Source organism: Herpailurus yagouaroundi, unplaced genomic scaffold (genome assembly GCF_014898765.1).
Source record: "Herpailurus yagouaroundi ecotype Mexico unplaced genomic scaffold, PumYag 196, whole genome shotgun sequence".
NCBI lineage: Eukaryota > Metazoa > Chordata > Mammalia > Carnivora > Felidae > Herpailurus > Herpailurus yagouaroundi.
Genome location: NW_024412427.1, coordinates 11,329,641 through 11,473,819, shown reverse-complemented (window position 1 = coordinate 11,473,819; position 144,179 = coordinate 11,329,641). Strand labels below are relative to the sequence as shown.

The following is a 144,179-nucleotide window of genomic DNA, read 5'->3' as shown; positions in this document are numbered from 1 at the left end:
CCTTTATTACTATATAATGTCCTTCTTGTATCTTGTAACCTTTTTTCATTTAAAGTCTATTTTGATATCAGTATGGCCACTCCTACTCTCTTAGTTACTATTTGTATGGAATATCTTTTCCTATCTTTTCACTTTCAGTCTGTGTGTCTCTTTGAATTTAAAGGGAGCCGCTTGTAGACATATTGTAGACATATTGTAGCATATTGTTGAGTCATGTGTTTTTATCCATTCTGTCAATTTCTGTGTTTTGATTGGAGAGTTTAATCCATTTACACTTAAAGTAATTACAGATAAGGAGGGACTTAATGCTGTCATTTTGCTATTTCTTTTCTATATGTCTTATAACTTTTTTGTCCCTTACTTGCTATATTACTGTCTCCTTTAATATTTAGTTGGCTTTTTGTAGTGAAGTGTTTAAATTTCTTTCTCATTCATTTTGGGTATATTCTATAGCTGTTTTCTTTGTGGTTACCATGGAGATTACATTTCACATTCTAAAGTTGTAACACTCTAATTTGAACTTGTACCAGCTTAATTTCAATAACATACAAAAACTCTGCTCCTTTACAGTTCCGTTCCCACCCCTTTCAGTTGTTTATGTCACAAAATTATGTCTTTATACATTGTGTGCCCCAAAACACTAACTAGTAATTCTTTTAAATTCATTAGTCTCTTTTTTAGTTTATTTATTTATTTTGAGAGAGAGAAAGAGAGCACGAATGGGAAGGAGAAAGAATCCCAAACAGGCTCTGTGCTCTGTGCTTAGCCCAATGTGGGGCTCAGTCTCACAACTGTGAAATCATGACCTGAGCTGAAATCAAGAGTCAGATGCTCAACTGACTCAGCCACCGGGTACCCCATTAGTCTCTTAAGTTATGTAGAAAACAAAATGTAGAATTATAATTCAAAATTATAATAATACCAGCTTTTAGAGTAATAATTATTTTTAAATGTCTCAAATCATTTAGAAGACAAAATTAAAGTTACAAGCCATTGTTAGAATAGTTCTAGCTTTTATAACACCCATGAACTTACCCTTATTGAAATCTTTATTTCTTCATACATCTTCAAGATACTGACTAGTGTCTTGTCTTTTCATCTTGCAGGACTCCCTTAAGCATTTCTTGCAGGGTAAGATCTGGTAGTAACAAACTTCCTCAGTTTTTATCTATCTAGGAATGTCTTTATTTCTACCTCACTTTTGAAGTACAGTTTCACTAAATATAGGATTCTCATCTGATAGCTTTTTTTCTTTTAGTACTTTGAACATATCTGCCCACTGCTTTCTGGCCTTTAAAGTTTGTGCACTAAAATATGCTAATTATATTATTGAATATCCTTTGTATGTGATGAGTAGCTTCTCTCTTGCTAATTTCAAGATTCTACCTTTGTATTGGTCTTTTGAAAATTTGATTATAATGTGGGTCTCTGAGTTCATCTTAACTGCATTTGTTGGACTTCTCGTTTATGTTCATGCCTTTATCAAATTTGGGGAGTATCTAGTCATATTTCTTCAAATATTCCCCCTGCCCAATTCCCTTTCCAACCCAATCCCCTTCTCTTTCCTCTCATCCACCCCTTAAAATGCATATGTTGGTTGACTCAATGGTGTCCCACTGGTCCCTTAAGTTCTGTTCACTTTTCTTCCAAGGTTTTTCTTTCTGTTCCTCAGATTTAATTTCCACTGTCTTCTATTTACAAATCTGCCTTTGACTTCCTTTAGTGAATTTTTCTTTAGTGAAATTACACCATTTCAACTCCAGAATTTCTTTTTTTATGTTTATTTATTATTTATTTTGAGAAAGAGAGAGAGAGAGAGAGAGAGAGAGAGAGAGAGAGAGAGCATGAGTGGGGGACGGACAGAAGGAGGGGGAGAGAGAGTATCCCAAGCAGACTCTGAGCAGAGCCTGATGTGGGGCTCAAATCTACAAACTGAGATTATGACCTGAGCCAAAATCAAGAGTTGGATGCTTAACCAACTGAGCCACCCAGGTGCCCCAGGCTTCAGAATTTTTTTTTTTATTTCTTCTTAAGTTTTCCAACTCTTTGTGGACATTTCCATTTTGTTCATACATTGTTTTCCTGAGTTTTCCTACATCTTCCTTTAGTTCTTCAAGCATTTTTAAGATGGTTGTTTTAAAGTCAGCTAGTATATCTGACATCAGTTCTTTTTCAGGGACAGCTTCTGTTGATTTGTTTTTGTTTCCTTTGTTTTATTTTTTAATGTTTATTTATATTTGAGAGAGAGAGAGAGAGAGAGCATGACCAGGGGAGGATCACAGAGAGAGGGAGACACAGAATCCAAAGCAGGTTCTAGGCTTCGAGCTGTCAGCACAGAGCCCAACTTGGGGCTTGAACTCGTGAGCCATGAGATCATGACCTGAGCTGAAGTCAGATGCTCAACTGAATGAGCCACCCAGGTGCCCCTGTTTTTTTTTTGTTTGTTTGTTTGTTTTTTCCTTTGAATGGCCATGTTTTCTTATATCTTTGTATTACTTGTGATTTTTTTTTTTGAAACTGGACACTTAAATCTAATAATGTGCTATCTGTGGAATTCACATTTCCCCCCTTTCCTAAGGTTTGCTGTTTTTGGTTATTTTTTATTTTGTTTTGTTGATTGTTGTTAGCTGTTTCTTTGCCCAGGATCAGCCTGAGGCATAAACTTAAGGTCTTCTTAGGTGTTTTCTAAGCCTTTTTTATGGTCACTTTTAAATTTCCCTTGTATATAAAGTTGTTTTTGAATGTACTAGTCTTTAACGTTTGGCTTCCAAAAAGGTAAAAAGAGAGAAATGAAAGGGGGAATGGATTATTTAAATGTCCTGAAAGTCACTTTGGCTATAGAGCAAGGGGCTTGCAACAATGAGAGGGAGTGCAACAACATTGACAACCCACTTTTTTGTCTGCACATCTGTGATCAGAAGCAGGAATCAGCAATCAGAGCACAGATCCTATTTGGAGGACAGGGGTTTTTTTTGCCCACCCTGGTTTAGCAAGCCGTATGCAAGCTCCTCCAGGAAAATGTGCACAGCTGCCTGCCATAGGTAGCTGCTACTGTGCTAAGAGCCAAAATTAAGCACAACTTATTTTGCAAGCTTTCCCCTGGAAGTTGTAAGCCTTCAATAGACTTTAGAGTTCCTAAATAGTTACATTAGACAAATTCTGTCAGTTCAATTGTTGTCTAGGTGGGGAAACAGATTTCTTGTGCTTCTTACTCCACCATCTTCCTGGAATTCTCTGTAGAAGTTCTTCATATTTTGTGAATACAAATCTTTTGCCATGTATATGTATTGGAATATTTTTTTCTCGGTTGCTTGCTTATTCACTTTCAAACGGTGTCCTTTGGTGCACAAAAAAAAAATGTAGTTTTCTTTTTTTTAAATTTTCAATGTTTATTTAGTTTGAAAGGAGGGAGAGTGTGTGTGTGATGGGGGAAGAGCAGACAGAGAGGGAGAGAGAGAATCCCAAGCAAGTTCTGCACTGTCAGTGCAGAGCCCAACATGGGGCTTGAACTCACAAAACCATGTGATTATGACCTGAGCCAAGATCAAGAGTCAGACATTTGACTGAGCCACCCAGGTGCTCCAAAATTTAATTTTCTTAAGGTCCAATATTTCACTTTTTACTTTTATGGTTAATACATTTTATGTTTATGTCTAAGAAAGCTTTGTCTATTCCATGGTTGTAAGGATATTCTTCTAGAAGCTGTATGGCTCTAGCTTTTACATTTAGATTTGTGATACATCTTGAATTATTTTTGTGTATGGAGTATAGTAGAGATCAGAATTCTTTCCATAGAGATATCCCATTGTTTCAGCACAATTTGTTAAGTAGACTCCTTTCCCAATTGAATTGACTTGATGCCTTGGTTGGTAATCAGCTGACTGTATATGTCTAGGTCTACTTTTAGACTTGACACTGTTTATTAATCTATTACTATATACTTCTATTGTAAGTCTGCTGTAGCTTTATGCTAGATTATGAACTCAGGAGTATAAGTATTCTAACTTTGTTCTTTTTTTCAATATCATTTTGGTTCTTCTAGGTCCTAGGTCCTTTGCATGTCCATATAAATATTAGAATCACATTGTCAATTTCTTCAAAAAAGCTTCCTGAACTTCAGGGATAACTTGAGCTTCTATATGATATTATATCCCTTCAGAGAGATTTACTTTTATTTCTGTCAAACAGATGGGTTAGAGCCTGAATATCTTCATCCAATAAATGTTTGAGAAATTTAAAACTGAGCTTCAGTCCTTATGAGGACTGGTCTACTTCCAATTCTTCATTCCTAGGGTAAAGTCCTTTGTGGTCCCTATTGAAAACCTGGGGTGCTTACCAGGGACCTTCCTCCTTTTCATGCTCTTTACAATAATTTTTTGTCTTGCCGCTCCTGTCAGGGAAATTGCTGAAAGCTCTTTTCACCTTCTCAGTGATGTTTTTGTTTTTGGAATCAGGAATTATCCTTAGGGTAAGGTTTCCCCAACACCAGCTCACCTTTTTTAGTTTCTTTTTTCTTCCAGATCTTGGACCAGCAAATTCTCATTGCTTTGTTAACTTTTCTGTGGAGGTTTGGTTTCAGCATTATTGGGATGGGGGGTGGTGGTGGAATCTATCACAGACTCTCAGACCAGAATGAGAGATGCCACAAACAGAATGTGATAATTTGGAGCTACTCACTGAGCTTTATAAATTTTCTACTCACTTACTCTCCCCAGAAAATGGGAAGTTGGAGATAATATCCCCTTGCTCATTACCTTCATTCAGCCCCAGTGAGGCAAAACAACATCACCCATTCATCATTTTTCCATTGTGAGCTATAGCAGCATCTAGGAATTATAGCTTGATAATACTGGAGAGTATTTCTCCTGTTTGCTTTTACATGTTGATAGTGGAATCTGCTCACTATAATTTAATCCAGGAACTTTTCACTAAATTGTCATTTAACAGGGGAAATCAGGTAAGTGGGGGTGAAAGCAGCCAAGAAGAGAGGAGAATGTGCCCTATTTAGGGATTTTAACTTAAGCCTCTGAAGTTTCTCAAATCAAATGTGAGGCCTATGGCTCTTGTACACAGATGTACACACATAGGCAGCCATATAGACATCCATATACACACTCCCAAGTACATTCATGTTACACACTCAAATGTATATAGATATAGACTAATAGTTCTTGTGGAACAGGTAGTGTGAGAATGTGAAACCTAATCTTAGACTAGACTAGATAATATCTTGTAATCCAGTAGATACTGTGTGACTCAGGTGACCCTCTTGAGGAAGGATAGGATCAAGAAGCAATAGCTAATTTTGGTTGATGCCTATTATGTGCCAAGTATGGTGCTAAGATACCTTATATATATTATCACATTCAAGTCCCATAGTGATCCTACAGAATATGTACTGTTATTCTAATTTTTTAAATGTTTATTCATTTTTGAGAGAAAGAGACAGAGCATGAGCAAGGGAGGGGCAGAGAGAGAGGGAGACACAGAATCCAAAGCAGGTTCCAGGCTCTGAGCTGTCAGCACAGAGCCCAACATGGGGCTTGAACTCAGGAACTGTGAGATCATTACCTGAGCTTAAGTCGGACACTTAACCAACTGAGCCACCCAGGGGCCTCCTGTTATTCCAATTTTTAAAACCAGTGTTCTTTTATTTTTTCTTTTCTTTTAATTAATTATTAATTAATTAATTAATTAAGAGAGAACATGAGCAGGCAAGGGCAGAGGGAGAGAGAGAATCTTAAGCAGGCTCTACACCCATTGCAGAGCCCAACACAGGGCTCGATCTCAGGACCATGAGATCTTGAGTGGAGCTGAAATCACAAGTCGGACGCTTAACCAACTGAGCCACCCAGGTGCCCCCCCCCCACTCCGTTTTTAATTTAGGGCTCTAAAAGGCCTTACCAAAGGTCAAATAGTTAGTGCATTTGCAGAGGCATGAGTCTAATAAGCTTTGGAGCCAGGCAAATCTAATTTTGCCTGGCTCTAAAGTTTTTTCTCTCAAAGTATGAAAAAGAGGCAGAAGTTCTTATTTAAACAATTAGACTATACAGGAGTTTCTAAACAGAAGTATAATTAATGAATTTGTTTATTATTTCTCTCTCGTAGTGGCCACCAGCATTAATCTCAGTTAGTAAGTCTGTTGAGCTTTACCAAATGCTCAGTAAGCAGGGTTTGATGGGCAAGGGTAAGGTTATGAGTGGGTGGTGACAGGAACAGAGCACAGAAATATTAACATTAACAAACTTTTTCTGAACACCTAAACACTGAGCTTATTTATTCATAATACAAAACAAGAAGTGTAGGCTAGACGCCTGGGTGGCTCAGTTGATTGGGCATTTGACTCTTGATTTTAGGTCAGGTCCCCATGGAGCTCCACACTGTCAGTGCAGTATCAGTGCTTGGGATTCTCTCCCCTTCTCTCTCTGCACTCTGCCCTACTTGGACATGTGCATGTTCCCCTTTCTCTCTCTCTCTCTCAAAATAAATAAACTTAAAAACAAAAAAACAAAAAAACAAGAGGGGCGCCTGGGTGGCGCAGTCGGTTAAGCGTCTGACTTCAGCCAGGTCACGATCTCGCGGTCCGTGAGTTCGAGCCCCGCGTTGGGCTCTGGGCTGATGGCTCAGAGCCTGGAGCCTGTTTCCGATTCTGTGTCTCCCTCTCTCTCTCTGCCCCTCCCCTGTTCATGCTCTGTCTCTCTCTGTCCCAAAAATAAATAAACATTGAAAAAAAATTAAAAAAAAAAAAAACAAGAAGTATAAAACATGGTCCCCACCCTCCAAAGCTTACAGTCTAGTTATTTTAGAGGTCATTTATGTAGCATCTACATGTACAATCTAGATACCTATTAAAAGTACAGCTAATACAAAGATAAGTAAGCCTGGGCCTTCAGTCTAAGAGTTAGAGTGACAAACAAGCACTTTCAATATAAGATATTGAGTTAAAAGTAAACACAGTTTCTCAGGAGAGCATGGAGAAGGGGGCATTTACCTCAATATGGGCAATCAGGGAAGCAGGAAGAAATGAATCCTGGACTAACATGCGGGAGGCAGAATGAATGCATCTGAAGCACTTAGCAAAGAGCACTGACGATATATGTGTTCTGAACAGAATGACACTGATTATATGGCACCAGAGAAAGCCAAAGAATATTCCATAACTGAATTGTTTCCTGAATAACTTCAGGGTGGGAGTATCAGGCTACTAGCCTTTCCTTCTCTTCCCTCTGCTTTTGCAACTCCTAAAGCCCATTCTGTGTTGTGGGGAGATTTTCTCTCCTCCTTTCCCTCTACTTCCCTCCCTTCATTTTATCCTTTTCTCTTTTGTTGTTTTGTTTTACCAAAAAAATATGGAAGTCATAAGAGCTGGAGATATTGAGGAATTTTTTTTTTTTTTTTTTTAATTTTTTTTTTCAACGTTTATTTATTTTTGGGACAGAGAGAGACAGAGCATGAACGGGGGAGGGGCAGAGAGAGGGGGAGACACAGAATCGGAAACAGGCTCCAGGCTCTGAGCCATCAGCCCAGAGCCCGACGCGGGGCTCGAACTCATGGACCGCGAGGTCGTGACCTGGCTGAAGCCGGTCGCTTAACCGACTGCGCCACCCAGGCGCCCCGACTGGGGAAGTCTTTAAACAAATACTTGAATGATTTATTATAATTAAATGTAAAAAAAGAGGGCATTGAAAGGGAAACAAATGCCAACTGTTGAGTCAGTTGGACCCCTATCCTGAGTCCTTACACCATGCTTGGGAACACTGAGATAAATCTGTCCAGTGTGTTGAAATGAACAGGACGTGTTCGTGGGCAATAAATGGGAAGCCTGTGTGCAATAGTGGGAAATAAAGTCCAATAAGCAAAATGGGATACATTGTAAAGGACCCAGAAAACAAACAGAGGAGTTTAGACTTGAGATGGTTAATACCACGAGTCCTTTTAGGCTTTTGAGCTGGTAGGCAGGGAGTAGTAGGTGGGAAAGATTTGAGAGAAGGAAGACTGGTATCTTAGAAAGAAAGAAGTAGGGACATTTTAAAGAAAGAATGGACAGGGTTTGTGGACAAAGAGAATGTTTACCTTTAGGATATCAGTGTTTACCTTAGAAATGCCATTAGAGTTTATGAAACCTAAAAGAACTGGGATTGGGAATGGTGGCTATAGAGAGGGAGGTAAATGAAAAAAAGACTGCAGACTGAGAATAAGTCTATAACTGCTGTGATCTGCAGCTTGTAAATAGTCCAGGCCTTAGGAGTCTTTCTGTGAGGGCCTGTGAAGTACCTTTTAAAAAACTGGTAAGGGCTCTGAGAATCACTGTTTAGAGGGTCGTATATATCAGATTGAGCAACTCTGAAACTAGAGACAGAGCAGGGAGCATTTTCGAATGTTTAGCATGAAGAGAAACTTGTAAAAAACATGCTTTAAGGACCTAGATCCTGAGATCCAGACCTGTAGATCTAAAGTGGGGCCCAGGAATTCTTAACAAGCTCTTAAGGTGATACTAATGCAAAAGATGCTCAGGAGAAACTTGTGAGAAACATTTAGGGTAAGATAAGCTGCCTCCTCAGGAGGATTGGGCTGGTGTTTGCTTGTATGCCTTCTCAAGATCCATGTGACTTCACCACATCCAGCTTCAGGACTGCCAGACCGTTCTTTCTAATCAAGGCTATTCTGTTCCACAAGCCATGAAGTAGAAGGTGGTACTCATGTTCCAGAAGACTGGCTTAGGCAGGCCTATTGAGTGGCTCTAAAGGCGTCTATAAGACGTCAAAAGGGTTTTTAAGAATGATCATCACAACATAACAATGAATCAGAAACATGTGTACATTTTCTTCAATGACCCTGTAGAGACTGGAGTAAAAAAGGAAGAGGCTTTCCAGACTTAAGGATCTAGTAGAATGGACTTGCTTGGGAAAATCAAGCAAGACAACTGAAGAGGACTCCTGGGATTGTCCCACTAGGACTTCTGAGATGACTGTAATGAAATTATATAAAAGGGTGGAAGAGTATTCTCTGTGGCTCCCACACTGGCCTAATCCCAGTTGAAATTGCACAACAAGACGGGCTGACAATCTTTGAAACACAGTTTTCTCAAATGAACCTCAGAAGAAATTTTAAAAATAAAAATTTCTTGGGATTTAGGTGAAGATTGTGTTAAATTTGTATATTAATCTGGGGGCAATTTTTTTACCATAATAATTCTTACTATCAAGGAAAATACCTTGTCTTTCCACTTATTCAATTTTTTTCTGTGTCTCTCAGTAGACATTATAGCTTTTTTCATATACATCCTTGTAATTGCTTAAATGTATTCCTATTTTATTTTTGTAATTCTTTCTGCTGTGAATGAGATACCTTTGTTTTGCTATTATCATTTTTAAGTAATTGTTGGCATATACAAACACCATTGATTTTTTAATATTTTGTAACTACAACAGTAGATCTACAACCATTTTAGAATTTGTGTCTCATATATCAACTGACCATATTAGCAAAAACACTCTACCTGTGTATTATGTACATAATTTATATTAATTAGCTATTGCATTTTTTTGACCACTGTGAAAATAAATTGGTTTCATCAAGAAACACTTTTTAAAAACATCATCATAAATTATCTGCAAGACAGTTCCATCCAAGAAAGCCACAAAATTTAATTTTAGACAAGTGACAGCTTTACAATAAAGGAACAATGTCCTCACTAGGCCTATAGTTTATCAAATTTAAATACCTATGCAGAAACTGATGGTACTAGTAAGACAAGTGCCTTTGATAATAATGGTTACCGTTTATTGAGATTTTACTATGTATCAGACATTAGGAGAGAGAGATAGCATGAGAGCAAGCAGGGGAGGGGCAGAGAGAGAGAGAGAGAGAGAGAGAGAGCGAGCCTCAAGCAGGCACCACACTGTCAGCATGGAGTTTGATGTGGGGCTCAAACCCACAAATCGTGAGATCATGACCTGAACCAAAATTAAGAATCAGATGCATAACCAACTGAGCTACCCAGGCGCCCCTATGTTAGTTATTTCAGTTAATGCTCACAACAACTCTAATAAATAGGTATTATTATTATTCTCATTTTACAAAGGAGAAAACTGAAGCTCAAGGAGGCTGTCCATGGTTGTATAGCTAGCTAGCAATAAAAACAGAATTTAAACCCAGATTGTCTGACTTCAAAGTCATGCTTTTGACACTAGATTATTTCCCCCTCTTTTGCTAGTAGATAATAGTCAGTAGTGCCACTTCCATTTCCACCCCCTTGATTCTTGGACCTGTAAATCCTGGCTATCAGAGAAACATATATTCAGAACATATACAACTTTCTGGAGAACCTTGCCCCAGCCCTGCAAGATATTGCCACTTAGCTGGTATTGTCACTGAATCATTTCACCATTCTAGCAATCCTACTACTTCAGGATGGTAAGAAACATGATACTTAAGACCAATGAATTCCCATGAGCATGGGCCCACTGCTACACTTCTTTTGCTGTGAAATGAGTTAATGGTCAAAAATAGTGGAATACTATTGACAGTGGATAAGGCATTCTATAAGTCAATGGATGGTAGTTTTGGGAGAAACACTGTGTGCAGGGAAGGCAAATCCATATTGAGAGTAAGTATCTATTCCAGTAAGAATAAAATGCTGTCCCTTCCATGATGGAGTTGATTTAATGTAATCAACCTGCCATCAACTAGCTGGTTGATCATCTCAGGGAATGGTGCCATATTTAAGATTCACTGTTAGTCTCTGCAGCTGGTGGATTGGAGGCTTAATGGTGGCCATAGCCAGGTTGGTCTTGGTGAGTGGAAGTTCATATTGCTGAGCCCATACATAACCTGAAATGCTCTCATAGTCACATACCCAGAAATAATGGTTAGTCAAATATCTGGGCACCCTGTGGTCTAGTCAAGTTGACACATAAATTAACAATTACAGTATTGGCCTAAGGATAGACATATAGATTAGTGGGATAGAATTAAGTGATTAGAAATAAATCAATTCATCTTTGGTCAATTGATTTTTGACAGACATGTCAACACCATTCAGTGGGGTAAAGGACAGTCTTCAACAAATGGTGCTGGGACAACTGGATAGCCACAGGCAAAATGTTGAAGTCAGACCCCTACCTCACAATACATGCAAAAGTTAACTCACAATACACCTAATGAAAGAGCTAAAATTATTTTTTAACTAAGTTAGTCTTTATTTTATTTATTCGTTTTAATGTTTATTTATTTTTGAGAGCATGAGCAGGGGAGGGGTGGAGAGAGAAGGGGACAGATGATCTGAAGCAGGCTCCATGTTGACAGCAGGAATCCCAATGCGGAGCTCTAACTCACAAACCTTGAGATCATGACCTGAGCTGAAGTTGGGCGCTTAACTGACTGAGCCACCCAGGTGCCCAGAGCTAAAATTATTAAACTCTTGGGGCGCCTGGGTGGCGCAGTCGGTTAAGCGTCCGACTTCAGCCAGGTCACGATCTCGCGATCCGTGAGTTCGAGCCCCGCGTCGGGCTCTGGGCTGATGGCTCAGAGCCTGGAGCCTGTTTCCGATTCTATGTCTCCCTCTCTCTCTGCCCCTCCCCCGTTCATGCGCTGTCTCTCTCTGTCCCAAAAATAAATAAACGTTGAAAAAAATAATAATAATAAAAAAATAAAAAAAATAAACTCTTAAAAGAAAACATATAAATAATAGGAAACCATAGGAATCTTCATCATATTAGGTTAGGCAATGTTTTCTTAGATATGACACCAAAAGTACAAATGAAAAGAAAACAGATGAATTGGGTTTCAATAAAATTTAAAAATCTCGTGCTTTAAAAGACACCATCAAGAAAGTGAGAAGATAACCCACAGAATGGGAGAAAATATTTGCAAATCATTTATCTGATAAGCATTTTTTTATTCAGAATATATATAGAACTCTTAAAATTCAACAATGAAAATACAAATAACCCTATTGTAAAATGAACAAATGGGGGCACCTGGGTGGCTCAGTCAGTTAAGCATCAGACTCTTGATTTTGGCTCACGTCATGATCTTGCAGTTCATGGGATCAAGCCCCACATCAGGCTCCAGGCTAACAGCATGGAGCCTGCTTGGTTTCTTCTGTCTCCCTCTCTCTCTGCCCCTCCCTTGCTCATGCTCTCTCTCTCTCTCCCTCCCAAAATAAATAAATAAACTTAAAAAATAAAATATGGCACCTGGGTGGGTCAGTCAGTTAAGCATCTAACTTTGGCTCAGATCATGATCTCGCAGATCATGGGTTTGAGCCCCACATTAGGCTCTATACTGACAGCTCAGAGCCTGGAGCCTGCTTCAGATTCTGTGTCTCCCTCTCTCTCTGCCCCTCCCCCACTCACATCTGTGTCTCTCTCAAAAATAAATAAACATTAAACAAAAATTTTTTAAAAAACTAGATACATAATTTTTATTAATAGGGAATGTTACACAGTGATTGAAATTTTGGTTGTATACATTTCCTGATGTGAAAAGATGTCCACAACATGTTAAGTGAAAAAGCAGACTACACAACTTGCATGTTGTCATTATAACTACCATCTACTGACTATTAACTCTGTTCTAGCCAGAGGACTAAGAACTTAACATGCATTTTTTTATTTATGCCTGTAACTACCCTGTGAAGTATGTGCTGCTATTTGCTGCATTCAACAGATGAGGAATCTGAGGCACAAAAACCTGGTTCAAGATTTCAAGCTCATCAATGGAGATTGTAACTGAATATTACTCATTCCAGAGCCTAATTTCTGAACCTTTCACTATATTACACTATTTCCTCTACCTATACTATGATTCCCCCCTCCCACATTTTTTTAAGGGTGTGTGATATATATGCAGGTTAAAGAGCTGGAAGGAAATACATTCAAATAATTATATAGCTAATTATGGGTACTGGATTTATATCCTAGATTCTTATGTATTATCTGATTTTTAAAAATGAGCATATATAAACATATCAACTTTTTTGGGGCACCTGGGTGGCTCAGTCAGTTGAGCGTCCAACTTCGGCTCAGGTCATGATCTCACAGTCCGTGAGTTCGAGCACCGCGTCGGGCTCTGTGCTGACTGCTCAGAGCCTGGAGCCTGTTTCAGATTCTGTGTCTCCCTCTCTCTCTGACCCTCCCCCATTCATTCTCTGTCTCTCTCTGTCTCAAAAATAAACATTAAAAAAAATAAAAATAAAAGAATGCAACGGATTTCTGTACATTGATTTTGTATCCTGCAACTTTGCTGAATTCATGTATCAGTTCTAGCAGACTTTTGGTGGAGTCTATCAGATTTTCCATGTATAATATCATGTCATCTGCAAAAAGTGAAAGTTTAACTTCATCTTTGCCAATTTTGATGCCTTTGATTTCCTTTTGTTGTCTGATTGCTGATGCCAGAACTTCCAACACTATGTTAAACAACAGCGGTGAGAGTGGGCATCCCTGTCGTGTTCCTGATCTCAGGGAAAAAGCTCTCAGTTTTTCTCCATTGAGGATGATGTTAGCTGTGGGTTTTTCATAAATGGCTTTTATGATGTTTAAGTATGTTCCTTCTATCCCGACTTTCTCGAGGGTTTTTATTAAGAAAATTTGCTGAATTTTGTCAAATGCTTTTTCTGCATCGATTGACAGGATCATATGGTTCTTATCTTTTCTTTTGTTAATGTGATGTATCATGTTGATTGATTTGTGAATGTTGAACCAGCCCTGCATCCCAGGAATGAATCCCACTTGATCATGGTGAATAATTCTTTTTATATGCTGTTGAATTCGATTTGCTAGTATCTTATTGAGAATTTTTGCATCCATATTCATCAGGGATATTGGCCTGTAGTTCTCTTTTTTTACTGGGTCTCTGTCTGGTTTAGGAATCAAAGTAATACTGGCTTCATAGAATGAGTCTGGAAGTTTTCCTTCCCTTTCTATTTCTTGGAATAGTTTGAGAAGGATAGGTATTATCTCTGCTTTATTTATTTATTTTTTAAATTTTTTTTTTAACGTTTATTTATTTTTGAGACAGAGACAGAGCATGAACGGGGGAGGGGCAGAGAGAGAGGGAGTCAGAATTGGAAGCAGGCTCCAGGCTCTGAGCCATCAGCCCAGAGCCCGACGCGGGGCTCGAACTCACGGACCGCGAGATCGGTGACCCGGGCTGAAGTCGGACGCTTAACCGACTGAGCCACCCAGGCGCCCTTATTATCTCTGCTTTAAACGCCTGGTAGAACTCCCCTGGGAAGCCATCTGGTCCTGGACTCTTATTTGTTGCGAGATTTTTGATAACTGATTCAATTTCTTCGCTGGTTTTGGGTCTGTTCAAGCTTTCTATTTCCTCCTGATTGTGTTTTGGAAGTGTGTGGGTGTTTAGGAATTTGTCCATTTCTTCCAGGTTGTCCAGTTTGTTGGCATAGAATTTTTCATAGTATTCTCTGATAATTGCTTGTATTTCTGAGGGATTGGTTGTAATAATTCCATTTTCATTCATGCTTTTATCTATTTGGGTCATCTCCCTTTTCTTTTTGAGAAGCCTGGCTAGAGGTTTATCAATTGTGTTTATTTTTTCAAAAAACCAACTCTTGGTTTCATTGATCTGCTCTACAGTTTTTTTAGATTCTATATTGTTTATTTCTGCTCTGATCTTTATTATTTCTCTTCTTCTGCTGGTTTTGGGTGTCTTTGCTGTTCTGCTTCTATTTCGTTTAGGTGTGCTGTTAGATTTTGTATTTGGGATTTTTCTTGTTTCTTGAGATAGGCCTGGATTGCAATGTATTTTCCTCTCAGGACTGCCTTCGCTGCATCCCAAAGCATTTGGGTTGTTGTATTTTCATTTTCGTTTGTTTCCATATATTTTTTAATTTCTTCTCTAATTGCCTCATTGACCCATTCATTCTTTAGTAGGGTGTTCTTTATTTTTTTTTAAAATTTTTTTTTTCAACGTTTATTTATTTTTGGGACAGAGCGAGACAGAGCATGAACGGGGGAGGGGCAGAGAGAGAGGGAGACACAGAATCGGAAACAGGCTCCAGGCTCTGAGCCATCAGCCCAGAGCCTGACGCGGGGCTCGAACTCACGGACCGCGAGATCGTGACCTGGCTGAAGTCGGACGCTTAACCGACTGCGCCACCCAGGCACCCCAGTAGGGTGTTCTTTAACTTCCATGCTTTTGGAGGTTTTCCAGACTTTTTCCTGTGGTTGATTTCAAGCTTCATAGCATTGTGGTCTGAAAGTATGCATGGTATGATCTCAATTCTTGTATACTTATGAAGGGCTGTTTTGTGACCCAGTATGTGATCTATCTTGGAGAATGTTCCATGTGCACTTGAGAAGAAAGTATATTCTGTTGCTTTGGGATGCAGAGTTCTAAATATATCTGTCAAGTCCATCTGATCCAATGTATCATTCAGGGCCCTTGTTTCTTTATTGACCATGTGTCTAGATGATCTATCCATTGTTGTAAGTGGGGTATTCAAGTCCCCTGCAATTACCACATTCTTATCAATAAGGTTGCTTATGTTTGTGAGTAATTGTTTTATATATTTGGGGGCTCCCGTATTCGGCGCATAGACATTTATAATTGTTAGCTCTTCCTGATGGATAGACCCTATAATTATTGTATAATGCCCTTCTTCATCTCTTGTTACAGCCTTTAATTTAAAGTCTAGTTTGTCTGATATAAGTACGGCTACTCCAGCTTTCTTTTGACTTCCAGTAGCATGATAAATAGTTCTCCATCCCCTCACTTTCAATCTGAAGGTGTCCTCAGGTCTAAAATAGTCTCTTGTAGACAGCAAATAGATGGGTCTTGTTTTTTTATCCATTCTGATACCCTATGTCTTTTGGTTGGTGCATTTAGTCCATTTATGTTCAGTGTTATTATAGAAAGATAAGGGTTTAGAGTCATTGTGATGTCTGTAGGTTTCATGCTTGTAGCGATGTCTCTGGTACTTTGTCACACAGGATCCCCCTTAGGATCTCTTGTAGGGCTGGTTTAGTGGTGATGAATTCCTTCAGTTTTTGTTTGTTTGGGAAGACCTTTATCTCTCCTTCTATTCTAAATGACAGATTTGCTGGATAAAGGATTCTCGGCTCCATATTTTTTCTGTTCATGACATTGAAGATTTCCTGCCATTCCCTCTGGCCTTTTAATGCCTCTCTCTGCCCCTCTCCTACTGAGCCAAACTCTCAAGTAACAACAGATATGATTACTGTCACTATAGTTTTCACTTTCTATAATTTTATATAAATGGAACCATATAGTATGCACTCTTGTGTTCTGTCCTTTTCACAAAGCAAAATTTTTTTGAGCTATATCCATGTGGTTGCATGTGTTTAGTTAATTTGTTTTTTATTGCTGAGTAGTAATCCCTTGTATAAAAATACCACAAGTTGTTCATTCACTTGTTGATGGACATTTGGGTTATTTTCAGGTTTTGGCTACTACAAATTAAGCTGCTGTGAGCATTCATGTACAAGTCTTTGTACATGGATAAATACATAGAAGTAGAATGTCTATGCTACGTATATGTTTATCTTTTTCAACAACCGCTAAACTGTTTTTCGAGAACTGGCAAAGTGGTTACACCATTTTACATTCCCTCTAGCAGTGCATCAGTTGAGAAACACTCCTCCACAGGTCTCTGACATTCCAGTATATCTTGCTGGGTATGCCAAGAGTGCAAGGCCAGTGCTCAGGTGGCACAGTCAGTTAAGCAGCCAACTCTTGTTTTGGGTTCAGGTCATGACCTCACAGTTCAAGCCCTGCATCAGGCTCTGCAGTGCACAGCCTGCTTGGGATACTCTCCCTACTCTCTCTCTGTCCCTCCTCCCGCTTGAGCGCTCTCTCTCTCTCAAAATAAATAAATAAACTTAAAAAAAAATAAATTAATTTTAAAAAAAGAGTGCAAGGCCCTGACAGTCCTTTATCCAGGCTGTTTCTCAGGATTGTATTTGTAGTGAGCAATCTTTTTTTTTTTTATTTTAAGCTTATTTATTTATTTTGAGAGAGAGAACGAGTGGGCAAGGGTCAGAGAGAAAGGGAGAGAGAATCCCAAGCAGGCTCCATGCTGTCAGCACAGAGCCTGACACAGGGCTCAAACCCACAGCCATGAGATCATGACCTGGGCCAAGATCAAGAGTCTGACACTTAACTGACTCAGCCACCCACATGCCCCTGCAGTGAGCAATCTTGAGGGATGACTTAAAGTCACCCTCTGGGGCAAAGCAGAGACTTGCTTATTCCTTGCTATAAAATGGCAGGTTCCTTGGGGCGCCTGGGTGGCTCAGTTGGTTAGGCGGCGGACTTCCACTCAGGTCATGATCTCGCGGTCCGTGAGTTCGAGCCCCGCGTCCGGCTCTGTGCTGACGGCTCAGAGCCTGGAGCCTGTTTCAGATTCTGTGTCTCCCTCTCTCTGACCCTCCCCCATTCATGCTCTGTCTCTCTCTGTCTCAAAAATAAATAAATGTTAAAATTAAAAAAAATAAAATAAAATAAAATAAAAAATAAAATGGCAGGTTCCTTTCCGATTCTGTGTCTCCCTCTCTCTCTGCCCCTCCCCCGTTCATGCTCTGTCTCTCTCTGTCCCAAAAATAAATAAACGTTGAGGAAAAAAAAATAAAATAAAATAAAATGGCAGGTTCCTCAAGCTCAGGATTCCTTTGCTGTAATGCAACCCACCACTTGCATAAGCAACCATCTGGGCCTTCCAAGTGACCCCCGTGGTACTTGTGGGGCAAGGGCAACCAATGTAAACATGCTTCATGTTGCTTGCTGTGCAGTGGGCAATAAAGTACTTTGTTTTTGACCTAGGAGTCTGTGTCTTCTTCTTCTTCTCATTTTCTTTATATTTCTTTATTTACTTTCTTAATCCCAATATAGTTAACATACAGGGTTATATTAGTTTCAAGTGTATGACATAGTGATACAACAATTCTATACATTCCTCAGTGCTCATCAAAATAAGCGTACTTAATTTCCTAAATCTATTTCACCCATCCCCCCACCCACCTCCCCTCTGGTAATGATCAGTTTTTTCTCTATAGTCGGAGGCTGTTTTTTGGCTTGTCTCTTTTTTTATTGTTTGTTTGTTTTGTTTCTTAAATTTCACATATGAGTGAAATCATATGGTATTTTTCTTTCTCTGACTGACTTATTTCACTTAGCATTATGCTCTCTAGATCTTTCTAGAGCCATCCATGTTGTTGTAAATGGCAAGATTTCATTCTTTTTTATGGCTGAGTAGTATTCTGTTATATATCTGATATAACATATCTATCTACCTATCTACCTATATCACGAGTAGGGGGAGGGGCAGAGGGAGACAGAGGATCTGAAGCAGGCTCCATTCTGACAGCAGAGAGCCCGATGTGGGGCTCAGATTCATGAAATGTGAGATCATGAACTGAGCCACCCAGGCGCACCCCGCCCCCTACATCTTTGTCCATTCATCTACAATGCACGCTTGGACTGCTTCCATATTTGGCTATTGTAAATAATGCTTCAGTAAACACAGGGGTACAATATCCTTTCAAATTAGTGCTTTTGTATTGTTTGGGCAAATGCTCAGTAGGGGAATTACTGGATCATATGGTAATTCTATTTTGAATTTTTTGAGGAATCTCCATACTGCTTTCCACAGTGTTTGCACCAGTTTACATTCCCACCAACAGTGCACTTTTTCTCAACATCCTTGCCAACCATTGTTGTTGCTTGTGTTTTTGCAAAGGATTTTTAAAATTTTTTTTAAATTTATTTTTGAGAGAGAAACAGAGTACAAGCAGGGGAGGGGCAGAGAGAGAGGGAGACACAGAATCCGAAGCAGGCTCCAGGCTTTGAGCTGTCAGCACAGAGCCTGGCATGGGGCTCAAACTCGTGACTCCTGAGATCATGACCTGAGCCAAAGTCAGACGCTTGACTGACTGAGCCACCCAGGTGGCCCTCTTGTGTTTTTGATTTGAGCCATTCTGACAGGTGTGAGGTGATAGCTCATTGTGATTTTGGTTTGCATTTCCCTGATGATGAATGATTTTGAGCATCTTTTCATGTGTTTGGTCATGTCTTCTGTCCATTTTTTAATTGTATTTTTTTGGAGGGGGTGTTGAGTTCTTTATATATTTTGGATACTAATCCTTCATCAAATATGTGCAAATATCTTCTCCCATTCAGTAGGTTGTCTTTTGGTTTTGTTGATTGTCTCCGTTGCTGTGCAGAAGTTTTATTTATTTATTATTTTTTCATTTATTTATTAATTTACATCCAAGTTAGTTAGCATATAGTGCAACAATGATTTCAGGAGTAGAGTCCTTAATGCCCCTTACCCATTTAGCCCATCCTTCCTCCCACAACCCCTCCAGCAGCCCTCAGTTTGTTCTCCATATTTAAGAATCTCTTATGTTTTGTCCCCCTCCCTGTTTTTATATTATTTTTGCTTCCCTTCCCTTATGTTCATCTGTATTGTACCTTAAATTTCTCATATGAGTGAAGTCATATGGTATTTGTCTTTCTCTGACTAATTTCGCTTAGCATAATACCCTCCAGTTCCATCCACGTAGTTGCGAATGGCAAGATTTCATTATTTTTGATTGCCGAGTAATACTCCATTGTATATGTATATACCACATCTTCTTTATCCACTCATCCATTGATGGACATTTGGGCTCTTTCCATACTTTGGCTACTGTCGATAGAGCTGCTATAAACATGGGGGTGCATGTGCCCCTTCGAAATAGCACACCTGTATCTCGGGTAAATACCTCGTGGTGCAATGCTGGGTCATAGGGTAGTTCTATTTTTAATTTTTCGAGGAACCTCCGTACCGTTTTCCAGAGTGGCTGCACCAGTTTGCATTCCCACCAGGAGTGCAAAAGAGATCCTCTTTCTCCACATCTTCGCCAACATCTGTTGTTGTGTGGATTGTTAATGTTAGCCATTCTGACAAGTGTGAGGTGGTATCTCATTGTGGTTTTGATTTGTATTTCCCTGATGATGAGTGATGTTGAGCATTTGTTCATGTGTCAGTTGGCCATCTGGATGTCTTCTTTGGAGAAGTGTCTATTCATGTCTTTTGACCATTTCTTCACTGGATTATTTGTTTTTTGGGTGTTGAGTTTGGTAAGTTCTTCATAGATTTTGGATACTAACCCTTTATCTGATATGTCGTTTGCAAATATCTTCTCCCATTCCGTCGATTGCCTTTTAGTTTTGCTGATTGTTTCCTTCACTGTGCAGAAGTTTTTATTTTGATGAGATCCCAATAGTTCATTTTTGCTTTTGTTTCCCTTGATTCCAGAGACGTGTTGAGTAAGAAGTTGCTGCGGCCAAGGTCAAAGAGGTTTTTGCCTGCTTTCTCCTTGAGGATTTTCATGGCTTCATGTCTTACATTTAGGTCTTTCATCCATTTTGAGTTTATTTTTGTGTATGGTGAAGAAAGTGGTCCAGGTTCACTTTTCTGCATGTTGCTGTCCAGTTTTCCCAGCACCACTTGCTGAAGAGACTGTCTCTATTCCATTGAATATTCTTTCCTGCTTTGTCAAAGATTAGTTAGCCATACGTTTGTGGGTCCGTTTCTGGGTTCTCTGTTCCGTTCCATTGATCTGAGTGTCTGTTCTTGTGCCAGTACCATACTGTCTTGATGATTACAGCTTTGTAATACAGCTTGAAGTCCAAGATTGTGGTGCCTCCTGCTTTGGTTTTCTTTTTCAAGATTGCTTTGGCTATTTGGGGTCTTTTCTTGTTCCATACAAATTTTAGGATTGTTCTAGCTCTGTGAAGAATCCTGGTGTTATTTTGATAGGGATTGCATTGAATGTAGATTGCTTCGGGTAGTATTAACATTTTAACAATATTTGTTCTTCCTATCGAGGAGCGTGGAATATTTTTCCACTTTTTTTGTATCTTCTTCAATTTCTTTCATAAGCTTTCTATAGTTTTCACTGTATAAATGTTTCACCTCTTTGGTTAGATTTATTCCTAGGTATTTTACAGTTTTGGTGCAATTGTAAATGGGATCGATTCCTTGATTTCTCTTTCTGTTGCTTCATTGTTGGTGTATAGGAATGCAACTGATTTCTGTGCATTGATTTTATATCCTGCCACTTTGCTGAATTCATGGATCAATTCTAGCAGTTTTTTTTCAATATATGAAATTTATTGGCAAATTGGTTTCCATACAACACCCAGTGCTCATCCCAAAAGGTGCCCTCCTCACTACCCATCACCCACCCTCCCCTCCCTCCCACCCCCTATCAACCCTCAGTTTATTCTCAGTTTTTAAGAGTCTCTTATGCTTTGGCTGTCTCCCACTCTAACCTCTTTTTTTTTTTTTTCCTTCCCCTCCCCCATGGGTTTCTGTTAAGTTTCTCAGGATCCACATAAGAGTGAAAACATATGGTATCTGTCTTTCTCTGTATGGTTTATTGGCTTATTTCACTTAGCATAACACTCTCCAGTTCCATCCACGTTGCTACAAAGGGCCATATTTCATTCTTTCTCATTGCCACATAGAATTCTAGCAGTTTTTTGATGGACTCTTCTGGGTTTTCCATATAGAGTATCATGTCATCTGTGAAAAGTGAAAGTTTGACTTCCTGTTGGCTGATTTGGATGCCTTTTATTTCTTTGTGTTTTCTGATTGCTGAGGCTAAGACTTCCAATACTATGTTGAATAACAGTGGCGAGAGTGGACATTCCTGTCTTGTTCCTGACCTTAGGGGGAAAGCTCTCAGTTTTTCCCCATTGAGGATGATATTAACATTGGGTCTTTCATACATGGCTTTTATGATCTGTTTTAGCACTGGAAGAAAAAAATGGCTGTATGAAATATATTAAGACACCATAGCATTTTCCTAAGGGATTTCAAGAGTAATTTTGACTATATGCAATCTTCATGACATATTAAATTTAGAATCTAACCCTAGGTTATGATATGTCTTCACTATATTTAATCTGCTGTCACCCCTTGGTCCTGTATATGTGTGTGTGTGTGTTGTGTGTGTGTGTTTCTGTCACACATGTGTATATTCTATAACTAAAAATGGAATGATAGCCAGTTTATATCCTCAGTGAAAAAATAACAATTTGTGGGGGCATTTGGGTGGCTCAGTTGGTTAAGCATCTGACTTTGGCTCAGGTCATGATCTCACAACTCTGTGAGTTCGAGCCCCATGTCAGGCTCTGTGCTGACAGCTCAGAGCCTGGAGTCTGCTTCAGATTCTGTGTCTCCCTCTCTCTCTGTTCCTCCCCCACTCACACTCTGTATCTCTCTCAAAAATAAATGAACACATTAAAAAATTTTTAAAAAAGAACAATTTGTGAATTATGTTTATGTCTAAGTCTATATTCTCATTATTAATTGTTTAAATGATATCTTTAGTCTTGATTATAATTTTTGTTAAATGAACTTCAGTTTTGACATTGTATTTTAATTTAGCTTTTCCATTCAACAAATATTTATTGAGCATGTACTAATATTAAGCATAGTGCTAGTTGTCCCCACTATGTTAATTCCTCAATCGCCACAGAAATTTTTGTGAAAATCTGCTTCCTCCAAAGTCATTTAGAAGTGATGAAAGAACCAGACCATGGGTGGGACAAGGTAGAGTCTGAAATCTGCAAACATTGAAAGGGAAACAGTACAAATATGTCCTAAAGCAGAAAATGTGAAGTCTGAATGAGATTTTATTGACTTTGTAACATGTCTGGCAAAAGGGTACTTGGTGCTTCTAGGAAGATTTGGCCATCCTTAGGAGATGTTCCCTTTTTTTTTTTTAAGTTTATTTATTTATTTTGAGAGAGAGAAAGAGAGAGAGAGAGAGAGAGAGAGAGAGAAAGAGAGAGAGAAAGCAAGCAGGGGAGGAGAAGAGAGAGAAGGAGAGAGAGGATCCCAAAAAGGCTCTGTGCAGCATGGAGCCCAGTGCAGGGCTTGAACCCACCCATGAACTGCAAGATCATGAGCCAAAACCAAGAGTCAGACATTTAACTGACCAAGCCACATAGGCGCCCCATTTGGGAGATATTCTTGTTAAAGTTAAGTGCTGAAGAATCACTGGCATCAGAGGAAAACACCTCTTCTACTGCTATAACTTTAACGTCGTCTCTCAGGTACTGGGGACACTCACTGAGACTGAAGTAAAAAAAGAGCACTGCACTAATGACTGGAAAGAACACATTTTTTTAAAGTATCCTTAAGGGGGCGCCTGGGTGGCTCAGTCTGTTGAGCCTCTGATTCTTGATTTTGGCTCAGGTTATGATCCCAGGGTTGTGGGATCAAGCCCCATGTCAGCTCTGTGCTGAGCATGGAGCTTGCTTAAAATTCTCTCTCTTGCTCTCTAGCTCTCTTGCTTTCACTCTCCTCCCTCTGCCCTGCTCCCCACCTTGAGCCCTCTGTCTCAAATTAATTAATTAATTAATTAATTAATTAAAATAAATAAATAAATAAAGTACCTTGGAACATTTCTGAGAACTGAGCAAAAAATAGTCTATAAATTTTTAAATGATTAGTATCCCACAGATCATATTCTGGGGCCGCAATGCAATTAAGTTAGAAACAAATAATTGATGGAAAATTTGGAAAACCTCCCATATTGGGAAATTTAAAAACATAATTCTTAACTATCATAGGCTAAAAAATGAAATTATAATAGAAACTAGAAAATACTTACAACTAAACAGTAAAAAATCTACTCTGTATCCAAACTTGTGGTATACAACCAAGCACTGTTTAGAAGGAAACTCATAGCCTTAAAGGAAAAAAGGAAGAAAGTCTTAAAATTTAAGAATGAAGCATCCAACATACGAAATTAAGGAACAAATAGTAGGATAAACACAAAGCAAAAGAATAAGTAATAATAAAAATGAAGCAGAAATTAATGACTAAGAAAGCAAACATACACTAGAGAAGGTCAACAAAGCCAAAATTTGGTGTTTTGAAAATATCTCTAGTAAAATTAATTAAGTAAACAAGAGAAAAGGTGAAAATCAACAATATTATAAATGATATAAGGTGATATGATAGGCAGTAAAGAGATTAAATAGGTGCAAAGAATAGTATAAACAATTTCAGGCCAAAAAATTTTGAAAACATGAAATAGATGAATTCCAACTGATTGATGTAGAAATAGAAAACCTGAACTGTCCTATGACCATTAAAGAAATTGGATCACAGTTTAAAAGTCTTACCACACTCTATGATGTACTTTCACGGGCCTAGATAGTAAATTCTATCAAGCTTTCAAAAAATAGACAATCTTACATAAAGCTTCCAAAGAATTTTTTTAACACATTTTTTTTTAAAGGAGGGACACTTCCCAGTTCTTGTGAGCTTGTGAGGGTAGAATAACTGATACCAAAACCAAGCAAAGATAGTGATGGAAAACTATCCACCACTATCAGGAAGAAAACCCTGTATTATGTCACCAAATTGGGTTTATACTAGGAATGCAAAGTTGGTTTAATAGTGGAAAATAAATTAATCTAATTCACCACATTAATAGATTAAAGGGGAGGAACCATTTGATTGTACCAATTAATGAAGAAAAATCCAAGATCAGTTCATGTTTTAAAAAAAAAAAGGTGGAGAGCCTGGGTGGCTCAGTTGGTTAGGCGTCTGACTCCTGATTTCAGCTCAGGTCATGATCTCACGGTTTGTGAGTTCAAGCCCACATCAGGCTCTACACTGACAGTGTGGAGTCTGCTTGGGATTCTCTCTCTCTCTCTCTCTCTCTCTCTCTCTCTCTCTCCCTTCTCTCTCCATCTCTCTCTCCCTTTCCCTCTCTCTCCCTCCCTCTCTCTGCCCTTCCCCTGATTATGCTCTCCCAAAAATAAATAAACAAATAAAACTTAAAAAAGAAAAATAGAGAAAAAAGAAAAAATTTTTTAAAAGAGAAAAAAGGCAACAGAAAGGAACCTCCTTAATCTAATGAAAAGCATCTATAATACCACATATAATTGTGAAATGTTGAAAGTATATTCTTTGTTGAAAGATTAGCAAAAATTCATCTTATTCAACATTATGCTGAAGACCATCACCAATACAATAAGAATAAAAAATAGGGGTGCCTGAGTGGCTCAATTGCTTGGGTATCTGACTCTTGATTTTGGTTCAGGTCATGATCTCATGGTTTGTGAAATCTAGCCCCACATTGGGGCTCCCCTCTGGCAGCATGGAGACTGCTTAGGATTCTCTCTCTCTCTCTCTCTCTCTCTCTCTCTCTCTCTCTCTCTCTGCCCCTCCCCTGCTCATGCTATCTCTCTCTCAAAATAAAATAAACTTTAAAAAAAAACATTTTTAAAAAATCTTTTTAAATGTTTATTTTTGAGAGATACGGAGACAGTGTGAGTAGGGGAGAGGCAGAGAGAGAGGGAGACACAGAATCTGAAACAGGCTCCAGGCTCTGAGCTGTCAGCACAGATCCTGATGCAGGGCTCAAACTCACAAGCTGTGAGAGATCATGACCTGCATTGAAGTTGTACACTTAACTGACTGAGCCACCCAGGCACCCCCCAAAAAAGGTTACTTTAAAAAAGAATAAAAAATAAAAGGGGCGCCTGGGTGGTTCAGTTGAGCATGTGACTCTGGCTCAGGTCATGATCTCATGGTCCATGAGTTCAAACCCCACGTTGGGCTCTGTGCTGACAGCTCAGAGCCTGGAACCTGCTTCGGATTCTGTGTCTCCCTCTCCTGCTCACACTCTGTCTCTCTCTCTCTCAAAAATAAATAAACATTTAAAAAAAAGATATAAGGATTGGAGAGAAAGAGAAAGAATGGTGATTTTGGTGGATGTATGTCCATCTATGCAGAAAATCCAAGAGAATTTATAGGTGAATTATTAGAATTAAGAGAATTTATCAAGGTTGGTGGGTATAAATCAGTTTATAAAATGTATAGCTTTTCTATATGCAACAATAATTAGTAAATAGAGTTTAATAACACAACAGCAACAACAAAAAATAGGAATAAATCTAACAAAAGTTGTGCAAGTCCTATAAAAAAATTTTAAAACTATATTGAAAGACATTGAGGAATACCTAAATAAATGGAAAGATATGTTCACATAAAAATACATTGTAAAGATGATATTTCTCATCAGATTGATTTATAGATTTAATGCAATTTTGATAAAAATCCTAATAGTCTTTTTTTGTGTGTGGAATTTAACAAGCTGTTTTTATAATTTTTATATAGAAGAGCAAAGGACCAGGAATAGCCAAGACATTCCTGAAGAACAAGGTCAAAGGACTAGCCCTACCAGATATCAAGTTTTACAAAACTATAGTAATTATGACAGTATGTTTTTCTTTTTTTTTTAAGTTTATTTATTTTTAGTTGGCAGGTGGGGGGTGAGGGGTGGGCAGAGAGAGGAGAGAGAGAATCCCAAGCAGGCTCCACACTGTCAGCACTGAGCCCATGCAGGACTTGAACCCATGACCCATGAGATCATGACCTGAGCTGAAATCAAGAGTTGGACACTTAACCGACTGAGCCACCCAGGCACCCCAATTATGATGGTATCTTAAGACAAATAGCCCAATGAAACAGAATAGAATTCCCAGAAACAAACCCATGCATATGTGAAAACTTGATTTATGACAGAGGTAGCATTGTAGAAAGGAAGGAAAAAGATGGATTGTTCAATAAAATGTGCTGGGGGATTATTAACAATAGCCAAACTATGGAGAGAGCCTGAATGTCCATTGACTGATGAAGGGATAAAGAAGAATGTGGTATATACATATATAATGGAATAATCAAAAGAATGAAATCTTGCCATTTGCAATGACATGGATGGAGCTAGAATATATTTTGCTAAGCAAAATAAATCAATCAGAGAAAGATGAATACCATATGATTTCACTCATATGTGGAATTTAAGAAACAAAACAGATGAACATGTGGGAGGAGAGAGAAGAGAGGGAAACAAACCACAAGAGACTCTTAATGATAGAGAACAAACTATGGGTTGAGAGGGAGGTGGGTGGGAGATGGGCTAGATGGGTGATGGGCATTAAGGAGAGCACTTGTGATGAGCACAGTGTGTTGTGTGTAAATGATGAATCACTGAATTCTACTCCTGAAACCAATATTGCACTGTATGTTAACTAAACTTTAAAAAAAAATTAAGGAGAAAAAAAAAGCAAAGTTAATGATATTTGGAAATTTAACTTAGAATAAGGCCACAAAAAATGATCTATTTTAATATAAGTACATGATTAAAATATATATTTTTAAAGTATAAAAATAAATAAATTGTGCTGGGACAATTGTTATGATATAGTTTATACTATATACAAACATTAATCCTAATTTGACTAAAGATTTAAATATGAAGAACTCTGAATAGATAATTGAAAATATTAAATTTTTTTTTTTTAATTTTTTTATTTTTTTAATTTTTACTTATTTTGAGGGGAGAGGGGCAGAGAGAAAGAGAGAGAGAGAATCCCAAGCAGGCTCCACACCTAGCACAAAACCCAATGCTGGGCTCTATCTCATGATCATGAGATCACAACTTGAGGCCAAAATCAAAAGTCAGACACTTAACTGACTGAGCCACCTAGGCACCCCAAGGAAGACATTTTTTGATAGCAGTGTTTGGAGCCTCTTAAAGAGCACCAAAGGGGATCTAGGCTCTTGTCTCTGTAAGGGAAGTTCAAGCCTCACCTCTCCTACCTACTCAGGAGAGATGGGTATGGCTCTCACCTCTCACCTACTCACCTCACCTCTCACCTCTCACCTCACCTCTTACCTACTCAGGAGAGATGGGTATGGCTCTCAGAGGGAGTCTTGTCCCCAGAAAAACTATTCCAGGGGTGCCTGGGTGGCTCAGTCAGTTGAGCATCAGTCTCTTGATTTTGGCTCAGGTCATGATCTCACAGTTCATGGGATCGAGCCCCCCATTGGACTCTGTACTCATAGTAGGATTCTTGTTCTCCTTTTTCTCTGCCCTTCACCTGCTTGCACACACATATGCTCTCTCCCTCTCTCTCTCTCTCTCAAAATAAATAAACTTAAAAAAAACCTATTGCAGTCATTTCTAGTTATGGTGCAGAAACAGTGCCATCAACCACCACAGGCAGAACACAGCCCCTACCTGGTTTATCCCACATAAGTAACTATATATATAATGAGGCAGCCCAATGGCTTGTTTAGAGTCTCTCCTGGAAAAAATGTGCAATAGGTCAGCATTTCATAGTTTTTATAAATAGTTCACAAGCATCCCCTCATCAGGCCTTCACAACCCTGTGGCATGCCCCTAGATCTTGAACTTTCAAAGCCCACACTTGTTAGAAGTTATCCAGTCACCTATGTCATAGCCCTTCTGTGAAAACTAGCCAATAGCCTCCTGAAAGATAAGTCACTCAGTTCCACCCAATGTTGGAAAACTGTGAGTGCCCTCAAAACTAATTGAAATGTCAATATTCTTGGAAAGAGAGTTTAACTATCTATACTTGAACAAAGAACAATTTTTTTAAAACCAAGGGAACCTGGATGGGTGTCAGTTGAGTGTCTGACTCTTGATTTCACCTCAGGTCATGATCACAGTGTCATGAGATCTAGCCCTGCTTTGGACTCTGCACCCAGGATGGAGCCTGCTTAAGATTCTCTCTCTCTCTCTCTGTCTGCCTCTCTCTCTCTCTAAAATTAAAAAAAAAAAATGCTTCTCAGCCTTTTGGCTAAGATCAAGTGTAAAAATTTTTAAAAATGTTTAATTAATGGCACAAAAACAGACACATAGACCAATGGAATAGAATAGAAACCCCAGAACTAGACCCACAAACGTATGGCCAACTAATCTTTGACAAAGCAGGAAAGAACATCCAATGGAAAAAAGACAGTCTCTTTAACAAATGGTGCTGGGAGAACTGGACAGCAACATGCAGAAGGTTGAAACTAGACCACTTTCTCACACCATTCACAAAAATAAACTCAAAATGGATCAAGGACCTGAATGTGAGACAGGAAACCATCAAAACCTTAGAGGAGAAAGCAGGAAAAGACCTCTCTGACCTCAGCCGTAGCAATCTCTTACTCGACACATCCCCAAAGGCAAGGGAATTAAAAGCAAAAGTGAATTACTGGGACCTTATGAAGATAAAAAGCTTCTGCACAGCAAAGGAAACCACCAACAAAACTAAAAGGCAACCAACGGAATGGGAAAAGATATTTGCAAATGACATATCGGACAAAGGGCTAGTATCCAAAATCTATAAGGAGCTCACCAAACTCCACACCCGAAAAGCAAATAACCCAGTGAAGAAATGGGCAGAAAACATGAATAGACACTTCTCTAAAGAAGACATCCGGATGGCCAACAGGCACATGAAAAGATGTTCAGCGTCGCTCCTTATCAGGGAAATACAAATCAAAACCACACTCAGGTATCACCTCACGCCAGTCAGAGTGGCCAAAATGAACAAATCAGGAGACTATAGATGCTGGAGAGGATGTGGAGAAACGGGAACCCTCTTGCACTGTTGGTGGGAATGCAAATTGGTGCAGCCGCTCTGGAAAGCAGTGTGGAGGTTCCTCAGAAAATTAAAAATAGACCTACCCTATGACCCAGCAATAGCACTGCTAGGAATTTATCCAAGGGACACAGGAGTACGGATGCATAGGGCCACTTGTACCCCAATGTTCATAGCAGCACTCTCAACAATAGCCAAATTATGGAAAGAGCCTAAATGTCCATCAACTGATGAATGGATAAAGAAATTGTGGTTTATATACACAATGGAATACTACGTGGCAATGAGAAAAAATGAAATATGGCCTTTTGTAGCAACGTGGATGGAACTGGAGAGTGTGATGCTAAGTGAAATAAGCCATACAGAGAAAGACAGATACCATATGGTTTCACTCTTATGTGGATCCTGAGAAACTTAACAGGAACCCATGGGGGAGGGGAAGGAAAAAAAAAAAAAAAGAGGTTAGAGTGGGAGAGAGCCAAAGCATAAGAGACTGTTGAGAACTGAGAACAAACTAAGGGTTGATGGGGGGTGGGAGGGAGGAGAGGGTGGGTGATGGGTATTGAGGAGGGCACCTTTAGGGATGAGCACTGGGTGTTGTATGGAAACCAATTTGACAATAAATTTCATATATAAATAAAAAAAAAAGAAAATGAATAAATGATTGTTGCAGAAAAAAAATGTTTAATTAAAAAAACTCATAATGCATCAGAAGATATCTGTAAGACCTCAACAAACTTTGAGAAAGAGAAGAAATTAATACTTATTAAGCAAATATTATGTGCCTGGCACTGTACATGGAACTGTTCATGGGTGCTTAATAAGTACTTGTTGAATGAATTTCTCACAATAATGTCATTTTCAGATGAGAGAGTCAGAGAGGTATATTAATTTGTCCAAAATTATACAACTAGAAGAGCTGAAGTTCAAGCTCAACCTTTTCTGGCACTTGTTCATTCAATATACCTTCCTGCATTTGAAGAGTTGGAATGGTAGAAAAGGCAAATAGAATGTTTCCCCTTTTTTATTTTAAAGATTTTATTTTTAAGTAATCTCTACACCCAACATAGGGCTTGAACTCACAACCCCGAAATCAAGATTTCATGCTGTAGTGACTGAACCAGCCAGGCACCCCTAGAAAGTTTCCTCTTGAAGAAAATGTTTATAGCATGAAGTCAGAATCAATAGTTGTAAATGCAGTAGTTTCAAATTATCTTAAATATTTATTCATTTGATGGTGAAAAGCTTCTCAATATGCATATGGTAATATATAACATAAGTATTAGTGTTCTTAAAATGAATGAATGACTAAAAAAATGTAAGATTCTATTTATTGTGTTCTCTTCATAGTTTACTGTGAGGAGTGATCATTATGTTTTAATTATAAATATTGATTTCATTGATTAATTCTAAATTTCTAATAAGCAAATCAAAAGCATTGTGGAAATATAAACAGACTTTTACTTATCTTTGAGCATTCACGAACTTTATGAAGACAGGATATCATAAAACAAGCAAACAACCCTAACAATGCAAATATAAACAGAACAATAATAAGGGAATTTGCTGTTTATTCTTCCCATGGTTTTCAGCTAAACTAAATAGATGATAGACATCTAGTTGTTAAATCACCATATCTAGAAGGTCTACAAATGTGGGAATAAGTCTGAGTCCAATAGAGCATAACAGACTCTCATTTGTTCATAACATTTTAGAACTGGATCAGACCTAAAGGAGATCAGCTAAATTCCCTAGAGAAATTCTCACACCTATGCACCAAGAAATTATATTCAAGGGTGGCCACTGACCTAACTGCCCCTCTATAAAAACTATTATACTAAAGTTAAAATGAATGAACTAAATGTTTAAGTATCCACATAGGTAAATCTCAAGTGATAGTAGCAAACACATAGTGTTTACTATATGCAGGCATTATTTTATGTTTTAACTTATGTAATTCTCACAGAAGCCCTATGATGTTATTATATTACTATCCCTATTCTACATAGGGGGAAACTGAGGCTCAAAGAGGTTAAGCAACTTAACCAAGATCATGCAAATAGGATGTAAGCCCAGGCTGTCTGCCCTGGAAGCTTAGTGCTTGATCACCAGGCTATACTACTTCTCAATTGTATGATACTACTGAAAAATCAAGATGCAGAAGGATCCATACAGTATGAAACCATTTATATAAATATTTTGAATCCTGTGTTTTTACAAAATCATATATGTAGAAGTATAAAAATATTAATGGGAGTGTTACCAACCCAGGATAGCGGTTACCTGTGGGGGGAGGAGGAGAAATTAATGAGGAGCTATATTTATAACATTCTATTGCTTTGTTTAAAAACTGAAGCAGGGCACCTGGCTGGCTCAGTAGAGCATGCTATTCTTGAGCTCAGGGTTGTGAACTTAAGCCCCACGTTGAGTGTGGAGCCTACTTAAAATGAACAAACAAACAAGCCTGAAGCAAATATGGAGAAAATACTAACATCTATGGTGAGCACGTGAGTGAATATAATACAGTTTATGTGACTTGTCCAAGGTCACATACCGTAAGTCACAAAGATGATTTGTTTTTATTTTTTTTTAATGTTTATTTTTGAGAGAGAGAGAGAGAGCATGAGCAGGGGAGGGGCAGAGAGAGAGGGAGACACAGAATCTGAAGCAGGCTCCAGGCTCTGAGCTGTCAGCACAGAGCCTGAAGCGGGGCTTGAATCCACAAACTGCAAGATCATGACCTGAGCCTAAGTCGGATGCTTAACCAACTGAGCCACCCAGGCACCTCATGTTGTTGTTGTTGTTGTTGCTGTTGTTGTTGTTGTTGTCGTTGTTGTTTAATGTTAATTTATTTTTGAGAGAGAGAGAGAGAGACAGAGCATGAGCAAGGGAGTGGCGGAAAGACAGGGAGACACAGAATCCAAAGCAGTTTCCAGGCTCCAAGCTGTCAGCACAGAGCCCAACACGGGGCTCGAACTCACAAACTGCGAGATCATGACTTGAGCCAAAGTTGGACACTTTGACTGAGCCACCCACGTGCCCCAAAGATGATTTCTTTTTAAAGATCATCTAGTCTAATTCCCTCATTTAGGATTTGGGGTCAATCTGTTTTTTCAAGGGCCTACTGGGAGTTGGTGGCAGGAGCCAGGTCCCCAGTCTTGCAGGACACTTTTCACCCTCAACCCTACCCACATCCTTCCATTCTTATACAATCTGTTTTACCTCCTGAATTTTCCCTGAAGTTTCATGGTTTTTCCTGCCGGACAACTTGTGTTTTTCCTATTGGCGATTACTTTTAAGGAAAAATAATTTTTAATTGTTCACTTAACATTCCATTGCTCCATACTCAAAGGGGATTATATTTAGAGTTGTAAGCCCCAGTCAACACAGAGCCAAAGTTTTCTCTAGGAATTTGATATCTTTTCTACTTTCTTTTGCTCTTTTTTATTCTTCTTTCCCACTTAGCTTCAGCTCCCATAAACCTCTATTCCCATCACCTAATATCCATCAAACAGAGGATGTTCCTCACTCCTCCCAACTCCATATTAATATTACTTATATATCTGAAGGGTTTACTTGGTGGGTCATATAATGGATTAAAAGAAAACATTCACATATATGAAGTGCTTGATAGTTACAAAATATCTACATGATCACATTTAACCCTCTTTTTGGCCCAGGGTATTAGGCAGATGAGATAACAGGTTCAAACAATTTATGTGACTTTCCCAGGATCACAGCAAGAAAGTAACAAAGTCTGAGCTGGAATCCAAGTCTCTTGATTCTTCACTTCTCTTTCCAATTGTCCCTGTTTCTCCTCAACATTCTCTTCAACAAATGGTGTTGGGAAAACTGGACAGCTACATGCAAAAGAATGAAACTGGACCACTTTCTTACAGCATACACAAAAATAAATTCAAAACAGATTAAAGACCTAAATGTGAGACAGGAATCGATCAAAATCCTAGAGGAGAATCCAAGTCTCTTGATTCTTCGCTTCTCTTTCCAATTGTCCCTGTTTCTACAAACCACCAAAAAGAAGTGGGCCCTTAAAAATAAGGATAAGTCAACACATGCAGATTGAAAGTGAACAGATAGAGAAATTTTATCATACTAATGGATATGTAAAGAAAGCCAGGGCAGCAATACTTGTATTGGACAAAATAAACTTTACAGTCTGTAACAAGAAACAAAGGAAGACATTACATAGTCGGAAAGGGAATAATCCAAAAAGAAGATCTAGTAATTGTAAATATTTATGCACCCAGCATGGGAGCATCCAAATACACAAAGCAGTTAATAGCAAACATAAAGGAACTAATCAATAGTAATACAAGAATAGTAGGGGACTTTAACGCCACATTTACATCAACGGATGTATCATCCAAACAGAAAATCAACAAGGAAACAGTGGCTTTGAATGACACATTGGACCAGATGGATCTAACAGATATATTCAGAACATTCCATCCTAAAACAGCAGAATACACATTCTTTTCAACTGCACATGAAACATTCTCCAGAATAGATCACTGCTTAGGCCACAAATCAAGTCTCAACAAATTCAAAAATGTCAAAGTCAGGGGCGCCTGGGTGGCGCAGTCGGTTAAGCGTCCGACTTTAGCCAGGTCACGATCTCGCGGTCCCTGAGTTTGAGCCCCGCATCGGGCTCTGGGCTGATGGCTCAGAGCCTGGAGCCTGTTTCGGATTCTGTGTCTCCCTCTCTCTCTGCCCCTCCCCCGTTCATGCTCTGTCTCTCTCTGTCCCAAAAATAAATAAACATTGAAAAAAAAATGTCAAAGTCATACCACACATCTTTTCTGGCCACTACACTATGAATCTAGAAATCAACCACAAGAAAAAATACAGAAAGAGCACAAATACAGGGAGGTTAAATAATATGCTACTAAACAATGAATGGATCAATCAAGAAATCAAAGAAGAAATAAAAAATATATGGAGACAAATAAAAATGAAAACACAATGGTCCAAAATCAGTGGGATACAGCAAAAGCTGTTCTAAGAGGGAAGTTTATAGAAATACAGGCTTACCTCAAGAAGCAAGAAAATTTTCAAATAAACAACCTAACTTTACATCTAAAAGAGCTAGAAAAGGAAGAACAAAACCCCAAACCAGTAGAAACAAATAAAGATTAGAGCATAAATAAACAAAATAGAAACTTAAAAAAGACAAAAACAAAAACAAAACAAAACAATAGAATAGATAAATGAAACCAGGAGGTGGTTCTTTGAAAAGATCAACAAACTTGATACACCTTTTTAACCAAACTCATTCAAAAAAGAGAGGAGGGAGGGGGGACTCAAACAAAATCAGAAATGAAAGAGGAGAGGGGTGCGTGGGTGGCTTAGTCAGTTAAGCATCCAACTCTTGATTTTGGCTCAGATCATGATCTCACAGTCATGGGATCAAGTCCCACATCAGGCTCTGCACTGAGAGTGGAGCCTGCTTGGGATTCTCTCCCTCTCCCACTCTCTCTGTTCCTCTCCCACTTGTGCTTTCTCTCTCTCTCAAAATAAATAAACATTAGAAATGAGAGAGAAAAAAATAACAACTGATACCACAGAAATACAAAGGATTATAAGAGAATATTATGAAAAATCATATCCCAATAAATTGGACACTTAGAAGAAATAGATAAATTCCTACAAACACATAACCTCCCAAAATGGAATCAGGAAGAATAGAAAATTTGAACAGACCAATTACAAGCTATGAAATTGAATCAGTAATCAAAAAACTCCCAACAAACCAAAGTCCAGGACCAGATGGCTTCACAGGTGAATTCTACCAAACATTCAAATAGAGGTAATACCTATTCTTCTCAAACTATTTCAGAAAATACAAGAGGAAAGAAATCTTCCAAATTCATTCTATGAGGCCAGCATTACCCTGACCCCAAAACCAGATAAAGACACTACAGAAAAAGAGAACTACAGGTCAGTATCTCTGATGAACACAGATGAAAAAATCCTCAACAAAATATTAGCAAACCAAATCCAACAATACATTTAAAAACAATCATTCACCATGATCAAATGGGGTTTATTCCAGGGATGCAAGCATGATTCAATATTTGAAAATCAATCAACGTGATACATCACATACAGTATAAAAACCATATGATCATTTCAATAGATGCAGAAAAAGCATCTGACAAAGCACAACATCCATTCATGATAAAACCCTCAACAAAGTAGGTTTAGAGGGAACATACCTCAACATAATAAAGGCCATATATGAAAAACCCCACAACTAACATCATTCTCAATGGTGAAAAACTGAGAGCTTTTCCCTTACAATCAGGAACAAGACAAGGATGTCCATTCTCACCACTTCTATTCAATATAGTACTTGAAGTCCGAGCCACAGCAATCACATAAGAAAAATAAAAGACATCCAAATTGGTAAGGAAGAAGTAAAACTTTCACTATTTGCAGATGACATGATACTAAAATGGAAAACCCTAAAGACTACACCAAAAAACTACTAGAACTGATCAATGAATTCGATAAAGTTGTAGGCTACAAAATCAATGTATAAAAATCCATTGTTTCTCTATACACTAACAATGAAGTAGCTGAAAAAGAAATTAAGAAAACAATCCCATTTCTAATTGCATCAAAAAGAATAAAATATCTAGGAATAAAATTAACCAAGGAAGTGAAAGGCCTGTCCTCTGAAGACTATAAAACACTGATGAAAGAAATTGAAGACAGCATAAACAAATAGAAAATATTCCATGCTCATGGTTAGGAAAAACAAGTATTGTTAAAACATCTATATTTCCCAAAGCAATCTACAGATTTAATGCAATCCCTGTCAAAACACCAACAGCATTTTTCACAGAACTAGAGCAATCTTTTAATGTGAATGGAACCACAAGTGTCCTTGATTAGCCGAAGCAATCTTGAAAAAGACAAACAAAACTGGAGGTATCACAATTCCAGGTTTCAAGTTATACTGGCACAAAAATAGACACATAAATCAATGGAACAGAATAAAAAGCCCAGAAATAAACTCATGATTATATGGTCAATTAAGCTTTGACAAAGGATGCAAGAATATGCAACAGGAAAAGGACATTCTCTTCAACAAATGGTGCTGGGAAAACTGGACAGCTACATGCAAAAGAATGAAACTGGACCACTTTCTTACAGAATACAAAAAAATAAATTCAAAACAGATTAAAGACCTAAATGTGAGACAAGAATCAATCAAAATCCTAGGCAGTAACTTCTGTGACACGGGCAATAGATCTTCTTACTAGATATGTCTCCTGAGGTGAGAGAAACAAAAGGAAAAATAAACTATTGGGATTTCCTCAAAATAAAAAGCTTCTGCACAGTGAAGGAACCAATCAACAAGACTAAAAGGCAACATATGGAATGGGAGAAGATATTTGCAAATGACATATCTGATAAAGGGTTAGTATCTAAAATATATAAAGAACTTATAAAACTCAACATCCAAAAAACAAATAATCCAGTTAAAAATTGGCAGAAGACATGAATAGACATTTTTCTAAAGAAGACATACAGATGCCTAACAAACACATGAAAAGATCCTCAACATCACTGATCATCTGGAAAATACAAATCAAAACTACAATGAGATATCATCTCACACCATTCAGAATGGCTAAAATCAACAACACAGGAAACAACAGGCTTTGGAAGGGTGAGGAGAAAAGGGATACCTCTTACACTGTTGTTGGGAATGCAAACTGGTGCAGCCACTCTGGAAAACAGTATGGAGGTCCCTCAAAAGGTAAAAATAGAATTACCCTACAATCCAGCAATTGCACTACTCAGTATTTACCCAAAGGATACAAAAATACTGATTTGAAGGGGTACATGCACCACAATGTTTATAGCAGCATTATTTACAATAGCCAAATTATGGAAAGAGCCCAAATGTCCATTGACTGACGAATGGATAAAGGAGGTATGGTATATATACATACAATATAATATTACTCAGCCATAAACAAGAGTGAAATCTTGCCATTTGCAACGACATGGATGGAACTAGAGAGTATTATGTTAAGCAAAATAAGTCAGAGAAAGACAAATACCATATGATTTCACTCATATATGGAATTTAAGAAACAAAATAAATGAACATCGTGGGGAAAAAAGAGAGGCAAACCAAGAAACAGAGTCTTAATTATAGAGAACAAACTGATGGTTATTGGAGGGGAGGTGGGTGGGGTGATGGGTTAAATAGGTGATGGCAATTAAGGAGAGCACTTGTTGAGCACCACATGTTGTATGTAAGTGATGAATCATTAAATTCTACACCTGAAACCAATATTGCACTGTATGTTCACTAGCTGGAATTAAAGTAAAACTTGAGGGGGAAAAAAAAGAATGAAACTGGGCCACTTTCTTACACCATACACAAAAATAAACTCAGAATTGGGGCGCCTGGGTGGCTCAGTTGGTTGAGCATCCAACTTCAGTTCATGATCTTGCAGTTGACAAGTTTGAGCCCCACGTGGGGCTCTGTGCTCACAGCCTGGAGCCTCCTTCCAATTCTGTGTGTGTGTCTCTCTCTGCCCCTTCCCTGCTTATGCTCTGTCTCTCTCTGTCTCAAAAATAAAATAAACATTTAAAAAAATTAAAAAAATAAATATTAAAATAAAATGAAATGAAATGAAATAAAATAAAATAAAAATAAACAAACTCAGAATGGATTAAGAACCTGAATGTGAGACCTGAAACTATAAAAATCCTGGAGGAGAGGGGCGCCTGGGTGGCTCAGTCGGTTGAGCGTCCGACTTCGGCTCAGGTCATGATCTCGCGGTCCATGAGTTCGAGCCCCACATCGGGCTCTGTGCTGACCGCTCAGAGCCTGGAGCCTGTTTCGGATTCTGTGTCTCCCTCTCTCTCTGACCCTCCCCCGTTCATGCTCTGTCTCTCTCTGTCTCAAAAATAAATAAACGTTAAAAAAAAACTAAAAAAAAAAAAATCCTGGAGGAGAGCACAGGCAATAATTTCTCTGGCATTGGCCATTGCAACACTTTTCTAGATATGTCTTCTGAGGCAAGGGAAACAAAAGCAAAAATAAACTATTGAGACTACCTCAAAATAAAAAGCTTCTATACAGCAGAGGAAACAACCAACAAAACTAAAAGAGAATTAGAGAAGATATTTGCAAATGACATATCTGATAAAGGTTTAGTATCCAAAATATATAAAGAACTTATACAACTCAACATCAAAAAGAAAAAAAAGTCCAATTAAAAAATAGGCAGAAAACATGAACACATTTCTCCAAAGAAGATATACAGGTGGCCAACAGACACATGAAAAGATGCTCATTATCAGGGAAATGCAAATCAAAACCACAATAAGATATCACCTTGTTCCTATCAAAATAGCTAAAATTGAAAACATAAGAAACAGCAGATGTTCGAGAGGATGTAGAGAAAAAGGAACCCTTGTGCACTGTTGGTGGGAATGCAAACTGGTGCAGCCACTGTAGAAACAGTATTGAGGTTCCTCAAAAAATTAAAAATGGAATTACCATATAATCCAATAATTCCACTGCTGTTTACCCAAAGAATACAAAAACACAATTTGAAAAGATATTGTACCCTTATGTTTATTGCAGCATTATTTACAATAGCCAAATTATGGAAGCAACCCAAGTATGCATTGATACATGAATGGATAAAGAAGATGTGAGATATATATATAGGATAGACTATTACTCAGCCATTAAAAAAAATGAAATCTTGCCATTTGCAACAACATGGATGCAGCTAGAGAACATAATACTAAGTGAAATAAGTCAGAGAAAGACAAATGCCATATGAGTTCACTCATATGTAGAATTTAAGAAACAAAACAAAGAAAGAAAGAAAAAAAGAGACAAACCAAAAAACAGCCTCCTAACTATAGAGAACAAATTGGTGGTTACCAGAGGGAAGGTAGGTGGAAGGATGGGTAAAGCAGGTGAAGGGGACTGAGTACACTTGTTTTGCTGAGCACTGAAGAATGTATGGAATTCTACACCTGAAACTAATATAACACTGTATGTTAACTATACTGGAATTTTAAAAATAGATATAGAGAAACAAGAAATAAGGATAAATCAATGTAGAGCTGTGCCACTTCCTATCACACTCTTCCACTGCTATCCCCACAAAAACAGATAATGCTTTGCTGCAGGGCTGTATATTAAGGTGCTCCCTTCTACAAAGCTTTTAAGCTTCACATCACCCAGGAGGCCATAAATTGTGACCTTGTAATTCTAGTTTGTTCAAGTAAAACCCAAGTCAATAAGGAGAAGAAGAGAGCCACAGCCTAATAACCTACAAAACCCGCAGAGGGGCAGAGGCTTCAACTGACGAAAATGTACATAGAACTTTGAAAACTATGAGACCAATATTGAAAGTCTCCAAAGAGGTTTTACTAATAAGACAAGCTAAGCCTCAGGAATCTGCCTTTGCCCATCTAGGGTTTAACCTCTCCACCAAGTGCTCCTTAGCCCACCCAGAATTTCTGAAAGAAGCTGAATTAAACCCTTCTTTGGCAGGATTTGTTTTTCCAGGCTAACCCCTTAAGCCAAAGTTTCATTCCATCTCCTGGATCCATTCTGAAGTAAACTCTCATTAAATCTTTCCCATGAGTATTCTCAGTGCAACCACTTCCTTTTCAACTTCTCCTAACTTCAGTGTCAACACCAATTCCAATTCCAAGACTGGAGAAAAACATGTGGAAACCGGACAACAAATATAGGTGTATTAGACATCCTTGTGGCCACCAGGATGAATATGAAGGCACGGTCTTTGCTTGGCTGAAAGCAAAATGATGAGATGGGAAGCCAGCTGCCAAGAGTTCCCCAGGTCTTTTAAAAATCTCACTGCAACACATCTCGCTCTGCTGCCTAAGGACATAGAAGACACTCAGCTTCAGCTTCCCTTACGTTACAGAGGCTGATTAAAGGGCACTGTAAGTAGGAGGAAAACACTTTTCTTCTGCTGCCTGCAGAGATCCCATCTTTTCTGGGTCTAAGTTTCAAATGACCTGAGTTGCTAGAGATCCTCTCTGTAAAATAAATGCTACCCTTTACTTTTGCTTCTCTTGTAAAACCTAGCCTGCTCTCCTGGTCCGCTTACTGCTGCTTTTCACCTGATGAAACATTCCTTCTTCTCATTGTGCATCAGTGAGAATCTTCCTGCCCGCGAGATGGAGTGAAGTTTGGAATAATTTTTGTAATATGACTGGTGGTTTTCTTTTTTTTTTAATTTTTAATATTTATTTATTTTTGACAGAGAGAGAGAGAGACAGAGCATGAGTGGGGAACGGGCAGAGACAGAGGGAGACACAGAATCCGAAGCAGGCTCCAGGCTCTGAGCTGTCAGCCACAGAGCCTGACGCGGGGCTCAAACTCACAGACTGTGAGATCATGACCTGAGCCCAAGTTGGATGCTCAACCGACTGAGCCACCCAGGCACCCCATGACTAGCAGTTTTCTTGTTCTTGTCTTTGAAATTAGAGACAAGCAAGCAATAAGCATCTTTTGCGGCAAGATCAGAAACAAAGTTCCTTTGGCCTCTGTTCCTTGGGGGGAAGCATATGAGGTTTAGTTGGCAACTTAAATGTGCTTTCAGAAAGAGTGAAGCTGCTGTTACTTTGGAAAGTTTGAAGAACTTCTTAGGTGAGGTGCCTGGGTGGCTCAGTTAGGGTTGGGTGCCCGACTTTGGCTCAGGTCATGATCTTGTAGTTTGTGGGTTCAAGCCCTGTATCGGACTCTGTGCTGACAGCGCAGAGCCTACTTGGGATTCTCTATCTTCCTCTCTCTCTGCTCCTCCCCTACTTGCATGCTCTCTCTCTTTCTCAAAAATAAATAAACAAACATTAAAAAAAATAAAGAACTTCTTAGTCATCCCTTATTTCCTAGTTTTCAGGAAAGCTAAATAAATTTGCTTCACTTTATGGGTCAAGGTAGTTAGGAGTTTAGCATAAAGAAAGAAATTTACATTCTGCTAACTAGTAACTTCTTACTTTACTCTGCTTTTTCTATTTTCTAGCAGTAAAAAATTAATTAATTAATTAATTAATTAAAATTCCTTAGAAAGAAGTGCTCTAAAGTCACACCTCTAATCCCAGAGTAAAGTTTTAGCACTTCTGTAAATGTCTTCAGAAAGTCACTTGTAGTATCAGATTTCTAATGATTCTCACAGAGCAGAATTTAGGATTTGGGATCAATCTGCCTGTGTAGAACTGGTTCATTTCATATTTAGTAGAGCCAAAACAGACAACCAAAATTCTGTTTATGGCAGAGCCTCCTTTTTCCTTTCTAAATATTTGAGATTTCATGGGGCGCCTGGGTGGCTCAGTCAGTTAAGCCGCCGACTTCGGCTCAGGTCATGATCTCGTGGTCCATGAGTTCAAGCCCCGCGTCGGGCTCTGTGCTGACAGCTCAGAGCCTGGAGCCTGTTTCGGATTCTGTGTCTCCCTCTCTCTGACCCTCCCCCGTTCATGCTCTGTCTCTCTCTGTCTCAAAAATAAATAAACATTAAAAAAAATTTTTTTTAATATAAATAAATAAATAAATAAATAAATAAATAAATAAATAAAATATTTGAGATTTCAGTGTGGATGCCCATTTTGGCACATTTTATTGCCCACGAGAAAAGCTCAGGTTACTATTTTCAATTGCAGGTGTATTTTCTCCACTTTAGCAAATTGGACATTTGTTCTGTCATTTCCATTGGAGAGATGCTAGGAGAAGGAATGGCACGCTGGAGGAACTTTTGGTTGTCTTTGATTATTTTGGAGGACTTTGTGGGATCAGGAGATCTTGACCCACTCCAGAAATACTTGTACAGGCATCTGTTTCAAAACCTTTTCTGCCTTCTCTCGGAACTAATTCATACATACTCTTAAGATTTGCTCAGCTGTATTTCCTTGGTTCTGCCTTGATCCTTTCCTGCAGAAAATTTCATTTGACATCAAAGCCTCTTCCCTTCCATCTACTGTAAAGTTGTTGAGAGCTGTAGCAAAACCATCAGCCTAGCTTCAGGCCATGCTTAGCGCAGAGTGTGACCCAAGTCAAAGGAATTTAGAAGATCAGAAGACAGCATGGTCTAGGGCAAAGAACTGGGAAAGAAGTGGTTTCTGGAGGACAAAATCAAAATCAGGGAAGTCCCTACTGAGAATTTGTTGAGTGATGAGCACTAAATCAGCCTGTAGGGAATGAGGTCAGGAGATCAAAGTAACCATTTTAGCAGTTCCTATAAGCATTGTATTCCTTGTATACTGTGGGAACAACATCTGAGAAGCCTGGACTCTGACCCCTATTTCAGTAGAACATGGAGACATTTCGTGCTGACAAGCAGCTGCCTGGATGATTTCTGTCCTTTGATTCTTGAGGAGGAACACAGCCTTAAGCTTTCTCTCAAATTCTAACTCAGGGCCTCTTAGGGAGATGCTGGGCCTCCCACATGGTTCTTGATCTCAGAAGAATCCTGAAGCAGACTGTCCACCTAAGACCAAAACCACCCATTAGAATATTACTCAGTTTGGGGGAGCGTAGGTGGCTCAGTTGATTGAGCATCTGACTCTTCATTTTGGCTTGGGTCACAATCCCATGGTCATGGAGTTGAGTCCCATGTCAGGCTCTGTACTGAGCATGGAACCTGCTTGGAATTCTCTCTGTCTCTCCCTCTGCCCCTCCCCCTGCTCATGTGCGTTCTCTCTCTCTCTCTCTCTCTCTCTCAAAATAAATAAATAAAAACATTTAAAAAAAGAATATTATTCAATTTGGTATCTGTTAGGCACAAACATTAAATTAGTCAATTCAGTCACAATATTCAAATTTGTCTGTATGTATAGAAACAGCCTAAGAAATCAAATTGTTTTGGTATTGTTAAAGAAAAAATTCTTAAATGGTAAGGAAGACTTTATTCAGGACTCTTTCAATAGGGATAGTGCAATGAGGGATGGAGCTCAGGCTCAACTCTGAATACAGCAAAGATAGTTGGAGATTCATAGCCAATGAGCAGAGTGAGGGTCAGTAGATGGAAAATTACTAAAAGGGGACATCAAAGATAGGAGGAATTCTTGCTAACCTGACCTAAAAGGACTGGGTGGCTAAATCAGTTAAGCCTCTCTGATTCTTGATATCTGTCTCAGGTAGCCATCTCACCATTGTGAGATTGAGCCACACTTTGGACTCTGTGCTGAGGAGGCAGCTTGGGATTCTCTCTCTCCCTCTCCCTCTGCCCCTCTTCTACTATGGATTCTTTCTCACTGCCCCTTCCCCACATGTGCTCTCTCTCTCTCTCTCTCAAAATAAATAAATAAACTTTTTTTTTTAAGTGGGGGATGAGGAACTCAATCAGATATCAAGGGTGAGGATATTCTCACTAAATTGACAGGTTTCTTTTTTTTTTTATGTGTATTTATTTTGAGAAAGAGAGAGAGCACATGTGCATGGGGGAGGGAAGAGAGAGAGAGAGGAAAGAGAGAATATCAAGCAGGCTCTGTGACATCAGTGCAAGCCCGATGCAAGGCTCTATCCCACCAACTGTGAGATCATGACCTGAGCTGAAATCAAGAGTCGGACATTCAACCGACTGAGCTACCCAGGTGCCCCTAAATTGACAGGATTCTTGCTAAAACTGTGCTAGGCAGGCCAAAGACAGAATGAGGGCCAAAACTGAGGCCTAGTTGAGAAGTCTTAGAGGAGTCTCAAGTTTGGTCCTTGTCAATATCCACAAGCTTTCTTCTCTCCTTCTGCCTCATTTCCCATCCTGCTCCCTCAATGCTACCAGCTACATAAGAGAAGTCTCTATTTTCCTCAGCCGACCCTTCCCAGACTCCCTCATTATTGAAAAACAGAGCTTGCCAGACTCTCAGGACTCCAGGTTCAACATCTCAGCTAGTAGATGTGTTTCTGACTCATTCCAGTTCCTGATAGCTAGGGTCAGTTTACCCTAATGAAAGAGTCAAGGCCCTCCCCATTTTGGGAAACTTGCTTCCCAGATGTGTGGGGAACCATCTCTGACAGACTCACTGGCAGCATTTGTGGTCCCCACCCCTGTGCGGAGATTTGTCAGTAGAGAAGGAAGAGCTAGTGATTAAGCAAACACATCACCCTCTCCTTAGCTGGAACATTTTTAATCAATCTGGCAGTCAACAACTTCCACTAATGGGGAGTATACAGAACTGAAGGAGTTCTAAAACCAGGGTGTGAAAAGCAGAGTAGATACTGTTTTGTTTTGTTTTGTTTTGTTTTGTTTTGTTTTGTTTTGTTTTGTTTTTTATTTCTACCTTGGCAAACTGGACTGAGCTAGGATGGCAGGTCACCAAACCAAGGAGTTTATAGTTTTCCTCCTTTCCACTTCAGGAAAAGGTACCAACCTTCTTGTGTGACTTGAGTCAGGCAGACTTACGATTGACTTCTCTCTTTGCACTCACTACTTCTGTCCTTTGGGCTGCTCTGGGTTTCAGTTTCCTCAGCAAAGATATGTACTTTGTTAAGAGGAGTAAATACGCGAAACAGGCCTAGAACAGAGTCTGCCATAGAGCAGGTACTCAATAAATGGAAGCTATTATGATTTATGTCCCTGCCTCTGTCACTAATTAGCAGTTTGAGTTGTCTTACAGTGCAAAGAGCAGCCTGGTGGAAGAAGTTCTACCCTTGCCTCTTACTGATTCAAGTGTCTGCTTAGGAAACTTTCCTAGTCTGGGCTTCAATTTTCTTATCTATAGAACCAGGGTGGATGGAAAAAATTAATGTGTCTCACACATGGCTGTGCATCACAGTTGCCTGGAAGCTTATTAAAATATGTCTCCCAGAGAGTGCCTGGATGGTTCAGTCAGTTAAGCGTCCAATCCGGTTTGGGCTCAGGTCATGGTCTTCCATTTTGTGAGTTCGAGGCCCGCATCAGGTTCTGTGCTGGCAGTGCAAAGTCTGCTTGGGATTCTCTATCTCTCTCTCTCTCTCTTTCTCTCTCTTTGCCCCTCCCCTGCCTGCTCTCTCTGTCTCAAAATGAATAAATGAACTTAAAAAAAAATTTTTTTTTAAATATGTCTCCCAGGCTCCATTCCTAGATTCAGATTCAGTGGGCCTAGGACAAGGTTTGGGTTTACTTCTTGCAAAAGCACCCAAGAGAATGGATAAACAAATGTGGTACATTTAAAATGAAATACTAATCAGCAATAAAAAAAAAAAAAAAGAACAAACCACTATGTATACAACAAAGTGGGTAAAACCTCAAAAATCTTCAGCAAAAGAAATGTCAGACACAAAAGATTTCATTCAGTATGATTCAATTTTTGTGAGTACAAAAACCAGAAAAAAAAATGATCTATGGTGGTTGGAGTCAGAATAGAGGTTACCTCTGAGGGGTAAAAATGGGTATTGACCAGAAGGAGGCACAAGAGAACTTTCAGGAGTGAAAGGAAGGTTTTATACCTTGAACTGAGTGGTGGTTACATAAGTGTATATAAAAGTTAAATGTTGTCAAGCTGGATACTTAAAGTTTGTGCTTTTTACTGTATGTAAATTGTATCTTAACACAGTACTGTGAACAGGGTGGCAAAAAGCTCCCCTGATAATTCTAATGCATAGCCAGGCTTAAGTTCCTTGAACAAGATCCTTAAAATCTCTTCCATTTCTATAGCCCTATGATTGTTATATCCTCATCATGGCCCCCTTGCCAGGCACTTTTATCTACAAAGTAAATTATCTCTTTTACCTCTTTTGGTCAAGCACAAAATCAAAGATATTAAGAAAAGCAAGGGTCCTATCCTAGCACTCAGATAAGGGATGCAGTTGAAACTCAAGATTTGTCTAAGCCCCAGTATGATAGAACAAAGGCCAAAGAAAAGACATGGAATCATAATCAGATCTGACTTTTAACCTGCCCTGTTGGCCTGAAGGGACCAGGGAAATCTGAAGATTTTCTGTTGTTGGTTTTCTTTTTCACCCATTCATTCATTCAGTTATTCACCAGATATTTATTGAGTGCCTGCTGTGTGTCAGGCATTGCTTAGCAGTGAGGGTAGCAAAATGAATATGACAACAGGGTCCCTGCCCTATGGGAGTTTAAATTATACAAAAGAAGGAAAGCCAATATGAAGATAAACATAGATAATTCCTTATTTGTAAGAGCTATGAAAGATACGGATGTTGGGATAGACAGAAACTGGGGAAAGGACACTTTTGGATAAAGTAGTCAAATAAAGAGGTGATATTTGTAAAAAGATCCAAAGGTTGCCAGTGATCTAGCTATGTGAAAAGTTGAGGGAATCAAGTTCAAGGCCAGGGAATGAACATTTAGGGCTAAGGGAATGACAGTAAAGGCCCTGAGATAAGAAATAGTTTAGCATATTCTAGGAACAGAAAGGAGTACAATATGTCTAGAATATAGTGATTGAGCAGGGGACTCTATTAGATGAGTCCAGAGAGAATAACAGGGCTTTGCAGGAAATATTTATTTTACTTCAAAAACAATGGGAAGCTCTTAAAGGTTTTAAGCAAAGAGTGATGCATGATTTGAATCATGCCCTCCATCCCCCATCACTCTGGCTCCTATTGGGGGAATGGATGGAATAGGACAAGAAAAGAGACAGGATATCAGTTAAGAGACATTCACAGTTGTCCAAGCAACAATGTTTGTGGGTTGACTTAGCGTAGTTTTGGTTAGCAGTTCAGCAGGGATGCTGAACCCCTGGGACTGGGTTAACCAAAGACAGAGCAAGAACTAAGAGGTTGGTGAATTCCTCATGCTCAGTTGGCCTTGTCATTCTAATATTTTCCCCAAGTGTCATGGATGACATTGATTAAAGGATCCCTTGGCATGTTGGGTTCAGTCCCTCAAGTGCCTTTCTTCAGGACCATTCATAAGGAGGAAGTCTTGAGAAGTGAGCCAAATTTATGACCAAGGCGTCTCCAGGCCCTTTCCATCAGTCCCTTCTTCCCTTTTGGTGTCCCATCCCTACCCACAGCAAAATCTGCTCTCCTGACACCATGTCCCAAAGTTCTCTGGACCCTTCTTTCGTTGATTCTCCTTCTCTTCCCCTTCTCAGAAGTTTGCCTAATCCAGTAACACTAACTTCCCATGGAATTCAAAAAATATTTGTTGCTTGATTGGCTGGCTATCCTGGAACAAAACTAGGTAGATAAAACATATTGACACCCTCATTTTACCCCAGAAATTATCATCACTGATAAGCCCTAGTGAACATTAAGGAATTAGCCAATAGCCCTAATGGAGCCTCCTAAGCTCAGCACAGCCAGGGCACCTGTCGTAGATATGTATCACCTGCTGCTCAAATGAGTCAAAGATGTGTAGGGTGGTAGGATCCCTATGCAGCCACTGAACATCTGGTGTAGGGAATTTAGGTAACTATGAATGAGTGATAATTTTTCTCTGGCTCTGAGCTTCGGTGTTTGGTATAGCTAATTTGGCTGAGAAACAATAACACCACAAAAATGGTGTGTTCCTCTCTCAGGTTTTGTCATATCAGAAACAGTAGCTGATGAACCAGAAGGGTAGAAGGCTTCGAAAGTGTCACAGGGCAGAGAAGGGTAAAAGGATGATACACTATGAGAAAGCCCTATATTTTGGTGACAGAGCAGTAGGTGCTGAGAGCAAACTGTACCTTGAATTTGAGGTACAAAGAGGGAAGAGTGTCCTGCAAATTCCATAGCCTCACTGTCACAAATCAAATATAACTCTCCATCCATCATCTTTAAATTCTTTGATGCTATGTCAAGTAGCATTCAATATTTTATTTCTATCATCCTTTATTTTTTTTTTTTCAACATTTATTTATTTTTGGGACAGAGAGAGACAGAGCATGAACGGGGGAGGGGCAGAGAGAGAGGGAGACACAGAATCGGAAACCGGCTCCAGGCTCTGAGCCATCAGCCCAGAGCCCGACGCGGGGCTCGAACTCCCGGACCGCGAGATCGTGACCTGGCTGAAGTCGGACGCTTAACGGACTGCGCCACCCAGGCGCCCCATCCTTTATTTTTTATTACAATGTAATAACATTCTTGAAAAGGAAATTCAAATACAGAAGTACATGAAGAAGTGCATTTCTCTACCTCACTCCCCATCCTTAACTCCACTCCTAAGAAGTAATCATTATTAAAATTTTAATGTGTCTCCTCCCACGCTTTTTTCTTTGCATATGTAAGCATATTTACTTTTGAGGGAGTTTTGATATTTGTTCACAAATGGGACCATGGTGTTTATATTCTTTAGTTTGCTTCATTATTATATTTATTTATTTTATACCAGCACTAGTCTGGGATGATATGCCCCTTCCCACAAGTACATTTTCCCAATTATAGAACTCAATTATTGCGTGAACAGAAAAAAAAAAAAACTGTCTTCTGCTCTCATGTACCTGTGATTCTGGATAAGCCCCACTCAGGTTGCAAAGAAGGGGTTGTGAGCTCTTTAGGTGCCTAAGACCCCCTTATGGATCCAGAGAAAGCTATGGACCTTCTCTCCCAGAAAAATGCACATATGGGCAAAGTTTTGCAGACAATTTCAAAGTTAAGATTCCCTCCTGCTTTAATTTCCCTTTCTTCCCAAGTATGTGTTTCATTCCAAAAGACTGATCAGCAGAGAGTCTCCCTCCAACACCCCTAGCCTATATGAGATGCCCATCCATGTTAAGCCCTACCAAACACTACTTTTTTCCTCCACAGGGATGAGCTTAACCCAGACTCCCGTACCCTTTGCCATTGGTGCTTGGCAGGACTGGTAGAAGCCACTATTACAACAAACAGAGCCCAGTCACCTTCCCTGCAATGCCAACTTGCTGGCTTCCCAGATACCCTGGCTCCCCTCACTGATGCCATGAGCAAAACCCAGGGCAGGCTGTCAAGGCTGCACCTCATTAACATCTAGTATAGTCAGCAACTAATATTGGTCACTCTTTTCAAGAAGACTCTGCTGCCTTTACCTCTTCCTCAGTTCTTATCTCTCACTATATCTCTGTCCCAATAGGTCGTTAGCCCCTCCTCATTATTGGGAAATTATAATCCTTTCCTTTGCTTTGGGGACTAAGGCCTTGACCCTAGAGGATTAAGATATCACACTATACCCAGTGCCATAGCTAAGGGGATTTCTACAGAGCACACTGAGTATGCACTCTATACTGATATACTGTCTACTCATTTTGCCATACTCAGAGATGATCTGGATACTATTACCTCCCATATTCCCTCAGTCAGAGCCCTTATAGTGTGCATGCTCAACACACATACATACACACATGCACACATACATGCACACACACATATCAAGACTCCTGAGGTACACAGCCAATTGCATTTAGCCATGACTTTCCGTGCCCTCTTTTCCAGAGTTTAATCAGATTCAGTCACATTAATGCATTTACAAATCCCTTGACTCTTAAGGATACACAAGTGACCTTTGCAAAATCTTTTTTTTAATTTTTTTTAACGTTTATTTATTTTTGAGACAGAGAGAGACAGAGCATGAACGGGGGAGGGGCAGAGAGAGAGAGAGACACAGAATCGGAAGCAGGCTCCAGGCTCTGAGCCATCAGCCCAGAGCCTGATGCGGGGCTCGAACTCACGGACCGCGAGATGATGACCTGAGCTGAAGTCGGACGCTTAACTGACTGAGCCACCCAGGCGCCCCGACCTTTGCAAAATCTTTATGCAACTGTTTAATCTGCCCCAACGCCCAGGAAGCAAAAATCAGAACTCACTGATTTGTAGAATTTTAGAATAGAAAGGTCTTAAGATTCATTCATTAAACAAATCTTTATTAAGTTTCTACTCTGTGCCTCATAACATATATTAAGTCATGTAGTCCTATCCTCTCTTTTTAAAAAAAAAAAATTAAGTTTATTTATTTATTTTGAGAGAGACAGAGACAGCATAAGTAGGGGAGGGGCAGAGAGAGAGGGAGAGAGGCTCTGTACCACCAGCACAATGCCTGACATGGGCTCAAACCCACGAAACCACGATATCATGACCTGAGCCAAAAACAAGAGTCAGTTGCTCAACCTACTGAGCCACCCACGTGCCCCCCTATCCTCTCTTTTTACAGATGAGAAAGCAGAGGCCCAGATGGGCCCAGGGTCACACAGCCACTTATGTAGCAGGTACATCCAGGTGACCTGACTCCCCTTTCTGGATTCTTTATATCCACCATGCTGAGTAAAAACTCATCTTAAGTCATAAGCAGTAACTTAAAGCAGATGACAAGTTTAAGAGAAGGTATTGTCATCAGTGATACCACAGATCAAAGAACAGCCTTTACCACTACAGAGTGGAAGGATAAATTACTCTTGAGAACACAATTGCATAGGTGGTCATTGCTGTCAGCATTATTATCCTGTATTAATAGCAGGGAGTGGGTGTCCCATATTGAGTAGTAACAGCAATGAGAGTTTGTAAAGTCTATAGTCCTTTACCTGAAATTGTAAAATCCCCAAACTCTGAAAACGATGTTTTCTTTTTTCTTTGGCAGAAAAATCTGACCCTACCTGATGTATCTTGGCAACAAAACCTATCCTCAATTGATGCAAATTAATTCATTGTCTTTGTTTATCCTGTTTATTATGAATATCCCCACCTTTTTGGCTACAAAAGTATCACTGTTTATTATGGGTGTACCCAGGCCCACTGTATGTGGTTTAATATATGATATTTGTTTTCTAAAATCCACAAAATTCTAAAAAAAAAAAGTCTGACCCTGAGGATCATGATACAACTAGACATTATGGACCTATATTACATTTAGAATATACATATTGCTCCCCAGGATTAGTGTGAGGAACACTCATTTTTAGCCCTCTCCCAACACACAAATAAGATTAATTCCACTGAGATTTCACCCTTTCCAGACTCCATTTAGCTTAGTTTTAATTTAGTTCCACTAAATTATTTAGGTTCTAAGAAATTGCATTTCATTAATTGCAGTTTATTAAGCTGAGAGCTGGAAGGAGTAGGGTAGAAATTGCCAGGCTGCTGTAAGGGAACCCAGGAGTGGGCAGGACCAGTATGAACAGATTGTTTTATTCTCCTCTCACCCACCATGGTTTATGGCAGGGCAGAGAAAACTTTGGAAAAGCAGCCTCAGTTTTTTCCCAGACCAGAGGGAACAATGCACAGAGCAGGTAAGGCATGGAGATCCCACACTCAGAGAAGATGAAGATGCTTCCGAAGCTCTCAGCCCTGATTAAGCCAAATGAAGGCATTCATGGGAAGGAATCCACTCTGGGCTCCAACTGCTTCATCACAATCCAGCTAGCAATAAGTCAGTAAATCCAGTCAGCCTATGTTAACAGGTCCATCCTTCTCACACAAACCACACCTGTACTCATTCCCTCTGGGCATGGGAATACAGCACATGTGACAACATATACACTTGTCTGAAGATGCCATCATTCCCTGCATCTTTCTCAGAGAGTCTTATGAGCCTCATTCTCTGCACCATAGTAAAATCTCTGCCACTGCAAGGTACTATTGGGGCCTTTCAACAACTGTGCCCAGGCCTAGGGTCTCCTGGGACCACTGACTATAAAACCCAGCACCCCACCCTCAGAATGGCAGAGACCAACTGCAATGCATTCCTTTTCTCTTTGCTTCTATATCCCTCCTTTCCTTGTCTCGCTTCCTCTCCCCATCTCTCCTTTTCTCTCTTGTTCCTTCATCAGTTCCCCTTTCCTGTCCTAAGCCTTTCTGGTCCTCTGGCTCCACTGGGACACTTACAAATGGGGTCAGAGCACCAGCCCAAAGAGATACAAGGAAAGCAAAAGGGCACATCCTCTTGCCAAAACCCCTGACCCACCAACCTGACTGCCTTCTCTGTCCCACTCAGGCCTTCAAGGATGAATGTCTTCCGCCTACTCCTGGCCACCCTGCTGGTCTCCCTGTGCCTCCTCACTGCCTACAGTCACCTGGCACCTGAGGAAAAACCCAGAGATGACAGGAACCTGAGGAGCAACTCCTCCATGAACCTGTTGGATCTCCCTTCTGTCTCTATTGTAGGTAAGTAGCCCAGCTTGACCCCTGGTCTCTGGACTCCGGTCCATGAGAAGGGGCTGCAAGATGTCAAACGTGCTCCCCGGGCTGATACCAGGATTCACGGACATAGGTCAGAGCTCTTTCGTGTTCATTCTTCAAAGTAATCCTAGAGGAACAAAGTATTCCTTGGCTCACATGGTTTGGAAAAGCTCTGAATACCACCAGTCTAATATGCAGCTTCGCACGTTAGATGCTCCGAGAAACCCTGAAGTCAAGACACTTCATGAATTTGGTTTAACTTGGCATTTCTGAAACTAACTGAATCAAAAAACTATCAACAATAGAAATTTTAGAAAATGCTGCAGAATATAAACAAGTGTAGTATGAACTAGTCCTTTCAGTGTTGAGATGGAGAATGACTGCTCAGGGGAAAATACCAGGGGCATTAGGGCCTGGCATTGAACATCTTCTAGTTCAATTTCATCTGATAAAAATAATAGTAACAGATATACTCCTTGTATGCTAGGCACTGGGAAGTGAGTACTATTTTAATTCCTGTTTCACAGTTGAGGAAATTGAGGCTTAGCAAAGTTAAGTGACTAACATGAGATCACACAGTTCTCAACTAGCAGAGCCAGAATTCAAACTCAGGTGTTTAATTCCAGAACCCAAGTTCAAAACTAATATCCCTCACTGCCTTGCCTCTCACTAGGAAAAGAGAATATTCTAGCGGTATCAGGGAAGGAGCAGGGAAGGGGCTGGGGTACATCACTGATCAATCACCTTTGATGTGCCAAACTTCTCACTTTATAAAGATACTTTGTTTATCCTCAAGACAACCCTGTAAGGTAGATACTAGAGTACCCTATTTGCAGGTGAGAAAACTGGGTCTTAAGGAGGTTAAGTAGTTTGCCTACGGAAATAGCTGGGGTTTTTTTGGTTTTGTGGGGTTTTTTTGTTTTGGTTTGGTTTGGTTTTTTTGAGAGAGATAGAGTGCATGCCCACAAGCTGCAGAGGGGCAAAGAGAAAGGGAGAGAGAGAATCCCAAGCAGTACTGTCAACATGGAGCCCAACATGAGGCTGGAACCCACGAACTGTGAGATCATGACCTGAGCCAAAATTAAGAGTCAGACGCTTAACCAACTGAGCCACCCAGGCGTCCCAGGAAACACAGGTCCATCCATATACATGGCACTGAGAGTCCATTTTTCAGGGCCTTCTTGGATTTCCTTTTTGCCTTCCCTCAGAGGACATTGGCTCCAGGTCAGCAGCCAGGCTAACAAGAATCTGCTGGCCTAAGTCCCAAGTTGTGATTCATGCAGCCAACCCCTCTTCTCCCACACCCTGAGATTTCCTGGAGCCCCCTCCACTCCTCTCACTTTACTGTAGCTCATGGCCTCCAGAAACATCTGCTTTGCTCCTTCTGTCTCTCTTTGAAGCACTGAACAAGAAATCCAAAAAGATCAGCAGAAAAGAGGCGGAAAAGAAGAGATCTTCCAAGGTAGGACTGGGAGTTTTCATTATGGGGGTGGGACCAGACTTAAAAGGGAATTCTAGCTAGGAACTAAATGAAAGACTTTCCAGACTTTCATGAACAAAAGAAGCTGAAAGCTATCTAAAGGCTTCCTGCCCTCAAGCCCTGAACCAGACCCCCACAGAAGCCCAGAGAGCTAAGGTTCACTGAGCAAAATAGCTTACCTGCTAAAAAGCATCGTCTTATAGTAGCTAGCCCCCTGACTGAAATGTCACCATCATTCATTCTTTTGACTGAATGCAATGTTTCCTAGACCTCTGTTATTTCAGAACTATTTCCCACAATTTTATTTTAAAGATTTATTTTTAAATAATCTCTACATTCAACATGGGGCTTGAATTTATAATCCTGAGATCAAGAGATGCATGCTCTACCAACTGAGCCAGCCGGGAACCCCCCACAATTTTTGCCATATGTGAGTTTCACCTATTTGTTTAAAATTAAAACTTAAGAAAAAATCTATCTATCTATTATATATATATATATATATATATATATATATATATATATATATATATAAAACTATGACAGAAAATCAATATCACTTGCCATAAAAATAAGTTTAATGAAACCAAAAGATTTTTAGTGGAATTTAGCTGGATGGGGTCACCTGCCAAATGCTCTAAATCTGAGGCTTATTGTTAAGAGTCAGATTAGAAAGTGTGGGGAAAGCATTAATGATATATTGGCACCAAACTGAGCCTTTAAAATTGAAAGAGATTGAAAAAGGAATCCTTTCTCATTATGTGATTTAATGTCATTTAATACTCATGTACTACCTAAAATCATACTACCATGGTACAGGTTCCCACCCTTTGGGAAATACTGGATTAAGGCATTGTTGAAATGCACACATTATTCCAGTCTTAGACCTGGCACTGTGTGACCTTGAGAAAGTCCCTGCTCCTCTCTAGACATTTTGTTGAGTGACAAGCAGATCAGATGATTGACATATAAGAATATATGGTTCACAGATATTTTTGTATGCTAGGTTCAGGGAATACAGAAGTGAACAAGAGGCATATATCCCTGCTATCATGTAGTTTACATTCTTGTGGGGAAAAGAGACAAACAGCAAGTAAACCAGTAAACAGGTAAAATAAATTCAGATAATGATAAACACTGTAAAGGAATTAAAGCATGGTAATGAGAGTGAAGGGAAGAGTGGTCTCAGAAGCCCTCCCTAAGGAAGCAGCACTTAAATACTGAAAACTTCAGTAACCTCAAGCAGCAATGCCTAATAGAAATAAACTGTAGACCACGTATGTGAATTTAAATTTCCTAGTAGTTACACTGAAAAAAAGGAAAAAGAAGCACGTGTCATTAAGTTTAACATTTTATTTAACCCAGTGTATCCAAAATATTATCACTTTAATATGTGACCAATATAAAAAGTTAGATATTTTACATTATTTTTCTATGTGTGCTAAGTCTGAAACCTGGTGGTGTATCTTTACGTTTACAGTACATCTCAATTCCGATGGTAACTTTTAATAAAGTCAGCTGTAGTCCTAACAATAACAATTTTTTTTAATTTTTTTTTCAACGTTTATTTATTTTTGGGACAGAGAGAGACAGAGCATGAACGGGGGAGGGGCAGAGAGAGAGGGAGACACAGAATCGGAAACAGGCTCCAGGCTCTGAGCCATCAGCCCAGAGCCTGATGCGGGGCTCGAACTCGCGGACCGCGAGATCGTGACCTGGCTGAAGTCGGACGCTTAACCGACTGCGCCACCCAGGCGCCCCAACAATAACAATTTTTTAAAGAAAAAAATTTTACGCTGCTTCTATTTTTAAATGTAAATTAACATTAAAATTAAATAAAATTTGAAACTTCTGTTCTTCAGTTGCACTAGATACATTTCAAGTACCTGTACTGAAGGGCACAACAAAGAATGGTTTCAGGAAAGTGGGTAGCCAGTTCAAAAGCCCTGCAGCAGGAACTCTGCGCTTGAGAGCAAGGAAGGAAGGCGAATGGAACAGTGTGGTAAAACAGCTCGGAGAGGTGGGTGGGGCCACACCAGAGGGCCTCGAGGTCCTAAGTGACGTTTATGGTTTATTCTAAGTTCAAAGAAAACCTACTGAGGGCTTTAAGCCAGAGTGGATACCATCACAGGTCTTCGGAGAGGTCCGTTTGGTGCAATGGAGGATGGACTGTAAGTGGGCCAGAGCAGCAGACTAAGGATAGTGGCCTGGCTCAGGGTAGCGAGGTGGGAAGGCAGAACGGACAGAGATTGGGGATACACTGGAAGGAGGAACACCCAGAACTGAGTGGGACCCCCAGGGAGAAAAGTGGGCCAGGCGCAGCCAGGTAAGTGTTACTGGGTTTGGAGGCAGGGGATAGGTGACTGGGGTTGGCAGGGATCCGCTAGGGTCCCCCGTGGGCATGCTGTCGAATGGATGGTGGGCTGTGGGTACATATGTGTGGTCTGGGGCCTCCACTGCCCAGAGTTCCCAAGGCTGAGGTGAAGAGGGGTGGGGCGGACGTGGCCGGATTGAGCAGCCCCCGCTTTTCCCCACAGAAAAAGGCTTCGATGAAGAATGTTGCTCGGCCTCGGCCTCCTCCGTCCGCCCCCTGCGTGGCCACTCGTGACAGCTGCAAGCCGCCGGCGCCCGCCTGCTGCGACCCGTGCGCCTCCTGCCAGTGCCGCTTCTTCCGCAGCTCCTGCTCCTGCCGAGTGCTCAACCCCACCTGCTGAGCTCACCCACCTCCAAGGCCAGCGGGGAGGGGCAGGGCGCCAGCTGGGAGGGGTAGGGCGCCAGCGGGGACGGGTAGGGCGCCAGCGGGGAAGGGTAGGGCGGGGCTCTCGGGGGGGGGGGGGCGCTTCCTGGAGTGGGTGATTTCTAACAGGTGTGGCTTCCTTGCATTTGGCGCGGGCGTAGCTACTTAGGTTGCGAAGGAGCTTTCAGGAGGCGGGGCTTCAAGGAGACTTGGCTTGGGCGGGGCTAAAATCCAAATATATGTAGGTTGCTCAAAGGTGTGTGGCTGTTTCTTTAAAGGACCCCAGAGATTCTTTTCCGTTCCTAGAGTCCCCTTCACTGCAGAAGACCTGGACTGCGCATGCTGTATCTCCTGAGGGGCCTGAGAAACCGGATTTCCCAGGCCCTAGGGCATGCGCATGTCCGTTGGAGACAAGTGCTGCCCCCTACCTTTAAGCCTGGGAACACACGAAGCTGCCTGTCTGGAGCTGGCTGTGAAGATGCGCACGCCAGTTGTGTCTTTCCACAATGTCAGCTTTATTCAGTCATAAAGCAAGGTTAACATAATTATAAAGCCGGTTCAGGATTCCAAATTCAATGACATTTCACCACGTGTTTAACTTGACATTTTACATGTCAGACAAAGCACAAGACAGGTCACATAACAAGCAATGTAGAACGCGGGGAGGAAGCTAAGGAACCAATCTTTGACCAAGCAGTTGGGATAAGGCCTCAGTCGGGTCTGGGTCAGCTCTCCTGGGTCAGCTCTTGCACTTATTGCTTATTGTGTTCAAGCAGTGAAGCATCTGTGTTCTTTCCAGAGATCAGTCAGGCAAGCCTTCAGCTGCCTTTTTGAAGTGTTCAGACATAGAGACGTCAGTGTCTGAGAAGTCTGACAGTTTGCTGCCAAAATCCTTTTTAAACGGGATTTAATCAGTCTTGGGCCTTTGGTGACCTCCTCTGTTTCTGTTGGTTGTAACTCCTGAATGTGTCAAAAGCTGGTGCTGGTCTCCAAGATATCTGGTCGTACCTGCAATGCCCTTAGCTGCTTGCATCATTGCTTAACAGTCACCTGTTTGACACAGGCCCCTGCTTAACATGAGCAACTCCATCTTGCTCTCTACATTCCACCCCGTGATTTCTCATGACAAATCTGTAAGGGTCATGCAGGAATCAAGTCTTAAACCAAGTCAGCAGTACTAGTTTGCTAATGTGGAAGAGGGCAAATCCAAATCATTCAATCATGTTTTCAATCAGAATCAAACAAAATCAAATAAATCTGAAATCATATGAAATGTCAACTGATATCATAAAACAAAGATCACATCAAATCTAAGCAAATTAGATACATTAAACTGAATCAAATAAAGCAAAATTAAGTAAGGATTAAATTTTAAAACTCCAACTTAAAGTCACATCTAATAAGAATTAAATCAAGTCAAAAAGAGAGGAGAAAAACTAAATCTAAATGTAATGAAGGTAAGTTAACAAATCAACAATGCAGTCAAATACATGAAATAATCATATTGCCAACTATGGGCAGATAAAAGTAAAAAATATACATGGAATCTTCAACATAGGCTCTTGGCACGTCTAGAAAAGAATGGTGAAGGTATGGTTAATCATAGTCTTTTTGTGATTTTTCCTTCTTAAGCCTGAGGGTGCATAACATTTTAATAGCATGTTTAATAAGATATATAACAAAAATAATAGCTAAAAGCAAGAGAAGATTTCCTTAATGGATTTCCAAACATGTATAGAGAGATAATCCCTTTAAGTATTTTAAAGGGTTATAGTCAGGCCATGAGCCAAAACAAATCACGTTTGAAGGGTTTTGTTAACAACTCTGGAAAGGACCATTTATTATATGTTTTGTATATTTTTGTTCAATGCAGCTAAGTTGGGGTTAATGACTCCTGCGGCCACCTGAGTGGGCTGTGCAGCATGATTAAAGTGGGTTAGCTTGTTGGTTGAGGTTTTATGGGCTACTTTGAGCCTTTCTAATTTTTCATCTAGAAATTTATCAATTTTGTTCATTTTTACCCAAGGTATTTCTGTTATTTTAGTAGGATAAGATGTTGAAAAAATTTTTATGTGAATATTGTGAGACAAAGGTACCCATTTTGGTAATGCTACTAAATGTTACATTAATAGCATACAATATTTTAACACACTCATTGTCTATGGTGATGATAGATAGTATCATTCATTCTATATGATTAAAGAATGTGACCTCTGAGAAGCTATTAGCACAAATTATCCAATGAAAGTGTCCCATGTCCAAAAGTAAATTTTCTTTTTTTTTCTTTGTTTTAATGTTTTTATTTATTTTTGAAGGAGAGAGAGAGACAGAGCATGAGTTGGGGAGGAGCAGAGAGAGAGAGAAGGAGACCCAGAATTCGAAGCAATCTCCAGGCTCTAAGCTGTCAGCACAGAGCCCAATGCGGGGCTCAAACTCACAAACTGTGAGATCATGACCTGAGCCGAAGTCAGACATTTAACCAACTGACCCACCCAGGCGCCCCTAAAAGTAAATTTTCAATGGCTGTTCTTGTTAAAGGAAAAAGATTAGCATTGATTTCCAGTTCATGCCATGTATAATACATGCTATTAGACCACTGAAATACTATCTCTTTGGGTAGTAAATATCCATCAATCCATAAGGATGTTTGCGGTGCCAGAAGTGCTATGTTATAATGTATTTTTGGTGGTATAGAATATGTGTCATGTGCTAATAAGCTTTGACCCCCTAATCATCTTAAAAATGAAAGTTTACATTGTCCTATATTGTCACAACCTGATGGTCTAGAGGTGTCTAATTGTAAGAAAGGCTCCACCCAGTCAGAAAAATACTTTACAATAATGTTTTTAATATCATTCCATGCTCTGTACAGTAGGTTATTGTTATGCAACAATTATTTTTTAATTGTTCTCTTATGTAGAAATTTCTAAGATTAAGTAACTTTCGTTGGAGGGCCTGAACTTTATGGTCAATGTTAATAGTTAAATTCCAGTTGGTAGGCATGATAATCATGCATAGTTGAGACAATCATGCATAGTTGAGACAATGGAATATAATTCTCTGAGTGCTGAGGAGACCTTGGAACCTAAATTTCCTACTGAATTAAGTATTTATTTGTTTTGGGAGAGAGAGAGAGAGAAGATGCACACATGAGTGGGGGGAGAGGCAGAAAGAGAGGAGAGAGAGAATTCCAAGCAGGCTCTGTGCTGTCAGCAAAGAGCCCAATGCAAGGCTGGATCTCATGAACCATGAGATCATGACCTCAGCTGATATTAAGAACCAGATGCTTAGCCAACTGAGCCACCCAGGCACCCCTGGATTGTAGGCTTTCTAAGTCTAATCCTATCAATGGGTGGTCGGTCAGACCATTCATGGATGGTTGTTCCTAGTTCTGTGGCATAAATTTTACATTCAGGTTGTATATCAAACAAATTGAATTGTTCCTTTTGAAAGGTTATTTCAATTCTCTGTGGCATAGGTTTGTATACAATTCTCATAGGGTCAAGTAATTAGGTTCAAACACACTTGGCTTGAGTTTTGGTGTGGGGTTGGTAATGCCATGTGTCCATTGTGGCTTCCAGTGGAAAGTTATCATACAGTGTGTAATATTCCAACATCCTCTCTCAGTAATACATGGGCCTGGACTATTGGGTAATATACCACATGTGTCAAAGGTGACTCCTTTAGCTATGTAAACTGGTGTAGATGACTCAGTTCTGGTTATATTCTCATAGATAGGGTGCCTTGCTGACCATGTATGTTCCACACCTCACGCATCTGATGGTTGGATCAATAAAAAGGAATATTGTTGCATGCCTGGATCAAAATGTGTTGCTAAATTTGCATTGAAATCAATTCCCAATGTTCCCCACCATGCTGGTGATTTTCCTTGTGTAATTCAGGTTTTATTAATCAAAGGATAGTAAAAATGTATTGAATCTGTTATAATGGACATACCGGTATAATCACTTCCTTTGTTGTGTTGTATAGGTTGACTTCAGATTTTGATATTAGGGTAGCATTATATGTGCCAGTCATATTAAGTAATTTGCAAAAAGATGTGTAGGATGATGTGTAGAAAGATAGGTAGAAATGGGGTTGGAGCAATTGAGTTGTGTCCTATACCATGTAGGCGTGAAAGGACCCAAGGTGATTGGGCTTATAGCTGCAGTGCCCTTAGCTGCTTGCATCATTGCTTGAAACAGGCCCCCTTGCCTGACCTGAGTGACTCCATCTTACTCTCTACACTGCCTCCAAAACTGGGGAATGCAGACCAGCTAGGCAGAAAGTAAACATTAAGGAATCACCAGTCTTTTACCCTTTCCGCCTTTTAAGGAGCTGCCCTCACCCCTGAAAAAATAAGGAAAGCTAAAACTCCATACACAGTCTCACTGGGCTTTCTGTCCTGGGGGCTCTGCAGATGAAAACTGGGGTGACTGGTTGTGACATGGGTCCTTTAGGCCAGAAGTCTCTGGCCTGAGGATCCTAGAGCTTTAGGAGGCTCCTGAACAAAGGTGCCCCTTTTGCCCACTCCTCCCTTTCTCCTAGGGGTTCCCAGATGTTCTGAGGCTTGGGAGAAGTTTCTCCCAATCCTAGGTGAAATGAACACTGACCATCTGTCCCAGGCATTTTTAGCTCTGAAGGCCTAGAATAGGCCCAAGTAAGAAGCAGGGGTTCAGGAATACTTCCTCAGTCCCCACCCCAGCTCTGCCAGCCCAGTAACCAGGCAATGAGCCCAGGCTTGGTGAATAGGCAGCAACCTTTGTCCAGTATTATCAGGGGGACTGTTTCCTAAAATGTCCCAAGCAGTTGCCTGAAATTCCATTCTTAGAGGTTCTTTAAATCTGTGAGAAACTGAGTGCAGCATTATGCCTTTAGAAAGGCTCTGGAAGCAGGAGCACCTGAGATACTGGGGAGACAGAGGGTAGAGGTACAAGTAGTGTCTATGATTGGGGCACCTGGGTGGCTCAGTCAGTTAAACGTCCGACTTCAGCTTAGGTCATTAACTCTCGGGATTTGAGCCCTGCATCAGGTTCTGTGCTGACAGCTCAGAACCTGAAGGTTGTTAGGGATTTTGTATCTCGCTCTTTCTCTGCCCTTCCCCTGCTCACACTCTGTCTCTCAAAAATAAACAAACACTTTTAAAAGTTTAAAAATTTAAAAAAAGAAGAAGCAGGATCTATGAGAAGGGACCAGCCAAGATCAAGGGTCATGTGAAAGCTTGAGGAGCAAGGGCTCCAAATTATATCATCTACTTTGCACTGCATGGCTGGGGGAGAAGAGGGAGCTGTCACCTATCAGTGCTCCCCAGCAACTAGAGCTCTTTCCCAAGGAATCAATATAATCAAGAAAGAAGCAGCAAACAATAGTGGCCTAAGAAGATGATTTTTAAAAGGCCTATGCACAAGAAAGATCCTAGAGAGAGGCTATGAAACAGAATAATGTGGAGCAGTTGCTTCAGTCCGGATAATTACCATGTATCTTTGTCCTTGGATGTGAGGATAGTGGGGCTCAAGGACCAGCACAGGTGAGGCCACCTCCCTGGCCCACTTGTCCACTTGCAATCTTCCATCTTTCAAATTCCTTAACACTCCCTCCTTTCTGAGGACCTTTTCCCAACTAGAGACCCAGATTGTGCTTGTAGTGACATAGCCAGTATGGAGCAGAGGAAGTAAACCTCAAACCCTTGACTGGATAGAGCAGGAACCACCTGGACAGAGCACAAGAAAAAGGATGGACACTACAGGCAAAGTTTTTGACACATTTCTTTGCACTGGGAAAGTCTCTGTGTTTCTCTGGGCTTTCATTTACTTGTGTGTAAAATGGGAAATAATCATTTCTGCTGTTCTCATTATAAATCTGAGATAATGATGCTTCTTATACCTTAAAAAGACAAGAAATACACATACACACAGAAAAGCTGTCAGTTGCTTGTTTTGTTTTGTCACTTAGGCTACAAACCCACAGGGCAAGAACCTTTTGTTCATTGTACCACAGCTGGCACCGAGTATATGTCATCAGTAATGAGAACATTGGGAACATATTGCAGTCTCTTCTCCTGTGTTTTCCAGACATTGCTCACCACCCAGCCACCATGGTTGCAAGACCAGGGATGCAAAGCCAAAGATCCAGTCCATTAGTGACAAAATCACTTGACCACTACGTGGAAGACCAACCTATTCACTCATTCATCAAATGTGTGTTGAGTACCCACTATGTGCTAGGCATTGTGCCAAGTGCTGTGAATACTATGGTGAATCCATTGTGGATCCTCTCCTTACAGAGCTTAGGGTCCAGTGAGCCATGACCATTGTCCCTTGTTAGAGGCTAGAACCACTGTTAGCATATATGGCCTATTCCCTCAGATTCTCAGTTCTTGCTTCTAAATCATACAATAGAAACTTTATAGAGGATTTTAACTGAGAGGTAATTTCCATGTGTGAAGGAGACAGGATAGGTAAAAATAATAATAATAATAATAATAATGTGATTTTAATTGAATTAACTAAATCATTTGTAGTAAATTTCAAATTAGCCTGAAATAAACTTATTCATCTCTTTCTTCTTCCATGCAACAAATATATTTACCATGGGGTATGAGATATACATGTTGAAGGGGTTGAGAGTGGGGCAGGAATGTTTTATTGATAAAAATCATCAAATACTATGTTCACTCCAGAAAGCTTTCTAACAATAGCTTGCAGAGACAGTAGCTGTTGCAAGCTCTCCCAACTGACTATGGGAGCTGTAGAATCTGGAAGGTGACACCATAATGGTGATGATGATGATGATGATTGTGCCTTCTAGTTAGCTGGGGAACCCAGCAAATGGCTTTATTCCTGAAGCTCCTGAAGGTTTTCACACCCTCTAGGGCTCCTCTTTAGAATTCCTCGACCCAGTGGCTGCATAAACTGCCAGACCAATAATAAAAACACAACTACTAGAAAAATTAATACAGGACACCTGGGTGGCTCACTCAGTTGAGCAACCAACTCTTGATTTTGGCTCAGGTCATAAGATCGAGCCCAGCATGGGTCTCTGCACTGATGGCATGGAGCCTGTTTGGGATTCTCTGTCTCCCTTTCTCTCTGCCCCTTCCCTGCTCATGCTCTCTCTCTAAAATAAATAAGTAAACTTAAAAAAAAAAAAAGAAAAACTAATAATGATGAAAAAAATAACTTTCCCAAGTCACCTAATTTGGTGACATCATATTTACAAGTCACTGGGTGAGCTGATGTCTCCCCAAATCAAAAAGTAGAGCCTTGTGACTTTGGGGAAAAGTTTTATTTTTCTTCTCTCTCTCTCTTTTTAATAAAAATTTAATCTCAACCCAATTTATTTTTTAATTTAATTTTTTTCAAATGTTAATTCCAGCATAGTTAACATACAGTGTTCTATTAGCTTCAGGTGTACAATACAGTGATTCAACAGTTCTATATATTCCTCAGTGCTTATCAAAATAGGTGTACTCTTAATTCTTTCACCTATTTGATCCATCCTCCCATCCACCTCCCTTCTGGTAACCATCAGTTTGTTCTCTATAGTTAAGCAGTTTTTTTGGGGGGTTGTCTCTTTTTTATTTGGCTCCTTTGTTTTTGTTTCTTAAATTCCACATAGGCGTGAAATGATATGGTATTTTTCTTTCTCTGGCTTTAGATCCATCCATGTTCTTGCAAAAGGCAAGATTTAATTCTTTTTTATAGCTGAGTAATATTCTGTTGTATATATTTATTCCATATCTTCTTTATCCATTCATCTATTGATGAACACTTGGGCCAATTCCATAATTTGGCTATTGTGAATAATGCAATATAGGGGTGCAGTATCCTTTTGAATTAGTGTTTTTGTAGTCTTTGGGTACTCAGCAATGGAATTTTTTTTAATGTTTATTTTTTGAGAGAGCGTGAGCAGGGGAGGGACAGAGAGAGAGGGAGACACAGGACCCGACACAGGCTCTGCCCTGTCAGCACAGAGCCTGATGCAGGGCTTGAACCCATGAACTGTGAAACCATGACCTGAGCCAAAGTTGGATGCTTAACTGACTGAGCCACCCAGGGACCCCTTCTATGTTGATTATTTTTGAGGCAGAGAGAGAGCGAGCACACAAATGGGGGAGGGGCAAAGAGAGAGGGAGACACAGAATTCAAAGCAGGCTCCAGACTCTGAGCTGTCAGCACAGAGCCCAAGGCGGGGCTCAAACCGACTAACCACAAGGCCATGATTTGAGCCAAAGCTGGACACAACCTACTGAGCCACCCCAGGTGCCCCTATGTTGAATTTTTTGAGGAACCTCCATACTGTTTTCCACAGTGGCTACACCAGTTTGCATTCCCACCAAAAGTGTGCAAGTGTTTTTTTCCTACATCCTTGCCAATACTTGTTTCTTGTGTTTTTGATTTGAACCATTCTGATAGGTGTGAGGTGATATCTCCTTGTGGTTTTGATTTGCATTCTCCTGATATGGAGCATCTGTTCATGTGTCTGTTCATGTCTTCTGCCCATTTTTTAAATTGGATTGGTTTTTTTTTTTTTTTTTGGTGTTGAATTGCAGTTATATGTTTTGTGGGGTTTTTAAATTTTTAAAAAAATTTTTTAGTGTTTATTCTTGAGAGAGAGACAGAGCATGAGAGGGGGAGGGGCAGAGAGAGAGAGGGAGACAGAATTTGAAGCAGGCTCCAGGCCCTAAGCTGTCAGCACAGAGCTTGACATGGGGCTCAAATCCATGAATTGCAAGATCATGACTTGGGCCAAAGTCGGACACTTAACCAACTAAGCCACCCAGGCACCCCATTTTAATGTTTATTTTTGAGAGAGATAGAGCATATGTGCGCGGGAGCTGGAGAGGCGCAAAGAGAGAGAGAGACAGAATCCCAAGTAGGTTACACACTGTCAGCACGGAGCCTGACACTGGCCTCAAACCCACGAACCATGAGATCATGACCTGAACCGAAATCAAAAGTTGGACGCTCAGCCGACTGAGCCACCCTGACACCCCAGTTCTTTATATATTTTATACTAACCTTTTATAGGATATGTCATTTGCAAATATCTTCTCCCATGCAGTAGGTTGTCTCTTAGTTTTGGTGATTGTTTAATGTGCAGCTTTTTATTTTGGTGTAGTCCCAATAGTTTATTTTTGCTTTCATTTCCCTGCCTCAGGAGACATACCTAGAAAAATGTTGCTATGGCCGATGCCAGAGAAATTACTGCCTGTGCTCTTCTAGGATTTTTACGGTTTCGGGTCTCACATTTGGGTCCTTAATCCATTTAGAGTTTATTTTTGTGTATGGTGTTAGTGGTCCAGCTTCATTCTTTTGCATATAGCTGTCCAGTTTTTCCAATACCTTTGTTGGAGACGGTCTTTTTTCCATTTCATTTTCTTGCCTCCTTTGTTGAAGATTGACCATATAATCATGGGTTTATTCCTGGGCTTTTTATTCTGGTCCATTGATTTATTCTGGTCCAGTACCAGTACTACTACAGCTTTGTAATATATCTTGAAATCAGGGATTGTGATACCTCCAGTTTTGTTTTGTTTTTTCCAAGATTGCTTTGACTATTTGGCATCTTTTGTGGTTCCATACTAATTTTAAGATTGCTTGTTTTAGTTCTGTGAAAAATACTATTGGTATTTTGATAGGGACTGCATTAAATCTGTAGATTGCTTTGGGTAGTACGGACATTTTGACAATATTTGTTCTTCCAATCCATGAGCATGGAATGAATACTTTCCATTTACTTGTGTCATCTTCAATTTCTTTCATCAATGCCTTATAGTTTTCAGAGTACAGTTCTTTTATCTCCTTAGTTAAGTTTATTCCTAGGTATCTTATTCTTTTTGATTCAATTGCCAATGGGGATTGTTTTCTTAATTTCTTTCAGCCTACTTTATTGTTTTTTCTTATTTTTTCTCTATTTATCCCCATATCTATCAACATCTGGAATTCTGCATATGTATGCATGTCAGAGGTTGCAAAGGAAAAGTAGACATGGGACCTAGGGTGAGGGGGCAGACTGCTGCATCTGGGAAACTGGGAAATAAAGGGTGGGGGGAGCCTGATGAGAGGAAAGGAACAGTCAATTCACTGATGAGCCAAGAGCTGCCCCTTTGGAATCCCAAAGCAGCCCGCTTACCAGTCTTAAATGATTTGGTAATTAGTTGATCTCCATGTGACAGAGCATCACCCCACCCCACCCTGCCCCTGAAGGCCCAATACCCCAAGTAATCTTCAGTAGTTTCACCCAAGCCAGAATCATGGAACCCCTGCACTTGTGAACATCTCTGGAGGGTCTGAGACATGCCTCCTTTCCCCAGGATGCCTCTAAGGTTGTTTCCTGACTTTTGCCACAGACCCAAACCTGCTACTCACAGACTGAGGCCCTGTGATCTGCAATTATCATAATATCACACTAACAGTGACTATTGATTGAGCAGCTACTTCGTGCCTGGATGATACCCAGCTTCCCAAATTCACTTCTTGAGGTAGGTATTGTAAATAAGGGTACTGGAGCTCAGAAAGGCTAAGTATTGTGCCTAGACTTTACACCTCCCTGCTGATTCACCTCCAGCCCACCTTAATCACTAGGCCACTGAAAGCCAGGCATAGAAGGTTCTATCTACCTAGAGCCAACACTTTACAGCAGACTCAGCCCCAAGGTCTTTCCCCATTTTTAAATTTTCCTGCAACCTGATACCATGTCTTCTCTACCTCAGGAGGACTCTTGAAATATCCAGGGACAGCAGAAATATCTAGTTCCAACAGACTAAAAGAAAAAAGGAACTTTGTTGTTGTTCACATCACTAAAAAGTCCAGAGGGTATTTCTAGTTAGTATAAAGCCTAGATGCTGGTCCTCTGGAATGTGTCACTCTGTCTTTCGATTCTGTGTGGTGTCGCCCTCAGGCAGGCTTCCCCTCATGAGGGCAAAGAAGCAGGTCTGGGTTCACATTCCTGCCAATCCTGGTAGCCCCAATGAAGAATGCTCCTTTTCTCCATTTTCAGGGAGTTCTGCAGCTGCCATCTGCTGTGCAACAGGCACAGAGGCAAATTGTATGACTGCTATACAGTGTAGGCATCACCTGGGAACTTGCTAGAAATGCAGATTATAAGGCCCAATCCCAGACCTACTGAATCAGAAGTTCTGGGGGTGGGCCCAGCAATCTGTGTTTTAACAAACTCCCTAGGTGGTTCTGATGCACACTAAGTTTTCTAACTACTGGGTTAAGGAACAGGCATTAGTGGGGTTACACGTGTCAACAGTTAGTAGAAGAGCAGGCACAAGTCCCCACGGAGAGACATGCTGAGGCAGGGGATTCTGTTGGACATACTGTAGGTGTATGTTCCCACCCACCTGTTTCTTTTCCTTGTAATAGGGCAAGTATAAGAACAAGTGTGAGTGCAGGCAGACCATTAGAGTGCTATGCTGGGTAGATTTGGGTACCAACTATATGGGAGTTGTCAGAAAAAGCCCACTGCCTAGCATTTGGGGACCTTTGGGACTCTTGTGAGATTGTAACTCCCCCAGCCTAGAAGAGGAAGCCAGTTGTCCTGGGGGAATCTGGGTCCAAGCACAGCTTTCACTGGGTCCAGGCAGCCCATGGTAAGCTCCGGGGGTCACTGTTGGACAATGCTCTACATTGTACCACACCACATTTCTAGTAAAAGTCCTAAAAAGAGCCCTGCAGTTGAGTCTGGACCTATTTGAGCCATGCACCTGTCCTTGAACCAATCTGGAGAGCTGATAGATGAGGAACTGGTTGAAGCTGACCCCTGGCTGCCTCCATCACTGCAAGCAGGTTTCCTAGCCTTATCCCTTGGGGTAGTCCTGAGTGGGTCTCTGGGATGAGAATCTGGATTCCTGAGGTTTCCTGAAAATTCAGGCCTGCCCAAAGCAGAGGTGAACCCTGCCTGCTGCCTCTTGTAGTTCTCACTGGTATCAATAGGCCCCCATGACCTTTCCAAGCTCATTACTTGTCCCCACCAGGACTTGATAAGGATGCCAGCAACTCTAGCCTAGCAGGGCCCTCCCATCACATGGATGTGGGCAGAGGGGCCTGGTATCCAGGAAAGAGCTGACCTGGAGGCAAGCTGGACACCTGAATCTACAGGATGACATTGTGTGTCACTTACATTCTCTGGGCCTCCACGTGTCCATATATAAATGGTGGATTTGACTCTATAGATGCTCTAAGGCCCTTCCTAGTTTTTTTTTTTTTTAATAAATATTTTTTTAATTTTTATTTATTTTTCAGAGAGACAGACAGAGCATGAGTCGGGGAGGGGCAGATAGAGAGGGAGATACAGAATGTGAAGCAGGCTCCAGGCTCTGAGCTGTCAGCACAGAGCCCAACGCGGGCTCGAACTCACATACCATGAGATCATAACCTGAGCTGAAGTCGGACGCTTAACCAACTGAGCCATCCAGGCGCCCCTGGCCCTTCCTAGTTCTAAGATCCTATTATTTTTAAAGCACTGTCTAATTTTCCAAGTATTCGAAATTCTCTGCCCTCAAAAACAGCTCCCTCACACCCACTGTACTTCACACAGCACTTTAAAACTTGACATGAAACTTTCCATACATGTTACATCATTTGTCCTCAAAACAGCCACATGAGGCAGATAGGTCTATCCCTGCCTCAAGTAACATAGGGGTTAACAGCAGACCCATGTCTCCTCCTTTCAAAGACCATCCCACTGCTCCACAACCCCTGCCCCCCCTGCCCCCGCCCCCCCCCCCCCCAAGAGCCTTAACCTCCTTTTTACCTTTCCTGGGGAAAAAAACTTCCAGCCATGGCCAGGCTGGAGATACTACAAAACCCTTAGCCAATTCCTTCTTTAACCCATGAAGCTTTGATGGTAGAGCCCAGACATCAGGAGTGGGGCATGGGGACACATCATCTTTCATTTTGGGTACCTGGTCAGTGTCACACATGTGACAGATTAGCAGACCTGAGATCAGAGGTAAGGCTGAAACCAGATGTGAAAGGAGAGGGTTGTTTTATGGTTTCAGGTTTCGTTTTTTTTTTATACAATCTAGTTTTATTGAGTTTACCTGAGGCCATTCCCACATGCTTCTACATACAAGTATACAAACATTTATATCTTAACAAATGAAAATGTTGAAAGACACATTATACCACAGTGTAGTGTTTTTTTTAAGAACTGACAGGACATCTCCAAAGAGGAAAGGGCCGGTGGGGAGTCCTGAATAACAGAAAACAGAACTCAAAGGGGACGGGAGGTAGGGGACTGCATGGGATCTCCCAGGAGGGAACATCTGGAAAAGTATTTCCTATGTCTAGAAGGAGACAGACTTGAGGGATGGGAGTGCACTTACACACAGGCAGGGGCCTCTTGGAGCAGAGCGACTGCCATATGACCTATGGTGTTTAACCTTCCTGGCTCAGATGAACAGCGGCCTAACCCCTCTTTTCCACTAAGAAGTTATTGTCCCAAAGACTACCATGGCAGAGCTGCTGAGGTGGGTGCTGTAGGCAGTACTTTCTGGTGGAAGTCTTGCCATTAGGTGACCCTCGTAAACCTGAGCCTGTGGGTATGGATTAGGCTTGGATTGGGGACTCAGAATCCTACCCAGTACAAAAGCCAGCTCACTCTTGTGGCCCTTCTCAGAGCCTGTTTCCTGATCTGTAAAACAGGAATTCAAGTCCCTCCCAGGTTATCACGAGGAATAAATAAGCACTTACAGAGCACAATGCCTGACACACAATGAGGTATGCAGGAGACAGTGGTGGGCATGGTAATGGGATCCGCTTTGACCATTGGTATCATGATCAGTTGAGAAGTGGATCCTATATCATTTGTTACTGGTAATCGTTGAAGTACCAAAATTTGTACAATTATTTACGGTGGAATTGCATCATATATGCAAGTAACTTATTGTTACATCATCTTGGGTCAGGCTGCTTGGCCCCTCTGAATCTCTGTCCTCATTAGTAACATGGGAAATAATACCACCTCATAGCCAGAGGCCAAAAATACAAAAATGAACAAACCATATTTGTGGAATGTTCAGTCAAATAGGGACATTTTGGGAGTCTGTGCAGCTCAAGGATTAAAACCAGGTCTCATCTTAGTGTTTGAGGCCTATTCTGCCTGTCCCCCAGGCCACCTTTCTAGCCCCTTACCTCACATCTCCCACTATAGTATAGCCAGACTACTCTTCCCTACCCCATCCCCGCAACTCACTCTTGCTTAAGCTGTTCTTCTGCCTAGAATGCCCTCGCCTTCAATTCCTCCAGTTAAAAATCATCAGTTCTTTCAAAATCCATTTCAAGCATCACCTCTTCTCTGCTGCCTTTCTCCTACTGCTGCCAGGGACTGAACTCTAAAGCTGGGCAGAGAAAGAGAAGTGCCAGGAGATGGCAAAGCTCTCTTGTGTGTGCATTCTCCCTCTAGCTCGAGATCCCAAAAGGCTAGGGTCAGGTCTCAAACATCCCAGTATCCACAGCAGGCCCTCCATCCAGTGGATGAACCTGAAAATAGTCTCCAGTTACCCTTTCCAGGTGGGTTCTTATTTTGCTTTGATTTCCAAGACCAGCACAGAGTTCAATATATGACCACTTAGGCAAATAGGAAGGAGCTCAATTTCCTTTAAGTGGCCTCTTACAAATTTTAGGAAAGACACTTAACCTCTATGAGTCTCCACTCTTATCTATAAGATTAGGATAACATTATTACTAAGCTTGTTGTGAGAATAAAGAAAATCAACTACAAAATACCCAGCATCCAGTAGGTACTCAATAAATAATAGTCCCTCCCCCACCCACACACACAGGAGACAGGAGAGGAGAACTGGATCAACCCAAAGTATAAATGGGGAGAAAAGGAAATATGAATTGGAACAGAAAAATATAAGGTAGAGGAAAAAATATGAATAGAGATTATAATAAATATAAGTGGGCTAAATTCACCTATTAAATGATAGTCTTTAGGTTAAAAAAACAGGCTTTTTATGAGACATACCTGAAGAGACAGAGTTCTCTCTTCACTTTACTCATTCTTCCAAGCCCAAGAGTTTGTCTGCAGCCGTTATCACCCTACACTGCAGAACAACCCCTCGCCTTCATCAGCACAGAACTATTATTACTCCTTACTCATGCCATATATTGTTGGCTGTGGATTACCTATATAATAAAGACTCAAAATTCTTTTAGGCACCAAATTTTTAATTTACCCACTTTCTTGCTCTCTTTTAACATTCTAAACATTAATTAAACATTATAAACCAAATTAATATTTTTGATCCAGCGTTGTGATAGGAGCCATCATGTTACAAAGAGGTGGCAGATCTCTGCCTACTTTTATGATTCTCTGGCCTCTTTCAACTTCTGGCTGTCACATCTCGTGTCCTTTTTTGGTTTTCCTATAACACTATATTCTAACCTCTGTAAAATAGGAACTGAAAGTACTGACCTCATTGTTCTGAGAAACCTCTTAAACAATAGAATGTCCAGCACTAAGCCAGGCTCTCAGGGACAAACTCCCAAGAGTTCCTCCCTGCCCTTTGATATAGTTCATTCTCATCAGTCATGGGCTGAGGAACCAGTGAACCAGTAAATTAGAACATGAATATAAAGGCCATAGGTCAGGGGAGGGCCTAGATGGAAAAGTGCATGGGTTTTGTGACTACCACTGCCAACTTCCAACCTAAGTAAGGACTGACTGAGCAGTTCCAAAACCCCTCTGCTCATGGCTCCCTATGGTTATCTCCTGTGTACCTCTATCATGACCAGGGCTTCAGAAGGGGCTTCTCAATTCATGATGCCACACTTGAAGCAGTATGAGAGATGCAGCAGCAGAGGTTAAAGACTGAGTGACCAGCGCCAGGAAGTCAATGGGGGACATTAACAAACCTATTTCAAAGTTGGTGCCATTTGCTCTTGATGAAGAGAAGTGGAACCCCAGCAAGGCCAGCACCTTATAGCGAGCAACTATAAGGCAAACTACAGGCCTGGTTCTCAGTAGCGGTAATGATCAGGCTTGAAAGGGCCATCACGGGACAAGCCTAGGTACTTGGCCTGCTTCTCAGTCAGCTTGGTCAGCTTCACATTCAGCTTACCCAGGTGGGCTTCAGCTACTGCTTCATCCAGCTGAAGAAAAACACAGGAAGACCGAGAATCAGTGCCATGCTGTGCGACCCCGTACCTGCATCCAGCTACCAATAGAGACAAGAAGTATTCTGTGGGAGTATCTGTCATATGTGTTACAAATACTACCTCATTCTATCCTCACAGCCAGTTCAGCGGATGTGTTGTTTTTGGCTGCCCGGCTCCCTTTACTCAAGAGGGAACCATGCTACATACTCCCCTCCAACTATCCCTGGTTGGACCATCAACTACATCTCTTTCCTCACCCTCCACCAACACAAGCAACTAACCAAATGCTCCTCTGGAATATATCTATGGACAGAACATATATTCTATGACAGGTAGAGACAAGGACTATTCAATTCCTAAAAAGGGAGGGAATCTTAAACAGTGAGAATATCAGTCTCAGCTCACCAGAGGCAAGTCTATTTGACAGATGAAGTGAATGTAAAGAAGAAAACAGCCAAGGCAAAGAGAAAGACGAATCCCTGGATCCAGTGTCTGAATCTTAGACTCCTCCGTTACATAGCCAAGACTTCCTTTTTAGATTAAAGTGGTTGTGACTGTTTTAAAATATATCCTTAAGTTCTTTGTCCATAAATTCATAATACCCTTTCCATCACGAGGTAGAGCCCAATTCCTCACCCTTTGAGTGGCTTACTTCTAATGAACAGAATAAAGCAGAAATGATGTCATGGGACTTGGAGACAAGGTCCTAAAAGGCACTTGCAGCTTCCTCCTTTGCTTTCCTGTGGATCATTCACTCTAGGCGGAAGACCAGCTGCCATCTTATCACGACACTTAAGCAACCCTATGCAGATAGACCCATGTGGTGAGGAATTGAGACCTGCCAACATGGACATGAAGTGGATCTTCCAACCCAGTCAAGCCTTCAGAAGACAACAGCAACTCACTGGGAGTCATACCCTGCTTTGGGCCTCATTTTCCTCCTCTGTTAAATGTAGAGAATGATTTCTGCCCTGTGGAGGACACTGTGAGGACCTCGAAGAGGGTAGAGATGCAAACCCACCTTCTTGGGCAAGAAGTGGACCCCAACAGGGTACTTGTCAGGGTGAGTCCACAACTCTATCTGTGCCAGCACCTGGTTGGTGAATGAGTTGCTCATCACAAAGCTGGGGTGGCCCATGGCACAGCCCAGGTTGACCAGCCGGCCCTCAGCTAACAGGATGACACGGCGCCCATTTTTCAGCCAGTAGCGATCCACCTGCAAGTGGGCAAAGCAGCAGTGAGGGTTGGTAGGGCACTGTTGCCAATGTCCACCACTGCCTTATCCTACTCTGTGGTTCAGAAAGGCCTTCCTGCCTCCAATAGTGTCTGTGAAGGGCCTGGACTGTCCTAGAACAACCTCCAGCAAGTGGGTGGCACTCACAATTAATAAGAGCTAATATTTATTAAGCAACTCTGTGCTAGAGATCTCATGGGTCTGCTGTGAGAATTTAATGAGCTGAACAAGTAAAGTACTTGACATATGGCTTGGCAGATAGTAAGCACTTGGTAAGTATTAGCTAATAATTATCATTAATCCCACAGGCTAAGAACATACACAAACTGTGTGTGTGTGTGTACTTATCACATCTGATTCTAATAACAACCCTATAAGTACTATTATTATCCCCATTTCACAGATAGAGAAACTGAAGTTAAACTAAAGAAGTTAAAAGAAACTAAAGGATTAAGTTGTGGGGCACCTTGGTGGCTCAGTTGGTTAGCATCAATCCGACTCTTGATTGCAGCTCAGATCATGATCTCACAGGTCATGAGATCAAGCCCCTACACTAGGTTCAGTGCTGACAGTGCAGAGCCTGCTTGGGATTCTCTCTCCCCCTCCCCCACTCATGTGAGTGCATGTGTGTGCATGTGCATGTGCATGTGCATGCTCTCTCAAAATAAATAAACTTTAAAAAAACAAATAAATAAAGGGTTAAGTTGCTGCAATTTGAGCCTGGACATTTTGAGGACAGATCCCATGTTCTCAACCACCATGCTAAATAAAAATTGAATGGAGTGGTGCTCAACATTGGCTGCCCAGCAGAATCATCTTGGGTGCTTTAAAAAATGGGGATGTCTTGGTGTCACCCTAAGATTTTGATTTAAGTGGCCCTGAAACCAGGCTCTCTTCCTCCCCCATCCCACTGCCCAGGTTGCCACAGCCTCCTCATCTACCCTTCTTGGTGACTAGCCCACAGTCATGTCCCCCACAGTCTCCCATCTGCCCACCCTGCTAAGGCTTCTCACCTGGGGCTTGATGTTCACCTTCTCCACAGCATTTTCGTTCAGCCACTTGACATCAATCTCTACATCAAAGTGTCCGATGTTACACACAATGGCATCATCTTTCATCTGCTCAAAGTGCCTGTTGGGGAGTGCCAACCCATGGAAGACCGTCAGGGACAAAGAGCAGCCCTAAGCCTCCTTTGCTCCCTGAGACCCCCAACCTGGCACCTACCGGCCAAGGATGATGTCAGTACAGCCCGTGGTGGTGACAAATATGTTGCCCTCCTGACAGGCCTCATCCATAGTGGTCACCTCATAGCCTGTGCAGAGACGGTGTCCACAGGTCATCCAGGGTGGCCCTGGAGGAGGGCCAGGGTGGCCCTCCTTTGGCCCCAGTGGCTGACAGCCAACCCTCGCCCTGTCATACCCTCCATGGCAGCCTGCAGTGCATTGATGGGGTCGATCTCCGTGATGATGACGCGGGCCCCAAAACCCCTCAGGGCCTGGGCACAACCTTTGCCCACATCGCCATAGCCGGCTACCACTGCCACCTTGCCTGCAATCATCACATCTGTGGCCCGCTTGATGCCATCTATAAGAGACTCCCGGCAGCCATACAGGTTGTCAAACTTGCTCTGAAAGAAGAGGGGCAAAGGGGTGATGGGGGGAGGCAAGGCCCCTGGGCCTCAGACCTACTCTCAGCATCCTGGCCTAGTGGGTCTTGGACTGATCACTTTTTCCCACCAGCTAATGCACTCATATGCCCCTTGCTCTGATCAGCCCGAGACGTTCTCCCTAGCCTATGCCAGTCTAGAAGGCTTCCTAAGGATCAATTGCTAGGAGAGACTTGCTTAGAACCTGCTTCACTTTCAAGCTCTTGGTGCCCAGCCCTAAAACTCACTGTACAGTTCTTTCCCTCTTTAATGGACTTATTACCCTCAGTTATCACTCCCTTACCCCCCTCAAATGAAGGCTAAGTCCCTAGCCTGCAGCCTTCCCAGGGACCTTTCTTCAGAGGCCTACTAAGCTTCAATGGGAACCAACAGCTGAACACGACACTGACTCACCTTGGTGACAGAGTCATTGACGTTGATGGCAGGCACCTTCAACTTCCCGTTAGCCACCATCTTGTATAGGTTGTGGACCCCTGTTGTGGTCTCTTCAGAAATGCCTCGGATGCCTGAAAAAGAACGGAGGGAATGAGCCCAAGGCCAGGAAGGGACTGCCCAAGGGATAAACGAGGTGCCTCTGGGATGAGGCCACAAGAGCCTCAGAAAACCCACATCTCAACTCACCCAAATTCCTCATCTTTACCCCCCAAAGCTGCTCCTCTTTCTGAGTTCCCATTTCCATGACTGATACCATAGTCACCGAATCCTCCAGGCTAGCAGGCAAGAAGAGCCATCACCATCATCAGGCCAAAGGATTCCATCTCCCAGCAATCCCAAGCTTTCCATTCCTGCCGCCACTGCCCTAGTCCCCACCACCATCATCTCTTGCATGGTCTCCCAGCCACGACCCATTTTCTACACAGGGGCCAGCAGTCATTTTTAACGTATATATTTTCAGAGAAATCTTTTAAATACCATCCAATCACTTCTCTTTGCTCTCAGGATCAAGCCCAACTCTTCTCTCTTGGTCTGTTGAGTCTGATTAAAGTTCCAGCCACATCCTGCAACTCTACCCAGTGAAGGAAGCTGCCATGCTGACTTCCTTTCTGTTTCCTGAATAGTCCATCCTTTCCTGCCTCAGGGCCTTTGCACTCACTACCTCCTCTACATTCCTCCCCATACTGCTTTTAGCAAAACTGACTCCTTCCCAGTTGTTCCCCGCCCTGGCCTATGCTTGCCCTTGAACCAGACCTTAGCCAGGCCTCCCCTCACCCCCCGCCCCGCCCCACCCACCACCACCTAGCCCCACACCATCAGAAATCAGGAGGCCAGGCCCCAGCATGACTGCAGGAGCCTGCCATCCTCCCATCTTCCACAGAATCTGCTGCTCGAGGCAGTAGGAGTCCTGCCAGGCCTGCTGCTTTCGCATGGGCAAGAACCACCAACACCCTGCCCACCCACCTGCTGCACTTACCTGACAGGAGCTGTGGGTACTTGGTGTGAATGAGGTTCGTGAGGTCACCTCCATCATCCAGAATCATGTTGAGGGGCCCGTCCTTGAAATACAGTGTCTGCTCAATGCACCACAGGTACTCCTCATCTGTTTCACCCTTCCAAGCGTACACTGGAGTTTGAGTGGCACAGCACATCAGGGCCTGGCCTTCCCCACTGGTGCCTGCTCCAGGAAACCACCTGAGCAGGGCCAATATAACCTACCTAATTCCCACCTCCAGTCCTTCTGAGGACTCAGGCAATGAAAAGAACACAACTTAGAACCAGATAGATCTGGAGTGCAAATCTTGGTTCTACACTCACCAGCTGAGTGACTGAGCAAATCACTTCACCTCTGTGAGCCTCAGTTTCCTCACCTCCAATGGTACTGATTAAGTGAGATGGAGGTCAAGATATAGGTATCTGGAAATAATTATATCCCTCCTTACCACTTTCTGTCTGGGCCTCAGCAACTGGGACCTCAACCTAGTGACCAGGGCTCCCACCCACAATGCCTACTGCTGGGATAAAGGTGCTACAGCGTTACTGAGCCACACTCAAGTGGACCCATGAGCCAAGATCCAAGAGTCATTCTGCACTGCCCAGCAGTCTCTGTGGTAGGTTGTCCCAGGCTAAGTCTGGCCAAAAAGTGACAAATAGCAGCTACTATGCATAGAGCACTTTCTCTGTGCCAGACATTATTCTGACTGCCTTATACACCATCTAATTTTTCCTCACAGAAACACTCTGAGGCAGGCATTACTATCACCCATCATTTACAGCTCAGAGAGGAGCTAAGATGTGCCTAGGTCACGCAGCATGGGCATTCCAGAACAGGCATCGGAATCCAGGACTCCTGACTGCCAACCCAGACTGGGACACTGGTATGGGGCTCTCAAGAATCTCCTGTGAGCAAACAACAGTGGCCAAGGAGGCCCAGATGCCACTCCCCCAGACTAAAGCAGACAATGGTCTTGAAAACAAGGCTCTTCCCAGGGAAGGGTCATGGAGCCCAAATAAGGCTGAGGAGCAGGGGAAGACATGACAGTCCAGGGTCTGGAACGGTCCTCCTCCATCCATTTCCTTCTACCTATGGCTGGTTAGAAGGAATTGTGAATGTCCTATTTAATCACCATCAGAGCTAACCACTCCCCTCCCCAAGCCCTGGCAGATGTGTGCCTGTTTCTCTAGCAGCTTGTGATAGTCTTTCCTCAGGTTCCTAGACCATCAGACCCTAGGCAATGGACCTCTGAGGCTCTTTTTCTACCCAGTATCCCTCCCTGATTCTTTTGGAAATAGACCTACATCCTTCCTTTAAGGAACTTCCTCTCTGTAACATCATGTGGTTCCCAACCATAAGATCCCACCCTTCCTGGTTACATGATTTGAGATGGGCCAGTAAGTGCATTCCATAGGATTTTAGATGATAGTGGGACAAAACAACTCTTTCCTTAAATCACTAGACTAGAATTCTACGACCATGACTTCTCTCCCCTGCCATGGGAAAACCTGCCACAGTAGGAGTCAGTGAACCAAACAGAGAGAAGCAGAGCCCCTTCATGCATTCTCACAACCCCTAACAACAAACAAGACTCACCAGGAATGCCAGCCTTGGCAATGGCAGCCGCTGCATGGTCCTGGGTAGAGAAGATGTTGCAGCTGGACCATTGCACCTACAACAGCCAACAAGACAGGGCTGCTGGTCACAGACAGCTCAGAAGCACTGGGATCACGGGACAGGGATAAAGCAAAGCCGTGGACAGAGAAGGGAGAGGCTCAGGATCTAGTCCCAGCTGACTCTTCAACCATAGGCTAGGGACAACTGATGAGTAGATGGGAGCCAGAGCATTGACAAGACCTGATTTAGGCTTTAAAACAAAAAAATAAAACATCATGTGGTACTATGTGGAGGGTAAATGGCTCCACCGGGAAGCAAGGAGACAAGAGAAAAAGCTGCTGTAAGAATTAGGCAAGAAATGCAATGGTAGCAGTAGAGGAGATGGTGGGTACATTCTGAAGGTTGAGAGGACAGAATTTGCTGCAGGATTAGTTGTTGGGGTGAGAGAGAAAGAGGAGTCAGGGATGATCCCAGGTTCTAGAAGGCTGGTGTTTCCATTTACTTACATGAGGAAGACTGAAGGAAGAAGAGGGGAATAGGAAATCATGTGTGGCCATGTTGAGGTTCAGAAGTCTACTAGATCTCTAAGTGGAGAGGACTGACACATCAGCTGCCGGATATAGAAGTCTGGAGTTTCAGGGAGAAGTCCAGGCTAATACATATATTTGGGAGTCAGCACCATACAGACAGTATCTAAGGCCACAAAATCACATCACTGGGTGTGAATGTTGAAATAAGAGGTCCAAGGAATGAGCCTTGGTGTACTCAGTTGGTTTTGGCTGCTCTTCCCTGCCCCATCTTGGGAAACCATCTTACTCCAAAACTCCCGGACAGATTGGAAGAGCTGCCAGCTGTTGGTACTTATAACCCAGGCTGAAACAATCAGAGCACACCATCCTTCCGGCACCATGTTTGGTCCATGGCAGGCACATGACCCTGGGAGGGCCAATGAGAACCAGTCCTTAGATGACTCGGTAGGCCCTTGGTGTTGAGTTTTTCCTACCAGAGCTCCTCAATCAGGAAGATGTGAATTGAGGGAACTCAGAAACTATCTTCTCAGTCAGGGAGGAAATATGCATAACAATAGTCACCACAAAGGGTGGTGGCACTGTGACAAGCTTGGAGCCTCTGCCAACCGGAAGGGACATCACATTGGACTTCCCCTGCCCCGACACCAGAAATGCCAAGGGACTCACCTCAGCACCCAGAGCTACGAGGGTCTCAATGAGGACAGCTGTCTCCACAGTCATGTGTAGACAGCCAGCGATGCGGGCGCCCTTCAGCGGCTTGGAGGCCGAGTACATCTCCCTCATACGCATCAGACCCGGCATTTCATTCTCCGCGATGTCCAGGGCCTTGCGTCCCCAGGCGGCCAGGCTGATGTCGGCTGCAGGGCCAAGGTGGACGGGATTTCCATGAGCCGCCTCAACCCACCAACCACAAAGCACCACCACTCTCACTTATCCACTTGTGGACACAAAACACTAAATTAGGCAGCTCACAGCCTTGTGAGAGAACACATTTAATCAAAGAATCACACAGGTATGTGAAAATTACAACGCAGGTAAGTGTCCCTTAAAAATTAGCTATCGGGGTGCCTGGGTGGCTCAGTTGGTTGAGCGTCTGACTTTAGCTCAGGTCATGATCTCACGGTTCATGAGTTCCAGCCCCAAGTCGGACTCTGCGCTGACAGCTCGAGCCTGGAGCCTGCTTTGGATTCTGTGCCTCCCTCTCTCTCTGTTCCTCCCCGGCTCACACTCTCTCTCTCTCTCCCTCTCTCAAAAATAAATAAAGATTTAAAAAAAAGGTTTTTTTAATTAGCTATCAACCTATACGTACCTCCCACTACCCTTTCTGCTGCCACCTACCAACCTCCTCATTTCCTAAAGACTGTAGCTCCTCGTGCTCCATCTTCCAAGTCATCATTGTCAGTGACTTCCTCCAACGCCTTGGGCTCAACACATTTACTTCCTTTCCTTGACCATATGAAAATGCTGTTTCCCCAAGACTGATTTCTTTCCACTTGGAGGAAACTCACCTGTGTAAGTAACACTCTTGGCCTCTCTGCCCTAAGGGAAGCAGAGTGCCTTGTCTGATTGGTAAACTTGAGAGGAACAAAGGGCATGCTCACTTCAGCTCTCCCTTCTTCTGCAAGCAAGCAGCAGCCAGCCAGCCTACAGGAAGCAATTTTTGCATACCTACCTAAGCTCACCTTGCCTGTACCTGGAGAGTAACTACTGAATTTGGCCTTTTGTTAGCAGGATCATCGGACTTCACAACACTAATCTACACCCTCTGGCTTTGATGCTATTAGTTATGAGGGTTAAGTTTTGGCTTCTATCTGCCACCCCAAATGTTTCAAATTTGTCCAAATTCTCAGACAGGAAAGAAGGATACTATAATGCTCTCTCACCATCTCAATACTCTTCTAATAATCTCACCCTCTTTCTCTCCCAGCCACACCAACCCATTCTGTAGGTCAGTGGTTGCAAACTTCCCCATACAGTCATCAGGCATACTTGTAACATCTCCCTGAGGAAAAAAGATTCAATAGGTCTAGGAAGAGAGCTGGGACTCCTGGTGATTTTTATTATTAGGGAAATTTGGATCCTGCTAATCGCCCAAAGAGGTGGTGGGTGGAGGGAAAGGACTGTAGAGAATTTAATAACAAATAATAAAACTAAAACAGTCTGCCCCCTACTGTATAACTACTGTGCATTCAGAGATGAAATATTCCTCCCCCATGGGAGGGACTTACTCCCACAGTGCCTCAACACACAACCCCCTTCCTCTATCACCCTCTGGCCCCACCCCCACCCATCCACCTTGGCAGGCCATTACTAATGCTACTCTCCTTTGAAAACCTTGATTTCAAGCAAACAACTCTGGCCATGTCCCATCTTTCCAATCCTCTCTCCCTCTGGAGCCCTAACTCCAATAAGAGTACAGTCAGTCAGGTCAGAACCTCTAATGCATTAATCCTACCAATTTCCACAGTCCCTCACCACACCACCTTCCTATTCTCAACTGCTTCCACAGGTTCAGATTCCACTGTCTCCTCTGAGAACTCCTTGGCAAAACTCCCACCCTGGTTAAACCCAACTGCACCCAAGCCAGAGAGTCCAGCAGGAGGAAAATCACCATATGAAGACCATAAGTCTCAGGGGACACTCCGCAATCCTAACACATTTTCATAGTAAATTCACTCTTCTTTTCCATTCTGTCCAAACCTCTAATGCCTCTCCTTATCAACTAATGACCTCACTTCACAATTCACTGAGAAGAATTCAGAGCTATGCCATGTTTCCTCCATGGAATCCATTGGTCCTCATCGGTAGCTACACACCAAGCATTCTTTTGGTACAAGAGAGTGGTCTCTGCTAGGTGGGGCTTGATCCCATGTACTCTCACCTCCTTGCAGACCTCACTACTCCAGTGAACTGTTCTTCCCAAGGTCGCCCAAAACTGGCCTAATCCTACATCTAATGGTCAACTATCTATGTTCACGTGTCTCCCTGAAGCACTGCTCCCATGAATTTTGCCCTCCTTCTGAAATCCTGTCTTTTCTTGGCTTCTATGACTATCCTTCTGTGGTTTTCTTCCTGCCTTCCAGGCTCCTTTTCCTATAACTCACTGTAATGTTTCCAAGCCCTCAGGGCTCCATCATCTCCCTCTTTCCAGAAGAGCTCATTACATTACAGGCTTTAAATACCTTCCCTACAGCAATGGCTCCTACCCAAACTTCCAGCCCAAACTTCTCTCCTGAATTTAGGACTCCTATAATCCAACTTATCTACTCGCCATCTCTACTTAGATGACCAGCTATATGTATTATGTGTTGGGTTTGAGCCCCTGGGACTCCCGGTCCTCCTTCCCAAACTTTTACTCCCCCAACCTTCCCATTTTAGGAAATGAAACCACCATTCAACCAGCCACCCCAGACAAAACCTTAAGATTTCTTGATTCCTCTTTTCCCCTTTCGCCCCCTTCCAACCCATCTGCAACATCCCAACACATCTTGCCACGTTGCATCACTGAAGCAGCCTCTTCACTGGTCTCCCTGCTCCCACATGCTATTCTTCCCACAGAAGCCAGAGGAAGAAGCGTTTTAAAATTTAAGTTATATCACCTCCAATCTTCTGCTTAAGTAAAAAACAAATCTCCACTGGTTTGCCCTTACCTTTGAATAAAATCCTAACTACTCACTGCCCACCCTTCTCCCCCACCTCTCCACCCTTTTTCTCCTCACCAGCTGCTCAACCACACGGCCTTCCTTCAGAGAAGCTAAATTCATTCCCACTTAAGGGCTTTAATCCAAGCAATTCTCTTAGCCTGGAAGGCTCCTCCCCAAGCACCTGATATAGTATCTGGCACAGAGTAGATATTCAACAAAAACCTAGAAACAACAAAGAACTTGGTGTATATATTCTTGCTGGAGGAACAGAGAGTGCACCAGGGTGACTCTACTGGTAGAGGGAGTAAGAGGATGAGTCAGGATTTTAGTCCCAGTGAGGTGGGAAGCTCCAAAGTTTTAAGGGGAGTATCATGACCAGATCTGTCTTTTGAAAAGACCCCTTTGGTTGCTGCATGTGTCTATGGAGCAAGAGACCAGAGAGGGAGGAGGAAGACTAGAACTGGGGAGGTGGCCATGCAGACAGATAAATGTGAAGATCTCACAAAACAGAGAAAATACCATGACATTATCCAGATCCATGTCTGTCCTATACTTATCCTCTAGTCACCTTTGTATCTCCAGTGCTCAGCGGGGCCTGGCACAGAGAAAAGCAAACATCTACTAACCATTCCTGGTTGTTAAAAAGGAATGAGAGGGGGGTCCATGAAAGGGGCTGGCACAAGACAGGGCGTGGCAAGAAACAAATGGGAACCCAGCATTTGCATTTACCTATGAAGAAAGAGCCCAGAGAGGGGTTTACCCCAGGTTCCACAGCCAGTCAATGGCAGAGGTGGGGATGGTGGCCAGGCAGAGGTGTCAGAGCTACAGACAGAGGCCCTTCTCAAGGATCAAGGATCATGGGAGGGGCCCAGCAATAGCAGACAATAGGCTTTGTCCTATCCTGCTAAGCTCCATCCCCTCAGCCACCACAGGTTCCTCCAGCTAAAAATAACTCCTTCACTTGCCCTCATGACAGGCATGCTAGCCCCTGAGTTTTCCATAGATCCTTCAACTCCAAGGGCACGGAGGAGGGTCTAGTGTTGCAAGTTCTGGGTTTTTTTGGTGCCCAGGTTGCTAAGGAATTATAGAAGTTGCAGGAGCACCTATCTAGAGCAAACCAAGAGGAAGAGCCAATACCCCTTCTGAGCCTGTTTCTTCATCTGTAAAATGGAAATAATAATCTCTAACCTTGCTATGAGCCCTGAGGATTAAAGATGTGATGTGGGGAGCACGTGGGTAGATCAGTAGGTTAAGCATCTGACTCTTGATTTCAGCTTGGGTCATGATATCACGGTTCATGAGTTCAAGCCCTGCATGGAGCTCTGTGCTGGCAGTGTGGAGCCTGCTTAGGATTCTTTCTCCCCCTCTCTGCACCCCCCTGCTCATGTTCTCTCTCTCAAAGTAAATAAACTTAAAAAAGGAAAAAAAAAAAAAAAAAGATGTGATACGGGCAAGGTCTGGCATAAAATGCCTTTCCTGATGGCGGCTTCCTTCCTCCAATTCTATCCACCCAACTCCCCTACTTCCAAATGCAGCCTTACCTCCTCCCACATAACCCAATGCCCTCAACCCTGACCGGCTGATCTCTCCACAGTATGAGGAGCCCACATTCTAGCTCAGGCACTGATGTGCCCTTGACTTAACCTTTCTGTACTTCAGTTTCATGGGAACAATGGTCTATTCTGGCCACTTGATAAGCTACTATTTCTACAGAATCTTTGCAAGTCCATCCTACTAGTGCCTCAGTTTCTTTCTCTGTATAATGGGATAAAGTCCACCTCCAAAGGTTATCTTGTAAACACACAAATCAGCAGATACACTGCAAGTGCTCCATAAATACTGCTGCCTTTCTCCAGGTCTAATGGTGTCTTGAATTTACTTTAAAAACTGCTAGCAGCCTGAACAAGTTTGTGCTGAGAGTTCATTAGGTTTGTTCCAGGTGTGTTCACTTATATACAGTGGTGAAAAGGTGTGCTTAGAGGCAAACAAGGCCTACATTCATATCCTGCTAGACCAACTCACAGCTGTAAGATCCTGAACAAGGTACCTTTATTCCTGTGTCTCAGTATACTCATCGTAAAATGAGAAATTGTCCCTTCTCCAAAAAAGTCGTGAGAACAAAATGAATTAATCTACAATAAAGATAGAAGGTGGTGTCCATCCCACAGTAAACTGCCTGGTGAACATTAACTATCAGTTTAACTGATAAATTGGAAGGATTTTTCTAAGCACTCCAAGTTTTCTTAGAGATTCTCTGCACGGCTGTCACTGTCGGCCAGGAGAGTGACCCTAAAGGTTGAGTAACGAACCCAAAGTCTCCTGTGAGGGGACTAGTGCCGACCTCAGGCTCGCTCTCCAGGCCTCTCCTCCCACGCCTGAGGGACTCCACTGCCCTCGCCTTCCCTACAGGAGGCCCAGAGAGGGGTGGGCACTTGTCCGGGTCCACCCAGCTGGCAGGATCGTGGCCTCCTGGAGTAGGTCCCAGCAGGTGCCAAAGGTCCCAGGCCGTGGCCAGGTGCGCGGTCCCCGCCAGTCCCAGGCTCTTCCGAGCGCAACACGCAGCCAGTTGGCGGCTCCGCAGCCCGCGCTGCTGCACCGAGCCTCGCGCGGCACGCCGGGACTTGTAGTCCGTGGTCGCCTCTGACTACCGCCTCGCTGGGACGTGAGAACTCTAGCCCCCAGGTGGCCTCGCGCGGCCACGATCGAGCCGAGCCAGCGATTCAAGGGGTCCTGAGAGCCCCGCGTCGGCCCCGCGGCCGCCTCCCCAACAGGCCCCCAGCGGGCGCGGAGTCGATCCGGCCGGCTGCACTCCTGGAAACTCACCGACTTTGTAGGGCAGTTTGTCTGACATGCTGACAGGGCTTCCGCACAGAATGGTGAACACGGGCGAAAGGGGCCAGGCCTGGGGCTACAGACTCGCACAGGAAGGGCGGCGCTGAGCAGGGATCTGTGTGTGGTGCCGGCGCCTTTAAATATCTTCCTCTAGTTTGCATATTCAGGATCCCGCTAGAGCTGAGCGGTCCGGGGCGGGGCCCAACGCAAGGGGGCGGGGCCGGGACCGGAACAGACTTCGATCCCTGCTAGGGAGAAAAACCGTTTTTTGTCTACGCTGGGTTTGGAAGGAAGCTCAGGGAGAGGCCTGAGAGCAAACCTGAGGCCGTTCTTTCTTTCATTCGTTCAGCTTGGAAATCCCAAGTCAAAACTGAATGGAACTGCCGTTCTAACCAGTTCACTTACCTGAGCCGCAATTTTGTCTTTAGTAAAATGGGCCAAATGATACCACATGGATTATACGTAAAGTTGCAATATGTCAAGTACCTAGCACACCCCAGATCTTCCACCCTGCTCCCCTCCAGGTAACCACTATCCTTAGTTTAGGTAAATTTGTATGCATTTTAGTACTTTAACTACATATGTGTAAATCAAACGTTTCATAGAATTTTCTGTATTTGACTTTTATATAAATGGTACCATACTGTACTTAGCCTTCTGCAACTTGCTTTTTTCTGTCAATACTATGTTTGTACAAGTCACGTATATAGCTTAAATGTATTTATTTTTGCTTTTGCTGCCGGATATTATTTCGTTGTATACATGACATGATTAATTTATCTGTTCTATTTGCTCAAGTTATATACAGTCTATTGCTATTGCATACATACATGGAGCAATGGACGTTTCTGTACTTGTCTCTTAGTGCACATGTGTGGGTGTCTCTGGCGCAGAAATGTACCTAGAGCTGGAGTTTATGGGCTGACACATTGGTAACTTTCCTAGATATTGCCAAATTGCTTTCCAAGGTAGTTTCACCATTTACCCTCCCACTGGCAGTATCTGAGAGGGCCTGTTTTTCCACATCTCTGTCGTCACTTGTCAGCCTAACAAATTTGTGTTGACCTGATGGGTGTGAAAATGTATCTACTTGTGATTTTAACTGGCCACCTGAAAACCCTTTAACGTCTTTCAAGGAACCCCCCCCCTCCATTCCCCAGCTGCCATCCATTTTCTTTCTCCCCTTCTCAAATTTTTTCAGAGTTGCCCCTTTCTGGATCTGCACTTCCACACCTCCCACTCATTTCTCAGGTGTGTGGCCTCTACCCCCAGGCCTCTGCTGAAATTTCTGCAGCTAAGGGCATCAGGGATCCTGGCTGAATCCAACAGATGCGCCTCAGCCTGCATTCCCACCTCCCAGCGACACACAACATGCCCTCGGTTTCCACTTTCCTGTCTCTCCTCCCAGTAGTTATTCTTGTTCACTTAGTTCCTTCTCTGACCTTAGCAACTTCCTTCTTCTCTAGTGCTCTCAAGGGCTGATGTTCCTTTTTCCTCTTACTCTGTTCCTTCTGCCTGTGCCATCTCACCCACACTTAAGGCTGTTGTGACCACTTCTATCAAGTTGGTCCATGTGTCCATAAAACACTGCCTTGCCCTGAAAGCCACCTGTTTCCCTTCTCAATCACAGGCCCCTGCTCCCCACCCCTGGAGTTATTACTACCATGAATTTTGTCTTAATCATTCCTTTGCTTTTCGTAACGGGTTTTACTACCTATGTGATTATCCCTATACAGCACATTGTTTAGTTTTGACTGTTTTTGCCTTTGTGTAAGTGAAATCATGCTGTATATATTCTTCTGCAACTTGCTTTTCTCTCAACATTGTGTTTGAGTCCTTCGCATAGATGCTGTAACTATGGTCCATTTATTTTCTGTATCATCCATTGTATGAATACACCACAATTTACTAATTCATCATTGTTGATGGGTGTGGCACGTGGGTGGCTCAATAGGTTGAGGATCTGACTTCGACTCAGGTCATGATCTAGCGGTTGGTGAGTTCAAGCCCCGCACAGGGCTCTGTGCTGACAGCTCAGAGCCTAGAGCCTGCTTTGGATTCTGTCTTCCTCTCTCTGCCCCTCCTTCGCTCACATTCTGTCTTTCTCTCAAAAATAAATAAACAGGGGCGCCTGGGTGGCTCAGTCGATTAAGCGTCCGACTTCAGCTCAGGTCATGATCTCGCGGTCTGTGAGTTCCAGCCCCGCGTCGGGCTCTGTGCTGACAGCTCAGAGCCTGGAGCCTGTTTCAGATTCTGTGTCTCCCTCTCTCCCTGACCCTTCCCCGTTCATGCTGTCTCTCCCTGTCTCAAAAATAAATAAACGTTAACAAAAAAATTTAAAAAAAAATAATAAAATAAATAAATAAACATTAAAAATAATAATGAATTGTTGATGAGCATTGAGTTCTAGTTTTTTCTACTACAAATAATACTGCTCTAACATTCTTCAGATATGCTCATGTCCAACTTAACTAGATAGTATCAATCCGTTTCTCAAAATGGTTGTATTAGTCTGTACTCCCACCAACTTTAGATAAAAATTCTTGTTCTAACTCCTTACCAGCACATCCTATTATAATATTGTTATTTTTTGCCAACCTGGCAGGTACGAAATGATCTCTCATTGTGGTTTTAATTTGTATTTCTGTGACTACTAATGAGGGTGAGCACCTATTCATATGTTATTTATTCATATGAATCCTATCATGATCCTTTCTCTGTAAAAGTTACATTCATGTCTTTGCCATTTTAAAAAAAGATGACTGTTTTTTTCTTTTCAATTAACAGGAATTCTTTGCACATTTTAACCATATGTGTTGCAGGTATCTTTCTCTGGGTTTGTGGTTTGTCTTCTCACCCTCTCTCTGTCGTTTTTTGATAAGTAAGAAATTCTTAGTTTTAATGTAATCAATTTTCTCTTTTCCTTCGGATTAGTGGGAGTTTTTGTCTTGTTCTAGGAAATCTATATGTCCCAAGGTCGTAAAGAATCTCTCCTGTACTGTCTTCCCAAAGTTGTATAATTCAAATATGTATGTAGTAAGAGGTAGAAATTCTGTTTCATTTTTTTCCCCATATGAATAAGCAGTTGTCCCAGCACCACTTATTGAATAGTGCATCTGTCGTAGACTCTAAGTCTAAAGTTCTCTTTTGGTCAGCAAAAGAGCAGACGCAGGATTAAAGCAAGAAATGGCTAATGTCCAGGAAAAGACAAGAGGCCCAAACAAAGGTCCTTGCCCCGTTTTTATTAGGATCAGAAGGCTTACAAACATGGCGATGGATGTGCACAAAGAAATAATGAATCTGTGAACATTAACTTGTGGACATGAGGGAAAGGGGATCTTGAAGATATTTGGGGTTAGGGGTTTGGGTTAATACAAAAAAAAATCCGGGTGCCAGGCAGTAGGGAAGAAGGTTGTTTATGATGGACATGAGGCAGCACCACTGTTTATCTTAGAGGAAGAGACAGGGGAAATAAGCTCAGGGTTGACAAGGCACGTTTTCTTTTGTTAACCATTTCCACTCTGGGCTCCTTTGCCTGCAGTGCAGCAGTCCATAGTCCAATTCACCAATTTACCTAACCTGGCCCTATTCTCCTGTGAAAGCAGCTTTTCTGCTATAGTACTAAATTGGGGGTGCTTCTACCCTGAATATCTAATCTTGTTTATTTCATATTCCTATGTATTGGGCACCATTGTGCCATTCCTGTTTTAGGCCTTTGCCTCTCCCTCTCTATTCTGGGGGCTCTGCACCCCCCCCCTCTATTTTGGAGTGCCTTTGCACCTCCTTATTTCTGGTACCTTTATACCTCCCTATTTTCAGGGTACCTTTGCACCCCCTATTCTTGGAGTACCAATCTGGTTTACCCAAACTCAGGTTTGAGCATTTTATGACTTTGTATTTGTTTAAGCCTTGTCCACCCATTGGTGTAAGCCCGGGGGATTCCTAAGCTTATCCCCCACAGTTCCCCCTTTTTGTTTTTCTTGGTTCTTTTAGCTTCGTGTTTGGGACCATCATGACAAGGTCCTGGTCATTCTTTTGCTTTTGGATGGCTTGGAGGGTGATTCTGCAAAGACATAAAAAGAGACACAGTAAAAGCATTCCACTTCCCAAAATTATCCAGAATTTTAGATGGGTGCTAGCCATAAGTGAGAAAGGATTTAGGTTGCGCCACATTTCCCAGGAATCAGCCCATTCATTTTTGAGCTGATCCTCTGCATATTGTAGCTGTTGGTGCAATGCCATATCTAAAATATCTAGATCTTCTATATTGTCAGAGAGGTGGGAAGAAAAGACACTGCGAAGGTGTGTCTGGACAGCATCCCAAGCCTTTTTCAACAATGCCCACATAAATATGTTTTAATCGTGTGGATATCCATTTGGGGCATACAATGGACTGAGTTTAGTAAAATGACTCCCATGTAGCTTAGTAAAAGCCCTTCAAATATTATCCATCCCTCATGTGGCGTAAGCATCCATGCCTCTGCTTAACAGGAATAACGCAAATGTGGAGGATTTTGAAGGCTGACACCAAGAGAATTGCCATAATTTTCCTAGTCTTTGGATCAAAGGAGGAGGCATTTTAATCTTAACCTGTATACTTTTAAAATCCATTTATTTTAACCTTAGTCCGTTTTGACCACACATAAAATTCCTTTTTAAAGATTTTCCTTCAAGAACCTTCTACAACACTTCTTTGAATTTAGATTTTGTCCCAAGCCATTTTTCTCCAAATAACCAGTCTCATTTAGGACAAAATTACTTTCTTTTACCTTTAACAAGAATATATTTCCATTTCTTATATCTTTCTTGCCTTTTACTTTCCTGCATACAGAGTTGCTTTTTTATTTTTATTTTTTTTAGTTTTAATTACATTTAACCAATTGTGAATTGTCTGTTACATTAGAAAAATTTTTAGGTGGTAGACTTATGAATCCATTAAGCATAAAACATGGATTAAAACAATTTTTTTTAATGTTTATTTGTTTTTGACAGAGAGAGAGAGAGAGACAGAGCATGAGCGGGGGAGGGGCAGAGAGAGAGGGAGACACAGAACCTGAAGCAGGCTCCAGGCTCTGAGCTGTCTGCACAGAGCCCGATGCAAGGCTCAAACTCATAGACCACGAGATCATGACCTGAGCCAAAGTCTGACGCTCAACCAACTGAGCCACCCAGGCACCCCAAGCTTGGATTTAAATATTCTTTTTTTTTTTTTTAATTTTTTTTTCAACATTTATTTATTTTTGGGACAGAGAGAGACAGAGCATGAATGGGGGAGGGGCAGAGAGTGAGGGAGACACAGAATCGGAAACAGGCTCCAGGCTCTGAGCCATCAGCCCAGAGCCTGACGCTGGGCTCGAACTCACGGACCGCGAGATCGTGACCTGGCCGAAGTCGGACGCTTAACCGACTGCGCCACCCAGGCGCCCCTGGATTTAAATATTCTTAGTTTTTGTTGCCAAAAGAAGTTAGAAGCATAAACCTATGTCTAGTAAGCAGTGCTTCATCATTCCATCTGATTTGGAAAAGGTCTAAAATGTCCAAAGAACTTAATTATTTTTATCATTTAATTTATTAATAAGTTGATAATTCAATTTATCATTTAAGCAAAGTGTTAAAGTTTTAGGTTACCAAAGACACTGAAAGCTATCTTAACAATTACCCATGGAAACTATGAGGCAAACAAAGTTAACCATTACTTTAAGTCACTCTTTTGCTAACAAATTGGAACAGAGATAACAGGAACTTATTTGACCTTTAGTAAACCTTAGTAGTAATAAAGTTTTATATTTAATGCTGATAGCTTTCAAGACAGAACCAGCAAACTTAAATTAGTATAAACACCGAATATGTTTCATTTACCATTTAAATCCTGGGAAGTTTGTTAAAACCTTAGGAAGTTATTAAGCACATCCTAAATAGGATTACAGGTCATTACAAATCTTAAAACTTTATGTATTTATTTAACCAACGTGGCAATAAAAGATCCTAAAGGCGAATGTATAACATTATATGGTTGTTAGCAAAACCTAGTTCCTTTAACATTGAGAAGTTTTACCTAAGCAATCAAAGACCTGATGAAGATGAAACCTAAAGCCTTGGTTTTCCTACAGACAAAAGAGGAAAAAGACCTTTGTTTACATTGCTTATCAAGAGCAGAACAGTCCAAGAAAACTTTGTCTTGTTGAACAGAGAGAAAAGCAGAATTTTAACCTTATGCCAGTGTACTTTCAAAATTTTATTCATCTCAACTTTAGTAGAATAAAGTTTTATAATTTAAAAGACATGCCTATCTTAATAATATTTTATCTGTGTTTTCTTAAAAGTTTACCATTGTTAATTTTCTCCATGGAACCAGTGGGGAAACTTAAAGTTTAAGGAGGTGGGTTTTTGTTGTTGTTGTTGTTGTTGTTGTTGTTTTTGACTTTGGACAGCGTGGGGTGAAGGAGTGCTGTCTGAGGCTTTGAAGAGTCAGATATGCAGGCTGCAGGCGCAGACTGTACAGAAACCAGAGGAGAAGGGGAGAGAAGGCAGAAAGGGTGAGAAATCTCCAAGAGGCCTGAAGGCGAGGCAGACGGAGGCACAGAGTGCAAAGAAAAGAGTTCACGTGATCCTAAAGCCAGTCAGCTCAGATAGATGAGCAGATACCGATTTTTGTTTTGTTTTGTATTATTTGTTTTGCTTTGTTTTTGTTTTCCACTAGTGGAATTAGTCCACATTGAGAAGACAGGGAAAACAGGGAAGTTCCCTGAAACAAAAGGAGTTTTGGCAGTTGTTGGGGAATATTTCTTAAAATTTCTATCCCGAGGTAGACTAGCCAGAGACAATTGGCTCTAATCATGATAGTTATTAATCCAAGAAATGAATGAGGGAGAAGCCTTCACATATAGTTAGAGTAACCAGAGTTTATAGGAAGAAACAGTGAGAGAGAGTTAAGAGTTCCCTACATTAGGGATGCCCTCTGTAAAATCCACCACACTATTTCAGTGCATTGCTTTGCTGACAATGACGAAGCTGGGCTCGCTGCCTTGGTTGGGAATACTGCCCTGTGTCAGACAGTTGTTTAAAAGACACCGGAACAGCAGCGGCAAAGTTCTGCATAGCACCAGTCACGCAAGCATCGTGAAACTCTTGGGCACAGACAGCATACTGGGCTGGGGTCCGAATGATGTTCTTAAGAGAGCCCTAGTCCCAGGCACACATGGAATGAGCACCATGAATATTTTCTAAAATACCAATTGTAAAAGGGCTGTGATGGACCTACAGCCGAACTGATTTTTGCAATTCTTTTACTGTTGGAAAGATCAGGCCTTCATGGCTGCGTTGCCCATTTTGCCTGACAACGGGAAAAAGCTGGAGTTTACTGGCCTTATGAGCTTTTCTAATATACTTTTGCATTGGGGTGAGGACTTTATCAGAGACAGTTGGTGAGGTTTTTAGAGGCTCGACATTGTCCCACCCTTTTGGGGGAGGAGGAGTATCTTCCGGCTATAAAAGAGCAAGAGGCACAATCTGAGTACAGGGGGAGCGAGATTTTTCTTCCTTTTTAGATAACTCTACGTCTTTGTATGCACTCCCAGCTCAAGGGGGATGGGGGAATGGACTAGGTGAGGATTACTTTAGGGGGGATTTTAGCCCCTTTAGAATGCCTGGCCTTCATTGTTTTTTTTCTACTTGCTCCCACACTTCAGGGGTTAGGGAGTGTGTGTGTGTGTGTGTGTGTGTGTGTGTGTGTGTGTGTGTGTGTTTCTTGCTAATTTAGTAGATGAAAATGATATATTGTTGAAATTTCTGTCCCATTGGGATAAAAGGTTCCTGCTCCATAATGAACCTAGTGAGAACATCCCATGGAAAGTTTCTGACAGTCTATCTGATTCTGTGCATTATAGTGTCAGATACTTTATTTTCCAGTTTGTTTCTTCAGAAGTGATTTCCATTCCCCTTTCATATTCATACTTCTCTGGTGGTGATAACTTCCACCTGTCCCTGTCTCAACTTTGCCTATCAAGTCTCACACTTCATTATTGACACTCCTGCTATGAACCTGGGGGAGGCATATCACCTTTCTGAGCCTCCTTTTCCTCTACTGTAAAATGAGAATGAGAGTCTCAACTTAGAGGGTTCCTGGGAATCAGAAAGCATTTTACCTTCACACGGATACATCACTTGAGAGGTTACAAAGCACTTAGGAGTCCATTTTCCCACGTTGGAAAATTAGTAACTTTTTTCTGTTAAACAGATACATTATATGGAATGTAAAAAAGATAGTAAAGTATAAAAAAGAAACTAATTCAGAGAGATGACTATTCAGAGATTATGACTTACCATTTTGGTAAATTTCCTCCTGGTCTCTGTTCATTACATATACACGTTTTCTATATCTGAAATCATATTGTATATGCTTTCCTTTTTTTTTTTTTTTTTTTTTTTTTAAGTAGGCTCCATGCCCAGCATGGAGCCCAAGTTGGGGCTTGAACTCAAGAGTTGGAGTCTTAACTGACTGAGCCACCCAGACACCCCTGTATTGACTTTCTTCTGCCTCTTTTTTTCTACCTAAAATTATCACATGAGCTAGCTTCATAATACTCTCAATTTATGCTTGGTTGTATTCAAAGTCCTTTGTAAATAGTAGCTCATTTAATCCTCATAACACCATTAAGAAGTAGGTTTTCCTCATATTGCAAATGAGGAAACTGGCACAGAGAGGTTAAGTAACTTGCCCTTGTTACACAGTTAACAAGTAAAGTAACTAGAATTTCAACCCAGGTGGTCAGACTCCAGAATCTGTTCCTAATTCCTAATTATGCAGTTTCTCATATTATAGAATATTCCACCCTATGGATATATCACAATTTATGTAACCAAGCCTCTATTGTTTCAGTTTCCCTGTTACAAATAAGACATTAATGTGTCCCACCTCTGATACATTATGGCTTCAGATAAACTCACAGAAATAGAATTGCTTGCTTAAGGAATATCAGTATTTGTCAAAGTCTTGATCCAACTTGCCAAATTGCCCTCCAGAAATTTGGTTCCTATTTTTGATACTCTCCAAAACTGGGTATAATTATAATATTTCAAATATTTTCTGGAGCACCTGGATGGCTGTCAGTTAAGCAACTGACTCTTGATTTCAGCTCAGGTCATGATCTCACAGTTTGTGAGTTCAAGCCCCACATTGGACTCTGCACTGACAGAGCAGATCCTGTTTGGGATTCTTCCTCTCTCTCTGCCCCTCCCCCGCTTGGGCTCTCTCTGTCTCTCAAAATAAATAAATAAAAACTTTTAAAAAATACTTTAAAAATTTAAGTTAAGAAAAATATATTCTAATTTATTGAGTGAAAAAACTTGGCCATACACTCTCTAACCATAAGCATTATCCCTTTTATTTTTTTATTTTTGAGAGAGAGAGAGAGAGAGAGAGAGAGAGAGAGTATGAGCAGAGGAGGGGCAGAGAGAGAGAAGGAGACCCAGAGTCCAAAGCAGGCTCCAGTCTCCCAGCTGTCAACACAGAGCCTGACATGGCGCCTGAACCCTTAAGCCATGAGATCATGACCTAAGGCAGTCAGACGCTTAACCAACTGAGCCATCCAGGTGTCCCTAGCATTACCCTTTTTTAAGTGAACTTTTAATTTATTTTTTATTTTTATTTTTTAATGAACTTTTTATTTTGAGATAGTTGTAGATTCATATGCAGTTGTAAGAAATAATACAAAGAGATCCCATGGTCCCTTTACCCTGTTTACCCCAATGATGACATCTTGCAAAACTGTACAAAATCACAAGCAGGATATTGTCATTGATACAGTCAAGATACAGAACTTTTTTTTTTTTAAGTTTATTTATTTATTTTGAGAGAAGAGAGAGAGGGAGAGTGAATCCCAAGCAGGCTCCCACTGCCAGCACGAAGCCCAATGTGGGGCTCTCGAGATCATTTCTGAGCCGAAATTAAGAATCAGACTCTTAACCAACTGAGCCACCCAGGAGCCCAGGTACAAAGCATTTCAATCACCACAAGAATCCTTCATGTTGCCCCTCTATAGCCACATCCACCTCTCTCCTGCTTCTATTCCCCCAACCACTAATCTATAGTCCATTTCTATAATTTTGTCATTTCAAGAATGCTATATAAATGGAATCCTACACTATATAACCTATTTGGGTGGCCTTTCCCATTCAGCTTAATTCTTTGGAGATTCATCCAGGTTACTGCATTTATCAATAGTTCATTCCTTTTTTTTGCTGAGTGGTATTCCTTGGTATGGTTGCACTAACTGGTTTAACGAGTCACCCATTGAAAGACGTCTGGATTGGGGCTCCTGGGTGGCTCAGTCAGTTAAGTGTGCAACTCTTGATTTCTGCTCAGATCATGATCTCACAGCTCGTGAGTTCAAGCCCCACATCGGGCTTTGCACTGTCAGCACAGAGCCTGCTTGGGATTCTCTCTCTCCCTACTCTCTCTGCCTCTACCCTGTTTGTGCTTTCTCTTTCTTTCAAAATAAATAAACCTGAAGACATTTTTCAAAAAAAAAAAAAAGACCTCTGGGTTATTTCCAGGTTTTTTGTTTGTTTTTGTTTTTTGTTTTTGTTTTTGTTTTTGTTTTTGAGAGAGAGAGAGCGCGCGCAAGCATGCACAAGCCAGGAAGGGGCAGAGAGAAAGAGAGGGAATCCCAAGCAGGCTTGGCACTGTCCGTGCCGAGCTGGACATGGGGTCAGAGCCCATAAATGGTGAGATCATGACCCCAGCTAACATCGAGTCCAACGCTCAACCAACTGAGCCACCCAGGCATCCCTCCAGTTTTTGACTATTGCAAATACAGTTGCTATGAATACCCATGTACAGGTTTTTATGTGAACATAAGTTTTAATTTTTCAGGAATAAATGCTCAGAAGGGGAATTGCTGGGGGGCACTTGGCTGGCTTAGTTGGTACAGGGAGCATGCAACTCTTGATCTTGGGGTTGTGAGTTCAAGCCCAAGAGATTACTTAAAAATAAAATCTTAAAAAAAGAAATGGAATTGCTTGATTGTATGGTAATTGCATGTTTAGTTTTATAAGAATAAACTGCCAAACTGTTTTCCAGGAGAGTGTACCATTATACTACATGCCCATTATACTACATGCCCAAAGTATGAGTGATGTAGTTCCTCTGCATCCGTGTGAACATTTGGTATTGTCACTATTTTTTATTTTAGCCATTCTGACAGGTGTATAATATTATCTCACTGTGGTTTTAATTTGCATTTCCTTGATGGCTAGTGATGTTGAACATTTTTTCATATGTATCTTTTCCATTTGCATATCCTCTTTAGTGAAATATCTCTTTCTTGGTTTTTGCCCATTTTCTTTTCTAAAAAATTTTTTTAATGTTTATTTATTTTTGAGAGAAAGAGAGACAAAGCATGAGTGGGAGAGAGGCAGAGAGAGAGGAAGACACAGAATCCAAAGCAGGCTCCGGGCTCTAAGCTGTCAGCACAGAGCCCGATGCAGGGCTCAAACCCACAAACTTTGAAATTATGACCTGAGCTGAAGTTGATGCTTAACCAACTAGGCCATGCAGGTGCCCCTGTTTTTGCCCATTTTCTAATTGGATTGTTTGGGGGTTTTTTGTTGTTGAGTTTTGAGAGTTCTTTGTATGTTCTCGATACTAGCCCTATGTCATATATGTGGTTTATAGATATATTCTCCTAGTCGTAGTTTGTCTTTTTATCCTCTTAACAGGGTCTTTCACAAAGCAAAATTTTTAAATTTTGATATAATCCTATATATCAATTTTTCCTTTTATGGATCATGCTTTCAGTGTTAAGTCTAAGAACTCTTTGCCATTGCCCAAGATCTCAAAGATAGTCTCCTATGATGTTTTCTAAAAATTTTATGTTTACATTAAGTCCGTGATCCATTTGGGCTAATTTGGTATAAGGTGTGCAATTTAGTTTGATTTTTTTTAATGTTTATTTATTTATTTTGAGAGAGAGAGAGGAAAAAAAAATCCCAAGCAGGTTCTGCCGCCAGCACAGAGCCCAAGGCAGGGCTCTAACTCATGAACCATGAGATCATGACCTCAGCTGAAATTAAGAGTTGGACACTTAACCGACTGAGCCATCTAGGCACCCCTAGTTTTGTTTTTTGGGGTGTATTCTTTGCCCCTGAGTGTTCAGTGGGTTTTGGTTGTTCTATTTGTTGAGCAGGTTACCTTTCCTCCACTGAATTGTTTTTGCACTTTAAAAAAATTTTTTTTTTCTAATGTTTGTTTATTTTTGAGACAGACAGAGACAGAGCATGAATGGGAGAGGGTCAGAGAGAGAGGGAGACACAGAATCCGAAACAGGCTCCAGGCTCTGAGCTGTTAGCACAGAGCCCAACGCAGGGCTCGAACTCACGAACTGTGAGATCATGACCTGAGCCGAAGTCGGCCGCTTAACCGACTGAGCCACCCAGGTGCCCCTGTTTCTGCACTTTTGTCAAAAATTGGGCACATTTATTTCCATCTATTTCTAAGTTCCCTATTCTATGTGTCTGTCTATGTGTCTGTCCCTCTGCCAGTACTACAGTCTTGATTTCTATAACTCTACAATACGTTTTGAAATCGTATTCCTCTAAACTGATTCCTCTAACTTTACTTTTCTTTTTCAAATTTGTTTTAGTTATTCTAGTTTCTTTGTCTTTCCATATAAATTTTAGAATAATCTTGTCCATATCTAAAAATTTCTTGCAGAGATTTTGATAGGAATTGCATTAAACTGTATATCGACTTGAGAATTTACACCTTTACTATGTTGATTCTTCCAGTCCATGAACACAGTATGTTTCTTCATTTATTTAGATCTTCTTTGATTTCCTTCATTAGGAAGGTGTACCTGTGGTGTTAGATTTATACCTAAGTATTTCTTTCTTGTTTTTCTTTTTCTTCTACCTTCTCTCCTCCTCCTCCTGCTGCTGAATGATATAGCGTTTTTAATTTTGGTGTCCATGTGTTCAGTGCTAATATATAGAAATACAATTGATTTTGTGTGTTTCTTATATATCTTGTGGATACAAGATTATCCTTGCTGAACTCACATATTATACAAACTTGGGGGTTTTTTGGTGGTTGTTGTTGATTCTTTGGAATTTTCTGTGTAGCCAGTCATGTCACCTGCAAATAGGGACAGTTTTATTATTTCTTTCTGGTCTGTGTGCCTTTTATTTCCTTTTCTTGCCTTATTGTACTGCTACAACTTCCAGCACTGTGTTGAAGAAAAATGGTAAGACCAGACATCCTTGTTTTGGTCCTGATTTTAGGCAGAAAGTATTCATTTCAGTCTTTCCCCATTAAGTATGTTGGCCACAGGTTTTTTGGTAGATGATTTTTATCAGGGTGAGAACATTCCACTGTATTCCTATTTCTGTTTTTGTTTTTTGTTTTTTTGAGACAGATACAGACAGATGGAGTGTGAGCAAGGGAAGCAGCAGAAAGAGAGGGAGACACAGAATCAGAAGCAGGCTCCAGGCTCTGAGCTGTCAGCACACAGCCCACTGTGGGACTTGAACCCACGAACCACGAGATCATGACCTGAGCCTAAGATGGATGCTCAACCAACTAAGCCACCCAGGCGCCCCTGTTTTTTTGTTTTTAAATTGAACAGATGATGAGTTCTGTCTTGTGCTTTTTCTGATATTAATTAATATCATGAGGTTTTTCTTCTTTAGATTGTTAATGTGGTAGATTACATTGACTGGTATAAAAATATCAAATCAGCTTTGTACCCTTGAAATAAGCCCAACTTGATCATGGTGTACAATTCTTTACAATTATTGCTGAATTATATTTGCTAATAGTTTGTTAAGATTTTGCCAAAAAAAAAAAAAAGGAATTTTACATTTATATTCATGAAGGATATTGGGCTGTACTTTTCTTTGTACTGACTTTGTCTAATTTTGGCATCAGGATAATATAGTTTCATAAAATGAATTGGGCTTCCTGTCTTATATTTAGGTCTTTCATCCATTTTGAGTTTATTTTTGTGTAATGTGTAAGAAAGTGGTCCAGGTTCATTTTTCTGCATGTCGCTGTCCAGTTTTCCCAGCAACATTTGCTGAAGAGACTGTCTATTCCACCGAATATTCTTTCCTGCTTTGTCAAAGATTAGTTGGCCATATGTTTGTGGGTCCATTTACAGGTTCTCTATTCTGTTCCATTTATCTGAGTATCTGTTCTTGTGCCAGTACCATACTGTCTTGATGATTACAGCTTTGTAATACAGCTTGAAGTCCGCATAAAATGAATTGGGAAGTATTCCCTAGTCTTTGATTTTCTGGAAGAGATTGGGTAGAATTGATTTTAATTCTTCTTTAAAACTTTGATAGAATTCTTCAATGAAACCATCTAGTCCTGGAAAGTTCTTTCTTGAGAGTTTTTAAATTATGAATTTAATTTTCTTAATAGCTATAGGGCTATTCAAATGACCTACATTGAATGAATGTGGTAGTTTGTGTTTTTTGAAGAGTGAGCCATCTTGTTGAAGCTGAATTTACAAATATAGTGTTATTTGTAGAATTCCCTTATTATGCTCTTGATGTCTGTATGGTCTGTAGTGATATCGCTGTTTCATTCCTGATATTGGTAATTTGTGTCTTTTCTCTCTTTTTTCTTTGTCTGCCTTCCTAAAGGTTTGTCAATTTTATGAATCTTTTCAAAGAACTGGCTCTTGGTTTCATTGAACTTCTCTATTTCCTGTTTTCAACTCATTTCTGCTCTTTATTATTTCCTTCCTTCTACTTGCCTCGGATTTATTTTACTCTTCTTTTATGTTCTTGATGTAGGAGTTTAGATTATTGATTTGAGACTTTTCTTCCTTTCTAGTATATGCATTTAGTGCTATAAATTTCCCTCTCAGCAGTGTGTTAGCACAAATTCTAACATGTTATACTTTTATTTTCATTCAGTTCTATTTTTACTTGTTTTTTAATTTAACTTGAGACTTCCTCTTTGACATAAGGACTATTTACAAGCCTGTTATTTAATTTCTAAATGTTTGGATGCCTTCCTATTATCTTTCTGTTATTGATTTCTAAGTTTGATTGCATCGTGATCAGAACACATTCTATAGGATTTCAGTTATTTTAAATTTGTTAAGATTTGTTTTATGGCTGAGAATGTAGTCAATCATGGTATGTGTTCTTTGGGCATTGGAAATGAATGTGTGTTCTACTGTTAGGTGCAGTATTCTATAGGCGTCAAGTAGATATTGTGGTTGGTGATGCTGCTGAGGTCTTCTGTGTCCTTGCTGATTTTCTGTCTACTTGTTCCTTCAATTGTTAAGAGGTATATTAAAATCTCCCAATTGCTGCGCCTGGGTGGCTCCGTTGGTTAAGCGTCCAACTTTAGCTCAGGTTGTGGTCTTGCAGTTCACAAGTTCAAGCCCTGCATCCGGCTCTGTGCTGACAGCTCAGAGCCTGGAGCCTGCTTCAGATTCTGTGTCTCCCTCTCTCTGCCCATCCCCTGCTCAAGCTCTGTCTCTCTGTCTCTCTCTCAAAAATAAACATTAAAAAAATTTTTTAAATAATAAAATAACATAAAATAAAATCTCCCAACTGTAATTATGGATTTGTTTATTTCTCCTTTCAGTTCTGTCAGTTTCGTTTTGCATATTTTGCAGCTCTATTGTTTTGTGCGTTTGGATTCAGGACTGCTTTGTCATCTTGATGGACTGACCCCCTCATCATTATATAGTTGGGGAAGGGGCGCCTGGGTGGTGCAGTCGGTTAAGCGTCCGACTTCAGCCAGGTCACGATCTCGCGGTCTGTGAGTTCAAGCCCCGCGTCAGTCTCTGGGCTGATGGCTCTGGAGCCTGGAGCCTGTTTCTGATTCTGTGTCTCCCTCTCTCTCTGCCCCTCCCCCGTTCATGCTCTGTCTCTCTCTGTCCCAAAAATAAATAAACGTTGAAAAAAAAATTTTTATATAGTTGGGGAAAAATATTTTTAAAAATCAGGTGGGGTGATTCCTTATTAGTGCCACCTGGAGGTGGAAACTAGGTTCCCCATATGGTTTATGAGGGGAGGGTGTGATCAATTTTCTTTTTACATTTGCTATCAGAATGACAAGAATTAAAAAGTGTGTTAACTGTTGGTTATCTTTTGGTGAGGTTATGGGGAAGCAGGCCCCTCATACGTTGCTTTCCCTGTGATACATTGGCCCAACTTTCGTGGGCAACAAGATTATAAACACACTTGCCTTTTGACCAAACAGTTCCACTTCTTAGAAATTTATCCCAAAGATGTAAGCACACAGTAAGAGCAAAAGATTAGAAACAGTCTAAATGACCTTTAGCAGATTTGTTACATAATTAATGGACAGTCCAAATGGTGGATTACTGAGAGGCCGCTGCTTTTTCAAAGGGAGGTATGGGGGCATCTGGGTGGCTCAGTTGGTTAAGTGCCAGACCGTTGATCTCAGCTCGGGTCTTGATCTCAGGGTCTTGAGTTCAAGCCCCACACTGTGTTGTGAAGCATACTTTAAAAAAGGGCGGGGGAGGTGTTTATCTATTGATACAGAATGGTCAATCTTCAGGATAACACATTAAGTGAAGAAAAAAGAAAGCAACATGCAGAACAGTGTATCTAGTATGTCATTATTTGTTTAAATGAGAAAAAAAAAAAACCCACAAGTATTTGCCTACATATGTTAAAAAAAAAATCAGGCTGAATATACAAACAACTAACAGCGCTGCCCGGAGGGTCCCCCACAGATGCCCATTCCACTCAAGGCCACAGTGGGCAAATAATTGCCAGACAGGCCTTCTCTCAGCCCAGGTGCCAGCCTAGGGCTCTGGGGAGGCTGTGGGGCACCCTAAATAATAGGCAGAGACAGGCCAGGCCCTGTGGCCAGCCACATTGCCTGCCCTTTGAACCTGCCCTTTGAGTGTTTGCTTTTGTAGACACTTAGATCTCCAGCTTGGAGGGCGGAGAGTGGTGGAGAGGGAAGGAGACGGCCCATTGGTTGAGGGGCCCTCTCGATTGCCCTCATTCCAGAGTCCAGCACTTAGACTGAATTAATTTGGAGGCTGCGGGGGGCCGGGGGGGGTGGGGATTGGGGTCCAGATCCTGAAGATGCCCATTGGTGGGGACGGGAGGAGACAGAATAATGTAGTTCTGGGAAGACCCCTCCCACTGCTCCACCCTATCCTGGTATCTCCCCACCTCCCTAACTCCTTTTAGGCCCTCTCAGATTTGTAAATGTCCCTTGGGTCTGCATTGACGTCACTGCTTGGCATTGAGTACAGAGCTGGGGTATTTCTTGAAGAGCTGGGAATAGGGCTCCCCCAGCACCCCCCACCTCAATCATTCTCATGCTACAATGCTGTGTCAGGGGTGGTGAGGTGGCCTATGAGAGTCCCAGGAGCTGGCTGCGCCCACCCATAAACAGGCTTCTCCCCTTGGAGGAGCCCTCAGACTCAAATTAAGGGTGTGTGCAACTATATATCATTATGTTGAAATCCTCTGGTTATGTGTCTGACTGTCCCACTATTTCCAGGAGTGTCAGGAATATATTTGTTTTTGCCCAGTGCTGTATTCCCAATGTCTTGCTCAGTGCCTGGCACACAGAAGGCACTCAATATTTATGGAATGAATTAATGCTCTCAGATGTGGTGTCTCTTGGCTTCAGCCCACAGACCTGGCTATCCTTGGGGTGGGGATCAGGAGCTCTGCAAATCCCAGTCTCTAATGTCCCTAGCTGAAGCTGGAGCCTTCCCCCTTGATGTTTTCTTGCATCAAAAAATGTTTTCTTGACTCTCGTGCACTAGAATCTGGGCTTCCATGATGCTTTCATTCCAGCGTTTACTGGGAGCCTCATCCAGGGGTCCTAGTAATCCAGTGGTCTGGGATGCTGCCACTCCCTTTCATTTCTGAGTCTTTCATTCCTAGAGAGGGAGTCTTTCTGAGTCAAGCTGAGTCTTTCCCTCCTAGAGAGATAGACATTGTCTAAATAATTGCACAGAGGAATGCAAAATGGACACAGTTTGCTCTGAGAACTTGTAACAGGGGTGCCTGGCCCAGTCTGGCCAAGGGTCAGGAAAGCTGTCCTAAAGTGAGATCTGAGGGAGGAGGAGTTCAGACAAAGTGGGGGCTGGGGGTGAGAAGGGGAAGGCAGCTCCTGCTAGCCAGCTGCAAAAGTCCCCTCCCGACCTGGCTACCCCTCTGCTGGCTCTGCTAGCTGGCATTCCTGACAGCATCTGCCTGAGGTCAGCCTCTATCTGCAGTAGCCAACCTTTACTCCATACTTCCAGGAGAGGGCACCCCACTCCTAGGTTTGGCTTCTGCCTACTGCAGTCCTGCTGTCTTCTATACGGTTTATTGCTCCCTCTTGTAGAAGAAACTAAGGCTCAGAATTGTGATGGGTATGGTTCATTGCCTGCTGACTTGTTCTGAGGGCTTTTAGTCCATGGAAGCATCCACTCTGTTGATAGTGACATTCACCATAATGATACTAGTTGACATTTTTTAAATGCTTCCTATGCTCCACTCTATGTTAGATGCTGCAATGATACCTATTTTACAGATGAAAACCACTGAGGCTTATAGTGGTCAATTGGCCCAAAGTTAGGAAGCACTGATGACATCTGACTCTTGGGCCCCTGCTGGTAAACGCTGTGCTCTTCTGTTTTCCCATCTTGTTCTTCCTTCTACCCAGCCACACACTGGAGAGTGCCAGATGCTGGATGCTAGGAAGACACAAAGAGGAACAGTTCAAAGACCCTTTCCCCTGGGGCTCCAACTTAGTGACCATGTGAATGTCTACACATGAATGCAGTCATATAAACCCTCACACACATACTCATTCACACATATACACTTTCCCCACCATCACACACAGACACACACATATTCACACAATGTCACATGCTCACATATATTCAGATACACATGCAATTAGATGTTAGATAAGGATTGATCTGTGCTTTAACTGCCAGAGCCCTGGGACCCAAGGTTTAGCCAGTGATCTGTCAGCTGTTTGTTAACACCCTGTGCTTCCTCTTCCCTTTTCTTCATTTGGGAAACATTGCTGGCTACCCACTTCAGGGCAGGCTACTGGAGAACACAGATGACTCAGACCTGGCTCCTGCCCTCAAGGAACTTCCTAGCCCTGGGGGAGAAAGACTCACCAAGAACTGCCGCATAGACCATCAATGCCAGGGCGCGTCTGAGCAGAGTGGAGGGAAGGGATGATGCACAGCCTGGAGACTGTGGAGGTTTCTCAGAGAAAGAGGCACCCACCTAGGTCTAGGAATAGCCAGGCAGGGAAAGCGGAGAGACCTGCCCTGATGTGGGGACATTTGCAAAGTCATGGCAGAGTAAAAGAGTGGGGGGCAAATAGCAGCTAATATCATGACCTCTTTCAAACCCTCTATGTAGATTATCCTGTTTAACCCCCTCAATGATCCTGTGGGATAAAAATCATTATTAACTGCATTCTATAGATAAGGAAACTGAGGGTCAGGAAAACCCAGCTTGCAAGCTGCAGAATCAGGATCTGAACCCAGCTACACCTCGTTCTGAGGTGGAGGCTCATGGTCCCACAGCTCTACTGCTTTGGCTGCAGTCATTTCTGCTTCTTACACATATACACCTTTCCTCTCTCTCCTTCTGGCACTAAGGGGGATGATGACAGCTTCAACAACATAGCGTCACCCTCCCAACTCATCTAAGGACACTGGTGCCTCCTTTATCTACTGTGCCATTCTGCCCAAGAACTTCCCAGTAGTGTGCCCTTAGAGACCACGCTGTTTCGTTTTGTTTTTGGCAGACAGCTTTGTAAAGTGTGTTGTATTGTCCCTAAATTCTTCACAGAGGACTGAACGTTCAGAAGACCTTGACTCCTCCAGGGCAGCCACCAAATCTTGGGTTTCTCCACATCCCAGCCTCCAGCTTCAGGCCTGGTCCAGCTACCTGGTTAAGGTTTTTGGACTGGAATGGTAGTCCTTGGGGTATTTGCCTAGTAGATGATGTTTCTGATATTTTGAATTAGTTGCCAAAAAAAAGGTATTAAGTATGAATTAGTTGCCAATTAAAAAAATTTTTTTATTTTTATTTTTGAGAGGGGGTGGGTAGGGGCAGAGAGAGAGGGAGACGATTTGGGCCTTGAACCCACAAACTGCGAGATCATGACCTGAGCCTAAGGTGGACGCTCAACCGACTGAGACACCCAGGCACCCCAGTTGCCAATATTTTTTTTAATTGGAGGAGTTGAGGGGCGCCTGGGTGGCGCAGTCGGTTAAGCGTCCGACTTCAGCCAGGTCACGATCTCGCGGTCCGTGAGTTCGAGCCCCGCGTCAGGCTCTGGGCTGATGGCTCAGAGCCTGGAGCCTGTTTCCGATTCTGTGTCTCCCTCTCTCTCTGCCCCTCCCCCGTTCATGCTCTGTCTCTCTCTGTCGCAAAAATAAATAAACGTTGAAAAAAAATTAAAAAAAAAAATTGGAGGAGTTGAAATGAATATCCACATTTCTAGGTTCTCTTGAAAAAATGATCAGATCTGGCAACTGAGTGTATGTTGTTGTACAGCAATGGGTGGGCAAGCCAGATGTTAACTGCCCTCTTTAGATGGGGTATAAGTTCTCCAGGCCAACATACATTCCCATTCCTGCCCTCTTCAGTTGTTCTGCTAATCTGATCTCTGACTTACTTTTCTCAATGGTCCAGAATCATCCCAATGAGCATTGGTTGACATTCTTATTTGCATAGTAACCACTGACTTGTTTGCCACTATGCTAGATGTCCCCACATTTCAGGACTTCCTGAATTCTTGTCTTGGTTATGATTTACCTATCTTCTAGTTGCCAACCAGGATCCTAAAATGTAAGCATTAATAATAACTCCTTAGGAGCACCTGGCTGGCTTAGTCTGTAGAGCATACAACCCTCTGTCTTTTTTTAATGTTTATTTATTTATTTTTGAGAGAGACAGAACATGCACAAGCAGGGGAGGGAGAGAGAGGGAAAGAGAATACCAAGCTCAAATACCTACACAGGGCTCCAACTCACAACCATGAGATCATGACCTGAGCCAAAATCAAGAGTCAGATGCTCAACCAATTGAGCCACCCAGGTGGCCCTAGAGCATGCAACTCTTGATCTCAAGGTTGTGAGTTTGACTCCCACATTGGATATAGAGATTACTTAATAAAATATTTATTTAAAAAATTTATAACCCCTGGGACACCTGGATAGCTCAGTTGGTTGGGGATCTGATTCTTGGTTTCAGCTCAGGTCATGATCTTGTGGTTTGTGGGTGTGAGCCCTGTGTTAGGCTCTGTGCTGTGTGGAGCCTACTTGGGATTCTCTCCCTCCCTCTCCCTCTGCCCCTCCCCTGCTCACATGCACACGTGTGTGCTCTCTCTCAAAATAAATAAATAAACTTTAAATATATATATAAACTCAAGCTTACAGGATGGATCCTTGTAGTTTTTTCTTTTTTTTTTTTTTCCTTTTTTATGTTTTATTTATTTCTGAGAGAGTACAAGAAGGGGAGGGGCAGAGAGAGAGGGATGGTGATCTGAAGCAGGCTCTGCACTAACAGCAGTGGAACCTGATGTGGGGGGCTTGAACTCAAGCCCCCAACGTGGGGCTTGAACTCACAAACTGTGAGATAATGACCTGAGCTGAAGTCAGACGCTCAACTGACTGAGCCACCCGGTTGCCCCCTTGTAGCTTCCTTTTGAGGTGGGCAGGCCTGGAATTGTTACACATTTGACAGAAAGGGAAACGGGGATGAGCGCTTACCTGAAGCATCACAGAGTCAGCCGTGAACAAGTGCCTGGGGCTTGAATAGTTCACACAGACAGGGAGTTTGATGTGCTAGTGGTCATGTGGTATGAGGATCAGATGATGAGGACTGTGCTCTGAGATCCTGGATCTTGGGGGTAGAAGAGGAGGATCCAGGGGGAGGACACAGAGCTTGGCATCACTTCCCTATGGTGGTGTGAGGCTAAATGTGGATAATTCTCTGCCCTGGCATCCCGTTATCTATCGCTGTGTAACCAATCACCCTGCTTAGTAGCATAAAACAACGATCATTTACTATTATCTTTTGGTTTTAGGGGTTGCTTGAACTAAGCTGGGCAGTTCTTGCTCTTGATCTCTTGTGTAGTTGCAGTTAAGACAGTGGCTGGACTGGTGCCATTTTGTTTTTTTTTTATTTTAAAAAAAAATTTTTTTTTCAACGTTTATTTATTTTTGGGACAGAGAGAGACAGAGCATGAACGGGGGAGGGGCAGAGAGAGAGGGAGACACAGAATCGGAAACAGGCTCCAGGTTCCGAGCCATCAGCCCAGAGCCTGACGCGGGGCTCGAACTCACAGACCGCGAGATCGTGACCTGGCTGAAGTCGGACGCTTAACCGACTGCGCCACCCAGGCGCCCCGTATTTTGAAAGCTTCCTCACACACATGGCTGTCAGTTGATGCTGGCTGTCAGGATGAAACCTGCACATGACCTCTCCGTGTGTCCTGGGCTTCCTCCTAGCATGGTAGCTGGATTCCAAGGGCAAATGTCCCCAGAGAGAGACAGGTGAAAGTTGTGTCACCTTTTATTTTTTTAACTATTCTTTTTTTTTTTTTTTTAAGTTTATTTTGAGAGAAGAGAGCATGTGAGCGAGCAGAGGAGGGACAGAGAGAGAGGGTGAGAGAGAATCCAAAGCAGGCTCTATGCTTCCCGTGTGGAGCCCAACACAGGGCTCAGTCTCAGGAACTGCGAGACCATGACCTGAGCTGAAATCAAGAGTTGGATGCTTAACTGATTGAGCCACCCAGGTGCCCCAACTATTCTTTAGAAACATTTTTTTCTAGATTTATGTAGATAAAATTGACATAGAACATTGTTTAAGTTTAAAGTATAATGTGGGGGTGCCTGGCTGGCTCATTTGGAGGAGCATGTGACTCTAGATCTTAGAGTTGTGAGTTTGAGCCCTATGTTGGGTGTAGAGATTACTTACTAAAATTAAATAATAAATAAACTTTAAAAATATGCAAAGTATACAATGTGATGATTTGATATACATATATATTATGAAATGATGACCAGAATAATAAGGTTAGTTAACTAACTATATGGTTACCGTTCACCTCATGTAATTATCAGTTTTTTTGCTATAGTGGTAATGGTGGTGATGAGAACCTTTAAGACCTACTCTCTTAAGAGCTTTCAAGTATACAATACAGTATCGATAACTATAGTCACCATCTTGTACATTAGATCCCAGAACTTAGTTCATCTTCTAACTGGAAGTTTGTACCCTTTGACTAACATTTCCCCATTTCCCCAACCCCAGCCCCTGGCAACCACCATTCTACTCATTTTCTATGAGTTTGGCTTTTTGATATTCCACATACAAGTAAGACATGCAGTATTTGCCTTTCTCTATCTGACCTATTTCACTTATAATGCCCTCAAGTCTATCCATGTTGTCCCAAGAGGCAGGATTTCCTTCTTTTTATGGCTGAATAATATTCCATTATGTGGGGGAAAGTGGCATATTGTTTCTTTATCCATTCATCCATCTATGGACACTCAGGTGTTTCCATGTCTTGTTTGTATCACCTTTTATGATCTAGCCTTGGAATTTATATTGGCATCACTTCCACCATACTGTTATTTGAAGCAATCACAAAGATCCACCCAAGTTCTAGAGAAAGGGCCATAGACTCTACCATTTGATTGGAGAGTGGCAAGGTTCTTTTTTTTTTTTTAATGTTTATTTTATTTTTGAGAGAAAGAGAGAGACAGCTTGAGTGGGGAAGGGGCAGGGAGAGAGGGAGACAGAGAATCTGAAGCAGGCTACGGGCTCTGAGCTGTCAGCACAGAGCCCAATGCAGGGCTCAAACCCACAAACCGTGAGATCATGACCTGAGCTGAAGTCGGACGCTCAACCGACTGAGGAGTGGCAAAGCTCTGGAAGAGCAGGAGGGATAGGAGATATTGATGTGATCATTTTTGAAAAATATTCTCCTCCACACCATATAGCTCTGGAGTCAGATGCCTGTGTTAGAATCCCAGTACACTTATGGCTCTAAGTCTCAGTTTCCTCATCTGTCAAATGGGACTAATAGTAGCACCTATTTCATGTGATTGCTATGAGGATTGAATGAGACAAGATCCCAAAGTGCAGAGTAACTGGCACATGGCCAGTGCTCAGTAGCTGTCACTATTGTTGGGACAGATCATCATGCTAAGCTCTGATGAGTGTGAGTCACCCTGCCAGGCCACCGCCTGTTTGTGTGTGTGAGGAAGCCTGGAAGTATGTTCAAAGATGTGTGCACAAGTGGGTCTATGTGCACATGCCCAGAGGAGCTGAGTGTGTGTGTGTGTGTGTGTGTGTGTGTGTGTGTGTGTCAGTGTGAGTACTTATTGAGATGGGAACTTGGGCGGAGTCCTGTCTGTGCACCTGAGGACCCATGTAGGGCTGTGGCTGTGTGTGTGAGTATGGGGGACGGGAGAGAGAATGAGTGTGTGTGTCCACAGCTGTGCACAACTAGTATCAGATGTGTTAGATGGAACCATGAAAGTCCACAAGAATGTGGGATTTGGCCAAGCCTATGTGTTAGATTGTGTGTATACATGTGCATGAGTGTGTGTGTTTGCTGAAAGGTGTCTGTCCATGCATGATGCTTGGAAAAAATGAGAAAATGTAGAAACAAAGAATGCTTTCAGACCTTCCCAGGAATGTTTGAATCAAATGAACCCTTGGGGACTGTGACCAGATGGAAAGACAAGGCACACCAGGTGGAGAGGCGTAGAGAAAGGCTTTTCTGAGGTTCATAATCACACTTGGCTGAGAGCCAGGGGCCCTATTAGGGCCAACAGCTTCCCACACACAGTTGCCTCCTCAGCTTGGAGGACAGCTCCACATCTGGGCCCTCCTCCTCATCATCCCTATTGCTATTAGTGGATAATTTGTTAATTCATTCAAAAAATTTGTTTTAGTCAACTAGTTTATTCTTTGTTAAGTTTTTGTTTTATTTTATTTTTGAGGGGGGAGGGGTCCACACTTAGTGTAGAACCTGATCTCACAACCGTGAGATCATGACCTGAGCTGAAATCAAGAGTCGATACTTAACCGACTGAGCCATCCAGGCGCCCCTTAAGTTTTTATTTTCATTCCAGTTAGTTAACATACAAAATATGAAACACTTCACAGGGCACCTGGATGGCTTGGTCTGTTAAGTGTCTGACTTGGGCTCAGGTCATGATCTTGTGGTCCGTGAGCCCGAGCCCCGGGTCAGACTCTGTGCTTACAGCTTAGAGCCTGGAGGCTGCTTCAGATTATGTGTCTCCCTCTTTCTCTCTGCCCTTCCTCACTCACACTCTGTCTCTCTCTCTCAAAAATAAGTAAACATTAAAAATTTTTTTTCAGAATATGGAACATTTTACAAATTTGTGTGTCATCCTTGTGCAGGGGCCATGCTAGTCCTCTGCGCATCGTTACAACTTTAGTATAAGTGCTGCAGGTGCGAGTCATTCATTCAAATATTTATTGAACACCTACTATGGGCCAGGAACTATGCTAGAGGCTGGGGATCAAGCAATGAACAAAGCCCTGTCCTAGAGGAGCTCATGTCCTAGTTGGAGGGGGTATTATATCCATAAACACATATTTCATGGACAAATGTCACATCAAGTGGTGGTAAGTATCATGAAGAAAAATCAGAGGGATGGGGTGACTTGGGAGGTGGGAGATACTCTAGAAAGGAGGTCAGGGAGGCCTCTCGAGCAGAAAACTCAGTGTCTAGGGGACATTTTATTTACTTATTTATTTATTTATCCCTAGATTTTTAAAAATGTTTACTTATTTTTAATTTTATTTTTAATTTTTTTAGAATTGCTAGAAGATAGTAAATATATTTTTTAAGTTTTTATTTTAATTACCCATTGTTCATCACAAGTGCACTCCTTTATCCTTATTACCTATTTAACCCTTTCCCCTACCCATTTCCCCTCTATCAGAGTTACCTATATAAAAAGTTCTCTTAGTTAAGAATCTGTTTCTTGGTTTGTCTCTTTTTTTTCCCTTTGCTTGTTTTTTTTTTTTTTTTTATTTCACATATGAGTGAAATCATATGGTATTTGTCTTTCTCTTATTTTGCTTAGCCTTATACCCTCTGGATCCATCCATGTTGTTGCAAATGACAAGATTTCATTCTTTTTATGACTGAGTAATATTCCATTGTTCCATTTAAAAATTTACATCCAAATTAGTTAGTATATAGTGCAACAATGATTTCAGGAGTAGATTCCCCAGTGCCCCTTACCCATTTAGCCCATCCCCCCTCCCACACCCTCTCCAGCAACCCTCAGTTTGTTCTCCATATTTATGAGTCTCTTCTGTTTTGCCCCCCTCCCTGTTTTTATATTATTTTTGTTTCCCTTCCCTTATGTTCATCTGTTTTGTCTCTTAAAGTCCTCATATGAGTGAAGTCATCTGATTTTGTCTTTCTCTGACTGACTCATTTCACCTAGCATAATACCCTCCAGTTCCATCCACATAGTTGCAAATGGCAAGATTTCATTCTTTTTAATTGCCGAGTAATACTCCATTGTATAGATATACCACATCTTCTTTATCCATTCATCTATCGATGGACATTTGGGCTCTTTCGATATTTTGGCTATTGTTGATAGTGCTGCTATAAACATGGGGGTGCCTGTGTCCCTTCAAAACAGCACACCTGTATCCCGTGGATAAATGCCTAGTAGTGCAATTGCTGGGTCGTAGGGTAGTTCTATTTTTAGTTTTTTGAGGAACCTCCGTACTGTTTTCCAGACTGGCTGTACCAGTTTGCATTCCCAATGTTTATTTATTTTTGAGAGAGAGGGAGACAGAGAGAGACAGAGCATGATTGTGGGAGGAGCAGAGAGAGAGGGAGACACAGAATCCAAAACAGGCTCCCGGCTCAGAGCTGTCAACACAGAGCCCGACACGGGGCCTGAACTTGTGAACCACGAGATCATGACCTAAGCTGAAGTTGGACGCTTAACCGACTGAGTCTCCCAGGCACCCCTAGGGGAAGACATTTTAGGCAGAGGCAACAGCAAGCACCAGGACCTTGGGTGAAACTGTGCCTGGCATATCCCAGGATCAGTGAGGAGACCATTGAGGCTGCAGTGAAATGAACTGGGGGCAGAGGGGAGGAAACTGGGTCATAAAGCGGCCAGGAGACTGGGAACCATGAGCTTCAGCAGGGGTGGCTGACTCTCCTTCCTCTCCTTTGCCTTCCCCACCACCGCTCATGTGTTCCTTTCCTGCCGCTGCTCTGCCAATTTATCATGGACTGGTGGCCTCAAACAACTGAAATTTATTCTCTCAGAATTATGGAGACCAGAGTCCCAAATCAAGGTGTCAGCAGGGCCACATTTCCCCCAAAGGCTCTAGGGGAGAATCCTTTCTTGCCTCTTCCAGCTTCTGCTGGCTCTGGGAGTTCACTGGTTTATGGCCACATCCCTCCAATTTCTGTCTCCATCTTTGTGTGGCCTCCTCTTCTCCCTCTGTCTCTTCCCTCTTCTTCTCTTCTCTTCTCTTCTGAGAGAGCTTGTCATTGGATTTAGGATTTAAGCTCACCTTGAGATCCTTAACTGAATTGCACCCTCAAAGGCCCTTTTCCCAAATAAGGTCACAATCACAGGTTCTGGAGTTAGGATGTGAGTATATCTTTTGAGGAGCCACTGCCCAACCGACTGTACTTCATTTGTCCAGGATCTAAGGCAGAGCCTAGTAGGGCCTCTGTGGGTCTCAGCTTCTACCTTTGTAAAAGTGGACAATAGCATAGTCCTAACAGAGTTCAAGAGGGAAAGATGATGTCATGGATAAAAAAGTGTTCTATAGTGCCCCACATATGTAGGTGCTCAATTTTGAATTATTATTTGGGGGATGTCCCCCATGAAATTAGTCACTTTATCAAGTTTCTTGAGCTTCTATTGAGTGCAGAGCCTCTCCTAGGCGCCATAGGAGTCAAAAAGGAAGGGGCAGACCCACCATCAGATCCCCCTCCTGAGGCTGCTCTGGTTGGCAAAGAGTACCTGCCACCCTCACCCTTTGTGGTAGTTAATTTTATATGTCAACTTGATTGAGCCGCAGGGTATCCAAATTAAACATTATTTCTGGGTGCCTCTGTGTTTTTCTGGATGGGATTAGGATTTGAATCAGCAGACTCAATAAGGTAGATGATCCTCCCCAATGTGGGTGAGCACCATCTAATCCACTGAGGGCCTAAATAGAACTAAAGTCAGAGGAAGGGAGGATTTGTTCCCTTCCTGACTTCTTGTTGAGCTGGGACGTTGATCTTCTTTTTTTTTTTAATTTTTTTTCAACGTTTATTTATTTTTGGGACAGAGAGAGACAGAGCATGAACGGGGGAGGGGCAGAGAGAGAGGGTAACACAGAATCGGAAACAGGTTCCAGGCTCTGAGCCATCAGTCCAGAGCCCGACGCGGGGCTCGAACTCACGGACCGCGAGATCGTGACCTGGCTGAAGTCGGACGCTTAACCGACTGCGCCACCCAGGCGCCCCTGGGACGTTGATCTTCTGCCCTTGAACTGAATTACACCTTCAGCTTTCCTGGGTCTCCAGGTTGAAGATCATGAGATCTTCTTAGTCTCCATAATCACGTGAGCCAATTCCTCAAAATAAATCTCTCTCTCTTTTTTAACATGGATGAATCTCAGATACTAAGTTTAATGAAAGAAGCCAAGTAAAAAAGAGCATGTGCTGTATAAGTCCACTTGTATGAAGTTCAAGAACAGGCAAAACTAATTTATGTTTATAGAAATTAGAATAGTTGTTACTTGGGGCACCTGGGTGGCTCAGTCGGTTAAGCGTCCGACTCTGGATTTCAGCTCAGGTCATGATCTCGTGGTTCGTGAGTTCGGGCTCTGCATCAGGTTCCACACTGGCAGTGTGGAGACTGCTTAGGCTTGTCTCTCTCTCTCCCTCTCTTGGCCCCTCCCCAGCACACTCTTTCTCTCTCTCTCTCAAAGTAAATAAATAAACTTAAAAATTAAAAATAAAAAAAAAAAAGAATAGTTGTTAGTTTGGCAGAGGGATTGAGGACTCTCAACTGGGAAGGGACATGAAGGAGCCATTTAGTGGTCTGGAAATAGTCTGGGTAGAGGTTACATGGGTTGAACAAGAGTAAAAATGCAAGAAGCTGGCCACTTAGGTGTGTTTCATTTACTTAACTGTATATCACAATCGCAACTTAACAAGACTGTCAGTACCAGATGTTGACAAGGATGAGGAGTACCAGAACTTCTCATGCTTTGCTAGTAGGGGAGGAGTAAATAGCTATAACCTCTCTGGGGAGCTGTTCGGCAATAACTTGCAAAGTTGAAGTTGTGCGTGCCCTTTGACCCACCAATTCTATTCCCAAGTCTATACCTGAGAAAATATCACACGTGCACAAGAAGACATGTACAATACTGTTTATAGCATCCTTGTTTGTGAATGTGAAATATTAGAGGCAGCCTGAAGTGGGACGCCCGGGTGGTCAGTTGGTTAAGCATCTGACTCTTGGTTTCGGCTCAGGTCATATCTCATGGTTCCTGAGATAGACCCCCGTGTTGGGCTCGGCACTGATAGCACAGAGCCTGCTTGGGATTCCCTCTCTTCACTCTCTCTGCCCCTTCCCTGATTTCTTTCTCTCTCTTTCTCAAAATAAATAAATAAACATTTAAAAAACAAAAAAAGAAGCAGCCTGAAGGTTCATCAACAGAATAATAACATGTGGTGCACTCATGTAATGTAATTATGCATAACAGGTGGGTTAGAAAGAAGACGAGGCAGCGAATCATAGGTAGTAGATTTATAAGGGCCTCAAAGATCAAGTCCAGGGGTGCCTGGGTGACTCAGCTGGTTAAGTGTCCTACTCTTGATTTCGGCTTAGGTCCTGACCTCACAGTTGTGAAATTGAATCCTGTGTCAGGCTCTGTGCCAAGTGTAGAGCCTGCTTGGGATTCTCTCTCTCCCTCTTTCTCTGTCCCTCCCCTGTACTCACTTTCACTCTCTCTCTCTCTCTCTCTCTTTCAGAATAAATAAATTTTTTTAATAAAGAAATAAGTAAAATGATAGGATTAAAAAAATCAAGTCCATGCTCTATTTTAGACACAATGAGACTGATGCACAGAGAGGCTGACTGATTTGTCCAAGGTCACACAGCAAATTAATGAACAAGTCAGGTTAGGCCTAGGTTTTCTTATTCCCGATCCAGTACTCATCCCTAGAGGTAGAAAGGATATTAATTATAATCCCTGTTCAGGGAACTAACTTGGGGGACTGAAATAGCCCCAACATGGGGAGGTAAGCACAATCATGTTTTGGGTGTAGGGACACACTGCCCACAGAGATGGCCTATCACCAGCTCAAGGTCCAGCTGCCCCATCACAAATCTTATGAAACCTTCACCACTTCTCTGAGACCACGCCAGGGTTTCTCAGGGGCCGTCAGCAGGTGCTATGACCAAAGGGAGTTGGGGCAGAGTGAAGATATTGGTGCCAGACTCTTCCGTGAAAACTCTCATCCCATCAGGATCTACCTTCAATTCCCACCCTGGGTCCCACCCCTGCCCTGCCTGTAACCCTCCTGCACTCAGCCACCCCATCACTCCTTGCTGCTTCAGGCTTCCCCATCCTTGGTCCCTGCCACTAAGGTCCCATCTTAGATGTTTCCTCTGTGGCCTCTGAACCTCTTCTTCTATAGAAAGCATACATCTTGACCTTCCCAGAATGTTTCCTTTCAGGGCCTCTGTACAAGGGTAAATAAGGGGCCCTGATTTGGGGTTGACTTTACTTGATGGAATGATTCTTTGTAAAATTTGTCCAGAGAGATATCCTAATCTTCACAGAGGTCATTATGGTGGCCTTGTCTCCCCTCCTGAGCCTCCTGAGACTTCCCCTAGAGCCCACTCAAGCAGAGGCCTCTAATTTCCTATCAACTCCATGCATCTTAGAACATTCTCCACTCCCTGGTGTTCCTTGAACACTGTTGCTTCAATTTAACTGTCTGAGCCTCTCTTTCCTCAGTTGCAGAGTGGAGATGGTGAAGTATTGCCAAAGAATGCTCTTGGTTGCAAGTAACAGAAAACCCAGCCAATAGTAGATTAGGGGACTTTGTCTCACAGGAAGTCTTGACACAGGGAACTGCTCGTGTTCTTTCACTGGCTTAATGATGTCATATCCAGTGTCTCTGTGAGTCTGTTGGCCTTTTCCTCATGTTGTGGCCTCATGGAATATGTTGTTCCATAGATGACATCATTCCATGTTCCAGGTAGAAGTAGAAAGAAAAGTAAAGGAAGAATGAGCAACCTGAGTCTCTTCTTGGAAAGTCAACGTATTCCCAGAAGTTTTATCCAGTGGTCATTCTCTTCTGTCTCATTGGCCAGAACTATGTCACAGTGCCCACCCCCTTAGCTAGAAGCTAGCTAGAGAGGGGAATATCGATGAAGTCAGTCACTAACAAACAGTATTCACACACACATCAACCTCTCAAGGATTACATAAGCATAGTGCCACCAGAACAGCTAAAATCTAAAAGGCTGACAATATCAAGTGTTGATTAGAATGTGAAGCAACTAGAACTCTCATACATTGTTGGTAGGAGAATAAATCGGTACAACCCCTTTGGAAAACTATTTGGCAATGCATACTAAAGCTAAATGTCCAAAGTCATGCTGCAAAGGCAGGCTTCAAGCCCAGGTATGGTGACTCCAAATCCTGTGCTTCTTAGAGGAAACAGGATCTCCAACCAATGGGAATATAAATTAGAAAAGCCTTCTTAGGGAGATTTCGCAGGATCATTATTAAAAATGTAATGGCCTTTGACTCAGCACGTTCATCATCACAACCTACCCTAGGACACATATCCGTGTGGCTAGAAAGAAGTATGTGCAATTCACTTCAGCATTGTTTGTAACGGGAAAATAGGAAACAATCCAAATATCCCCCAGTAGGGTACTGAGGTGAGCCATTGCATTTAGTAAGGCTCCTAGGAGTGCAGTGGGTAAATGTGTGGACTCTCAGTTCAAATCTGGGTTCATTTACTTGGATAATATACTTACCCTCTCTAGGCCTCACTTTCTTCTTATTTATTTATTTATTTATTTAATACTTAAAAAAAAATTTTTTTTAACATATATTTATTTTTGAGACAGAGAGAGACAGAGCATGAATGGGGGAGGGTCAGAGAGAGGGAGACACAGAATCCGAAACAGGCTCCAGGCTCCGAGCTGTCAGCACAGAGCCTGACGTGGGGCTCGAACTCACGGACCACGAGATTGTGACCTGAGCTGAAGTCGGCTGCTTAACCGACTGAGCCACCCAGGCGCCCCACTTTTTTTTTTTTAAGTAAGCTCTACACCCAATGTGAGGCTTGAACTCACAACCCTGAGATCAAGAGTTGCACGCTCTACCGACTGAGTCAGCCAGGTGCCCCACATTCTTTCCATTTTAAAGGTAAAGAACATGGGGTGCCTGGCTGACTCAGTAGAGCATGTGACTCTTGATCTCAGGGCTGTGAGTTTGAGCCCCACATTGGGTGTAGAGATTACTTAAGAAAGTAGAATCTTTGGAGCACCTGAGTGGCTCAGTCAGTTGAGTGTCTGACTCTTGATTTCAGCTCAGGTCACAATCCCACAGTCATGGGATTGAGCCCTATTTCTGGCTCCACAAAGCCTGCTTGGATTCTCTCTTTCCCTCTCTCTCTGCCCCTCCCCTGCTTCTGTGCGCAAGCATGCACATGCATGTTCTCTGTCTCTCTGTCTCTCAAAATAAATAAAAACTTAAAAATTTTTTTAAATAAATAGATTAATTAATTAATTAATTTTAAAAATGGAAAGAATGCTAGTGACCAGAGGCTGTCAGGTTGAAATAAGATACGCACAGGAAGCACAGAGGGAGGATGGGGCCTGGTCCCTTGGAGGTACTTGAGCGTATTTTCACAGCATACACACTGTGGAATACAGGGCAGTGGTTAAAGAGAACTAGGATATCTCTGTGTACTTGTATAGGAAAGAAATTTCTCCTTTTTTTTTAATGTTTATTTTTGAGAGAAAGACAGAGTGTGACTGGGAGAGGGGCAGAGAGAGAGAGAGAGAGAGAGAGAGAGGGAGACACAGGGCTTGAAGCAGGCTCCAGGCTCTGAGCTGTCAGCACAGAGCTCAACATGGGGCTCGAGCTCACAAACCATGAGATCATGACCCGAGCTGAAGTCGGATGCTTAACTGACTGAACCACCCAGGTGCCCCAAGGAAAGAAATTTCTAAGTCCTAGGGTGAAGTAGGAAAAACTAGTTGCAGAAAAACATGACCCCGTTGGACAGCAAAATTATTTTTTTAAGTTTATTTTTTTTTATTTTGAGAGAGAGAGAGAGAGAGAGAGAGAGAGAGAGAGAGAGAGAAAGAGCACTCTTGCAAGCTGGGAAGGGGCAGAGAGAGAGGGAAAGAGAGAATCCGAAGCAGGTTCCATGCTGTCAGTGCAGAGCCCAATACAGGGCTCCATCTCAGGAACCCGTGAGATCATGACCTGAGCCGAAATCAAGAGTCCATTGCTCAACCGACTGAGCCACCCAGGTGCCCCAAAATGATATTTTTCTATATGTTTATGCCACAAATCTATAGAAAACAAATTCTGGCGGTATATGTACCACATGTATGCCTGTGTTACCTCTAGGGCAAAGGAAAAATTTTGCTGTTTTACCCCTGGGCTCTGCCACTTACTACCTATGTGATCTTGGGCAAGTTATAGTGCCTCTCTGTGCATCAGTTTCCCCATCTTTAAAATGGGGATACGCTAGTAGCTACCTGATAAATGGTTGTGAGGATTAAATGAGCAAATACACATAAATCACCTAGAATAGTGCCTGTAACACAGTGTAAGACAACTGTTAGTTTTTACTTATGAAATTAAATTTCTTTTCATTCTTCTGTGCCCTTTCACTGTGCTAAAGCTTCTCTGTCTTGGTCAGAAGTGGGGGACAGCTAGCCCCTCACAATTCCTTCAGGGTCTTATGCAGAGGAAAAGCTTGAAAAAGTTTAAAGGGTTGTACTGAAGACACAGGGTTAAGACAAGGACAGCAGGGTAAGGACAGGCCTGTGGGTGGTGGGAAGGAGTGGGCGTGGAGGTGGAGGAGTGGAAGAGGGGACGCAGCAGGGCTCAGTTTCCAAGAACAGGACCTGATGACCATATTCGTCCAATTTAAGATCCATCATTGTAATACGCACCATTATTTTATGTAACACTACGTAATTTTTACATGCACCTCAACTATTACATGTATCCCAATTTCAAAGATATTAACAGGCAAACAGATGTGCATTGTAGAATCATTAAAATACGAGTCCTTAAAGCGTTGAAAGATTATAATGCCCTCACCCCCAAATTTTTAATATCCCACTAAACTAAGTATAACAGGATTTTCCCTGTGATGATTACTTTGAAGTTTTAAGGGGGAAATAGTAAATGTCAAATTCTTTCCTTAAAACGTATCTCATATCTCGTCTTTATTCCCCTGCATGGGCTGAGTCAGCCTGTTGGGTGACCCGGGCCTGCCCTGGGGGAGGGAGGGAAGCCACACAACTGAGTTCTTTGAGCCTCCTCCCTGCCCCGAGGGTGGCAGCAGCAGCTGGAAAAGGGCCCAGCTTTATGGGGAACAATGGTGCCAGCCAGCTGCGGGTGAAGCAGGGCTGAGCAGCCTGGCCTAGCCTGGCCTGGGTCCAAAAAAGTGACCTTGCACCTAAGGGGTGCCCTTCACTTGGGCAAAGGTCTGAGAGATACAGGGAAAACGGACAGGGGATCCCCTCAACATTCCTAGTGAACAACTATTGTTCCCTCTGACTCACTGAGCCCACTGTCAAGTGATGATTTGTATAATCTTTTATAAACATGCCCAGGTCATGTTGTTTTGACAGTATCTGTCTGACACATCAGATAAAGTGTCTGACCCACCTGATCATTGGAATGAGATCCACATGACTTGAAGTAAGAATATCTCCAGGACAGGGGAGATCCGTGGGCACCTGCCTGCCCCTACTCCTTCAAGCCAATCTTTACCGTGACATAGTAACTGCCTGGGTTCAAAGCCCACCTCTAACACTTCCCATGTGCATGACCTTGGGTGAATTACTTTGCCACTGTGGTAGCTAGCCTCCATGATGGCCCTCAGTTGTTTTCACCTCCTGATATCCAATGTGTAGTCAGTCCCCTCCTACAATGACTAGGGCTGACCTGTGTTACCACTAGGGTATTACAGAAATGACAGTGTGACTTCTGAGGCTAAGTCAGAAAATACATTTCAGCTTCCACTTTGCTGTCTTGGATGGGTTGCTCTAGGAGAAGTCAGATGCCATGTTGTCAGCACACTCAAGCATCCCAATAGAGAGATCCACAGGCAAATAACTGATATCCCATGGCAACTGCCAGCCGCTTTGCTAACCCTGTTCCTGAGCCACCTTGGAAATGGACCCTCCAGCCCTCGTCAAGCTTTAAGATGACTGCAGCCCTGGTTCACGGCTTGCCTAGAATCTCCTGGGTTGCCCCAGGCTAGAATCAGTTAATTTGCTCTTAAATTCCTGACCCACAGAAAATGTGTGAGATAATAAATTATTGTAGTTTTAAGCTGTTAAGCTTTAGAGTAATTTGTTATGCCACAAGTAGATAATGAGTACAGTCCTCCTTTACCTCCCTTTCCTCATTTTTGAAATGAAGATGACAATACTACCTGCTTCAGGGATGCCTGGGTGGCTCAGTCAGTCGAGCGGTTCAGCATCCATCGGACTCTTGATTGCGGCTCAGGTCATGATCTCACCTTTTGTGAAGAGCCCTGCACTGTTAGTGCAGAGCCTGCTTGAGATTTTCTCTCTCTTTCCCTCTCTGCCCCTCCCCTGATCTCTCTCTCTCTCTCTCTCTCTCTCTCTCTCTCAAAAATAAATAAATAAGCATTAAAAAAAAAAAATAGTACCTGCTTCAGAGAATCACAGTGAGGATTTAAAAGATTGCCTGGGAAGGGTCTGGCTCCTAGCAAACACTCATAGATAGGAGCCAATATTACTGTATTATTTTACAGCCTTTATTAATCGAGAGCAGAGATGAAGTACTGTGGGAGGAAGAGAGCCAGGAGGGAGGATGAAGTAGCAACACCCAGTATCTTCTTGATTTTCTGGGCAATTCAATTCTACCTCTCCTCACATATCCTCTCTCGAGACAGAGACAGAAGTCCTGTGGGAACCTCAGTCTCCTCAGGAGGCAGAGTGAGGAGCCATTGCTCCTTGGAGCATCCCTCTTACAATCTCAGTCTCCACCTCTGGAGTTTATCGAGTAATTTCTTTCTCATCTGCTAGCAGGCCCTATCAACAGAATTCGCTTTATCTCACCGCTTTCAGGGATGTTCCCTTACCGCTGGCAGCCACATGGCTAAGGATTGCTTTGCTCCTTAATGGAACTCTGTGAACCAAGTTTAAATTTTAACTCTGCTACTGATTTGCCTTTTGTCAAGCCACTCAACCTCTTGAGGCCCATTTCCTCACCTGCCAAACAGAATTTTGCCTCAGGGCTGTTGGCAGAAGAAAAATGAAGCAAGACAGTGAGATCTGAATGCTTTAAGTGGAAATAATAAACTATAAATGCCCCAAAGTCTGTCAGGTGCTGCCCAGCTCCCCACTCTACCCCATTCTTCCCATAGTCAGGGCCACGTGCAGGCTTTGGTCTTGCTCTGGGCTTGAGACCAACCTTGTTTTTTAATCAGAGGATTTTATTTTGTATTTAAAAATTTTTCTTAAATGTTTATTTATTTTTGAGAGAGAGAGAGACAGAGTGAGAGCTGGAGAGGGGCAGAGAGAAAGGGAGACACAGAATCCAAAGCAGGCTCCAGGCTCTGAGCTGTCAGCACAGAGCCCGACATGGGGCTCAAACTCATGGACCGTGAGATCATGACCTGAGCTGAAGTCAGATGCCCGGATGACTGAGCCACCCAGGTGCCCCTTAATCAGGGGATTTTATTTATTTTTTTTTTAATTTTTTTTTCAAACGTTTATTTATTTTTGGGACAGAGAGAGACAGAGCATGAACGGGGGAGGGGCAGAGAGAGAGGGAGACACAGAATCGGAAACAGGCTCCAGGCTCTGAGCCATCAGCCCAGAGCCTGACGCGGGGCTCGAACTCACGGACCGCGAGATCGTGACCTGGCTGAAGTCGGACGCTTAACCGACTGCGCCACCCAGGCGCCCCAATCAGGGGATTTTAAAGAGATTTGATTTCTTTAATCAGGGGCTCAGCTATGAGTTGAAAATGTGCCCGGTACCATGTTTCCTATGTCAAAGACTAGTTCAAAATAAACTATTTTTAAATCAAAGTAATAAAATCCCAGTATAGAATATTGACCTTAAATTTGGATCTGCATTTGAAGCAGCCTGAGCAGTTAAGGTTGACACCTGGACGCACCTCCAGAGATTTAGATTTCGTTATCTAGGGTGGGGCTTGGACATTGGGATTTTTAAAAGCTCCTCCGCCTCACTCCCCTGAATGAAACAATTGTTTTCAAGACGCTGGACATCAGGTCATGAAGGACAGTGATCCCCAATAACTGCATCTCAGAACAGAGTTCAAGAATACATATAGAGTTACAAAAATATCTGGCAGCCAACGGGTAATATTCCCGATACCTGGCATTCAATAGGAGAATGTACTAGTCGTGCCAAGCAGGAAATAATGAGAAGAAAAAAGAATGGAAACTGACTCAGGGGCACCTGGGTGCCTCATTGGGTTGAGTGTCCAACTTCGGCTCAGGTCATGATCACGTGGTTCCTGAGTTAGAGCCCCACACCAGGCTCTCTGCTGTCAGCACAGAACCCTCTTCAGATTCTCTGTCTCCGTCTCTCTCTGCCCCTCCCTGGCTTGTGCTCTCTCTCTCCCTCTCTCAAACAATAAATGAACATAAAAAAATTTTTTTTAAATAATGAACAGAGCATCAGTGAGCTATGAGGTAACATCAAGCAATCTAATACACATGTAAGTGGGGTCTCTGAAGGTGAGACAGAAAAATCACTTGAAGCAATAATGGCTGAAAAGTTTCCAAATATGATGACATAATTGCCAATGTAGAGAAGAAAAAAAACCAGGGTAATCTGCTTTTTAAAAAACTACTAGAACTAATAAAAAGGTCAATATACAAAAATAAATTGTATTTCTCTATACCAGCAATGAGTAACTAGAAATTGGAATAAAAATATTATTTATAGTAGCATCCAAAACTATGAAATACTTAGGAGTAAGTTTGGTAAAGGATATGAAGTATCTCTGTACTCCAAAAACTATAGAACACTGCTGAGAGACTTAAAGATTTAAATAAAGACTTAAATAAATGGAGAAAGTATGTGTTGTGGGTCATAAGACTTAATTCTCCGCAAATTGACCTAGAGATTCAGTGCAATCCCAATTAAAAATTCCAGTGGGCTTTTTGTAGAAACTGACAGGCTGATCTTATTTATTATTATTTTTTATGCTTTTTTTTTTTCATTTGAGAGAGAGAGAGAGAGAATCACTTGGGGTGGGGCAGAGGGAGAGAGAGAAAAAGAGACAGAGAGAGAGAGAGAGAGAGAGAGAGAGAATCTTAAGTATACTCTGTGTTCAGGACAGAGCCTGAAGCAGGGCTTGATCTCATGACGGGTGATCACAACCGGAACTGGAGCTGATATCAAGAGTCTGGCGCTTAACTGATTGAACCATCCAGGTGCTCCTGATTCTTAATAATAACATATTTACGGGGCGCCTGAGTGGCTCAGTCGGTTGAGCCTCCGACTTCAGCTCAGGTCATGATCTCGCGGTTCGTGGGTTCGAGCCCCACGTCGGGCTCTGTGCTGACGGCTTGGAGCCTGGAGCCTGCTTCCGATTCTCTGTCTCCCTCTCTCTCTCCCTGCCCTTCCCTCACTTGCGCTCTGTCTCTCACTCTCTAAAATAAATGAACATGAAAAATAAAAAAAATGTTAAAAAAAATAATAACGTATTTACTTATTTGCTTTATCCTATACTACACATACATTCAGTAGTTCCAAAATTACCATGCCAATATTAATAGTAATAGTAAAAACACCAAATGAAGCTTTGGTCTTCAGAATATATCTCCTTAAGTGTATAGACTCTCTGTGTTCAGAAGTCACTCTATTATTTCTTATTCATTTTAAGCCCTGGGAATGAATTATATCATTTTGATGGAGAAGAGAACCAGTCCCTGAGGACAACAGTATTTAGATGTCAGGTGAAACAGTTGGCAGGAAGAAAAGCTGGAATTTGAGGTGTCACAGGGACTCAGAGAAGACAGTTTTTCATTACCAATGGAGGGTCCACAATTGTACTGACGGCTGCTTAGAGCTCACACATGACAACGAATATATGTTTATTGGATAGTTATTTATATTCCAGTGTGAAATAATAGAATATATATATAAAAGTTTCTGCCCCGGTTCCTGGCACAGAGTTTCTAAAACCCTTGTAATTTTCCAAGTGGTAAAAGCACTAGGAGCATCTTTTGCTCTAATGTTTTGTCTTTGACCCTGGTTCCCAATACAGAGCTCCTAGATCCCTTGGAATTTCCTGGGTGATAGCATCTTTTATTCTAATGAGTCGACTCCTGGTGGGCTCCTGAATAGCTTCCAAATGGGACCAAGCCATGATTAGAGGCTTAGAACTTGCAGCCCCACCCTCCAACCTCAGGGAAGGGAGAGGAGTTGGAGATTGAGTTAATGACCAAGAATCATTAACTAAGAAGGGACATCTGGCTGGCTCAGTTGATGGAGCATGTGCCTCTTGATATCGGGGTTGTAAGTTCAAACCCCATGTTGGGTGTAGAGATTACTTAAAAATAAAATCTTTAAAAAAAAAAAAAAGGAAGAATCATTAACTATACTATGTGATGAAACCTCCATAAAAGTCCCAAAAGTTTGGGGTGTGGGGTGCTTCTGAGTTGGTAAGCACATCCATGTGCCAGGACAGTGGTGCACCCCAAGTCCACAGGGCAGATGTTTCTAGAAGTCCACTGTGTGTATCTTCCTCTGGTTGTTCATTTGTATCTTTTAAAATATCCTTGGTAATAAATCAGCGATAGTAAGTAAATTGTTCTCCTGGGTTCTGTAAGCCACTCTAGCAAATTACCAAACTTGAGAAGGGGGTCATGGGACCCTCCAATTTGTAGCCAAGTGTGACAGAAGTTATAGTAACCTGGGTACCCACTCCTTGTGATTGGTGTCTGAAGTCGGTGTCTTATTAGACTGAGGGAGCCCTTAACCTGTGGGAACCATGCTAACTCCAGGCAGTTAGTGTCAGAATTGCTTGGTATGGAAAACCCCCACATCTAGTGTCAGAAGTGTTGTGAGTGTGGTAGTTGCAGTGTGAGAGTACAGGAAATCAGTGAATTTTTCCTAGACAGGCAGGCACTGTGTTTGGTACCTTATGCACAGCTACCCATTTAATCTTTGTAGTAAGCCTGTGGGGTCAGCATTGTTACCATGTCCATTCTCCACGTGAGGAATTGAGTTACAGAGAGATTAGACAACTTCTCCAAGGTCACACAGCAAGTGAGGAGACTTGATTTCTCACCCAGGCTGTTTACCTCTAATCATGAATGCCCACTGGATTTAGAAACATAGCAGTTGTTGGTGGCCTTAAGAAAAGCAATTTCAGGGGCGCCTGGGTGGCTCAGTTAGTTGAGCGTCCAACTTGGGCTCAGGTCATGATCTCACGGCTCATGAGTTCGAGCCCTGCATCGGGCTCTGTGCTGTGCTGGCAGCTCGGAGCCTGGAACCTACTTTGGGTTCTGTATCTCCCTCTCTCTCTGCCCCTCTTCTGCTCGCACTGTCTCTCTCTCAGAAATAAATGAACGTTAAAAAAAAAAAAGCAATTTCAGAGGTGCCTGGGTAGCTCAGTGGGTTAAGTGTCTGACTCTTGATTTCAGCTCAGATCATGATCTCATGGTTTCGTGAGTTTGCGCCTCAGGCATCTGTCAGTGCAGAGCCTGCTTGGGACTCTGTCTCTCTGTGCCCCTCCCCTGCTTGCACTCTCTCTGGCCCTCTCAAAATAAATAAACTTAAGAAAATTTTTTTTAAAAAAAGCAATTTCAGGGGCACCTGGGTGGCTCAGTTGGTTAAGCGTCCAACTTCAGCTCAGGTCATGAACTCGCAGTTTGTGAAAATAATGAAATAATAAAAGCAATTTCAGTGGAGAAAGGGGGACAAAAGCTAGACTGGAGTACGGTAAAGAGTAGATGTGGAGGGAGAAAGCAGAGACACCGAATTGAGTTTGTTTTTTGAAGAAGTCTGGCTACGAAAGGGAACAGAGGATAGAAATACAGATAAAGGGGATGCAGAATCAAAGGAGAGTTGCTTACTTATTTTTTGATATGATGGATCCAAAACATGTTCGTTTGTGGACAGAATAAACCAATAGAGAGGGAGAAACTAGCGAAGCAGAAAAGAGAGTAGAATTGAGAGGATGAAAGGGACTGAGACCCTGAGACCCTGAGACCCAGAGCATCAATGGAGGAGATGGTTTTACATAGGGCAAGAGATATCTCTTCATTTGGCACAGATGGGAAAGTAAAGAAGTTCTCTTGTCTTCCATTTCTTCAAGGAACTTAAGACAACATTGCCAGCTGAAAGTGGAGAGAGTTCTTGAGAGAGGTTTGAAGGAGAGGAGAATGTATGAAACAGTTGTCTGATAGAGTGAGCCAAAGGTGTTATCCTGTAAGGCTGAGACCCCACTGCAATTTATGTACTTGAATCAAAAGTAAAACAAAGCCAAGATGTATGGTTTTCTCCAGCTGTATTCAACATGGCTGCCAGAGAAGGCAGACAGATGATGGGGCTCATTCTGGGTTTGGAATTACCCAGAGGAGGATGGGACAAGGAGTGGACCACAGTGACAGAGCAGGGAATCCATGGAAGGCACATGGAAGCAGAGGGGATGTGTGAACAGTGTATCAGGGCCACTGAATTTGTGGTCTCAGTGAGGTCAATGATGTGTAGGGAAGGAAAAATTCTTCCTCTACCCTTCAGGATCTTCCACCTGGACTAAGACTTAAATTTACATTAGACAGATTAGTAGGGAAAAGCCCCAAAGTTTTATTATGTGCACATGGAAGCCCGATGATGAAATTGAGACCTGAACAAATGACCACCACATGCAGTTTTTATACAATTTAGACAAATTGCTCCTTTGCAAACTGTAAGTTTGTAAGGAATTGACAGGATAAAGAAAACAGATGTTTGGGAGCTTTAATTAGTAAGGAATTCTAAGTGGAATTTGTGCTGAGGTAGTAGATTAGTAAAAAAGTATAAAGGCTTATTTCTATAGCTTTCTGGGCTTTAAAGTTCCTATCTCTGGTGATAAGGATGTCTTTTTACTCCCTACTACAGGGAGAGTTCCTTTCTTTTTTTTTTTTTTTTTAATGTTTATTTTTGTGACAGAGAGAGAGAGAGTGAGCGCAAGTGGGGGAGGGGGAGAGAGAGAGAGAGATACACAGGATCCAAAGTAGGATCCAGGATCCGAGCTGTCAGCACAGAGCCAGATGCGGGGCTGGAACTCACGGATCACAAGATCATGATCTGAGCCAAAGTCAGCACTTAACTGACTGAGCCACCCAGGCACTCCGGGAGAGTTTTTTTTTTTCATATGGGAGATTTGTTTCCAGATTTCAGGACAGAGGAGGGTCTGAGTGTCCTTGCACTGGTCTCTTCCCAAGTAGCTTCAATTCAAAATAATCAGTACGTCATTGTGGTATGTTTTGGGTGGTCTGCCATTGGCCTCTACAGAAGAAAGGAGAGGAGGTGGTAGAGGCAAATCAAGGGTTCAGACTTGGTGTTCAGGTATGACCCTGGAAGACCAAGGTCATTGGAGGTGAGGAGGCCAAGGAAGGCTGTGATGTTGAACCAATCATCCCAGAAGGCTGTCAGGAGTAGAGATGAGAAGTAAAACAACTAGTCTTTCTGTAGGGGAGGAAATGGAATTTAGAGGTGGTGAGGAGCATTCTTTATTATTGTTTTTTAATGTTTATTTTTGAGAGAGAGAGAGAGGGAGAGAGCGCACACACACATCCAGACACATATATGTGTGAATGGGGGATGGGCAGAGAGAAATGGGGACAGGGGCTCTGAAGCAGGCTCCATACCATCAGTGCAGAGCCCGATGTGGGGCTCGAACACACAAACTATGAGATCATGACCTGAGCTGAAGTCAGATGCTAAACTGACTGAGCCACCCAGGCACCTCAAGGAGCATTCTTAAGGTCACACAATGATGTTGACAGTGGAGCTGAAATTTGAGGCCAGTTCTGCCTAACCTTGGAACCTGGGTCAAACCTCTACTCTGTTGAATCAGCGAGTTCAGCCTCTGAGGCTGGGGGTCCTAAGTGCTTTTGTCTCCTCTCCTGCAGGGCTGGCCTCTGCCAGGCTACCACATGCCAACTGCTGGCTTACCCCAGCCACCTGCCCCATCATCTCTGAATCCTGCATTATGTTCCCTGTCATGGACTTTTTCTCTTCCCCTTTAGCTGACTCTGTTCCAGAACCTGTTCTACCCTGGAAAGCTGAGTCAATAGCTCCAGATTTTGCTATTCATGCCACACCTTGTCCCATGACTAGGCCTTCTTCTGACATGGACTATAAGAGAAATGATAGCAATAATGAAAATAAGAGCACCTACTTCTGTTACCTTTAACAAGCACCCACTCCGTGCCAAACTTGGCATACGTCCTTTCTCATTTGGGCCTCATGACATCTAATTGTTTTATCCATTTTACAGATGAGAACACAAAGGCTCAGAGAGATAAAGTCACTTGTCTGTGACCACACAGGCAGGAAGTTGCAGCGGTGGAGACAATCCTGAGAATGGTTAGCTCTCACAGTCCTTGTCCTTTGCGAATTATGAAAGTTAAATGAAATCATGGGCATCATAGTATAACACATTTTTATTAAAATAACTTGTAAAAAGAATTGCATGTTTCCTGACCCCCATCAGCCAAAGCAGGCTGGCATTTGCTGCACATCTCCTGCAAGAATTCCTTGGAAGCTTTGGGGGTGTCTTTCCTGTGTTCCAAAACAAGTCCTGTCAGCTGCCACATGACCTTACCATTGCTAACCCTAATTGAGTAGGCACTTAAAGGGTGCCTGGCATCTGGCCTAGCATTCTATGCACGTGATTTCATATACATGTCCTAACATACACATATTAAATATAGATAAACTAAATCCATACACGCACACACAGATCTATAAAATATTGATTCTATTTCACAAATGAGGCACAGAGAAGTAAGGGTGGTAGCTCTTGGGAGCATCCAGAGCTCAGGGCTGGCAAAGCAAGCTGTAGTATCCATCCCCACAATAGTGATCCTGGCATATCTCCTGGCCTGAAATCTCGGGGTGATTTCAGGAGTTGTTCCTAATCGTATACCGTCCCCAAGACTGGTGCTCTGGCTCTCATGGACATTCTATGAGATACCCAACATCCTTTATTGAATTTCTTTCCTAAACAAACTGGAGAGAGTTGGTTTCTTTTATTTGCAACTAAGATTTCTTTTCTTTTCTTTTTTCTTTTTTTGCAACTAAGATTTCTGATTGACACGCTCCATGGCAACTCTATCAGGTATGTGTATTATTTGTATTATTTTTAAAGTATTTTTGAGTTATTTAATCAATGTTTTAAAGTAATTGTATAGGTGCTTGTGAATCCACCATCCCCAAATAAAATGCAGAACCTCACAACCGTTTGCCCTCTTCCACACCCGGCCCTTTCCTGGACCACGTAACCATCCTCTTGAACGCTATGTTCATCATTCCCTCTTTTTTATCCTCAAAATTTTCTTTTGAGTTATACATGCAGTGAAGTGCATAAATACCAAGTGTACAATTCAAATTTGTATGTGTGTATAGGTTTTTGTGGAACCAGATCAATATACAGAATATTACCTATGCCCCAGAAGGAGGCATGACCCCCTCATGACCCCTGCCAGCTAATTCCTGATGCTCCAGAGAAACCAGTATTCTTGCCTCTATTACCTTATGTTTGTTTTGCCTGTTCTTAAATATTAAAAGAAAATGTATACAAGTGTACTTTTTATGGGTGTATATTCTTTTTTTTGTCTAGCTTCTTTCTTTCTCTTTTAATTTTTTTAAATGTTTTATTTTTGAGAGAGAAAGAGCGTGAGGAGGGGAGGGGCAGAGAGAGAGGGAGACACAGAATCTAAAGCAGGCTCCAGGTTCTGAGCTGTCAGTACAGCCCAATGCAGGGCTTGAACCCAGGAACGGTGAGATCATGACCTGAGCCAAAGTCGGATGCTTAACTGACTGAGCCACACAGGTGCCCCTTGCTTCTTTCTTTCTTTCTTTCTTTCTTTCTTTCTTTCTTTCTTTCATGTTTATTTATTTATTTTGAGAGAGAGAGAGTGCACACAAGCAGAAGAGAGGCAGAGAGAGGGGGACAGAGAGAATACCAAGCAGGCTCCACACTATAAGCACAGAGCCCTAGGTGGGGGCTCAGTCTCATGAACTGTGAGATCATGACCTGAGCCAAAATCAAGAGTCAGACACTTAACTGACTGAGCCACCCAGGTGCCCCTATTTAGCTTCTTTCATTTATCATTATGTTTGTGCAAATTCATCTATTTTTTCCCATGTTGTGGTAGTTTGTACTTTTTATTGTTATATGTATTTCATTGTATGACTATGCCATAATTTATTTTATTCATTTTCTTATTGATAACATTTGGGTTGTTCTCTTACTTTCCTTTGTGTGTTGCTTTATTTCATCTATCCGTATTTCTAAAAGGATCATCTCCATGTTTACAACTGTGGAAACTGAGGTTCAGAGAAGTTAGGTGACTTCCCCGAGGTCACACAGCAAATAAGCAGCAGGACCAGGATTGATTCCACATCCTAAGTTCTGCATCTTGGCTATGGAAGAGTGGAAGAAAAGTCCTTCCTCTTTCTACTCTCTGGGATTGCCAGGGTGTCCAAAAGACCCAGGTGGCCTCCCTGGTGGCAGCAGGATTGTGTTGAAGCTTGGTGTCCGGAAGCTCTGTGTTTGGGACATGAGCTCATTCTTACCCTCTCAGGCAGCAGCCACAGGTTCCTGATAGCTCCTTTCCACATCCATTATGTTGGGCAATGTTTGAAAGGCACAAGGTTCAGGGGCCCAGCCCCTGTCCCTTTCCAACACTGGGGCGGGCAGAGCTGGGTGTGGAGCCACCAGGTAGGCAGGCTTAGGCTGGCCACCCTGATGGATGGACTTGGGTTGGCTCCCAGCTGCACTTGTCATCATGCTGCCTTAGTGGTCTGTCCTTTGCATACACTCTGCAACGTGACTTATTCATATTTTCTTTAAATCAACTCACTTAAAGAATTTTTTTAAATGTTTATTTTTGAGAGAGAGAGACAGACAGAGCGCGAGTGAGCAAGGGGTAGAGAGAGACAGGGAGACACAGAATCCGAAGCAGGCTCCTGGCTTGGAGCTGTCAGCACAGAGCCCCCAATGAGGGGCTCGAACACATGGACCGTGAAATCATGACCTGAACCAAAGTTGGATGCTTAACCGACCGAACCACCCAGATGCCCCCAAATCAACTCACTTTTTTAAAAAAGTTTTAGTTATTTTCAAAAGTTCTATTTTTCAAATAGCTAATATAAGCATTTGATACACTATTCAAAAGTATGAAAAGGTATAGAAGGCAAATGATTTCCTCCCACCCTTATCCCCTAGCCACCCAATTCCTTTAAGAGATGTCCTCTTTATTAATTTCCTTTGTGTCTTCCAGAGATACTCTATGCAAATACAAGCAAATGGATAGTCTACTTATTTTTATTTTTACTTTTTTTTTTTTTTTTACCAAACGTTTAGACTTTATTTCCTAAATAAAATAAGTTGGAGTCTATTTCCTATCAGTGTATATAGATCTCCCTTGCTTTTTTTTTTTAAGGTTGCAGAGTTTTCCATTACCATGATTTATCTCATCCCCTAATGATGGACCTTTTTTCCAGTTTTTTCCTAGTACAAACAATGTTGAGATAAATAACAAGATTCAGCTGCTATTTTGCTCGTTGCATATTTATCTGTAATTCCTAGAGATGTATCTGCTGGAGCAACTGGCATATGTAGGGTTTTGTGTGTGTGTGTTTCGTTTGTGTTTTTGTTTTTGCGTATGTGGTTTTTAAAACAACTTTAAAGAGGTATAATTAACATACCGTAAAATTCACCCATTTTAAAGGTACAGTTCAGTGATTTGTAGCAAATTTATTGAGCTGTGCAACCATCATCATAATTTCTTTTTAGAATATTTTCATCACTCCAGTAAGATCCCTCATGGGCATTTACAATTAATTTCCATTCTAATACCCCAACCCAGGCAATCACTTATCTGCTCTCTGTTTCTACAGATTTGCTTTTTTCTGGACATTTCATGTACTTACCATGGAGGCGTATAAGATGTGATCTCCTGTGTGCAGGGTTTTTCATTTAGCTTAATGTTTTGAGGTTCATTCATGACATAGCATGGCATGTATCAATAACTTATTCCTTTTTATGACTGAATAGTGTTCCATTGTATGGCTATAACATTTTTTTTTATTCATTCACCGATTAATGGACATTTGAATTGTTTCTTTTTATTTTCACTTTTTAGCTATTATGAATAATGCTCCTGTGAACATTTACATGCAAGTCACTGGTGTTCATATATTTTCATTTTTCTTGGGTAGATACCTAGAAGTGGAATTGTTGGGTCATGTGATAAATTTATATTTAACTTTTTAAGAAACTAAGAAACTGTTTTCCAAAGTGTCTGTACCATTTTACATCCCTACCAGCAATGCATGAGACTTCCTGTTTCTCCACATTCTTGCCACTGTTTGTCATGGTTTGTTTTTTCATTATTATTATTACTATTATTATTATTATAACCATTCTAGTGGGTGTAAAATGGCATGTCATTGTGGTTTTAATTTGCATTTCACTAATGACTAATGATGTTGAGAATCTTTTCATGTGCTTATTAGTCAATCCTGTAGCTTCTTTGGTGAACTGGTAAAAATGCTCATTTTAAAAAATGTTTTATTTATTTTTGAGAAAGAGAGAGAGAGAGAGAGAGAGAGAGAGAGGATCCAAAGTGGACTCTGTGCTGACAGCAGGAAGCCCGATGCACGGCTCGAACTCACAAACGGAGAGATCGTGACCTGAGCCAAAGTCTGACTCTCAAGCGACTGAGCTACCCAGGCACCCCCTAAAATGCTCATTTTTTAATGGGGTTGTTTATCTTCTTATTATTGAGTTTTGAGAGTTCTTTGTATATTCTGGATACAAATCCTTTATTATTTATGTATTCTGAGAAATATTTTCTCCCAGTCTGTAGCTTATCTTTCATTTTTTCTTTTCTTTTTTCTTTTTTTTAAAGAGAGTGTTGACCTATTTTTATAATTTTTTTTTTTTTTTTTTGAGAGAGAGAGCATGAGTAGGGGAGGTACAGGGAGAGAGGAGAAGAGAAGATCTGAAGTGGGATCTGTACTGACAGCAGAGAGCCTGATGCAGGGCTCAAACTCAAGAACCATGAGATTATGACCTGAGCGAAAGTCAGACACTTAACCGCCGAAGCCATCCAGGCACTTCTATTTTATTAATTTTTTTTAAGATTTAATTTTTTAAAGTAATCTCTACATCCAACGTGGGCTTGAACCCCCAACCCCGAGATCAAGAGTCGCACAGTCTACTGACTGAGCCACCCAGGCACCCCTTATTTTTATTTTTTTGAGTAGGCTCCACACCTGATGTGGGGCTTGAATTCATGATCCTGAGATCTTGAGTCACACACTCTACCGACTGAGCCAGCCAGGAACCCCTATCTTTCATTTTCTTAACGGTATCTTTGAAAAATAATTTTTTTTTAATGTTTATTCATCTTTGAGAGAGAGACATGCATAGTGTGAGCAGGTAAAGGGCAGAGAGAGAAGGAGATACAGAATCCAAAGCAGGCTCCAGGCTCTGAGCTGTCAGCAAAGAGCCCAATGCAGGGCTCAAACCCACGAACTGCAGATCATGACCTGAGCCAAAGTTAGGCACTTAACCAACTGCGCCACCCAGGTGCACACACACACACCCCCCCAGCCTTTTTTTAATTAAAAAAATTTTTAATGTTTTTTAATGGTATCTTTAAAAAAATTTATTGAGGCAAAATTCGCAAAACATAAAATCACCCATTTAACATTAAACAAGATGCTTGGTTGGTGCAGTTGGAAGAGCATACAACTCTTGATCTTGGGGTCATGAGCTCAAGCTCCATGTTGGGTGTAGAGATTACATGTATCAGTCAATCAATCAATTAATTTTTTTTGAATTTTTTTAACGTTTATTCATTTTTGATAGAGAAAGAGCATGAGTGGGGGAGGGGCAGAGAGAGAAGGAAACGTAGAATCCGAAGCAAGTTCCAGGCTCTGAGCTGACAGCACAGAGCCCGACGCGGGGGTCGAACCCACGGACTCTGAGATCATGACCTGAGCTGAAGTCGGACGCTTAACCGACTGAGCCACCCAGGTGCCCCAATCAATTAATCTTAAAAAAATAAAATTGAGGGGTGCCTGGGTGGCTCAGTCCGTTAAGCGTCCGACTTCAGCCCAGGTCATGATCTCACAGTTCATGGGTTCGAGCCCCGTGTCGGGCTTTGTGCTGACAGCCCAGAGCCTGGAGCCTGCTTCAGATTCTGTGTCTCCCTCTCTCTCTGACCCTCCCCCATTCATGCTCTGTCTCTCTCTGTCTCAAAAATAAATAAACATTAAAAATAATAATAGTAAAAAAAATAAAATTGAACAATTCATTAATGGTGTCTTTTGAAACAAAAATTTTGAATTTTGATGGTCTAGTATATCAAAAATTTTGCATAGATAAATGTTGTTGTGTCATATCTAAGAAATGTTTTCCTAACCCAAGATCTGGAAGATTTTTCTCCAGTGTTTTCTAAGAGTCTTATTGTTTGGCTCTTCCTTTTAGGTTTCTGATCCATTTGAGTTATTTTTTGTGTATGGTGTAAAATAGGGGTATAAGTTCATCTTTTTACATATGGATATCCTGATATATGTATTTCTAATTTCTATAGATATGGCCAAATTGTCTTCCTAAAACACAACTGGCATCATGCTAACCAGCAGTGAACATGGCTGTTTTCTCACACCCTTGCTATCACAATTGAGATATCAAACTTTTTTTTTTTTTTATAAGCAAGTCTAATAATGAAAACATAGCAACTCAGGGCACCTGGGTGGCTCAGTCAGTTAAGCATCTGACTCTTGATTTTGGCTCAGGTCATGATCTCACAGTTTGTGAGTTCGAGCCCCAAATTGGTGCAGAGCCTGCTTGGGATTCTCTCTCTCTGCCCCTCCTTCACACTCACTCTCTCTCTCAAAATAAATAAATAAACTTAAAAAAAAGAAAGCATAGCATCTCATAGCTTTACTTTGCTAAATTTCTACTTCAGCCACATCCTAAGCACTATTGTGAAATATATTAGCTCAATGTATTAGCTATATATTGTTTCAGCATATATTACCGTATATTACCACGAAACACAGGTGACTGGACCTGTGGGACCTCCCTTCCTTTCCTCCAACTTTAGAAGGTTCTCAAGGACTGAAAACAGTCACACTCCCCATATATCTAATTGCAACCTTTGCCAGAAGTTTGCATCAATGAAGGCTGAGTTCTAACATTCCCAGGATTGTTTCTGGTCTGATACTTTCCAGCTTGCATAAGGTGACCTGGATGCTTGTTGCCTGATTCTATCTTTGCCTGAGGAATTGTATGCATGACTTTAATTTTTTGAAAAAGATATAACTTCTGGTTTAAGATCGACATTTCTAGTGAGTACTATAGGCAAGAAATAATTCTGATCTGCAATCTGTAGACATAGGTCAGTAGGGCTTTAGTAGGAGGAGAACAAGAAAAGAGAGAACTGGGGATAATAAATAGGAGTAGAAGCTCTGGCATGCTGTTTATTACCCAATGTTGTTCTTTAGTCCTGCAATCACTCATCTGAATGTCAGTTCTCCCAAAATTGCAGGAGGAGGTGCTCGGAGCTCCTTATGGGCATTTATTTTTATAACTTTTTCTCCACTTCTATATTCAGTATGGAAAATCTGAAGGACAGAGAAGCACAGAGTCTCTTTTTTACATTGATTCAAGATGAGACAATTGTCAAGTAGATGAAAGACACAGTCCTAGGTTGAAATATCAGGTCTGTTTCTTGCATTCTCTATGCATTCTGACCTCTGTTTCCACTTCTATAAAATTAGTAATCACAATGCCTTCTACCTCATTGGGGATGAATATTGGCATATCTAGTTCAGGACACACAGTGGGCACTCAGTATGTCTCTGTCTCCTTTCACAATTTACAAATTAATTTTCTTCCAAGCAGTTCCTGAGCATCCTTAAGATGTTATTATATGCCAGAGGAAATACAGGGATGGATAAGACCATGGCTTTGTCCTTGAAGAACTTATGGTTGGGAAGAGAGATTAAATGGTCCAGTCTGCTGCCTTTTGATAAAATAGACATGTGACCCCAGTTTTCAGATGTCAGCAGAGGCCCAGAGATCCCAAGAAATACAGCAAGTAAATAGTAGGGAGGGGACTGGAACACAATTAAGAGGAATATTGGTATAGAAGTGATGAGAGAGGAATTTTGGAAATAAAATCATGCCAGTTTGTAGTTCAAAAGAAACAAACAGGGCTGCCTGGCTGGCTCAGTCAGTAGAGCATGTGACTCTTGATCTCAGGGTCGTGAGTTCAAGCTCCAAATTGGACATGGAGCCTATGTAAGAAAGAAAAAAAAAAAAAAAAAAAAAAGAGGAACAAGTGGGAGATGAAGATGCCTGGGAATGAATCAAGGGTTACAAATCTAGCCCTGAAGGTGGACTGCATTTTGTTTGTACAGAATTTCCCCCCACCCACCATTTTATTATGAAAATTTTCCTTTTTGTTTTTAAGTGTATTTATTTTGAAGAGAGAGCAAGGGCTGGGGAGGTGTAGAAAGAGGGAGAGACAGAACCCCAAGCAGGCTCCACTCTGCCAACACAGAGCCTGACGCTGGGCTTGAATTCACAAATTGTGAGATCATGACCTGAGCTGAGATCAAGAGTCAGGCGTTTTTAACCGACTGAGCCACCCAGATGCTCCTATTATGAAAATTTTCAAACGTATAAACAGTTGAACGAATTGTGCAGTGAACATCCATCTATCCACCACCTAGATTCTATGGTTGTTAACAGCTTGCTGTATTTGCTTTGTCTTGTATTTATTTATTCATCTAGCCCTCTATCCATCTATCTTACTCTTTGATGCGATTCAAAGAAGCTGCAGAGTTCATTCTACCTCTACACATTTCAACATGCCTATTGTTAGAGCTCAATATTTGCCTTTGTTTTTAGGTTAATTTTACATACAGTGATATGCATAGATCTCAAGTATACCATCTACTAAATTGTGACAAATGCATACAACTGTGGAATCCACACCCCTAACAAGGTACTGAGAGAACATTTTCAACACCTCCAAAAATTCCCTCCTGCCAGAAGCAACCACTATTGTGATTTTTTTCACCATTGATTAGGTTTTACCTATTCTAGAATATTGTACAAATAGAATTATAAATTGTACACTCTTATATAAGGCTTCTTTCTTTTTGCATGATGTCTGAGACATCTATTTGTGTAATTCTTTAATTTCCTGGTAGTATTCCATTGCCATGAATGTCTAAATGCAGTTTATCCATTTTCTTGTTGATGGAACACACAAAGTTTTAAACACTTTAAACTGGTTGCCAGTGTTGTAGGCTTGACTTCAAATCCTGGCTCTGCTACTTGCTAGATGTATGACCATGTGCTGGTTACTTTGTGTCCTTGAGACTCAGTTTCCCAGTCTCCATAATGGAAAAAATTATAGCTATTGCTTATTGAGTGCTTGCTATGTGCCTGCTTGGCACTGTTCAAGTGTTTTACATACTCATTACTCATTTAATCCTCATAATGACCCACAAGATAGGGTATGTTACTACTTCCATTTTATAGATTTGGAAACTGAGCACCCAACCTAGGTTGCTGGGAGTATTCAGTGAGATAGTGCATGTAAAACACTTGGGACTCCATTTGGTAATTACAATGTAGGAAGTAAACATTGGCTGTTATTTTTCATCTTACCTTACTGGCCCTTAGAGGAATTTAAGTTTACTACCCCTAATGGAGAAAGTGTATAAGGCCCTGGGATAGGCGTTTCCAGATAAAATGGAGATGTCCAGTAAAATCTGAATTTTATTTTATTTTTAAGTTCACTTATTTTGAGAGAGAGCTACTGTGGGCATGTGTGCGCACAGGTGAATGCAAGCGAGGGAAGGGCAGAGAGAGAGGATCCCAAGCAGGCTCCATGCTGTCAGCGCAGAGCCTGATACAGGTCTCAATCCCACAAACTGTGAGCTCATGACCTGAGCCAATATCAAACTCAACCAACTGAGCATCCACCCAGGCACCCCAAATTTGAATTTTAGACAATGAAAATAATTTTAGCATAACTATGTTACAACCAATATTTGTCACATATTAATGCTAAAAAGTTACTCGCTGTTTATCTGAAATTCAAATTTAATTGAACATCCTAACTTTTTATTTTCTAAATCTGGCAACCCTACTTGGGAGGAAGTGACTAAGGTGACTAGGGACAGAACTAGTGTACCTCATTTTGCACATGAGGAAACAGCCTTTTTTTTTTTTAAAGATTTTATTTATTTAATTTTGAGAGAGAGAGAGAGAGGACACAAGTGAGTGAGGGGCAGAAAGAGAGAGAGAGAATGAGAGAGAGAGAAGCAGGGCTTACCTGAAGCAGGGCTCAAGCTCAACAGATGTGGGGCTTGAAATCACAAACCCTGAGATCATGACCTGAGCTGAAGTCAGATGCTTACTGATTGAGCCACCTAGGCACCCTTATTAATTAATTAACTAATTAATTAATTATTTTTAATATTTATTTAAAAAATCTCTACCCCCAACATGCGGCTCAAACTCATGACCCCAAGATCAAGAGTCACACACTCAGAAGACTGACTGAGCCAACCCCTAAAGATTTTATTTTTAAGTAAGTGCTACACGCAACATGGGACTCGATCTTACAACCCCCAGATCAAGAGGCACATGATCTACTGACTGAGGCAGCCAGGGGCTATGAGGAAACATTTTTAAAGAGGGCAAATGAGGGAGGCATGAAGTCTTAAGTGGATCCAGATCTCAGGCTCACAGAGGCTTCATCTAGTGTCTTCTCTTCAACGCACAGCTCTGCCACTTTTCAAGTCTTCTCCTGCCTTTGGCAGTTGAATGCAGAGTGGCTTCAGGGAAGAGGGGGACAGCAACATGACTCAGTGTTCTGTAGGGAAAGCCAGTAAATGACAGGCTGCATGTGGGCTGCTGGGGTTTCTCTTCCCACTCCTTCCAGCTCTGCATCCTGCTTCCTCCCCTTCTTCTTTCCCCAGAGGCCTGGAAACTCCTTCCCTTGCTGGTAGCGACCTCCTCCAGGCTTCCTACCCCTACCCCAGCATGGTTGAGTTTTGTCCCAGGCTGACCTGGGTGTCCAAGGCAGAAGGAGGGTGTAGGTGGTTCAAGGCTTTATCAACCACAGGGTCTGCATTCTGACCAGGTCTAGACTGATTGCTGGATCAGGGAACCTGGGAACCAGAGCCACATGGCATGCAAGATGAGGAAATGGCCAGACTGGGATTTTCTGCCCTCACCAAATCAGCTCCTCCTTGGAGAATCACCAACTACCTACTGTAGATTTCCCAGAATCTTCACAACATCTTAGGAGGTAGGATCTATTATTTCCATTTAGAGATTTGGACACTGAGGTTAAAGGACTTGCCTAAGACCTCTAACATAAATTGTTGATAGTCAGGACTAGATTCTTGTTCCATATGCCTTTGAAAAAGCCTAAATTACTAACTACTGCTAGGTACCGGCTTCTAGATCAGAGCTAATCCACCCTGTTGGCATTAGCAAGATAGGATAGCATAGTCCACTGGTTCTCAAAGTGTGATCCCTGGGCATCAATATCACCGGGAAACTTGTTAGAAATACAAATTCTTGGGTTAGATAATATAACTTTCTGACTCAGAAATTCTGGGGCTGATACCTGGCAATCTGAGTTTTAGTAAGCCCTCCAGGTGATTCTGATGTACCCTGAAGTTGGAGAATCTTTGGTGTATAGTAGAAAGAGGCATTTTTGGGGAAAAAAAGAATACATATTTAAAGCACATTTGCTTTAAGTAAACTTTTATTGATATACAATATAAACACAGAAAAATACACAAACCAAAAGTGTACAGCTCAGTGAATTTTCACAAAGTGAGCACACTTGTGTAACCAGCACCTAGATCAAGAGACAGAACATTATTACCAACTTGGAGAAGCCCCCTTGTGTCTCCTTCCTGGTGCTACCTCTCCTCAAAGGATAATCCTGACTTCAAACACCACAGATTAGTTTTGCCTAACATTATATACTTTTAAAAATTGTAGATGAAGACAGAATCTGGAGCGAGGACTTTGATTGGATCCCTGGTTCTCTATGGAGTGATCTTGGACCAGTCATCTAATTTCCTTGAGACTCATTTCCTTCTCTGCATAATGGTCATAGAAAAATCTCAGACCTTAAAGGGACATTAGCTTTCTCAAACTTGTCTAGTGTTAAGAATCACCTGGGGCACTAGTTTAAAAATTCACATTCCCCAGAGCATACATTCTTAATATGACAAAAATTGATTGTGGGTAGGAAGATTTTTTTGCTTGCTTATGTAAAAGCACATGTATACATATGATACATTAATAGATATACAGTATATTTGTGATACTGAAATTTCATGGGGATAATTAGGGGAAAATGTCTAAAAATATTCCTTACAGAGATGATAATTTAAAAAAGGTTGAAAAACACTGTCCTACAGCAGTGATTCTTCAAGTGTGGTCTGTGGTTAAAAATGCAAATTCTCAGATGCCTGGGTGGCTCAGTGGGTTAAATGCCTGACTCTTGGTTTCAGTTCAGGTCATGATCTCACAGTTTGTGAGTTCGAGCTCACATCTGGCTCTGCACTGACAGTGGGGAGCCTGCTTGGGATTCTCTCACTTTTTCTCTGCCTCTTCCCTGTTCACTTTCTCTCTTTCTCAAAATACATAAATAAACTAAAATTAAAAAATGCAAATTCTCAGGCCTGACCCCAGACCTACTGAACCAGAAATTCTGGGGGTGGGGCCCTGCAATCTATGGTTTAACAAATCCTTCAAGTGATTCTGATGGGCACTAAAGTTTGAGAACCACTGCCCTGGAGATTCTAAATGGGGTAAGGTCCCGGAATCTGTACCATTAACAAGCTCTCCTAAGTCCATTGCAGGAGACACTGACATAAAGATTTGAACACACTTTGAGAAACAAAAGTGACTTTCCAGATGGTAAAATATCTTCATTAGAAGAAAATAGGCTAAACAATAATAGCGAAGGTCACTAATTACTAAGCACTTAGCTGGGTCTCTGAATCTACTTGCACAGCCTTTTAATTCTCACAAACTCATGAAGAAGTTAAGCGGATGGACTCTGAAGCTAGACTGCCTGGGTTGGTACCCATCTTGTGACTTGGTTTATGCATCTGTAAAGTGAGAATAATGTACTTTCTTCAAAGATTTGTTAGAAGGTTTAAAGATGCTTATTGGTCAGCTCTTAGAACACCTGCCACGTTGGCATCACTTACCCGTAACATGTTTTCATCATCCTTAAGCTCACCCTGTTTAAAGGAGGATTTAAACTCAATCAATGTAACTCCCCAGTGTACTTTCTTAAGAACTAAACTATAATGCAGTGTTTTTCAAAGTGTGATTCCCCACCAGTAGCACACCAGAGTTAGAAATGCAAGTAATTAGATCCCATCCCAGATCTGCTGAAAGAGAAACTTTGGGGGTGGGACCCCAAAGTTTCAACAAGCACTTCAGGTGATTCTGATATACACTGGCGTTTGGAAATCACAGCTACAATCTTTAGCGGTTGGGGGAAGGAGGGTGCTTTAAAAAAAAAAAAAAAAAAAAAACACCCAAAAAAACGCCTAGAGCGGTTGGGAGCAATCCCAGAGTCCCTCCCATCTAAAAGCGAGCAAACTCCGATGTAGCTGCACTCCGCAGCTCCTGCCAACCCTTCTGGCCGGTGCGCAAGGCCTTCTGGGGCCTGTGGTCCACATCCCTGCCGAGCCGGAGCGCCTGCGCGTTGGCCGCCAACTCGCTCTAGTCGCTGTGGTCGGGGCTCGGGACCGGCTGCCATCTTAGTCGAGGGACTGAGGAGTCGTCGCCGCCCCAAGTCCCGGTAAACACCCGCGGGCGGACTGGGGGCAGTTCTGGGTAGAGGGGGTAGCCCGCATGAGAGTGTCCGAGGAGAACCAGGGGTGAAGGAGTGCGGGCGCGCGGGTGGGGTCCTTAGAGCCACTACTGCTCTCACGGAGCCGGTGCCCGTGGGGGGCGCGGGGAGCTCGGGCTAGTGGCCGAGGGGTGGGTTGGCCGGAGGCGCGGAGGAGCCACTGTCTGGCCGGCGGCGTGGGGGAGCCCCTCGCCTTGCTGGCGTCAAGTCGTGAGAGGGCTGGGCAGTGGCGGGCGCCAGCAGGGTCCGGCCCCGCGCTTCTCAGTCCCGCCGGGGGCCACTCTCCCGCGGCCCGGCCTACGCTCGGGCCCGGCGGCAGCGGCCGCCCAGGCCGACGTGGCCCTGTGAGGGGCGGCGGCCGGGCCCACCTGACGCTCGGCTGGCCTTACCGAGACTTTTTGGAGCCCCTAGTCGCGAGGCGGGCCCAGCATAGCGGCTGCCTCCTCTTTCTTCCACTCCCCTCCTCCCTCCATTGTCCCCCATCGTAGTGGTCCCGGCCCGGGCGCCCTTTTCGGCGCCCGCTGCCCCGTCCGGCACCTCCCGGCGTCGAGTTTTGCAGACGTGGGAGCTGTCAGTGCCCTCCCCCTTGAGTGTCCTTTTCTTTAGCAGAGAAAAGAAAAAAGTAGCTGTGAACGTATTCTAAAGGTCGAAACGTGAGGAGGACGTGACTTAGGGGGAACTAAGCGGGGAACTCAAGTTTTCAGACGCAGTCCAGGGCCACGACTTAAAGAGAAACACAGGGTTTGTGCGCTGAAGGTAGACTTTGGGCCTAAAGAGGTATAACAAGGTGAATGTGCAAACCACCCGAAATTCACGTCCCAGTAACAACTCAACTAGTTTGTTGGTTGTATGCGTATCTTAATCTTGTTACGTTTTCTGCCATGGTTCTACAGCTTCAGTATACCTTTTTGGGAGTGAGTGTTGAGGAAGAAGA

At 42.1% G+C, this 144,179-nt stretch overlaps 3 protein-coding genes, 1 long non-coding RNA gene and 1 other non-coding gene across 13 annotated transcripts in view; 3 read left to right on the top strand and 2 right to left on the bottom strand.

The window, feature by feature from the left end:
• ASIP (agouti signaling protein) overlaps positions 1–56,750 on the top strand; it is a 73,527-nt gene extending 16,777 nt beyond the window's left edge. For all 6 annotated transcript variants that reach the window (XM_040447292.1, XM_040447290.1, XM_040447291.1 and 3 more), the window contains 3 exons: positions 52,320–52,489; positions 53,905–53,966; positions 56,522–56,750. In XM_040447292.1, the coding sequence (XP_040303226.1) occupies positions 52,330–52,489; positions 53,905–53,966; positions 56,522–56,698 (399 nt within the window). In that variant the 5' untranslated portion in view covers positions 52,320–52,329 and the 3' untranslated portion in view covers positions 56,699–56,750. The remainder of the gene's footprint in view (positions 1–52,319; positions 52,490–53,904; positions 53,967–56,521) is intronic.
• Positions 56,751–71,885: 15,135 nt separating this feature from the next.
• AHCY (adenosylhomocysteinase) lies at positions 71,886–85,923 on the bottom strand. Of its 2 annotated transcripts, none has more exons than XM_040447285.1 (10): positions 85,780–85,923; positions 79,979–80,169; positions 78,762–78,837; positions 77,148–77,297; positions 76,130–76,242; positions 75,490–75,697; positions 75,295–75,382; positions 75,084–75,201; positions 73,858–74,052; positions 71,886–72,830 (listed from the first exon to the last, which is right to left on the bottom strand). In XM_040447285.1, exons 1-10 carry the CDS (start codon positions 85,805–85,807, stop codon positions 72,699–72,701), a joined length of 1,299 nt encoding a protein of 432 aa, XP_040303219.1. In that variant the 5' UTR covers positions 85,808–85,923; the 3' UTR covers positions 71,886–72,698. The 2 variants fall into 2 exon arrangements, with proteins under 2 accessions (XP_040303219.1, XP_040303220.1); XM_040447286.1 differs by lacking the exon at positions 85,780–85,923 and adding an exon at positions 85,298–85,447.
• Positions 85,924–86,057: 134 nt separating this feature from the next.
• On the top strand, positions 86,058–130,427 carry LOC121012289 (uncharacterized). Its single transcript, XR_005782042.1, has 3 exons — positions 86,058–86,312; positions 129,583–129,671; positions 130,390–130,427. It is a non-coding gene; the product is annotated as an uncharacterized LOC121012289 (long non-coding RNA).
• On the bottom strand, positions 111,166–111,268 carry LOC121012601 (U6 spliceosomal RNA). The gene has a single exon (XR_005782183.1). It is a non-coding gene; the product is annotated as a U6 spliceosomal RNA (small nuclear RNA).
• Positions 130,428–143,100: 12,673 nt separating the features above from the next.
• The window catches only part of ITCH (itchy E3 ubiquitin protein ligase), a 145,245-nt gene continuing 144,166 nt past the window's right edge, over positions 143,101–144,179 (top strand). For 2 of the 3 annotated variants that reach the window (XM_040447278.1, XM_040447279.1), the window contains exon 1: positions 143,101–143,194. The gene's annotated coding sequence lies outside the window, so the exon portion shown is untranslated. The remainder of the gene's footprint in view (positions 143,195–144,179) is intronic. The other variant, XM_040447280.1, reaches the window with a different exon arrangement.

What these genes read in the sequence shown, in the direction of transcription:
- AHCY (XM_040447285.1), bottom strand. Translation starts at nt 85,807, where the DNA reads ATGTCAGACAAACTGCCCTACAAAGTCG. An exon ending in TCGTAGCTCTGGGTGCTGAG is followed by an intron (nt 78,838 to 79,978) that starts GTGAGTCCCTTG and finishes TGGCTGTTGTAG; the next exon opens with GTGCAATGGTCCAGCTGCAA. An exon ending in ACTGACATCATCCTTGGCCG is followed by an intron (nt 75,202 to 75,294) that starts GTAGGTGCCAGG and finishes ACTCCCCAACAG; the next exon opens with GCACTTTGAGCAGATGAAAG.